Here is a 106,107-nt window from a genome sequence, read left to right on the forward strand (position 1 = left end):
AAGGAAACTATTCCCTTTTTTTTGCTACCTTTCCTAATCTCTTCCCTCCCACTCCACCACCACCACCACCACCTTGATTGCCTGTAGTTACAATTCTGCACACTTCTGCCAAGTTGATCTCATGTACACAGAGTAGAAGACCTTAACCAGTTGAGCAAGTAGCTAAAGATCACAGTGAAGCTCAATGTAAGAGTTTTTTTAAATAATTCATTTTTTTGGAATCTGGGCATTGCTGTCAAGGGTATAAATTTATTGCCCATCTCTAATTGGCCTTGAACTGGTGTTGAGCAGTCCTTTTGGTGAAGGTACTCTCACTGTTTTGTAGGAAGTTCCAGAGTTTAGTAAGAGCAGCAATTGAACTGGTGATAGATTTGGCAGAGAATTGCAAAGATTCACAACTTTCTCCCCTTTTAAAAGGGGAATCCTTTATTTTGAAATGATTCCCCAACTTTAGATTGCCCTATGAATGGAAACATCCACTCATATCCACTTTATCAAGTGCCCTCAGAATCTTGTGTTCCACTACTTGTTTCATCTCATTTGTGTTAAATTACGAATATAGGCTCAACTTTTCCTTGCATATCAATCTCTGACATGCTTCCACTCCATCTATACCCCTTTATGAAACCAAACCAGAGCACTGTGTATAGCTTATAGCCTCAATTGTAGGATGACTGCCCTGTTTTATATATAAAAACTACCACGCCCCTGCAAAAAAAGAATAATATTCCATTTGCATTCCAAATTGCTTGTTGTACCTGTTTGCTAACTGTTTCATATATGAAGCTGCCTAGTTCCTTTTACACTTCAGCATTCTGTTGTCTCCACCAACAAAATTCAGCTATTCTATTCTTCCCACCAAACTAGGTAAACTTATTTCCCTTTATTATACATCTGCTAAATTTCTGCCTACTTCATACTTTGCAGGCTCTTTGTGTTCTCCTCTCAACTTGCTAACCTATCTATTTTTGTACTGTTAGCAAATGTGACCATAGTATACTCAGTCCCTTCATTGAAGTCATCACCATTGATAATAAATGCATGAGGCTCCAGCACTGATCCCTATGGTATCCCAATGATACCTTAGGCTAACTGGCCCTTGGTTTCTAGCTTTCTGCCTGCCTCCTTTCTCAAATATTAGCGTTAGAGATGTGCTGTTCAGAGTTTTGGCTGGTGACAATTAACTCATTCACTATTGCAACAACAAAGTACTGGAGGAATTCAGCAGAACTAAGCTGACTGGTTGCATCATGGTCAGGTATGGCAATTCAAATGTACAGGGACACAAGAAGCTGCAGAGAGTAGTGGACTCTGCCAAATACATCCTTCCGTCAGGCAACATCTATGGAGGGAAATGGACAGTTGATGTTTTGGGTTGAGACCCTTCATCTGGACAAATTAATCCAGATTCATAGATGCTGCCTGACCTCCTGGATTCCTCCAGCACTTTGTGTCTTGCTCCAGATTCCATCATCTGTTGTATGCACTTTCTTTAAAACCTTAGGATGTAGGCCTTCAAGGTCTGGGGTCTTGTAAGTCTTTTAAGATCCTGAAATTGTACAAAACTAAAGAGCTGCTTGTTGACTTCAGGAGGGGGTAGGAGGGTGAACATGCACCAATCTACATTGGGAGATCAGCGGTGGAGAGAATCAGCAGCTTTAAATTCCTGGGCATTAACATATTGGATGACCTGTCCTGGGCCCAGTACATAGATGCAATCATAAGAAAATAAAGATCCTGGTGTGCTTAGGACATTAAGGAGGTTTGGCTTGCCACCAAACACTCCAACAGACTCCTACAGATGTACTGTTGAAAGTAGCCTGACTGGTTGCATCATGGTCAGGTATGGCAATTCAAATGTACAGGGACACAAGAAGCTGCAGAGAGTAGTGGATGCTGCTGAATACATCATGGGCATATCCCTCCCCACCACTGGTAGTATTCACACGGGAGACTGCCTCAAGAAGCAACATACATCACCAAAGATCCCCACCATCTGGCCTATGCCGTCATTTTGCAGCTACTAATCAGGCAAGAGGTACAGAAGCCTTAAGTCCCACGCAACCAGTTTCAAGAACAGCTACTTCCCTTCAACCATTTGAACCAACTGGCAAAACCCTAATCGCCGGTTTAGCAACACTATGACCAATTACGTTACACAGAATTTTTGAAAGAAAGTTAAAATTGGAATGTTTTTCTTGTGACTGCTGCTAATATGCCTGTGATGCTGCTGCAAGTCAGTTTTTCATTACACCTGTGCAGACATGTGACAATAAACTTGACTTTGTCTTTTATCAGCAATGATTAATTAATACATGTTGCCACCTGCGTTTATGGTAAATACTTTGCACTGTTTAAAACATTTTCTCAGAAAGCGTAAAAGGTTGAATCAGCAACTGTTCCTCACTAAGTTGGAGACCCCATTAGAGCCAAAGGTGTAAATACAGGCTGCGGGTGACTGACGACGCTACACTGCAGCGCCACCTCTGCTATGGAGCGGAGCTACGACCGTCAGCCCCATACCACGGCGCATGCGTATTATCGTCTTGGACTGGAGCGGATAGGCATGCGCACAAGTGATGGCTGGACGACAGCGCGGGCGCAAGTTACGCACGCGCAGTCGAGTGGGCGGGCCGAGTTGTGTGGCGGTAGTACGCATGCGCGTTGGAAGGACGCTCCGGCCAAGGTAAGAGTGGGATGGGGCGAGTTAGTCGGGGCGCTGGATGTGTTGCTGGCGGTCCGTTTCCTGAAGGATGTTCTCCGGCTGGGGGTTGCGTTCTCTCTCGTTAGTCTGTGAATATATTGGACGTGTTTTGGAGGGAAGTGTGGCTACAGCACACGGCGGTTGGAGTGCCGGGTCAGTGCCCACCTGGGTGGGGGACGTGTCCCGGGTTGATGTTCCCGCCGTGCCCGTCCTGGGTAGCCTGATCCGCCGGACATTCACCCAACGTGCCCTCCCGGTGCTGGGCAATACCTGGCTCACTGTGTGCTGGTTCCTGGCCACGTCAGTAGTCCTGCGCACTGCAGGTTACTTTCTGGCGACTCAGCCTCACAACGAGCTCATTCATTCTCCATCTCCGAGAGGTTTGGCGGCGGTGTCTGGGGATTCCAGTCAATTGGATCTCAGTTTGTGATGTCAGGCGCTTGGGAGATCTATGCCTAAAAAAACCCTTCAGTGTTTACAATCAGGAAGTGATTGCAAGAATCTAGACTTTATAGTGTTCCACCGGAGCCAGGTTGTTGCAACGTGGCACGTTTTAAATATCTTTTGCAATTCCCATCAGCGTAAATTACTTAAGGCATTTGATTGTTATTATTTAAAACACATAGTTGAGTTAAAAGGTCAGCTGGAAGGAATGTCTTTACGTCAGTCGATGACTGTCAGAATGAAAGACGTTTCTATACTGAAAAGGTCCAAGACCGATCCAAATCGCGCAAATCCAAATTAAGAAATCATTGTTTGAAAGTGCTCCCTTTAAGCATTTAAGACATTCCTTCCAGCTGATATTTAAGCATTTAATTATTTGTCCTATAGACTTTGATTAAAAATATGATTAAAGGGAAAACGTTATTTATAACTCCAATTTTTGATTGTTATTCAAACAAAATTATTATTTGATTACCAAGATGTACACAAGAACTAGGAGTAGATCATTTGGTCCTGAGTTTGTTCTGTCATTCAGCAAGGCCATGGCTGATCATCTGCCTTAAGATTTTCCTGCACTATGGGCTAAACTCTGGCAAATGGGGTTAGCTCGGATGGGGCATTTTGGTCGGCATGGACCAGTTGGGCCAAAGGGCCTGTTTCTGTGCAGTGCTATTTAACTCTGACTCTCTTTATCCCCATATCCCTTGACTGCTCTAATATCCAGAAATCTATCAATCTCTTATGACTACAGTCAGTGACTGAGCTTCGGCAACCCTCTATTGCCTTCAAAATTTCCTTGTTTAGATGTAAGACTTTAGTTTCACAGTGAACACCATCACTTTCAAATTCACTATCAAATTCTATTATGATCACTCTTCCCTAAAAGCCCCTTGACAACTAGTCTATCATTAACCGATTCTCATTGCACAAGACAAGATACAAAATGGCCATCAAATAGGATCAAATTTGTTGTAAAGTCACCCATGATCATGTACCCCAAAATTACATACCTCTAATGGGAGCTCCAGCTTCCTGAATTATGCCACACCAATATCACAACTACTGTTTGGTGGCCCACCAGTGTTTTCTGCCATTCACTATTTCTTAATATGACTCGTATTGATTTCAGTTCCACATCATAGTATCAAACCAAGGTCACTTCTCACCACTGTACTGATCTCCTCCTTGATCCACCTGACTCATCGCTCCGTTTTCCTTTCTGCCTGCCTTTGTAAATGTCACATTCCCTGGAATACTTAGATCCCAGCTTTGGTCACCCTGTCGCCATATTTCCATAATGGCAGAAATCGGACCTGTTTACTTCTGCATGTGCCATTGTTGTGCATTTTCCTTGTTGTTAATGCACCCTTCATTTTGTCATTTTAACATTCACCAGTTTGACTCTCCCATTTGTTTATTTCACTTGCTCTTTTCTAACTTCTCCTTCCCACAAATTTTCTTTCCTTCCCAAATTACTTTTATTCCCATCTTCACCAAGCTAGCTCAAATCCTCCCCAACAGCTGTAGCAAATCCCCTGCAAGAATATTCATCCCAGTTCTGCCAAAGTGCAACCCATCCAATTTGTACAGGTTATGTGGGCCCAGAAACTGTTTAAGTGCCTCAGAAATTCCAGTAACATGTAGCACTGGGAGTAATCCTGAGGTTACTACACTTAAGGTACAGCATCTTAAATCTTGTCAACCTTACCATTTCTCTGTATTTATTTATGTTGGTATTGATATGGGAAATGACTTCTGGCTGCTCACCCTCCCCTTTAGGTGACATTCTTGACCCTGATATCAACTTGTACCCTTAGCTATCAAAAACACTATCACTCATACTCTCACTTTTATTCCTCCCCTCCTGTGCATACCTGGCTGTGATTGCTCTCCTCTGAGGAGCCATCATCACCAACAGTGTCCAGAAAGATAAATCTGTAGAGAGAGAGATTGACTCAGAGGGCTCCTGCACTACCTGCCTGCTCCTCCTAGTCTTAGCAGTCATCCATGCCCTCACTGCCTACTCACACACAAGCTGCAGTATGACTCACACACAAGCTGCAGTAATAACCACTCCCTAAACATCCCATCCACAAAGTTCTCAGCCTCACAAATGCACCACACCTTGATTCCAACCAGCACAAAAGTTGCTGCAGCTGGTGGCGTTTGTTACATGTGGTCTTCCAGAATGCTGGTAGCATCCACAAACCTCCCACATGGAGGATGTGCATTCCACTGAGCCATGTTGCCCATACCTCATCCTCACTCGTAACCATTAAGAGCATCAGAAAAGACTCACCATTCCTCTACCTGACTTGCACAAATGTCGCAGTCTAAAACCAAAAGCTAGTGTTGAGATTCTCCCCAGACTCTACTCACTGAAGACAAGTGTGGTGTGTGAGCCTTCCTCTTCAAACTCACAAGTAGCACTTGGCAACTCAGCTGATTTCAAGTAATTTCATTTGAAAGGGTTTCCTTGGTTACAGGCTTCCCACTCACAGTTACATTTGGGGTCCCTCCCAATGTGGCTTGTTTATCTCAGTTGAAATTGAAACCTCTATTTGAAAGCTTCAAAATTCAAGGATATGTGTTTAAAAGTCACTAGATTTAATTACTAAACTTAAGATTAATTTGTGGATAAAATAACATACTCTTACCAAACCCTGCACTCTAAATACAGCTGCACTTGAAGGACCACTGTGCTCAAACTACCATGAATTTTTGCAACATTCTATGCCTTTTCTTTCAATATGATAACATCCTTAACTTCCTTAGCCATGGATGATGCATCCTTTCTTTCTCACTGGAAGATATCTTTGTGGAGGTAAATGAAATATATCCTTAAATCTCTGCCACTGCTGATCTTCTGTTTTACCCTTCTGGTGTTGACAAATATTCTAAACCCAGTAAAAGGGAAACTGGTTAATCAGGCAATCCTGAAGTGCACTGATGCGATAGTATTAATTACTCTGTATATTGTAGTAATCTTGACCACGATGTGAAGTGGAAATGTATTAATTCAACATATTACTGGCCTTTTGTCCCACTGACATCCTTGCACCAATGGTCCGTTTCAGGATTAATGACTGAGACTTCATTTAAAGACTAGCCTTTCAACTTGATTAATCAGTGCTAGAGAACTTTAATCATTTGACAGTAGGCTTGGAATGTTAATTCTTCACTTTGGAGAATCTTTGGATCTATTTTTTTTAAAGTCAGTGTAAGTTATACAGAAAAACTTACAACTTGTTTTAAAAGAATTACTTGGTTGAATAGCAGTTTCTGAGAAAACTGTGAAATTGTTGATAGGACAACAAAGTATTGGAATTATACTTGTTAGCCTAATGGTAAAATAACTTAGTATGAAAGGAATTCTAGAGTTGAGTTACTTAGATGTTCCTAACATGGAATTAGTTTTTGTGTCAAGTCATGCAAAAACTTGGCTTGGCATAGATGTATAAAAATTGCCAAATTGTAGCGAGTGTTTAAGATGGTAGATTGGTAGATTCAGAACTGTTATCTGCTTGGATTTTAACTATTGTTAGTCTGATCCTTTACACGTTTCTTTGCTGCTGCATGTACTATGTCAAGTATTAAACCATAGATATGAACACCCTACTTGAACAGCTTCACGTTACACAGTCATATAGCACGGTATAGGCAATAGGCCCGTTGGCCCGTCAAAACCACGCCAACCATCAAGCACCCATTTATACTAATCCTACACTAATCCCATGTTATTTTTCCTCCAAATAGCCACTTTTTCTCCACCCCCCACCCCCACTTTCCCTGAGTTTCCACCACTCACCTATGTATATTAGGGGCAATTTGCAGTGGTGAATTAACCTTCCAGCCCTCATGTTTTTGGGATGTGGAAGACTGTGCAAATTGTATCAATGAGAAAAAGAGGGTTGGGGCAAGAGAGTTTCAGACTCTCGATAACAACGTTATTTTTCCTGCAGGATTTTGAAAAGTAAAGGTGTTTTTAATAGCAATGTTTATTTTGTTACTGCATCAAAAAATAATAAAGGTTGTATGTTACATTCTGTAATAGTTTGCACAAGAATCAATAGAAGTGATTGCTTGTCAATTTCCAATGGCCTGCCATGGTGAAATTAGCAGCCTGCGTTCTTAAGAGACCATGGTGTCTGATTACTGTGGGGAGGTTTCATGTAAACAGTAGCTCCCCCCACCCCGGACTTCTTTCCCCAAGACAGCTTATTTTCTGCTTGGAAGAAAACTCTTACTGGTTCTCTAGTTGTCATTCAAAATAGTGTTATAACCAATTCAGCCCACGTAATACAAATTGTGTTCCTAACTCATCAATTGCCTTGTATCCAATTCGCATTATGGAAACACGACTTTTAGCAGAACTACCTGTACTGGAAATCATGTGAAACCTGGGCTGCTGGGGGCATGAGGCAGCAGCTCTAAGGAATGTACCACTGTGTCACCCTTGTGTCGTTAGATAATTACAGATTAAAATGGTTGTGTCACTGAATGAATTTTTACAAGCGGAAACATTCAGTTAATCCTGGATCTTTTCATACATGTAGAAAATGGCAGAGATGATCCTGGTGACAGGTGGAGCTGGTTACATCGGTAGCCACTGTGTGATTGAGCTGGTTAAAGCAGGACACATTCCTGTCGTGATAGACAATTTTCACAATGCCATACAAGGTAAAAAGAGATTTTATGTATTTTTTTGTACTTGTATGCTACTTGTTTTTGCATTTGTGGAAGGATTTTCCTAATCAATACTGTATATTTTGTTTAATCTTCTGATTTGTGATGATGGCTCTGCATTGTTAGATATTTGATCTATAGTGAGCTGATTAATTTAATCTAGAATTGGGCTTGAGGCAGGTTGAAGAGAATGTGGAGACAGATGTAAAGTAATAGAGGTGAGCGCGGTCAGAATTACCATGATAGATTACTATCTGATATTGATTGAAGGGTCTTTGAGCTGAAACATTAATTCTGTTCCTCTTCCCACAGATACAACCTAACTTGCTGAGTAGTTCCAGGATTTTCTGTTTTTATTTTAAAACCTGTCTCTTTGAGCAAGCTTTTGATCACCTTATTTGGCTTAGAGTCAAATTTACTTTGTTTCATTATTCAGCCAGATGGAGAGTATTCCATCATGTTCCTTGATTTGTGCCTTGTATGTGGTGAAATTGCTTGGGAGTGTTGGGGTCTGAGTTACTTGTTGCAGGATACCAAGCCTCTGATCTGCTCTTGCAGGCACAGTATTTAGGTGGCTGGTCCAGTTGAATTTCAAGTCAATGGTGACCTTTCAGGATGTTGATAGTTGGGGACTTAGAACATAGAACACTACAGCACAGTACAGGCCCTTCGGCCCACAATGTTGTGCCGACATTTTATCCTGCTCTAAGATGTATCTAACCCTTCCCTCCCACATACACCCCTATTTTTCTGTCATTTATGTGTCTAAGAGTCTCTTAAATGTCCCTAATGTATCTGTCCCCACAACCTCTGCCGGCAGTGCATTCCACGCACCCACCACTCTCTGTGTAAAAAAAAAACTTACTCCTGACATCCCCCTTATATCTTCCTCCAATCACCTTAAAATTATGCCCTCTCGCTTAGCAATAGTAATTCCATAAATTCCAAGGTTAAGTGGTTAGACTCCCTCCTGGTGGAGCTGGTAAATGCCTGGTGCTTTTGTGGCATAAATAGTAGCCACTAATCAGCCCATTCTGGATGTTGTCCAAGTGGAGGCAAAGACTAGTTGTGAATGGAATTGAGCACTGCGAAATCATCAGTGAATATCAGAACTTCTGATCTTGTGATGAAAGGAAGGTCACTAATGAAGCAATTGAGATTTTAGGGTCTAGGGCACCATGCTAAGGAACTCCTATGTCCTGGGGATCGGTTGATTGACCACAACCATCTGCCTTTGTGCATGGTACAAATCCAACCACATAAGTGTTTTCCACTTGATGCCCATTGACTGGGTTTACCAGGATTCCTTGTTGCTACATTTGGTCAATTGCTAATTTGATATTAAGGGCAGTTATTCTCACCTCACCTCTGGAATTGAGCACCTTGATCCACATTCTGATTAAGGCCTTGATCAGATCTAGAGCTGAGCTGTCCTGGCAGAGCTCAAACTGGGAATTGGTAAACAGGTTACTGGCAAGTAATTGTCACATGATAGTACTGTTCATGACATTTCCTTCACTTTGCGAGTAGCATTAAACTTTAGCAGCTTACGGTAATAAAAGTAGCTCAAAAGTCAGTGGAAAGAGAAATTGTGGATAAATATAGGAGCAAATGGTAAATATTATTGTTGGATTATGTTAGTAGTTAAGGAGGAGAAAGGGGTACTGAAAAAGAATGGAGTGTTGGATTTGTCCTGTTAATTTTCCTGTGAATTGCATCGGGTTTTTTTTCCTATATAAAGTTGATATGTAAATAGAAGTAGTTGCTGTTGACTAATTTGATTTAAGCAGATACAGTTCTGCAGAGTAAAGGAAAACAACTCTCAAGGGAATAGGTACAGGTATCACGCTCAGTTTAAGGTAACAAAAGTGACCAAAAAGTCAGTGGAAAATGATGTTTTGGATAAGTGTGGTGGCAATAGTAAAATCTTCTGTTTAGTTAACATTACATGAGATTAGGGTAAAGGGTTGCTATTAAAGAATTCCTAAGAGTAGATTCAAATGGAGGCAAAGATTTAAGTACCTATTTTTGCTCACTTTATTCTTCTAGATTCTATTTGTGAAGCATTTAATTAACACTAAAGTTGATACAGAATCGATTGTTGCTAAAGCCCTGCGCACTCAGGAAGACTTCTTATTTTTGTATTCAAGCCTTGTTGTTGTAAAGTATCAGATACCATTTCCTTTCCTAATAGCTTTCTGTACCTTTCTTTACTTTCTGTGATTTGTGAACCAACTCACCAGGATTCATTCTTCTGTGCATCAACTTTTACCTTTTTCTCTCAGTTTACAAAATAGTTTTTCTATCCCTTCTACTGATGTGAATACTCTCACACTTCGCACATTGTACTTCATCTGCCACTTTCTTGTCCGCTTGCTTAATCTGTCTGTACCCCTTTTCATAATCACAGCTTATTTTGTATTGTAGGCAAACTTGGATAGGTTAAGGAAGTAATGCCCTTTGAGGAACTCAGCGACCTGCTAAAAGTGCTGGACTTTACAGTTTTCTGACTCCTTTACATTATAAAAGTGACAAAAAACTCTCAAGGGAAGTGTGATTTGGCTTATAGCATGTTTCACAATGTTCCAAAGCACCTCACAGGCAATAAAGCTCTTTTGAAATGTAGTTACCATTGTCATATGGGAAATCTGGGGAAAGATTGCACAAGGTAATGTCACACAAACACTTGTGTAATTGCCAGGTAATACAGTGCTGAAATTCATGACCTCTGACTAATAGTGTTCTGAGATCTTTTATGTTCATCAGGGAGGTCTGATAGAGCTTCCGTTTATTGTCATGAATGAAATACAATACGTTCAATAGTGCAGCAGTGCCTCCACTTAATATGGGAATCTCTGCAGGGAAATTATGCCCGGGCATGGACTTGAACTCACTTACTCTGACACTAGTGCTGTCTTTGGAACTATGGTAGAGATTTAATTGAAAGGCAGGCAGAGTCTATGTGAGAGGTATTGTACAGTCCCAAGTTCTTTCTTCAAAAAAAAATGGTCCAATAGTCTTCCTTGACAATGCTTGAGTATTTCAAATAAGATAATTTTCTTCCTTGCATTACTAAAATTTGAGCTATATTTAACCCTTTCTCTTTTTTTTCCTTTCTTGAGGACCCCATCTTTTGATGGGTATGGTGGTGCGTGTGCAAGGCACTGTATGACAATGGACCCCATCTTTTAAAAATTAAATTAAGCAACATTTACAAACTATGGGCAGTTATCTTTGGGATTACATAAAGTGACCAAGCCACTAGAAGTATGTAATTGGGACAGATTATCTTTTTTTGTAATCTAGGTAAGGATGGAGTTCCTGAAAGCATTCGCCGTGCGAGTGAGATTACAGGAACAGACATAATCTTCCGAGAAATTGACCTGCTTGATGAATCTGCTCTACGTAATCTCTTCAGAGAGGTATCAAGCTGACAACAAATAACTATAATTCATTTCTTTAATCTTTAGCAATGTACATTGTGAGATCCAAACAGTGGATTAAGAAGTAACTTTTATCATTGTGTTCCTTGGCCAAATGTAGTTAGAAGTATGTCTGCCAAGGGATGTGTGCAACTCACGGGCTAATCAAAAACGATGGACCAGTCATGGCAATTTCTTTTCATTTCTGCTCCCTATATTCGTGCCATAATTTTGCCTCCAAAATCCTCTCAACATCAGGTTGAAATTCAAAACTTGCACCTTTGGGCATAAATCAGCTGGTATTGTTTATTACAGCTGAGGCTGTTATATTAATTCATTGACTGTGAAGCACTTTGGAACATTGGGGTTCTGAATAGTGGTTTATAAATGGAAGGTAGTTCATTCACAAAACATTAAGCAGCAATACAGTGCTGAAAAGTCAGAGGTCATGAATTTCAGCACTGTATTTTCTGAATTGATGACATTTTTTAATGCTAGTGAGCAGCAGTGCTGTTTGTTCTTCTTAAACTTGGGTTTCAATGCAGATTAACATTACACAGTAAAGCCCTGTCCATTCACTTAGCTACGAAAGTCTTAAATTAAAAACTGTGCTCGTGATTAAGTCATTATAGATGTACAAATACTGGACTGAAATGCTAATTTCTCTATCAAGGCCATTTGAAACACTTTTGACCCATCTTATAAACTAAAATCGGTATTTCTAGTTCTTGGGGAGGTTTATGTTAAAAAAAAATTCTCCAGAATGTTACTACAACTGAATGTGGTACATTGTAGTAATTAGATTTGCCATTATTCTTTCCAGTTCAGTTTCTCGGCTGTGATCCATTTTGCGGGTTTGAAGGCTGTAGGTGAATCTGTCCAGAAGCCTCTTCTTTATTACAAGGTCAATCTCACAGGAACAATTAAATTACTGGAGGTGAGTGTAATCAGTTTGGGAAGGAATATGCTTCTGTGAGAGAAATAAGAGTTGTAGGTTTCATATTACTCATTAACAAAGAAGCTGTCGGTAAAATGTGTTCATTCCAGTTTCAACAAGAAGCCTAGATTGAGTACTGTTCAGTTTGTGTAGCTATTTCCTGGATTCCACCAATCTTCATGAGATTCTGCTTGGGTTGAAGCTAATTTTGATGATATTATGTTTGATGACACCTGATACCCAAATAGTATTGATAGGAGCAGAAAACTGGAAAGGGACACTAACTGAGAGGTCTAACTGTGGCGGTTGATCAGTGTGGAGTATTGCAAGGTCATCCACTTAGAATATTTGTATATGTGGTCATAGTGTCCAGTTACAGAAATTAATAAAACTGGTGGATGGGTGAAAAATTCGTTAAAGTCCATGAGATCTTGGAGGTATGAAACAAGTATTTTGATGATTTGGGCATATTTGCAGGAAGAGTGTTGGGAGAACTCCCAAAGATCTTCTCTACAGAGCAATAGCCTCAGAAAAGACCAATTGATTGCTCGTCCCTGTGCTTCAGAGATACCTGCGGAAAGACTCTAAAGTGCTGGACATCAACATGGAAAACTGGGAGGCTGCTGCCCAGGATTGCATTTGGTAGAACCACAAACTCAACGGACCTCCCAAAAATCAACAAGAAGCAAACACTCTGTTCAGGGAGGCAAAGAGACATTGGGAAGAGCAAAATGTGCCCAGAAATGGCTGATTCCACCTTCAAGAGCAGCAGGTGCAACTCTGACTGCAATTCCCATCTGGGCCTTCCTCACCATTGAAAATGCTGCTCTCCAGCAGATTAACTATGATGGAAATCCAAAAATACTCCAGCCTGGAGGAACCTTTGACAGTGACAAAACTGGATCAAGAACTTGCCAGTTTTCTCTCTTTCCACCCCACCCCCAATCCACATTTCTTTTTTACTTTTCTCTACCATCTTTCTCTGATGGAGGAACTTAGAACATTAGGGCATTACATTCAGATAGAACAAGTAATTGGTATTGGAAGAAGCTTTGAGTACCAGAGATGTTTTGCTTCAATTATATAGGATTCTGGAATATTGTCTACAGATCTGCTCTCTCTTAGAAAATATACACATATGGTGGAGGGAGTGCAGCAAAGGTTCTCCAGATTGATTGCTGGGTTGGTGCGTTTGACCCATGAGAAGAGATTAAACAGAGTGGACATTTACTGTTTTGGGATTAGAAGAATGAGGGGTAATCTCATTGAAACATACACAATTCTTAAAGGCTTTACAGAGTAAATTTTGAATTGATGTTTCCTCAGATGGGAAAAAAGGGTCGCAGTCTCAAAATAAGGGTTGGCCATTCAGAACAAAGATAGGAAGAAATTTCTTCATTCTAAGTATGGTGAATCTTTGGAATTCTGTGCCCAAGAATGCTGTAGAGGCTAAGTTGTTTGGTGTATTAAAGACAGAGATCAGTAGATTTTTAGATATGGTATTAGATGATATTTGGTTAAACATTCTGTTGATTTTCAAATCTCTAACTATAGGCAAGATTTAGAAATATCAGACAAAAAGGTGCAAACTGTAATCTATTTGTCAAGTGTATTCTAAAATAAAAATGATTTCAGGCTAATTTAAAACATTGTATGTTTTATTTAAATTCTCATTGCAGATATTCAGAATGTTCTGTCCATTTTTGACTTGTCTACAATAATTATTATTTAAAATAGGAAAAACCAAAATGCTTTAAGGTAAAATTTGATTGTATGTTTCAGAAGACATTGAGTTTGATTGGCTTATGTGTTTTATTTTGGTACTTTAGACCATGAAAGAACATGATGTCAAAAACATTGTATTCAGCAGTTCAGCAACTGTATATGGTTCTCCTGATTACCTACCTCTGGATGAGAAACATCGTGTTGGCAGTTGCACTAATGCTTATGGAAAAACAAAATACTTCATAGAAGAAATGATCCAGGATCTCTGCAATGCAGAAAAGGTAATATTTTTACCTCTTTCTATATATTGGATCTGCGAAAGTTGTCACATTATAAGCAGGCTAAGTGCATCTGAAACATTGGGGCAGATCTTCTGTGGCAGCACCAACACCTCCTTTGGGAATTATTCCTGTGTCACATGGAAATCTTGGAGTCCAGCACTCGTAGTGGCAACTTCTGCTGTACTCTGTGTTCCCGATGGCTCCTGTGTTACTGCTCAGACCTCTGCAGACAGACAGATCTCTGTGCTCTGCCAACTCTGGTGTTATTCTCCCCCTACCTGCAGAAGTTGGTGCAAGGACACCTCTTGGGTCATGAGTAAGTGGATTTACTGGCTCCAGGAGGGGGGTGCATTGGGTAGAGAAGGACACTTGGTGTATTGTGTTCAGTTTTGATCACAGCACTGTAGGAAAGATGTGATTGCGCTGGAGAGAGTGCTGAGATTCACCAGGATGTTGTCTGGATAGGACTTAATTTATGGGGAGATATTGGATAGGCAGGGGGTGGGGGAGGGTGACTTGATAGAACTACATAAGATTATGAGAGGCATTATTTCAACTTCATTCTCCCACCTTCTCCCTGTAACCTTTAACCCACTTACCAGTCAAGAACCTATCAATCTCTGCCTTAAATACACCCAATGACTTGGCCTCCACAGCCCTCTGTGGCAACAAATTCCACAGATTCACCACCCTATGGCTGAGTAAATTCCTCCTCATCTCAGTTTTAAAGGGATGTCCCTTTATTCTGAGGCTGTGCTCTTGGATCCTGGACTCTTCTATTGACAGAAACATCCTTTCCACCTCCACTCTATTCCAGGCCTTTCAGTATCAGGTAGGTTTCAAATGAGATCCCCTCCTCATCCTTCTGAATTCCATCGATTATAGGTGTAGAGACATCAAACGCTCCTCAGAGATTAAGCCTTTCATTCCTGGGATCATTCTTCTGAACCTCCTCTGGATCCTCTCTAGGGCCAACACATCTTTCCTTGGATATGGGGCCCAAACTTGGCAATGCATAGAAGGATATATTCCTAATGTGGGCAGAAAGGGCTGTATGGACACGGTGGGCTGAAGGGCCTAGATCTGTGCTTTATTTGTTTTTGTAACTTTGTCTTTTTTTACGTCTTTATATCTTGCACTGTACTGTTGCCACAAAACAACAAATTTCACAACATACATCAGTGATAATACACTGATTCTGATTCTTGATCAAGCTGTGGTGAAAACACAAACGTGCCATTTTTAAAAGTATAGGTTTGAAATGTCATTACTGCTTAAAAAGTCAATGAAATTGGAAACATTTCTTTATGCTGTCCAAGCCAACTTGCTGGAAATACAAGTGATCTCTGCATTATGGCCAATTGGATAATGGAAATTTGGCCCTTACAGATTTCCAGAATTCACTAACCACTACCCAAAAATTTAAGATATGAAACAAAATTCACTCTTACAGAATCTGTGTGGAAAAAAATAAACAAAATTGTTTTTCAACTCTCATTTCTTGATGCATGTGCATATGACACAGCTTCACTTTATTGGAAGATTGCGATACTGACTGTTTTCTAAGAACACAATCCACCTGTCATGCAGGGGTTGCTTATAGTTGAACTATATTTGGAGATCTAAGAAGGAGCAAGTTTTTCCACACAGAGGATGGTGGTAATATGGAACAAGCTGCCAGAGGAAGTGGTAGGGGCAGATAAAATTACAGCATTTTAAAAGGCCCTCTCTATTTATCTCTCTGATTACATGCATTGATCTTCTGAGTCAGAGGCAAATTCATTTCTTTAAAGGTTAAATTGCCTAAAATATTCTTTGCTGGATTTGTCCTGTTTACCAAACATAATATTTACTGACAATGTTTAATAAGACAATGTGTTCAAGGTGGAGTGGCTGTTTGACTCCCATAGTCTATGGCACAGCAAACAATGTCAGTTTACTCAGAAAACAGAGAAATGAAGACTGCGGCAATTTCTCCCAGTAAAAGCAGAGTAGCTTCCCAAGGAAAAATGAACAATGTAAAGAATACTTAGTTGTTCAAAATTCAGTCTGTACTTGCAGCAGTGTGGTTAAGTCAATTGTCTCCTCATTGTAGTCTTTATCAAAAAGTCTTAAGAAATATATCAAAATAACTATGTTAAGATGTACTTTAGGTAGGTTTTCATTATAATTGTGGAATGGGAATTTGTGGTATATTTCAAATTGGGTAATATTTGCACAAGTTTACAAGTAACTGTATCTTTGAAATGTGTGAATCTGTGGTTTACAAAGGTGATTGAAAAAATGTTATTTATTCAGGACTGGAATGCAGTACTACTTCGATACTTCAATCCTATTGGGGCACATGAATCAGGAAAAATTGGTGAAGATCCTCAGGGTATTCCCAACAATCTGATGCCATACATTGCACAGGTGGGTAAATATATTTTTCACACTTTTTAAAAAATGTTTTTTTCCTTAAAATGCTCTTTACTTTGATAAAGCGTATTATTTATGATCTAATTATAATTAGAAGTATAATTCACTGAATTTCATAATACCAAATGTTTTGTGTGGTTTTTTTTTGGGTTGAAAATTTTTAATCATGAGTTTGTCGCTCTTACCTGCTCTCCCAATGCCCTCTTGCACTTGCGACATGCATCCTGAATCTTGTGCCTTCAGTTCTGGAATTCTTAAACATCTCACCTGTTTGACCATGCTTTTAACCATCTGTGTTAATTTATCTTTCATTCGCTTGGTTCTTTTTTTCCTGCTTATACTCCTGTAACATGCCTTTATACACTACTATATTAATAGCAATTGCAAGTTGGGGTTAATTTGATTCACAAAAGTGAATAGATAAACAATTCAAAATTCTTTACCGTTCAACCTGAGTAAAAGATTGATGTAAAGACTGGATATTTATATATTACTCTGTGTAACAATAATTTATTTATACTTAAATGTATCCAGACCCCTTTGCTGTAGCTATATGGGTAATGTGGGCATAGGTATTTGAGCTCCAAAAATATTTTAATTTATTGACATCAGAGTTTAATTCATAGATCTTTCAAAAAGGTCATATAGGTCAGAAAAGCAGCATATTAAAAAAGGTAAAATGGGATTTTATAAATGGATTAAAGCAAAAGTTAACATTGTTTGTACAAGTTGTTGATGAGAGTATAGTTGTGGGCCATGTGGTAGATGAATAATAATGCCATGTATCTGGAAGGGTGCTGTGTACGAGCATTTCTGGATTTGAATTAAAAACATGAAAATGGATCTTTTTCACTGTAATACAAGATGTTAAGAGGATTTTTCAAAATCATTAAGGATTTAAGATAGTCATTAAGAACGTTTCCACTGTTTGGTTTAACTGACCTGACCATAAGTTTCCAAGGACAATTGAATAAGCATTTTAAGAAAAATGTAAACAAAAATGGAGCAAAAAAATAAAACAGGGAACTGGAATTTGCACTGGTGTAAACACACAGGACTGAATATCTTCTGAGTTATCACTTATGTAACCAACTGGAAATCTGCTAATGAAACATTCCTGTCTTTTTATGTTCTGGGATGTAGAAAAGCTCCACATATTTTTAAAGTTCTTCCATTGTATTCCTGTTCCCCATGTCTCTCAACTACAGGGAACTATTTATACATGGTAAATATGTTGTAAATGGCAATAAATTGGTTCTGGTTCAGCTGGTTTAGTTGACTTTTTAAATGAATCCTATTTAATGAAGAGATTGGGTGTGCACCTTAGTGCATGTTCTGACAGCAGCCTCCTGTTGGTTGACAAATGTCTATTATGGACACTAAATCAAGGACTAAGTGAAACACACTGTAAGCAAGTGTTATTTGTGAGATGGGGGGTGGGGGGGTTGGCTGATTTTAAGTGGTAGTGTGATAAAATGCCAGCATCAGAATTTGAATGATGGTATTTACATAGATCTGCCTTCTAGCTCTTCATCTGCAGAGCATGAATGTTATCATTTGTTCACAGTAGGAATAGATGAAAGGATGGGATGGAATGAAATGTACCTAGGTTTGCTAACTATACACAACCAGGTGGGATATTGAGCTGTGGAGAGGATGCAAAGTAATATGAGCAGGTTAATTGACCTGAAGAGGTTGAAGATAGCACATAAGTACAAGGTTATTGGATTTTTGGTAAGAAGAATAGCAAAACAGAATTATTTGTGAATGGGAAGAAATTTGTTTATGTTGGCGTGTAGAGATGAAATGATCTGTCACCCCAAGTGTCAAACCGGCCTTCTCCTCAGGCAGTCCCTTGGGACAAATGTGACTTGCTTGCACTCTAGTTTTGGTGGGTTCTGGAGTGGCAGAGGTCCAGTGTGAATCCCACGGACTCTTCAGGGTTGGGCAGGAGGTGCTTGACGGCAGATCCAAGTTGGTAGTTTGAGGTGATGCATTCCTTCCACAGTTTACACAGTCTTCTCTGTGCTCTGACATGTGCACTGTAGGTTCTCAATGCAGACAGCCACATTTGAAAAGGATGCTCCACAGTGTCCCTCAATTGATTTAAATGTTTTAGTGAGGTCAAAAAAAGCCAACTAGAGAGGTTGATCCTGCTCCCTGGATTTCATTTGAAGATATCTTGTGAGGAAGATGAAGTCCGTTGTGCCTCTACATGGACTGAATCCACAGGAACCAAAGAAATATCAACTCAGGAAAACATCGTGACAATTTGTTAATTTTCTTTGTTTAGGCCCTGCACTAACTCTTCTGCTAGAGGAGGGTCCAGCTTTCAGAGCATTGCTCATTGTTTTCCAGGTAAACAACCAGTTGAATCTGACAGCTGATGACATCGGCAGCTAGTTTTGTGCCTTGAATGAGGGGTCAGATGCTATTCAGTCTTGCTTCATCACAATCTCTCGGTTCACTCCAGCACATTTGATGACTTTTGTAGAATGTGATTCTACACCGATAGCTCAGCTCTAATCTGTGTGAGCAGGAAAAGCTTAAGTTCCAGCAGCAACTATTACATGATTATTTCTAAATTATTGACTTTCTTCCCAGGTTGCTATTGGACGCCGGCAGTGCCTGAATGTTTTTGGGAATGATTATGACACAGTTGACGGTACAGGTGAGATCATACTATCTGGTGGACTATTGCTGGTCAGAAGTAAAGTACAGATCATTAATCAGCCATCAGGCAAGGTGAATGATATTGGGTTCATGTTACCAAGGAGGTTTCTTATCCTGTCTTCTAAGGAATTTGACAATTACCAAATCTGACATGTTGTAACATGTTATGGCGATTTTGCACTTATGGGGATTTTGACTCCCTTTTCAATAGTCTTTCCTACTTACTGTGAAATACCTATTTACAACTGGGTGTTGTTTGTGTTTGTGTTAATTTGCTCTAAAGCAGAAAGTGAATGGAGGTTCATTCCCTCCAATATTTGAGGAGGCAGAAACAAATCTGGACAGGAAAAATTCATTGAATACAAAATATTGATAATTTTGGACAAGATTATCACTTCTTTCAATAGAGGAGGAGGATGGCCTCCGGATGCAAGTACATTTTCTTGCATTTGGTACCTCCAGTGTTTTGGTTATTAACAGGACTGCCCAAAGCAGTACTGTCAACTTGAATTGGATAAATCACTGATGCTGCCACTGAAACCCTCTACGATTAATTAGTTAGAACCATCCTATGCAAGAAACTGGCTCATAAAAGTTTCTGGCATTTGTGGCAATAATTTCTGTGTACAATTTACATGTAGGGAAGTAGCAAAGCCAATAGTCCTGGAAAGAATGACACCATGGCAGAAGCTGGAGGATCACTGTTGTACTTATTTAATGCTCTCTGGCAAATGAGGAAGTATTAGTCTGGTGACCAGGAAATCTTGAGCCAATATATTTGATAATCAGCATTTATATATGTGGTAGTCACTGCTTGCACGGAAGTGGTTTCTATGGTGAGACCAGAATGTTTTACTTGATCAAAGACAAAATTATTAATGTAAATAGAGTGAGCTAGAAAAGGGTTTTGTCTCCTGACTTTCGTAGTTAGAAATGTAGCATACAAAAGTGAACAAATTAGTGTACAATGCTGTGATTAGAAAACTGTTTGCAGTTTTGAATGCAAGGTTGTACAGACTGTACAATGTAGAATTTTTGTGGTCAATTCCAGGAATGAATACTGGTTGAGATGCTGCTTAATTGCTCTGAGAAGGGACTAAGTACTGGAGCCTGGTTTTAGCTTGAACTGGAAAACAGTCAGGATAAATAGCCACTTTTCATCCTATGAATGTCTGGGTTCTACTTTGCTGATAAATACTACATGCACTGGAGTTAAAAGTTTTCTGGACATTTGAGTACAACCACAGGGCTAGAAACTAATTTTGTTCCTGGGGCAATTATAGTTGGAAAATGAGCAAGCTAGTTTTTGGATCTGCATCTATGTGGTTTCAGGCAAATAAGTGCTTTGTCTTGCTGTTTAGGTGTCAGGGATTACATTCATGTTGTGGATCTTGCTAAAGGACATATTGCTGCATTGAAGAAGCTTAAAGAGAAATGCAACTGCAAGGTTTGTTATTGAAAGCTGCATCCTGGGCAGTTTAACTGTTTACTCTTAGACTATTTCAGCAGCAGTTTTTTACATTCTACTTCTTTCTCCCTTCCTTCTCCTACTCCGCTTTAGATTTTTTTTTACTTTCTCAGTGTACCTCACTAGTTTGTCCTCACAATAACTAATTTTCTAACCCTGTTCAGGTTTACAATCTTGGTACTGGAACAGGTTATTCAGTTCTACAGATGGTGAAAGCAATGGAAAAAGCTTCTGGGAGAGAGGTATGTATCACATCATTAAAGAAATCTAAGATTCAGTAAAGCTTCTGTAGTGCCACCTCTTGTCTAGGCTGAGTTAATTGGCATATGAATCACATGTAGGAAGATGATTTTTGTTTGCCAATATTTTGCAGATTAAATATCAGATTGTTCCACGGAGAGAAGGAGATATTGCTTCCTGTTATGCCAATCCAGCTCTTGCAGAGGAGGAGCTTGGATGGAAGGCAGAGTTTGGAATTGATAAGATGTGTAAGTATTCAGTGCAATAAAATCTTGCAAGTTTACTGTGATTTTAAATTAAAGGAGCATTTTAATTTGTGTATGATTGGTAGCTGACCAGTGTTTTATTTTTCTAGTTTCATTATTGCTGTTGTAAATGTACTTAATGTTTGAAATAATACTATGCAATCACTAGCTGCTACAACAGATCTTAATAAAAATGTTCTTTTTATTTTAGGCCAAGATTTGTGGTATTGGCAATCCCAGAATCCTCATGGTTTCAGCAAGAATGAAGCACCTAATGCAAAATCTAACAGTTGTTTTTAAGGACAGAGAATGTTAAACCTTTTAATGAAAATCTTTGTAGAAGTAGACCGGTGAACAGATCACCAGTAATGAAATGCAGATTCAAAGCTCTGTAAATTGTGGGTGGAATGGGGTAAAAAGGCAAAGTAGTTGTGTAGAACCTGTAGTCTGTTCCTTTTAAGGATGATGTGCAGGAAAACAAAATCAGAGCACAAGCTGGTCAACTTAGAAAATGTAAAATTTACCACAATACCTCATGTTTAGTGTTGATTAAAATCTATACCAGGCAGTTAAAGTGCAATGGAATTAAGTATCCAATTTGTTTTTAATCAAGATTTGCCTTTGTGCTTTTTTTAAAATATATTGTTGAATGATATTTAGAACTCTATGATCAAATCTTTGGTCTTGTAACTCTAAAGTTACAGTGACTATATAGAATTATATGCAGCACATGGGGTGGGTGTAGCTGCTGGTGATTCTAAACTTTTGTACTTTAGAATAACTCCTTAGCTATAATTTCATTTACAATAAACTAAATTTTGGTATTTGTTCTGTGTAAATTTTTTTTAAAACATGAATATTGTCTATATTGTTATTTACATTGTTTGCAGCTACTCAAACTTCTATAGTGAAGTGAGACTATTCCAGGATTATGACCAGAATTACAAGCTCACAAGATTCAGCACTCGAGGTTGAAACAAGAAATTGTTCCTTCAATTGTGTTATGATCATGCTTGATGTACACTATGCAATCCATTTTCATCTGGGTTGTCTAAGAATGGGGGGGTGGAGTTCTAATCAAACCATTGATACTCTCATTCCAAAAGAAAACATTTTAAAGAAAAAAAGTTGAGACTATAGGTGTCAGCTGTTGCTTAGTTTTAGTGCACAGCCCATGACAAAGAAAGTTAAAGATCAAAGTCAGAGTTTTCAGCACAAAATCTAGACTGCACGCCAAGATAATGCAGTACTGCTGGAGGGAGTATTTTTCAGAAGAGATGCTGAACTTATCCTATGCCAGCATTTAAGAGCGGAGGGGGTTCTCCCAGCATCCTGCTGAAATTTTATTTCTTTAAAAAAAAAATCAGATTTTCTGCTCATCACATTGGTAGATATCTGTGCATTTATTGAAAGTGTGATCTCTTTAAAATATTTCATTAATTATAAAAATGCTTTTGCTAAGTATTGCTTGATAGTATCATCTATTTTCACTCCCATCCCTTTGCTGATGATTAATCAGCTGAATTTGCTTTGTTGTGGGTTTTTTTATATAAAGGCAAACCTGGGCAATTTTTCACATTGTCAGATACTGGAACAGCTTGGATGGAGGTGCAGCTAGTTATGGGGTGCAGGCCTTCAGTTGACATGTTGTTTTGCCATCATACAGTGAATCAAGTTAGCTGGAGACTAGCTTTTGTGAAGGTGATGTTCTTAGGAGGAAACCAGGATGTGTCATCTATTCAATAAATGCTTCAGCCTTTTCATTTGCACTGGGCCCCACCATTGTCGAGCTGTTTAATTGCCCACTGCCCTTCACAACTTTATGGCAGAACTGCAGAGGTTGATTTAGTTAATATTGCAATGCCAATCTAATGAAGTTTCAACACAAGATTTTATCCATGCTCAACAGTTTGCAATTGACATATCAAGCTATTCCAAAAAATAACTGGCTCCAAAGAAATACCCATACTCAGTAGCAGCCAGGCCTAGCATACAAGTGCCAAAGACCAGTCTGAAGCACTTGCAATCACATTCAGGCAGAAGTGATAAGTTCATGATCTACATCAGTCTCCTCTTAAGATTCCCAGCACCACACAGTTTGATTCACTCCCTGTGATAGCAAGATACTGCTGAGAGAACCAGACAATACCAACTTGCACTCTAGACTAGTTGTGCTCCTAATCAGGCTGTTCCAGTACAACCATAAAACCATGTGTCTAATTACAGCCCAATTAATCTGCTCTCAATCACAGTGATGGAAGGTGCCCAAATGCTCTCAAGCAACACTTACCAATAACCTGCTCAAAGTTTAGATTTTGCCAGGGTCATTTGGCTCCAGAGTTCATTACAGCCTTCATCCAAAAACGATCCAGAGCTAAATTCCAGAGGTGAGGAGAGGTTGATTGCACTTATCATTAAGGCATTAATTAACCAACTGTGGACATCAAGGAACTTTGGTAAAACTGAAGTCAATGAACATCAAGGAGCAAACACCCAACAGGTGGAGTTGTACTTTGCACGAAGGAATACATTTGTGGTTGTTGGGAGATCAGGAGTTCACCATGGGACTGCACTGGGTTCAAACATCTTCATGGATCTTCCTTCCATCATGTCAGAAGTGAGGATGTTCACTTATGATTCCAGAGACTTCAGTTTATTTGTAACTCAATATTAAATGCAAGTCTATGCAGCAAAACCAAGACAACTTTCAGGCATGGTTGATAAATGGCAAGTAAAATTTAAGAGTCAGAGTCATACAGCATGGAAACAGGCCCTTTGGCCCAGCTTGTCCATGCCAACTGTGTTGCCCAGTGAGTCAGTCCCATCTGCCCACGTTTGGCCCATAGCCCTCCAAACCTTTCCTTATCGGGAAGGCTTTTAAAAGTTGCGAATGTGCCTGCCTCAACCACCATTTCTGGCAGCTCGTTCCAAAAACACACCACCCTTTGCGTGAAGAAATTGCCCCTGATGTCCCTTTTAAATCTCTCGCCCTCTTGTTTTTAAGCATTCCCCTCCCTGGGAAAAAGACCGGGTACTTTCACTCTATGTCCCTCATGATCTTCTATGGCTCTTTCAAGTCACCCCTCAATCTCCTGCATTCCGGGAAGTAAAGTCTGTGCAACCTCTCCTTGTAACTCAGACCCCCGGGTCCAGGCAACAGCCTGGTAAATCTTTTCTGCACTGACCAGTTTGACAACATCTTTCCTACAACATTCCAAGTACAGCCTCACCAAAGTCTTATACAACTGCAACATGACGTCCCAACTCCCAACACAGTAAAAACCGAAGAGAAATAGTAATTAAAAATCTCTTCCATTTCCTTTGGTTCCATGCCAAACACTTTCACCACCCTATCTGTGGCACTGCTTTCAGTGAACTATGCACTTGCACTCCTAGGTGCCTGTTCCACAACACTCCCCAGGGCCCTACCATTCACTGTACAAGTCCTACCCTGGTTTGATCTCCCAAAATGCAAAACCTCATTTATCTGGATTAAAAGCTATTTGCCAATCCTCAGTCCACATACCTGGCTGATCAAGATCCCTCTAACTTTCCATAACCTTTTACACTGTCCACAATACCACCTATTTTAGGTATCTGCAATCTTACTAACCATTCCTTGTACATTCACGCCCAAATAGTTTATATAAGTTACAAGTAACAAAGGTCCCAACACCAGCCCCCTGTGGCACATCACTAGACATCGGCCTCCAGTCTGAGAAACAACTCTCAACCATCACCATCTGCTTCCTATGAGGCAGTTATGAATCCAATCTATCTCCCCAATCCCATGCAATCTAACCTTCCAGAGTAGCCTGCCAGGAGGAACCTTGTCAAAGGCCTTGCTAAAGTCCACATTGACAACATCCACTACTCTACCCTCATCTATCCTCTTGGTTACCTCCTCGAAGAACTCCAAGGGGAGTTGTCAGACATGGCTTCCCACGCATAAAGCTGTGTTGTCTGTCCCAAATCAGACCCCGTCTCTCCAAATGTTGGTAAAACCTGTTCCTCAGAATCCTTCCCCCTCCCCCCCCAACAATTTACCCATCACCAATGTCAGACACACAGGCCTGTAGTTTCCTGGCTTGTTTTTGCTACCCTTTTTAAACAACGATACCATATTAGCCACTCTCCAGTCCTCCGGAACCTCACTTGGGGCAGAGATGAAGCAAAAATCTCTACGAGGGCCTCCACAATTTCTTCTCTAGCTTCCCACAAGGTCCAAGAATGCACCAGGTCAGGCCCTGAGGATTATCCACCTTAATGCACTTTAAGGCCTCCAATATATCCTCCCTGCTGATTCATGTGGTCCAAGACAACACTGCTCATTTCCCCCATTTCCTTAGCTTCTGTCATTTACTTCACAGTAAAAACTGAAGAGAAATATTCATTAAAAATCTCTCCTATTTCCTTTGGTTCCACACACAGATGGCCACACTGAGCTTTAAAGTGGACCCATTCTCTCCCTAGCCACCCTTTTACTTTTTTTAAAAACATATACCTACAGAATCTCTTGGGATTTTGCCTCACCTTGCCTACCAGATCCCTCATATCCTCTTTTTGCCCTAACTTCCCTCTTAAGTGCATATTTAAATGACAGTTATCAGGGAAAGTTCAACACCATTGAGGAGAGCATGTAAGATGAGATAAGATCTTATGTTCACATATCCCTGGCATTCAATGGTGTTAACATTGTGAAGTCTCCCAAATATCAACATCCTGGAGGTCACCATTGGCTAAAAGCTCATCTGGGCTGGTCACATAAATACTGTGGCTACAAGAGCAAGTCTGAGTTTCGGTATTCTTCAGCAAGTGACTTGCTTCCTGATCCTCAAGGCTTTCCACCATCAAATAGACGCACATCGGGAGTGTGATACCTGGGCAGATGAGTGCAGCTTCAACAATACTCAGACAGCTTGCTCCCATCCAGGAATTCTGTCCACCACCTTAAACATTCACTTCCTCAGGACCAACCTGCGTTAGCTGCAAACCTGTGACCCCTACCACCAAAGTGAACAAGGACAACAGGTACAGAAGATAAACAATCACTTCCCCTCCAAATTCACGCTATCCTGACATGGAAACACAGTCATTCCTTCATCATCACTGGGTTAAAGTCTGGAACCCCTGACCTATTAAGACTGCAGCAGTTCAGAGAATTGGCTCACTGATCTTCTTGAAGACTTTAGGGATGGGAAATTGTGAGTATCCAGGTAAGGTCAGCAATTTAAACTCTAAACTAGGGCATTTATTTTTAAATTTTATTCTAATAGAATATTATAATAATTATGATATAGTAATATCATAATAGAAGTAGCCAACAACATAGATGCTATGAAAATATCTAACCTAAAAATCCCCAGACAGAACAATCTTTTGAAGGTAGGTTGTCCAACAAGTGCCTAGTTCTTTAAATTTGGTCTTCTCCAATTAACTGTAAAAGGTTAGTATAACTTGCACTTCTGTAAAATACCCAGCTGAGATCATGATGATTTTTGATGAGAGTTTTTAAAATCAGCAAACCCTAGCCATTCAGGAGTTCCTCCACGTGCCAGTAGTCCAAAATCACACTGAACTGCATGCCTATGAAGCTTGGACAACATCCTCACACAAACACCTAATAGAATTGAGGTCATGGAATGCAAATATGATTTTTGACAAGTCTATACTTATTTGCAATAATCCTCCAGCAAGAGGCATGTGTTTTATTTTAAGATATACAGCGGTATCAATGGTCTCAGAAACACGATGGCTCTTGTAGTAATTATGTAAACATCCACATGAAAATATTATAAGCACAGCTGCAAATAAGAAACATTTGGCAGCATTCAGCTGTGGGAAGAGCAATGCCTGATTGAATGCGTTTTGTACTTCAGGATTTTGTACAGGTTTGCAGGATCGTTGTTTTAAAAAAGCCCATGTACATTCAAAAGTATCCACCCGTTATTTGTACACCTGTGTTCACTTAAAATAATCTTGTCATACCGTAGTCCGTTAGTGCTTAAAGAGTCACTAATCCGCAACATTTCACCAATGCTTCGTTAAGACATAGGTCTCTTATTGGTTAACGCTACTGACTACCAGTTGAAGTGATGTGTATGACATTCTACACGCAATCCAGAGAACCATTTTTAATTCTCTTTGATAGAGATTGCTCTGAATTCTAAAGCACAAAAACATATCGAATCGAGACTTAAGCCCTTGTGGACATATCTGCAACTCAAATATGCTCGGATGTTAAATATAATTGGGTGATACCTTATAACAACCTGGAACATACACTTGAATAAAGTTTCTTTACTGATGTTCTATCTTTAAGTACGTTTCCTGATCCAAGATCCATGAACTGCATTAAACCTACTTACAATTACGTAGCCCATGCACCAAATATTTTCTTCTCTCCCGCCTTTGTAGGATTTTGCCCAACATTCTTGTACCAAGTGTCACGTACTTCAATTGTTAGTCAATTTAAAATTGCAAGTTGGAGACCATGTGATGGCGGAAGTCCAAAATACGGGATACAATTAAGGTTTAAAAATATAAATGCGTTTAAGTAATTAGTTACTCTGACTTTAAAAGTCTAACACTTGCTGAAGGAAAGAAAAAGCAAGAAAGGCGAGAAATTCCGGGGGGAGAGAGTTACAGTGGAGAACTGAGTAATGAATCTTCACCTCAGCACACAAGTGTTCGGGATGAGGCGTTTATGAGCTTCAGAAGGGAAGTTCTGAAGAACAATATTTGTGACTGTTTCAAGATGTAGAACAAACGGCAGAAACGATTGAGGGACATCAAGCACAAATGAGAATTCTCAACAGTCAGTTCATCCACCCAAGAGAGAAGCTTTGAAAACTTACCTCGATACGGAAACAATGAGTTGATTTACTAAGAGCTGCTTATTTTTTAAGAAATGTTTGCGATGGTCTTTGCTGCTTTAAGGTAGCTTCAATAACAGAAGAGGTATTCGTTCTACTGCATTCCTTTCCCTTGCGATAGATGTGCAGAGGGGGAGACGATCGCTGCTGCTTCCCCCAGTGTTTCACACAGCCCTGTACCTACACGTACCGTCCATGTCCAGGGGTTAATGACGTGATACCGTCAGATGGAAATAGCGAAAAGGAAATTGATAAAGTTATCAGAGACGTTACTGGCGCGGAATCAGGAGGAGTAAGACGACAAATACGCCATTAATTCAGCGAAGGTGGTACCGAAATGCGGTTTGGCTGAAGGCCAGACGTCTCCTCTGGAATCAGTTGCCGGTCCATCCACGCCTTCCAAAACTGGCCGTACAACTTTGGGTGAAAGATACCGCGACTCGGTGAAGGTAATTACCAGGGCGAATTAATGCAGAGCATCGCCGGAGGTCGGAGAGAAAGACAAGTGCCTGTTTTCCCCAGAATTTGCCAAGGCACGGGAGGGACCAGCAAAGTTGGAAGGAGCGGGTAAAAGGACCAACGCCTGTGTTGTTTCTAGGGTCAGTTCTTTGGAGGTTGTTGTCGGGTACGCGGATTGTCTCCGGTTTAAAGAGACACCCAGGGGCTTTAATCGGGGAGGATCTAGGTTTGAAAAGACAGCCCCTTTTGGGCGAGTCTATTTGCTGTTCACTTGGTACCTGTTGTAGTGTCAGGAGATTCCCATCAGCTTGAACCTACCCCCGTCTTGCCTGCATTTAATTGCCTACTCTTGAAAATTGATGTCAGCTGGAAGGAACAGCTAATTCCATATATGGCGAAAATTAGTTTGGAACGAAGGTTGGAGTGTAAACTACTGAGTGCATTAAAAGGGTGCTTGAAGTACAAAACAAGTTAATCCCCTCTGATGAAATGAAGTTCTTGCCTTGAATGGGATCTCTCCTCGATTTAGAAAGTATCATGGGCAAATCAAAATAGGAAATTTTCCGAGTCTTTTACTGCCTTGCTAAGCCCGTTGTTTTTAAATTAGAAACAGCAATAATCCAAGGGGAACATTTAAACATTGTGCGTAAATATTGATGTTTTGATCACGTAATTAGCTACTACTGATGTAGTTTGGCAAATTAAAACAACCATTGGGAAGGAATTCAATATCCAATTCTAGATCTTCCAATTGGATTAAGTTTCCAAAAATTCCTGCAATATTTGTTTACGTCTCCATATCTGATTTTTGTTTTCTTGTCTAAACAAGGCCATTTACTAATCAGACTTTATGCAGAAAATCATCTCGCGGGAAAGTTTACCAAGCCTCGTATGGAGAAATCCAGAGAAAGAGCAATGTAGAGCAAAAAAGAGGCCACGCATAACGTGTCGGAGTTGAAATACCAGTGAGAACCAGATTCAGAGTGGCTATGACAATTAAATGAGACATAAAGAAAATGTATGAGAAGAGATCATTTGTCAACGTGAATGGAAATGCAAAAGCGTTCTATAGGCGTATAAATGGTAAGAGGGTAGTACGTGAGGAGTGCGGCCTGCGAACTTGCACACGAATGCTGAGCGCAGAGTTAGGGCAGGAAATGAATACCCCCTTCCCCTGGTAAAGACGTGTACGAAGTCGTAGTGAAGAACGAGACAACTGAGACACTAGATATTTGAAAATGAACAACATGGAGGTATTAGAAAAGTTGGCTGAAGTGAAAGTAGAGCCAGATGCAGTGCCTCTTACGATTTTGAGGGAAATATTGGAGAAAATGGCAGGGGCACTGAGCAACAGCTGCTGGTGGTGGGAAAACTTTCAGATCTGGGACAGGATTAATAGTCAACTGGAAGAAAATGGGTTGATTAAGGCTAAGGGGAAACCAATGTGATCAATGATAGAACTTCTGTTGAGGTAATGTGGGGAGTGCAGTTGATGTGGTGCATGTAATATGGACTTCCCAGAAGGGTCTTGATAAAGTGGCAGATAACAGGCTTATCAACAAAGTCCCAGCACATGGTATAAAGGGACCTTTAAAGCATAGATATGAAGTTGGCTAAATCACAAACAGAATTAGTAAACGTCTGTAGGAAGATGAATGGCTCCCCAGGGTCAGTCATACAGGGCAGGCTGGCTGAATTCATTGGTTAATAAACATAGCACATCTAATGTTCAACGTTTTATGTAGGATCATGGATGACAATCCCTTCAATCTCGGTGCTACTCCAGAAGACAGGTTCCAGCTCCCATATCGTGCTGCAACTTCCCACAGTCCACTATTGGAGCCAAGCCCTGGATACTTCCATTCCCTCCTAGGGAGGCTGTGGAAGTCTGCACGGATGGTTCCCACAATGCCAGTAATTCACCTCTCAACATTATTAGGGGTGCTAATTATGCTTTATTAGTCTGTACAGCAGCCGTCAACCACAATGCACTGAGAAGATGCTCTGATCTCTTGTTTTCTGATCTCAATTAATAAAAACTGCCCAATAAACAATCAAGTTTTCCTTTTCATTGTTGAAAAGTTGTGATTAATCATTACTGTTTTTACTCGTCATTAATTCTGTTCTGTAATAGCACAAGAGCTAGCCATGTCCCTGCAAAGGTAACTTGCATCAATTACCCCCCCTCCCCTCCCCTCCCACCACCCCCCCCCCCCCAACAGATTCTAAAACCTGAACACTCAGGTAATGCCTCATGCAGGCACAGAAAATGTAAAAGTTGGCAGCTAACTAAAGATCTGATAGTTCCAATATGGCAAGCATTTACTGCATGCATTACTGAATCTATATCCAACTCATTAACTCTTGTGATTTATAACTAATAATCACAACCTCAAATTATTAATGGTAATGCAATCAGGCTAGCTGGAGTCTGACCACAACCCCAGATCTACAGGTAAATCAGAGCTAACATTTATTGTTCTTTATGATTATCCATGTCATGATTGTTCTCCTGATCTCTTTGTATTACATGTATAAACATTGATATATTAATTTGAAAACTAATAAAAAGATTGAAAAAGAAAAGAAAGAGCTAACGTCACTATCGCGATGAACAAATTTTGATCAGTTCCACATAGTGAGGCAGAACAGAATTGAGTTTTTCCACTGTACCTCACCTTACTTGTATGTATGACAGATTTGACTTGACTAGAGCTTTGAATTCAGTGTTGAGGAAGTAAGGATAGTGTTGTGGGGGGGGGGGGGAACCTCTAAAATTATAGCTGTGTTAGGATTAGTTCTTTAACCATCTGAGCTGGAAAGTGTTAAAATTGAACAGGTACCTTTTGTTTAATTTTGGGTGTCCTATATTGATAAATTATCACCTGAAAGAAACTTGGGAATGTCTGTACAATATTAACAATTATAAATAAAATGTTCAATAAAAGATCTGAGGTTGCTTGCATATGAATTGGTTTCAATTCTTAGGTGAGACTTTAAAATAGCAGTGGGCTTTAATGATTCACTATCTTCAGTCAGACTGGTGGAAGCTGCTTTGCAATGAAGTCTTTCACTGCTGCCATTTCCTGTGCAATGAAAAAATAAAGTTATTAAAATATCAAGTAATTCTAATATTCTCATTTTGTTCCAAATTATTACTGGTAAAGTTAAATTTCCCCATAATACACATTGTGGGTCTCATTGTAAATTATTGTTGCTCAGATATTGCCCTTTTCAAAGCCCAAATCCATCCCACTCCCCTGGGGAAAGAAAATCCACCAACACCTCAATCTTTGGAAATTTCAGCACATGTCCAACTATCTCTTGTGTGACATTATTCTTGTTACCATGCAAATTTGCATCCACTTTTCCAACTTAAGTTGCCAAAACCTTGTTTCATTACAATTACCTCAAAGAAAAATAATCAGTCAGAAACATCATTCTCTAGATCTTGACAGAATTGCATTATTTTCTTTGTCCATTTGACACAAATCAACCACACCATCTGCCATCCATCGTCCAATTTAGTGTGGTTCATTTACTTAAGTCTGGCCCATCCAGTCATAGTGAGTGGTACCAAATTTGGTAGAAAAGTAGCTGTCTTGTAGAAATGGGCAATTTGGAAGTCATAATATAATTTGATGCTGCCAATTATTTACGATGAAGCTGATTAGCCAGTTTCTGACCAGGTGATTACTTCAACAAGAGCCATTTAATTTTGAAAGGACTTACTTTTGCATGCCCCCAGTATACATTAACGCAAATTTGGGTTTCTATGGTACAAATTGTTTTGTATGGAAATATTTATTCATTAACAGAAGAAACTGCAGAAACACTCACCTCTTTACACGTGCAATGCTGCATTAAATATGTTATGAATTGAATGTTTTCTGGATTGATGATAGTCTTTAGCTTATGCAAAGTCATATAACCAAATCTTAATGTTATCACAGGATCCATTTCACCATGACACTGCAGGATGCTGATATCCTTGTTGACATTACTACCTGCTGCCTAGAAGTACAAACATATCCAGATTTTCAATTGCAATACATTTTTGATACAGCTTCTCTTTAAATAAATACAAACAATACCTTAATTTAAATCGTATCAGTTGTACTTAACCAATCATCATCCGATTATTAGGCTTTGGTTAGATCGTATCTTTTTGATGAGTGTTATTGAATTCTAGCTGTACCCACAAGTGGATAAATTTCCACATTGCACAAAGTAATGAAACTCACATTGTGGTCGTTACCAAATTTCAAAATAACAAGCATGTCAAATCAAGAATTATAGGTGACTCACAGCACAAATTAATCAAATTGATTTTCATGTTACTTTTACAATCGATAACAAAATCATTTTGAACTCAACAGTACAGCAAGTACTTTGAGACCTAATAAAATTCATGGTGAGGTATCTGTGTATTTGTTTGCATAAGGAGCTGAGAACTTGGGCTGCCACAGACACACAGACAGGTTCATGAAACGCTGGGCTTTAGCTCAGTGTTTGGAATGAAAATGAGGTTTCACTTATTCAGGGCTTTGGCCTGACCTCATCTGTTGTACTGCATTCACTTTTAGGCATTGACCTGGTGGGAAGTAAATGCCTTGGAAAGGCAACAATGCAAATTCTCCAGAAAATTAGATAATAGGGCTTTTAAAAAAGAGCCAAATTATTGGACCACTTGCAGGAGTTTAGTTTATATTCCAAGTTATAAAATTCAATTCATTTTTATCATGAAAAATACTAGCTCATCTAATTCATTTTAAGAAGAATCCACAGCAAAAGAGCCAAGCTGTTCAAGAGCAACTCAAGATGCCTTTTTCCCTGGAAAAAGCGGAAAGGTGGAAATTTCTCTGCAAATAGGTGATAGTGACTCAAATGAAAATTTCACGTCAGGAGGTCAAATAGATTTCAATTATCTTAACAATGCTCCATGGTTTTTGAACTTTTAAATTTAATGAAACAAAATCCTGCTGCAACACTACACACTCAGCCATCCTCCAAACCCTGCTTCCCACTTCACTCTTGTAAACAAATTTACTCAATCAGCCCCACCTCTCAACTTTCCACATCTAGAAAGCACAAGGCAGGAGTGTGAAGGAACAATTACCCTTGTCTGAATGAGCACACCTCCAAAACACACAAAGCAGCTTAATGGGAAAATGTTTCTCACTTGATGGGCTCCCCTTCCACCAGACTGAACACTCCCTCCTTCTACCACTGATGCACCAGGGATACAGCATATATCATCTACAAATGCAGCAATTTGTCTACATTTCTTTAACAGCACCCTCCCAGATCAGCAAGTAGGATTGTTGTACAGGATTACTACTGAAGTACTAGATCCATTTCAAGTATAATCGATAATTGGCCACAGAGCATTAACAATAGGAAAAGAAACTGCACTGGCGAGAGAGAGAGACAGAGAGAGACAGAGAAGGAGAGAGAGAGGAGAGAGAGAGAAGGAAAGAGAGAGAGAGAGAGAGAGAGAGAGAAGGAGAGGGAGAGAGAGAGAGAGAGAGAGAGAGAGAGAGAGAGAGAGAGAAAACGAACAGCTTGGGATTCATCCTTTCTAAAGTAGTTTATTCTTTAAGTTTCCCTTCCCTCCTGAAAACATAGATTGCTGACAGGTATGAGTCACTGTCTAGTATATTGCCCAAGTCACCACTCTTCCTGCAGGCGGCCACTCAGATGGACCTTGCCATCATTGCAAAGCCTATCATTTTCTCTATGCCTTTCTCACTTCCAGCACGTCAGTAATTAATAATAATTTTATTAATCTTACTGGTATTTTCTGCTAAAATCACCACAAAAGGTAAATCATCTGAAGGGTATTATTTCTGTTACCAAGACAAATCTTACTGCAGCTTCATGCCATAATACAATATGTACAATGTTGAGGTACCTGTGGGAATGATTTGTGAAGAGGAAGCCAGCAACTCAGGGCTACAACACCACCTAACTTGTGATGGCAAGTCAAAGCAGTGTACAGAGACAGCGCACCACCCTGTAATACAATGGCAGGAGTTTCGTTATTTTTCTTGACAACTACTTAAAACTGATTCAGATTTAAGAAAAATTAATTCTGAAGATTTACTTGCGAAAATCCTCCTAGAATGATCCTATGTGAAGGAATTCCATTTTTGATTTCATGTTCAATAATTGCTTTAACTTGGGGGGGAGGGAGGTGGAAAAGAGGGAAAAAAGCAGACAATTATTTATTGGATGTAACCAAACCACATTTCCCCAGCCCCTCTCTGCTACATACAGATATCTGGATACAAATAAATTCACATCATTACAGGAGATACATTTTTATATCCTCCGTACTTAGTTTACAAGTACCATATGTTGCTTAATTCTCGGCCATGTTTGTATAATTTGGAATTCGCTACATGTCCATCCCTGTCAATATTATGACCGCTTTTTTAGAACCAGCAGTCTCACTCTCTGGTTCTCCCCCCTTGCTTTCAGGTTACGAGGCATGCTAGTGTAGCGATTCACCGCACCGGCATCGAACCGGCTCCCAACATCGCGATGTCGTCGGAGGCCCCGATCCAAGATGGTGCGGGGCCCTCCTCCTTCCCCAGCGTTGGGCTGGGAAAGCCCGCGCGTGGGAAGGTCAGGTGACCCACGCGTGACGTCAGCGCGGGAAGTTTTCAGCTATTAAAGGCGCACCGCGCCCCGGGTCAGCATTCGACCTCTGATTTCAAAACCAGCGACTCTGTGTCTTCATTTCGTGGTGTGTAGCTAGCCGCTACATTGGTGACCCCGACAGGCCCAAACGTTTTTGGACCCACGATGTCTGCACAGCAAGAGATACAGGCAGTAGCCCTTAAACTGCCCACCTTCTGGACCCTCCGGCCCAGTGTCCAGTTCGACCAGGCCGAGGCCCAGTTCCAGGTTTGCCAGATCACCAGGGACGACACCAAGTACTATTATGTGGTGGGCGCCCTCGACCAAGACACCGCCGCCCAGGTCGAGGATTTCATCCAGGCGCCCCCAGAGAAGGAGAAGTATGATAAGTTCAAGACCCTCCTTCTTGAGACGTTCGACCTTTCCTTACGCGAACGAGCCTCCCGCGTACTCCACCGCGATGGGTTGGGCGACAGATCCCCCCTCCGTGCTCATGAATGAGATGTTGGCCCTGGCAGACGGGCATAAACCCTGCCTGCTGTTTGAGCAGATCTTCCTGGAGCAGTTACCCGACGACATCCACCTGCTCCTGGGTGGATGTCCTTTGGCAGGTGAAAAAGGAGAGCAGGGCATCCGTCGAGCGCATTGCCACGCCACGTACCCAGCGGCCCAGCAGGCTGGCCACCATGCAGCTTTCTGGGAAATGCCAGAGCCAGCCGCCGCTGATGGCTACGGCGGCTGGCCACCCGGATAGCCTCTTGCATGTGTGAGACAGGCGTTCCGGACGTTGGTTCCTAGTGGACACCAGAGCCGAAGTCAGCGTCATGCCTCCCAACGGCCGCGAGACTCACAACTGCACACCAGGACCCGCCCTCAGAGCCGCCAACGGCAGCGCCGTTCGGACCTTTGGCACCCGGTTGGTACAGCTCCAGTTCGGCACCTGCAACTTTACTCGGGGGTTCATCCTGGCCGCCGTCGCGCAACCACTCCTTGGGGCAGACTTCCTTCGTGCCAACAGTCTGCTGGTTGACCTGCGGGGTAAGTGTTTGGTACATGCCAGTACCTTCCAAACGTTCTCGTTGGGTGAGGCCAAACTGCCGGCCCCCACCTTGACTCTGTCACCACGTTGACCAACGAGTTTGCCAGGGTCCTGGCAGAGTTCCCGTCTGTATTAACGCCCCAGTTCTCCACCACCTTGCCCAAACACGGCGTCCAGCATCACATCCCCACCCAGGGCCCTCCCCTCCACGCCCACGCCTGGCGGCTACCCCCAGACAAGCTCCGCCTCGCGGAGGAGGAATTCAAAAAAATGGAGGAGCTGGGGATCATCCGCTGGTCGGACAGCCCATGGGCCTCTCCGCTACACATGGTCGCCAAGGCAGCCGGAGGCTGGCGGCTCTGTGGCGATTACCAACGCCTCAACGACATTACTACCCCGGACTGGTACCCCATGCCGCACATTCAGGACTTTGCTGCCAACCTACATGGGCGGTCCATTTTTTCTAAGGTCGACCTCGTCCGCGGGTATCACCAGATTCTGGTGCATCCAGACGACATTCCGAAGACAGCGCTGATCACACCTTTCGGTCTCTTCGAATTTGTCCGGATGCCCTTTGGTCTCAAGAACGCTGCTCAGTCCTTCCAACGACTCATGGACGCGGTCGGGCGTGACCTTGACTTCGCCTTCATATACCTCGATGACATCTTGATCGCCAGCAACAGCCGCCAGGAACATTTCATGCACCTCCGCCAACTCTTTTCTTGCCTGAGGGATTTCGGCCTGACCGTCAACCCAGTCAAATGCCAATTCGGGCTAGAGACAATTGATTTCCTGGGTCATCGGATTGACAAACACGGTGCCACACCCCTGCCTGCGAAGGTCGACGCCATCCGCCATTTCGCTAGACCCACCTCCATCAAGGGCCTGCAGGAATTCCTCGGTGTGGTAAACTTTTATCACCGGTTCATACCATCCGCGGCCCGCATCACGCGCCCGTTGTTTGCTCTCCTGTCAGGCGGAAGCAAGGACATTGTTTGGTCGGAAGAGGCTCACACCATGTTCGTCAAAACTAAGCAGGCCTTGGCGGATGCGGTCATGTTGGTGCATCCGTGCACGGACGTCCAGACTACCCTCATGGTTGGCGCCTCCAGCACAGCGGTTGGAGGCGTGCTAGAACAGCTTATCGAAGGGCGTTGGCAACCGCTGGCGTTCTTCAGCAGGCACCTTCGACCACCAGAGCTCAAATATAGCGCCTTCAACCGCGAGCTGTTGGCGTTGTACCTGGCCATCAGACACTTCAGTTACTTCTTGGAGGGCAGGCCGTTTACAGCTTTCACCGACCACAAGACCTTCGCCTTCAACAAGGTCTCAGATCCTTGGTCAGCACGGCAACAGTGGCACTTGTCGTACATCTCAGAGTTCACCACTGATGTCCGCCATCTGTCGGGGAAAGGGAACATGGTCGCGGATGCACTGTCACGGCCCACCATCCAGGGTTTGTCCCGGGGGTGGATTTCGGTGCCTTAGTGGAGGCACAGCGAATGGACATGGAGATGCCCAGCTATCACACCACAGCCTCAGGCCTGCAACTGCAAGACCTTCTAGTAGGCCCTGGTAAGCGCACCCTGCTCTGCGATATCTCCACAGGTAGACCCTGCCCCATTGTCCCAGCTGCCTGGCGCAGACAGGTGTTTGATGCCATCCATGGCCTTGCACACCCATCCATCCAGACAATAGTCCGGATGGTGTCAGACAAGTTTGTCTGGCATGGCCTGCGTAAACAGGTTTCCGAATGGGCCCGGTCCTGCACTCACTGCCAGACCTCGAAAGTACAGCAGCACGTCAAGGCCCCCTTGCAGGATTTTCAGCCTACCTGCCGGAGGATCGACCATATCCATGTCGACCTGGTCGGCCCCCTTCCAGTCTCCCGAGGAGCGCGGTACCTCCTCACAATTGTCGACCGTTTTACCCGCTGGCCTGAAGCCGTTCCCCTCGCAGATATCTCCGCCCAGTCCTGTGCACGGGCCCTTTTGTCAACTTGGGTGGCCCGTTTCGGTGTCCCGGCACATATCACTTCAGACAGGGGAGCTCAATTCACCTCCGGCCTGTGGTCTGCCGTCGCCGACTTGTGGGGTTCCTGGATCCACTTCACCACTGCCTATCACCCACAATCCAATAGGCTGGTGAAGAGGTTCCATCGTGACCTGAAGTCGGCACTCATGGCCCGCCTTAAGGGGCCCAACTCCCCTGGGTCCTGCTGGGGATGCGCACCACGCCAAAAGAGGACCTGCATGCCTCGTCCGCGGAGATGGTCTACGGAACGCCCTTAGTCATCCCGGGCAAGTTCCTACCAGCCCCTCGGGGGCCAGAGGAAGGACCTGCCGTGGCGCTCGACCGGCTGCGCGAGTGGCTTGGAAGCCTGGCCCTGATTCCCACCTCGCGACACGGACAGGTCCCGACCCGTATGCCGACTTCCATCCAAGACTGTAAGTTTGTCTTCGTCAGGAAGGGCGTGCACCGATCACCGTTGCAACGGCCGTACGAAGGGCCATGCCGGGTCGTCAGGAATAATGGATCTACGTTCATGCTGGACATTGAGGGGGCGCGAGGAGGTACTGACCAGCTGAAGCCGGCTCATTTAGACTTGGACCAACCCATGGTGGTACAGTGAGCACGGCGCAGAGGCAGGCCACCCAAGTCATAGTTTATTTAATTCTGGTTTTCGCAACGGTATTGCCGGTTCTGGGGGGGGGGTGGTTATGTAGCAACTCACCGCACCGGCATCGTGACGTTGTCAGAGGCCCTGATCCAAGATGGCATGGGGCCCTTCTTCTTCCCCAGCGTTAGGCTGGGAAAGCCCGCGTGCGTGATGTCAGCGTGGGAACTGTAGCACGGAAAGTTTTCGGCTATTAAAGGCGCATCACGCCGCAGGTCGGCATTCGACCTCTGATTTCAAAACCAGCGACTCTGTGTCTTCATTTCATGGTGTGTAGCTAGCTGCTACACTAGCATTCGATATTTTACCCATTACCTACCCAAATCCATTAATGACCCTCCACTTTCTTTCTTGCCACCAGCTTTGACTTAAATACCACTTGTTGCTGCCTGTGAGGCACTACCCTCTCCTGTTTTGCTGTTCCATGACATAACAATTGCAACACCTATTGCTCCATTATTAAGACCAGTAACTAAGCTTCCTCCATTCTCATTGATCTTCATGGTCAGCCTGAGAAATGGAGTTAATCAGTATAACCTCCTTCCTGTTTACACATTTTACAGTCTCCCTGGGAAACAGTCTCCTTTTGGATTTCTCTCCTGAATATTTGTTCAGGAACTATGTCTTTGCAATTTGGAATTTTACTTGTACACCCTCTACTGATTCTTTTTAATACAGTACTTAACCTTTCATTTCCCTCCGTTTGATTGGATTTTTCTTTGCACTGCTGAAGAGTCACGGGAAATTCCTGTTAGAAGTGCTGTTGCAGAGTGAGAAGCCCATTACTCATCTAGACCTGATCAAAAGCATTGAATGAAAAGGAACAAAGAAAACTTACTGCAGTCAGCAGCTTTTTTTATACCAGCTTCATCTTCTGCATCATCTGGACTTAATCCTGTCAAGTCAAACCTTTCAAACAAAAGGCAAGGTTTTACTTTAAGAATGATATTACTCCCATCAATGCTGGTCTTTGATCACAAGGCAAATGCCTGATGAGATAATACTGACTCAATACATTTTAGATATAAACTTGTTTTCCTATCACCACACACACTTACTTTATAGTGGTGGTTGCCCTACTTTGTATTTTCAACATGCTTGCATTTCAAATGTCCAGTATTTGTAGAACCAATTATTATTTCTTGTAGAGTGATTACACTTTTAATCACACTTGAGTGTCCTCAGGATATTTTTCTGCAACTACTGAACCAACACAGAGAGAGGCCATATTTGATTTGGCAAAAAAACAAGGAACTGATAGCTTAAAAGCCGATAGTTGGATCAATGTTAATAACTTGAAACTAAGTTACTATGAAAGGAAAGAATAACTTCAATAAAAGGAGGCAGAACCTGCATACAGCAAGTAGGGAAAATCTATTAATAGACTAAACATTAGAAGAAAAAGCATAAAAAAATTAGTCTGACACTTGAACAGTTCATCCCCTTGCAGCAAAATACTCTAAATGCCACGAGAAAATAACAGGCATAGAAAGAGATGAGAGCCAACAGAAAGTTATTGGAGAAACAAAAACGTAAAAAACAAATTCAAATTCAAAGCAACAAAGGAAACTCTTGCTTTGTCATGTCACAAAAATGTAGAATGAATAGAAATATTCAATAATTTGAGAATGTGAAGTGGAAGAAGGGACAGTCAGGAGCAAAGTGTGCCACCTGAAATAAGTAAATGGAGGACATCTTAAACATCTGCTTTGAATCATTATTTATAGTAGAGAAACAGGATTTTTTTGGGATCCTATTACTGAAAGATGGAGTAGAAGTCACCAAAATTAATCAAAGTAACAGTAAGTGTAGAAAATAATGGCTGTAAAGATTGACAAGTGCCCAAGATGATTTCCATCCCAAGACATAAAGGAAGTTGGCAAGGACATTACAGATGCTCCAACAATGATCATCCAAAATTCTCTCAAATGAGGAACAGTACATCTAGTTCATCAACTCAGGTTGAGAGGAGAAAGCTGGGGAACTACAGACCAATTTGCTTGTTGGGAAATTACTAACAGCTATAATTAAGACAGAGATTCTTGATAAAGAGAATTCTGAACAGGTATTCTGATTGTGGATAATAGTACCCAGCAAGACAATGTGTTGGGTTTTCAACTATTCACCATATTTTTGAACTTAGATGATGGGACAGAATGCCACATATCTGGATGACAGAAACCAGTACGTATGGAATCACTAAATTGTAAAAAGATAGCAACAGATTAAGTGAACAGGCAAAATTATGGTAAATGGATTTCAACATAGGCAAGTGTGTGTCATGTACTCTGGACCCAAAAAGTACAGAAGAACATTTATTAAATGGTTAAAGCTGGTCACAATGAATGTCTACTGATGCATGGGAATGACAGAAGTAAAGTGGACAAAAACAAAAAAAATCATAGAGACTACAGCCTACTGTAGGAAGTGAAGTAGTATTTATGCTACAGCTACACAAAGCCCTGGATAAGCCACACCCATGTGTGAAGAGTCATGGAAACTGCAGCTTGGGAATATGTTCATTTTGGAGGGAATGATGCATTGATTTACCAGACTACAACTTGTACTTGAGATTGAGATTTGGATCACAAAGAGAAATTGCACAAACTAAGATGGGACTCACTGGAATTTGGAAGATGAAGGGTAACATTTGAAATTCAAGATAATAAGTGGACCTGATAGAGGAACTATCTGGGAATCTAGGACTTGAGGGCCAGGCCTTTAATGACTTAAGCTGAAAACATATCTACTTGCAAAGTGCAATAATTTGGAATCCCTTTACCAATGACCACTAATGTTTAGTCAATGATTAAGTTTAAATTTAAAAAATGGGGGAAGGGTGGGTATGAGGTTAACCAAGATATTATAAGTTTAGACTCCAAGTATTTAAATAAAGCAATATTAGAAGGCAGGGGAGAACTGACATGCAAGTGGGGAGGGTGGCAGCGAGGCAAGAGGAAGTTAGTATGTCATGAAAGGAAAAAACTTATGAATATAGAAAAACTCACCATGATGGTATTGATACAAAATTTTTCAATTGCACCGGCATCTTTGGCCTAAATAAACAAGAGAAAGAATTAAATCCCATTTAGAAATTATATCTCAAATATAGTCAAGCTTGACTTAATATTAATAAGTGTTTCAATGCAATTTGGGTCCCATAATTAAATATGCAGTTTCAATCAAAATATAAAATGCTTCTTGCATGTTCATATTCTGGACAATGAACATTTCAAAGACAGAATTCTAGACTGACTTAAAACAAAACACACACACACAAAATCAATTTTCCCAAAAGTATACGACCTCACACCCCTCCACCCCACCCAACTGAATACCTTAGCAGATTTTAAGAGATTAACTAAGTTACAAAGAGATGATATAGACCATGTTAGGTGAGCTCTTTGCTCCATGCTGGAGTAAGACATAAGAACTATAAGCCATTGCAACCCTGGGTAGGGGTAATAAAAGAAAAATATGGATAGCTTTTCTGGACCCAACCATGTAGCACGATGGATATCCTGTGAAGACAGAGTCCTAACTGAATTCCCCTCAGGTAACAGAATTATTTGCCACCACTCATGGTAAAGGATCTCAAGTAAACAAATGACTGTCAACTGTCCCTGTAACTGCAAAGCTAAGATGAGCACAAGGTTAAAACAGTGGTGGTTGGGTAGCATTTCACCTCTCTGCAGTCCTGCACTTTCTCTGCTACATTCAAGCTGCAGATAGCTCCTGCTTCCCCATACAGGGGTCCAGGCATTGGTTTGTGAGATCAAGGAACAAGAAGTTTAAAAACTCTAGATTAATTAGCCACAGAATTCATGATCATTACATTTTGCCTTTTCTGATATCAAAGCTACCAGCATGAGAGTCAATAATATCAAGCAAGCAAATGTAACACAAGGAAATGGACAAGTGTTTAAGCCATATTTATCAATATCACCAGTTTAAAAAGAATATTTCAAACTAACACTTAAGAAAATGTTAAAACATTCATTGCCATATCGAACTTACGCATGAGGGCAGATATATTTCACGTAAGGAAGTCGGATGGAAGACATTGATTCAGCCCATGCATGTCTGAGAACAAATTTCAAACTAGTCAGTTCCATAATCTAACAGTTACAAGACATCAAATTTTAATCAGCTACATGGAATGAGACGCTTTAGCTAAAATGCTCTTAACTCCCTGGCATTAGCAATTTCAGCCAACTTTGATAAAAAATGCTAAGAACTCATCTAAGTTCTGTACCGCCATCAATAGCAGAGATGTACTTCTTTCACAGCTGATGGCAGCATTTAGGAGTTTGGAGAAATTTTACCTGACATTGCAGATTCTGTTTAGTATCAGAGGGATTGTGTCAGGCTGCAGTAAAACTCTTATTGATCCAGCATGCTTGGGACTTTGCTGGTGTTGAATTAGTGGGTTTTCTGGACTATCAGATATTATTTTTTATTAATGCTCAATGCACTTTTAATTCAATTTTTAAAAAAGATGATACACGGACACATTTCAATGAACCCAACAAAAGCTTCAAGGCAGTGTGAGAACCAGGGACCTAGCAAGTAGAAGTTGTGAACATCACCAGGTGAGCCATATCCCAAACCATCGGGATTTCCAAACACTCGGATAGTAAATTATTGGGTTTACTCTATTTTACATCATGTACCAGCACAGGTGAACAAAGAACCAATGTTGTATTGATTATTACTGATAGTGTGACAATAATTTGTTTCTTTTCCCAATTTGAATAATCTTGATTTTATCTGATTGACAGCAGTCACCCCCACCCTTTTTTAAAAAAATATCATTTTTGGGGATCTGGACAATGTTGGCAAGGCCAAGCAATTATTGCCAATCCATAACTACCCTTGGTCTACCAAGCCTGTTAATTCACTTCAGAGGACATTTAAGAGTTAACCACTGTGGCTGGTCTTGGAGTCACATACAGGCCAGAACCAAGTCAGATTTTTTTCCCCCCTTAATTAAATTAGTGAACCAAATGGATTTAAAAAAAAGTTTGGTGGCTTTGTGATTATCATTGCTGATGACTAGATTTTTAAAAATACAATCCACTTTATTAACTAAATTTAAATTCCACAGCTGCCACAGTGCGATTTGAACTCTGGTCTCTGTATCGTTAGTCCAGCCTTCTATATTACTAGCCCACATATTGTAATAATAAGAAAAAACATATGTTCACATCACAAGGAAAAAAAAACTAATCAATTATGTTTTTACTTCAAGATACATGACTCACAAATCTCCAAGTGCCACAGCATTTCTGAACTAGCTTGAAATCGGATAAAATTGAACAGGATGGAAAACTGAATGGCCCATTTACATCAATATGCTTTTAAATACACTAAAACACTTTAAAATACAAAACATCTTTAGCCATTCTGCTTTTCTCACTATACATTTTGTCTACATTTCTTCCTTCTTTCTTAACACTGCTAAGTGCTGCTACTAACTACTATCTGATTTTTTTCTACAGATTATACAATAAAACTCAAGCTAAATGCTGTGGTGCCGAAGACAGTACTGGATTTAAATACAACTTCTCAGAGGAAATTCAGCAGTGGAAAAAGCGCTAAAGGGAATAGATACAATAAGAGCTAAAAATACTTTAATCTAAATAATGGGTGACTACAGTGTTCAATGGTTCTCATTTCGAAATGCAAGAACTTTATAATGGTGTTAGCCTGGTTCTTGTGATCGTGATTTAAAAATTAAAACTACAAAAGTGAGAGTGGTGAATTTAGTATTGCAAGACATTTTAATCATTGGCAGCACAGGTTAGATGACCTAAAAGAGCCAAGAGTAGCAGTGGGGATACCACAACAGATATCAGCACACATATTTCCTTCTAATTGAAAACTTCAAGGAAGAAATTGGAAGGTGTAAAAGTTTAGTAAACAGTTAAAGAGTAGGATGACCATAGATAAAAATGACTGGAACTGACAGCACAGTTTTCTTTGAATTACCAAGTCTGTGATGCTGCTGCAAGTACATTTGACAATAAACTCGACTTTGAAGTCTAAATATTAGTCTTGTGTAACAAATTATTTAATTTTATCTCTGTAGAAATGCATCTGGCTTCAGCTCAGTATCTTTCATTGACAACAACAATGCTTTTATATTATATTTGACAATTATGCTTCTCACAAACAAAGAATAAATACATCAGGCAAGTGTGATGTAGATTAGACAAAGGAGTTAATTACATGCTTGGTACAGTTCCCCATTATCTTGGCCATGTGGCAGATTATTTACATTCAAGGTGAATTAGCAGGTGTCATCTATTCACCACATGGGACATCACACACCAACAAGATCCTGATCCTGCCTAATACCCATCTCAAGAAGTAAATTGATAATAACCACACTATTTTTCCTCTTCCTAACCAAAGAACACTAAAGTCAATAGTCACAGATGAAATATTCCAGCTGGAATAAAGTTATTGAAGACCAGGAATTGAATCTGGACCTTAAGGTATATATGGCCCAATTAGCTGTTGGATAGTGTTGATGAGTCAAATAAAAAATTACATCAGATTCTGAATGAGATATGCAATGAATTACTTTGTCCAATTTCACAGGGAAGAAAATGAAAAAACATTCACAGTCCTTCCACTTCAAGTGCACATTCTGCCCATGATCATATTTATTAAGATTCTTTCAGATGGATTAGGGAAATGATCTTTATGGAAGATAGCCTCCACCAGGTAAATAAAGATAAATAACACAGAAAGATGTTAAGTTTCTTGCAACATGTGTATACAACTGTTATATAATGAGAATGATAACAGAACCTCACAATGCAAGGAACAAATGCCTTTCCTCATAAGACCACAGTGTTCAGCAAACGTACATTTAATGATTTCTGTTATTGCAATTAGAATCTTCAGCTAAAACAAACTCACCCACTGTCTCCAAGTCCATGCAGGAAAATAACCTGTAAAATACAACCAAAACAAGCATGAAGTAACAGCATACAATGCAGCAGAGACAAGAAATTATTTGATCCAATGTCAAGCCCTATATGATTATGACTCTCTCCGTATGTGAAGCAGTGTTATTTGAAATTAAATACAGAGGATAGTAATAACCAAACTTCCCCCTTAGATCCTCTCCAATCTTCCTATCTCTCACCTTAAACCTATGCTCTCTTGTCATGGGAAAGAGATTTTTTTATCCATCCTATTTATGCCCTCATAATTATATATACCGCTATCAGGTCACCCCTCAGCCTCATCTGCTCCAGGGAATACAAACAACAGACAGAGCTGGAGAACACATTCCTTACCACTGCCGTCTCCCGTTCAGTCCCAGACACCGTCGCAGCTTCATCAAGCAGCGGCAATGACATGTTGTTACCACACATACATCAACTGTGATACCTACAGAGGCAGAAGCAGGAATAATTAGTTATGGTTCCCAGCTGGCATTTAGAATAACAAGAATATTATTTTGAAAGAAAACATTCAACCCAGAGGTACAGGGCCAGAGACTCACAAATTTATGAGGAATATGTCACAAAGGTTAGTTTCAGGTAAATGCTATGTATTCAAAAAAGGAATTTATTCTTCATATGAAACATTGCAATATATATCTAGGGCCTCATGCCTAAAGACACTCTTACCACCAGTAGGTCTGTTGTATAAGTAAGTGATTGGTCCACCATTAAACAGTTTGCTGGCGTAACAAACTGAAGAAAATACTAGGCAAAGGAGAAAAGGTTACAAATAAATTGCCCCTCACAATATTAGCATATTATCATAATTGAGGTTTACATTGTATTTAAATAACAAGCATCATCGTCAGACCCACTTTATTTTTTATTTTGTGATATTTTATGTATGATCTTATTGCAAAGCTATTGAAACTCTTCCCAGTTAGGGAGCAGGGGAGATTTAAGGGGGTTTTCTAAAACTGATGTCCCTAAGTAGGGTGAATAAGAACATTTCCTTTAGCAGAGAGACCAATAACTAGGAGCCATATATTTATAGAAATTGCCAGAAGGATTAGAAAGGAAATGGGAAACTCATATCAATCACAGAACATCAGAGGTCTGGAATCCACAGCCTCAAAAGGCAGTGGGAGCCCAAAATCTTCACGTTTAGGAAGTAACTGGGTGAGTACTGGGATGGACAAAGAGCTGGCACATGCTATTTGTCTGAACGGCTCTTTTTTGGCTGGCATAATGAGCTAGTTCCATGTTGTGGATTTCTAGGATTCAACGAAATTCCGAGATATACTGGACAACGTCCTAATGCTAGACAACTCTGTAGCTCCAGTTGTCAAGGAATGTATGCCAAGAAAATGTTCAAGTCTGGTAACAGTCACCTTATTTAGTTAGTTTTCTCTAATCCTTAGCTAGTGCATGAAAGGAGCCAAATACAAAATGTTTAGGACCATAATTAACTGATACCCAATGATCATGTGCCAACAGCATCCAAGGATAAAGGGACAAGTGTGTGTGGGGCTTAAACTGCTCTCTGATATAAATATTTTTAAGTAGTATTTAAGACTTGGGAGGTGGTCAGATTAATTTATCTGATTGACATTATTGGTACTTAATTATGCATATACTTTCAAATCTAGTTTTTCAGATAATTCATGTGCAGAGAACATTAACCTGCTTACATTAACATAGAGTGTGTACATCATTCTGATAGTACAGCAAAAAAAACTTAGCTCAGCATTAGAGACACAGTCGAGGCCATGGGTGAATTTACAATACTCCCAAGTACATGCATCTACTGAATGAAGTTAGTGCTTGAATTATTAGTAGATTTCCAGAAATAAACATGCCCTACTTCATGCAAAAAAATGACTAAGTGTCTTGATTACCTTTCTTACTAAAATAGCAAGAACTTCAAATGAAGAGAGTAGCAAGGAACTTTAAAAAAATATTACATAATGTCATCTTAATATAAATAATTTGTCATTTAAAAATGTAGTGGATTACATCAGCCATATTTCACATACACAATAAAGTCTTACAATACACAATTAAGCTATAATTGTAGCACTCATTGGGAACCAATCCCAGAGCACAAAACATTAAATGTTTTACACAAGAAAACATGAAATGTTGTACAAGACACTGGTGAGGCCACATTTGGAATATTGTGTTCAGTTTTGGTCACTCTGTTATAGGAAAACTGCCAATAAGCTGGAAAGAGCACAGAAAAGACTTACAAGGATATTGCCAGGACTCAAGGGATTGAATTATAAAGAGCAGTTGAGCAGACTAGGACTTTATTCATTCAAACAGAGGAGAATGAGAGGTGATCTTATAGAGGTGTATAAAATCATGAGGGGCATGAGAGGTGAATGCACACAGTCTTTTTCCCCAGGGTTGCAGAATCAAGAACTAGAGGGCATAGGTCTAAAGTAAGAAGGGAGGAATTTAATAGGAACCTGAGGGACAACTGTTTTCCACCTAGAGGGTGGTCAGTATACAGAATGAGCTGCCAAAGGAAGTGGTTGAGACAGGTACATTAACAACATTTAAAAGATATTTGGACAGGTACATGGATAAGAGGAGTTTAGAAGGTTATGGGCCAAATGCAAACAAATGGGACTAGCTTAGATGGGCATCTTGGTCGGCATGGACCAGTTGGGCTGAAGGGCCCGTTTCCATGCTGTATGACTCTATGAAATCAAAACTTCAGAGTGACAAAAATTGCACAGGCACATTACTACTCGGGAGTTTCCAAATCATCTTAGTGGCGGAGGGAGGGAGGGAGGGGAGGATGGGATGGGGGGTGATGGGGGGGTGAGGGGGGAGGAAGGGGGAGAGGGAGGGGGGAGAGGGAGGAGGGAGGAGGGGGTTGTCAGGGCGTCAGTGAAAGGAGGGGAGGGATGGGGAGAGAGGGATGGAGGAGCAAAAGGGAGGGGGGGAAGAGCGATAGAGGAGAAGGAGGCTTGTCCTGTGGGAGAGGAAAGGAAGCCGGTTGGGGGGAGGGCGGACAGAGATGGGGCGGAGGGGGTTGAGAAGGCGGAGGGGATGGTGAAGAGAAGCACCGGAACCGGAGAAGCGGGAGGCCGAGCTTCCATGGAAACTGCTCGGATTTCCCCGCGACGTTGGACCAAAAGATGCTGAGGCACCGATTCCCCTCCGAGAGGGACTGCATCAAGCTCACCGCCACTTACCCATCCACCGTTCCCACCAACACCGACCACCCTTCACCCACCCAGGCGGCCTGACTGACTGCTCACACTGAGCGGGCACATCCCGGGCTCCGGGGTGACGTCACCTCATTCCCAGTGACTCTCCCTTCCTATTGGCTGAATCCTGGCTTTGTCAACTCATCGGTGGGAATGAGATCCTGGAAAAAATTCAACAGTGATAATCCAGATATAATTGAAAATTCAATGACATCAATGTAATGTGGGTAGGTTACTATGTGGCCGCTTCCTATTTGCCACCTACGATTCTGTATCCCTGTTTGTGCTTGCAAAGATGCAGGATGTGATTCTTTTCCCCCTGTGGTTTCTCCAATTCTTGTCAAAGAAGAGGAAATGCATAAAGATAAATTAAGAATTACACAAGTCATTAGGTGAAAATCCATATATGGGTGCAATTGGGTTGTGGGAAACAGTTAAAAATGTAAACAGGTTTTATTTCCTGGGTCATTTGGGAGGGAGGAGCAATGGTTACATTACTGGGCCGATAATCCACAGTTTTTTGCTACTTTTGGAGAAACGGGTGATTCAAGCCTAAGTACAGCAGTTTGGCAATATTAATTTGGCTTAGGTCTGCAGATTAAAGCAATAAGAAAAAAAATCTAATTACTATTTATTCAGGGTGATCAAATCGATAAAGGACTCCAATTAATGATCAATATGAACTGATCCATATATGTTCTCGTTATTTTTTGTGTTTATTGTTAATGAATATTATGTCCAATGTAACTCAATTTTTTATGCATATTTGTAATACTAAGAAACGTAGTTCCAAGTGATTTAAGGATTTAATAACTTGAAGAGAAAGGCATGATCAAAACTGGTAACTTTGTGACCTTACCTGTTGGAGGAAATTCAGTTGGTAGGAAGCTAGGTACACAGTGAGTGAACGACTAAACCAGATCAACTCGTATTCTGAGCTAAGCAAACCACAGAGGGAAATTGCAAAGGAAATTACATGTTTTAAAAGCAGTGAGGAACTAATCTGCCACAATTCTAAAGATTGTCAGTTAACAAAAAGAAACTTCTGTATTCTATAGCTAAATTAACAAGAAAATAATTATTTTAAGTTTACAGTGACACCATTTGCTAAAACATCCCTGCTTCAACATTCTTGGTGTTTTCTATTCCATTTTAAAGCAATTGCTTTTCTAACATTCAAGCAATTCTGGGCTTGTTTGTTCCTGCTGGTTAACAAATACAGCCTTATCTCATAACATTGAATCATAGGATCAATTCGTTGAGTCTCAGATTTTTTTTCAAACTAAAGTAATAGAAAACACTGTGAACACTCAGCAGGTCAGGCAGCACTAGTGGAGGGAGAAACAGAGTTAACATTTCAGGTCAATGGTCTTTCCTGATGAAACAGTATTCTGTTTTTATTGCAGACTTCCTGCATCTGTAGTTTGTTGCTCTTTAAACTCTTGGTTTCATTGATGGATTTTACTCTCTGATGGTGTGAAATCATATTCTGATGAATAAAGCACTGGCACTTCATGTATAGTGCTCAATTAAAACACAGTAGATTAAGGAACAGAAAGGAGATTGCAGCATTGAGCAGCCGATTTTCTGACAGGAGGGAAATGCTCTGTGGTATTCCCCAGGATCACCAACCTTACTGATACATCATCTAAACTTTGTTGTTCATAATTTCACTGGATGCATATAAAATACTCAAAGCTCATAAACAATGTGGCAGATAATGAACTTCAAGAAAAGACAAATGAAATGGGAGCTACATGGCAGATAAAATTTAATGCAATATGAAGTGATAGACGGTGGTGTGATGAATGAGAAGATGCAATAGAAAAAAGGATACAAGAGGATGTAGGGGAGTATTATATGTTTGCAAATTGAAAGATTCAAAATTCCAGGGCATTGATAATGTATATAGAACCTTGTATTGTTAATGGTGAATAGAGTCCTACAGCAAGAAAGCAATTTTCAACCTTTAAAAGGCATAGTTTAGGCCACACATAGAATAGATTGTTTCTTTTAAAGAGTGGCAATCAGAATTGGACAATCAGACACTTGGGAGGTGCGCAGAATAAACAAACTTGAATGGTGCTAGGGATTAGGGATTTCAGATATGGGGTTGCACAGTAGCTCGACAAGCTCCACTGAGCAGAGGTGCTGAGGTGGGGGGTGGATCTCAATCATTACCTTCAGCACTGTCTATGTGGAGTTTGAATGTTCTCCCTATGATTGCTTGGCCCCCTCCCCCCCCAGTACTCTGGTTTCTTCCCACATTCCAAAGACATGTTGTCTGGCAGGTGCCACTGTAAATTGCCTCTGGTGTAGGTGGATGGTAGGAGAGCCATGGGGAGTTGGTGGGTATGTGAGGGAGATTAAATCATAAGAAAATAAATGGGGGGAATGGGATTGGTGGGATTGGTCTGAGAGCCAGCATAGGCGGCCAGTTGACCCACTGAGTATATAATCATGAGAAATAAATGAGGCTGGAGAGAGTGAAGTTATCTCCTTAGGGCAAAAACAAAATCAGAGATTTGCCAAGTCTTCAAATTCATCAATAGTTTCAACAGAATAAATAAGGAGAAGCTTTCCATTGGCAGGAAGATTGGTAACCATCAGTTTGATAAGAAGAAATATTTTGTTTTAAAAAACACACGAGTTGTAGTGATCTGGAATATACTGGAATAGCAGATTCACTGATAGCATTCAGAAGAGAATTAGACAAATATTATGAAGGGAAAAAATACATAGCCATGGACAAAGAACAGTGGATTGGGATTACTGAGATCACTCTAGGAAAGGGCTAGTGTAGGGATAATGAACCTACCCACCTGCGCCATATCATTCCATTTTATGATTTGTAATTTTAAAGCTCATTTAAGAAACACTATTTTTGATAAGTTAATTGCAATTTGTAAGCTTAAATATTATCCCCTTTAAGTTCTTGTCCAAAACAAACTGTTCAGTTATATTTCAGCTTTTAAGCATCTCCTTTGCTCTTGATACAAAAATATATTCCTTTATAGAAAATAATTATGATGTATATTTAATTGGTTTCAAAGGTGATCTGTTCTTGCACCATGTATTCATTCTTTGAAGCAAAGTGGACTAAACATTTCCAAAAACCACTTATTAGGAGGAACAAATACCAGCCCTGTTTAGAAATTTAAAATTGTAGTGTACCCTGTTCTATGTAATAACACATTCTCTACTACACATTTGATCCTATCTTGTATAGGTTACAAACACAAGCTGCAATGTACTTCACCTGTACTATCAATCCTTAATAAATCACACTAATGATCTGATGTCTTTTTTTTTCCCCAAACAAGTGCCTTAGAATTTTCATCTTGGTCAAAATGCAACTTGGACTCAATAATTGTAATTTAAAATCTTGAGGAAACAGGATTACAACACAGGTTGGGTCCTAGAGGCAGAAGGGAAGGAGAGGGTGGAAATATGGATCCGGAGCTTGTGAAGAAAAACTTAGCGTGCAGTGAAAATTATGGAAGAACTGAAAAAAATATTCCTGAAGCACCTGTATTTAGTTTACTCTACAGATGACAAATAATTGTTGTTTCTCACAGTGATAGCTTTCTTTAGAAGAGTATCTCTTATTTTATTTCCTTCCTCACATCCATCTGTTCTCACGCCCTTTTACATGGAGCTGTTTGTATGAATTCTGTCAGTTACGCAGCAATCCTTTACATGACACATTTCTTGCAGAACGAAGACTTGGCCTATCTTAGGCTGGCTTTAAATCTGCTGGACATTACAACTAGGATGCACATCAACGGGCAGAGGATTTATTTTATTTCCTTGCTTTACATTCTGCTTCATCACAACATTGCATATTTTAGGCAGCACATTCAGTCATTTCTCGCGTGTTTGAAACAACTCTAGTGCAGCTATTTTAATCAAATGCATTTCATTAAAAAAAATGTCAGTAGCCAACATTACCTAATTTGCAGTGCTCAAAAAGTGATAGATCACACATCCAATTAACAGCAATAACATTTTAGTTCTTCCACAAAACCATGGTTGTATTGTCTTGCAAATTCCAAACACTGAAAGTATAAAGGAAAAGTTCTAACCCAGTACATGTTATCAGCAAAAACCATGAACAAATTCCTATCATGTCTACATCAACACCAGCTGTACAGTAAACTTTCATTCACCTGATTGATACTCAAAGGACATGGATATTTGACTGACATAAGGCTGTCCAATCTAATAGATTAAGGCATATGAAAAGAGCAGGCAAAGGGGAAAGAAAACCTGATAGCAAGATATATGGAATAGACAGAGATTGCTGAATTATTTCATTCATTGTCAACATATTTTTGGACAGACTGGTTTGCTGTGTGTTAGTGATTCGAAAGTTATAGTAGGCCCTCTTTATATTAAACTCAACATCTCTGACATCAGTTATAGCCATTCTGGCATCCAAAAAGCATCAAGGATCTAATGGATAGTTAAAAATAGTTGCCCCTGATACATAGACTTGATAATTTTGATTTGACATCATGATGAACTTTCTCCAAGGCGTATAATTATTCTTAAAACTAATTTTATCTTTATAATTTACAAAAAGTATAGCTTTGAATAATTGTTCTTGAGAGGCAAATTGTCACATCCAGAACCAAAAATCCACATGTAATAAGTGGATTTTATTGGGGGGGGGGGGGGGCATGGAGGGGTTTGCAGGGGAGGAAAAAAAAGAGGAAAAACAGGCAGGACAAAGATTCATGTTAACAAACCAAAATTAGTTATTGTATTTTAATAGAAAATAATCTATTTTTGACCAAGAACGTCAAGATGCCAGCTACTTATACTTGCTTGCAAATAGATATTTTAACATTTACAAATCAAAAGCAGCAGCTGCAAGCTCCTATTTAAACAGCAAATGTTATCTCCTTATTAATCTTCTGTTCACCACACCTTTGATGGTTTACAAAATTTGTCATCACATTGAGACTATATACCAATCTGTTCCACTAGACATTTAGTGTACTCCAGTATTCCAGAATTACTTTTGTCCTGGTCTTTCCTTTTTCACTGCATGCTGAAGCTGCAGAAGCCAAGTTTTAAGCGATGAAGTGTGTGTGAGGAGTAATGAGGTCGATTTTGTGATCCGTAGGATTCGCAGAAGCTTCATATGTACAAAGCGTCACTTCATGTCTGTGGCTCTGCCAAAAGAGTAAAGTTATACTGGAGAATTAATGATTCAGGTCAGATAAGGACTTCATGTTAATTTTATGTAAGACAATGCTGCAATTACCCACAGTGCCTCTGGAACAAACTATAATTTAAAAGTTCACCTTTCTGATTATTATTCAGTGGATCAGGGTGTTTATTTCAGATGACAACAGAGTCTTTGCTTGGTTCTCATGCACCTTAATTTAACAAGTTGTTGGTCCTGAACTTATTCTTGAAGGATGACAATGCTAGAGGATTCAGAAGGACACTGAGGCCTTTTGAACCGTACCCAGAGATAAAATTATATAATTTAAGAGAAATGGCCCAAGGAATAATGTAGGAGATAATCAGGAATAGGAATACATTTGTCTGCTAGCTGAACTTCTAGTATTTGGAGTAGAATCATAATATGCAAATGACAAGCATGCCTCATACTACAATTATAAACATTACAAAATACAAGAGAGCTGCAGTGAAATTACTTTAAAATATTTATCTAGACAGCAGTGAAATTCCACTCCATTTAAGTGAAAATACACAGTTCTTTGTCACAGTTCTCAATCACAGAACAGAGGTCGCTAGTTGCTATCAAATATTACTCCAAGCAATACAAATTCTTACCAGTGAATTTCAATGTGTGATTAGACTCACCTCTGACCACTCCCCTCGCAATCCTATATAATAAATTTTTGAAGTCTCAGCACCAAAATTCTTGGCAATATGAATGGAAAGATGATAAACACTCGAGAAACGAGCCACCCTAAAAAATAAAAGTAAAAATACCTTTGAGGTATTTTAAAAAAAGGTTGGAATATGCTTTATCAATTACTGGTATTGATATTTTAAGATACTACTTTCTTGAGATTATTCTATAACATGAAAAAACTTTAAATTTGGATATCACTGGGCAGAGGTCCATGCAGGACAGTGATCATTTGACTAAGATACAAATACTTTTAAATACTAGTATTGATGTGTTCTTGGCTACCTTTGATTGCATGCAAATAGCTGCAAATGTAGCTTGTGGACATACAGGTTCAGCATTGGGTACCATGTCAATTCTTTGATTACATTGACCATTGGCATCAACTTTGGATTTGTTAGTAGTACATTAAATGGGCTACAAATTAATTTCAACATGCTAGATGTTCAGCTTTGTTGTTGATGTCACATCTGGATTGGGATTACTAGCTGAATTTCATCTTTGCACGCAAGAAGCTATCATCTAAGTGGTTTGATTCTGAACCCATGTTCCAAAACAAAGTCATTCTGAATCAGCATAGTGCTTTATTTTATTTTGTATTCAAAAACAACATGTGCTAAAAAGGCTTCTGAGTTACTGAAGTATTTCATATTACAGGTGAAGATCAATTTATTGATTTTATGTTCTGGCACAACAAAAATGGGCATACTTTGTGGTATATTCTAGCACTCCCGTGACATCTCGGTTCATCTTAAACACTTGGTCAGGTTCTCTGCCTGTGTCATCAAACGACATATGAGGGATGTTCTTATAACTAATTGGAGAAAAGAAGAAAATTGATTAGCATCCACATTATTTAAATGACTATCCTATAGCATATACAAAGGACATCACTAGATTCACTGCTTAATTTATTTTTCCTCCCTTGTTTACCCACAAATAGCCATAGAAGATTCTCCCTTAATTTGAAATTTGCTCTCAGTTCACAGTAAAACAAAGCAAGGGCTTTAAAAGAACTTGAAGGAAGTCTCTAAATCAAGGTTAAGTACACAGCTACAACACATGCAATGTTCTTTCCAAAGAGAATCTTTCCCTTTAGTACTCCCACAATCCAAATCCACCACACTGTGACGAACCAACTGGCCCTCCCAATAGATCATTTCCAACCAGATCATTCCATAGTTGTAGTTCCAGGAGAAAATCCACCATCACTTTCCCAAGACAGCAGTGATGATTATTAAATGTGCTTTCCAGCATCATCCACAATCTTGGAACAAACTTCCAAGAATCTGTTTGAGGACATTTCTCAGGGGATACTAAATAACACAAAGAGAGTCCAAAATAAATAAACTGGACATGATCTGTGAACAGACGGAATACTTTCTTGTGGACCTGCACCCACATCATTCACTAGTCTTGAAGGTGAAGCATTTATGAAGGGATAGTGTTGAATACATCTTTCAAATAAGGCATGGGTGTTTGATTATTCATTCCTACCATTTTCAATCCACAGAATAACCTAAACTAATGTTCTGAAAATATAATGATTTGTCACAGTACGGATTGAAAATCTCTCTCCTCTGGATCACTGGTTTGTACATTTTAAAGTTTGGAGTCTACCTGGTTAGTTTAACCATTATTTACACACTTTAACGTTAAATAACACAGCTAAAAATATTTTGGATTGTAAACAAAATATATCAAATGATCAGCAATTTAAGGACATGTTTACAGTTCTCTATGAACCATCCAGTGATTAGCCGCCCAAGGAATATGCACACAGTTCTCTATGAACTATCTAATGATTGACAGTTTAAAAGGAAACATAAAAGCCATACCACTGTTTATAGATTATTTTTTAAAATTTTAATGTGAAGCATCTTAGGAGAAAATTAAAATATTCTGGCACTTACAGTCTCATTTCTGACGGATGGGTGTTATCATCTTCTCCCATGACAATTATACCTTTGAGCTTTACATTGCCTGTGAACCTGAATCAAAATAATTTATTATGAATTTGACCACATCAGCAGATTTCAGCCACATCCATAAATCTCTGCAGGCAAACATGCACATTTAAAAGCAGCCTTGGATCTAACATATTTGCAATAGAATGTGTTCAGCCCTATTTATTTCTAGGTACCTTTTGATTTCTTGGCATCCCATCCACCATACTCCACTCTAACCTAGGAAATTATTTCTTGAATCAATCTCCAACAGTTTTCAGAGATCTTTTCCACACTTTTGCCCCACATTAGTAATCAGTCTAATTTGACTTTTTGTTTCTCCTGTTCACTGTTGTCCTGTATTGTAAAGTGTTTCAAGATGGCTTTTGATACAAGGAAGATTATGTGTGAAAGTAAAATAATTCTTTCTGCATTACAGTAGTGACTAAACCTTATATAAAAAAAAGATCGCTAATTAAATTAGCTCTAAAAGGGGTCACTGTGTTCTGTGATCTGACTGGCTGACAAACATGAACAAAATGACTTCATCAGGCAAACTTTTAAGTTTTGATTATTTTTTGTGTTATTGAGGGAAAATATTTTTCCCTTGGCCCAAGACCACTATAATCAAAGGGCACCAATATAATTAGCTGTAAAGTTCCACATCTATATAAATGCAAGTCTGCCTGTCGTGCTGTGTTATAAGAAGACTATTGGAACTCTAGAGGGGGAAGAATTCAGATTCACAAATCTGTAGCTTTGAATCAGGAAAATACACTATGATATGAAACATTGGATCTCTTTTCTTTGAAGTTAACTGAAGGTGGAGGATAATATACCTTCAAAGATGACAAGGACTCAGAAAACAATGCAATTTTTCTTGTAGAAAATTTACCACATATGACACAATCATATGACAACATTCAAATAAATGCTTACCAAAATAGGTTAAAACTATGTTTGGGTGTTTTTTTCCCTAAATGAGGATAGTGCAACTATGCTTAGAAGAGAGTTTTATGGTACTTACGGAATATTAAACAACAGTTCCTCATCATCATCACTTTCTACGTACTGCAACAGAAAAGTTTCAAAATGCATTAAGCAATGAAAAGATTTTCTTTTATTCAGTTATGCTTCATGGTATTGGCAACTATTATATTTCTCTAGTCCCAATATTTTGTAGTTCTATTTCATCAGCCACAGCAGTGGTTACAAAAGTGCTATGTAATAAAGTTTTGCATTCCAATATATGATCTATATTCTAATTACACCAAAGTCCTCATTTACAAATAGTACTCTTTTTTAATTTAAATTGCCTTTCTTCCCCCTAGAGGTCCAACTTTCATTCAGAAATACAGTTGCAGTTTGGCACTGATCTTAGATTATGGCACTGACAATCCCACTCCTTTGATCTTGTTCACCTCACGTAGTCTTGTTACCCTCACCACTACCTCAGATCAGAGAAAGGTCAATCTCTGATCAATTCCTTGCATTGCTCTCCATTCACAACCCCTTCCCCTTGAAATACAACACTTTCTGCACCTATCACTGGAAAACGTGCTTCCTCCAAATCCACTTTTAAAATCTCAACAGATGAAGAGCCTTTAACTTGAAACTTTAACTCTATTTCTTTTCCCTCATTTCCAGCATTTACTGTTTTTACTTTAGCTTTTCAACATCTGCAGTTTTTATTTTCTGATTTTGCCCTTCCATTGGCACTGCTTTCACCATGACATTTCTGCAACAAACATTCTGCTCAGCTCACCTTCACCTCCACCTCTGAAGCTGCAGTGCCTTTAAAACCACTGATCTTTCTCACACTGGGCACACCATCAGGTGCACCATTTTCTTCACTGCCTTGTCCTCAGGAGTGCATAGTGGACCATTGATTTAGGTTATTAACTGCAGCCACAGTGCACCTGCTCAGTTCTGGATAGTGTTAAGTTTCCTGTGTGCTGTGGAGCAACACTCATGCAGACAAGTAGTGAGTGTTCCATTACACTAAGTAGAAAAATCCAATTGTAATTCTGGAGGGGTATGCCACATGGAAAGTTGTCACAGGGGTCCTCCCCCAACTACCTTCTTCAATTGGTAACAGAGCTAATTCATAAGTTGAAGACAATGCCCTGAAATTGCCAGCCACGCCCTGAAATCCTATTCATCAGGAGATAAAATAGACACGATCTTCACCATGTGATGATACAAAAAAGATGGAGGAAGCAGCATCAACAACTCTACAAGGCTTTTCTTGACCTTTCAAAAGCCTTGGATTCTCTGAACTTGGAGGCATTGGGGAAGATCTCAGATTTAGATGCCTTCAGAAATTTGTCTCCATTCCCTGTTACACAATGCTAGCCATAATCCTAATCAATGGGTTCAGTTCAAATCCAAACCCTGATTTGGGACAAGCAAGTCTGTGTCATCAGTCCAACCTTCTTCTTAAATCACTCTCACCAAAATATTGAACCTCATCTCCAACAAATTTCTACTGATGTTGGGAAGTAGTTCAGGACAAATGGGAAATTGTTCAATAATTGTCACCTCTACTTCAGAACCAAGGTCCTTATATTGGTTTGGTGTTAAATTCCATTTGATAACGCTCCTGAGTTTTGCTACCATGAAAGATGGTACATAAACCATGTATTGGTTTTGGTTCCTACATAAAGTTCTCAGTACTCTTTTTAAAAAAAAAATCGCAGTCTGAAATCACAAACGAGTGGTTTTCACAGCACAATTATATTCCTGTCTAGTTTCTTAATACAGCAGAACTGGTAATGCAGTATGCTGTGAACTATTCATTGACAATCAATGGTTATATATTAAGATAAACATTTTGCAGGATTTCTATCTCAACTTTTGCATAACTTGATTCTAGAAATCATGAATTGGAATTGGTTTATTATTGTCACTCGTACAAAGGTACAGTGAAAAACTTGTCTTGCATACCAGTCGTACAGATCAATTCATTGAGGCAGTACAAGGTAAAACAATAACAGAATGCACAGTAACGGCCTCAGAGAAAGTGCAGTGCAGGTAGACAATAAGGTACAAGGTCATAATGAGGTAGATTGTGAGGTCAAGGGTCTGTCCTATTGTACTAGGGAACCATTCAATAGTCTTATAACAGCAGGATTGAAGCTGTCCTCAAGCCTGGTAGTACGTGCTTTCAGGCTTTTGTATCTTCGGCCCAATGGGAGAGGGGAGACGAGGGGTTTCTGTGATGTGCTGAGCTGAGCTGTGTCCACAACTCTCTGCAGTTTCTTGCGGTCACTGGCAGAGCAGTTGCCATACCAATCTGTGATGCATCCCAATAGGATGCTTTCTATGATGCTGGATAGGATGTTTTCTATGGTGCATCAATAAAAATTGGTGAGGGTCAATGGGAACATGCCAAATTTCTTTAGCCTCCTGAGAAAGTAGAGGCACTGGTGAGCTTTCTTGGCCATGGTGTCTACGTGTTTGGACCAGGACAGGCTATTGGTGATGTTCACTCCAAGGAACTTGAAGCTCTCAACCCTCTTGACAGTACCGTTGATGTAGACAGGAGCGTGTGCACCGCCCAGACAGGAGCATGACAGTAAAACACTACTTGAACCCTAGGCTTAAAACTAGATATGACACTGGCATACCCAGGCCATTCAATCTTATAGTGTCTCGATTCACAGTATCAGGGGATTGATGCCAAAACTGAGAGAAATGTCCCCCAGGCAGTAAAGCCTAACCTATCAATATCAGTCAGTTTTCTAATGCTACTGAGAAGGGCCCACAAATATCAAACCTTGGTGCAGTTTTTTTCCCCAGAGCAGGACAAACATCCTAACACGGGGCAGGGAAGTATATATTTACAAAATTATCCTCAATCTTAACTTCATGAAATCACAGCCAGATCCAGTAATTAGATGCATCCATTGCTTTTTAAGCTACTGCAATCCACATTATAGCAGTCCATTGTGTAAAAAACCCTCACATTTTGCCCTCAATTTTTGAGTTATAGTCTTAAGATGGTATGAACCTTGAATCTTGAATACAGCCCAGGTACAGGCTCTTTGGCACAGTATACCTGCACTGATGCCAATTTAAACTAATCCTGTCTGCCTGCACATGGTCCACATCCCTCCATTTCCTACTTATTCATCTGTCTGTCTAAAAGCCTCTTACACATTGCTATTGTATCTGCTTCTACCACCTCCCCTGGCAGTGCGTTCCAGGCATCTACCACACCCAGAGTAAAAAAAACTGCCTCACACATCTTCTTTAAACCTTCCCCCTCTCACCTTCAATCTACACCCTCTAGTATTTGACATTTCCACCCTGGGAATAAGACACTGACTACCTACCCCCTCTATGCCTCTTATAATTTTATATACTTCTATCAGGTCACCTCATGATTGCTTCTAGGCACTCATTATTCTACACAAATAAACGAGTTCAATTTTTGTCAGATTTACTGTAACAACCTTAACTTGATTTCTGGTCTTTTTCTGATAAAATATGGCAGTTTGCATCAAATAACATGTAGTTCTCAGCCCCAGTATGAACCCAGTGGAAATGTGAATGATTTCAAGAGCCTGCTGACGCTGCTGCCAATTGTACCTTAGTGCGGTCCTGCCTCTCCTCCCAGGGCTTGAAGACCAGTTTACCAGAACCCTCACTGGACTCGTTCAGACATTCCAACCTCTCATGATCAATCTTCTTGAAGAGGCCGTACTCCATGCCCGTCTCGGCAGGGTCGTGGTACCCCTCACACTGACACGGGCCATAACCATGCCTGTGGCCAGACATCTTCACTCCAGCCTGTTGTTATGCCGCAAAACGTGTTGGCACAAGTGTCGCACAAGGAACCGCCCCGCCCCTGATCACGTGGCACAGCCGGCATGTGATAGAGCACTTGCACATCCCCCATCTTTGTACGGCAAGCAGATTCCGAAATGGTACGGCGGCAGGCTAATGTGTTGTAATCTGAGGGTGCCCGATTCCATCTGAAATACAGTAGTTGTAATAACAACAGGGGACACTTTGTCTCGCTACAACATGTAAAAGATATTTGCGTGAAAGCGTTAGCATCGAACCGCCGAACTAGATAATTATCAGTGATGACGCAAAAGTCTATAAAAAAAATCTATGTATTTATGAAGACTTCGTGCGGTGGAGAATGGGTTGGAACAGCTGTCATAGAGCTGTGCAGCACAAAACCGGGCCCCTCGGACCATCACGTCCATGCTGCCCGGTCAGACAGAAAACAAAGCGATCCCGAAGCTCTGAGAAAATATCAGTTTGTTCTTTATCTTTAAGGCCATTGCTTTTTTCGTTTTGCTCAAGCTTGGTAATAATTACGAAATAACTTTTAATTCAGCTTTCCATTTTCTTTTTGGTCAGTCTTCCTTGTTCCTTCAGCCAAGTGCTATCTGAGAAAAGAAATCATGCTCGCTCTCTCATCAATCCTTACCTTACAGGCTTGAATGAGTAATATACAAACGCGCTGGAGGAACTCAGCGGGTTGGGCAGCATCAAGCAGGGGAAATGGTCAGTCGACGTTTCGGAGTGAGACCCTTCATCTGGTCAATCATTTTTAAAACTCTGAATTACGTAAATTGCAGAATGCTGTTTTTGCAAGATTAACAAAATTAAATATAACTATTGAAATATGTTTTATAATATTGTACGTTTGGAATTAAGGAAAGGCAAAATGGATATTGCCAATCGGGAATAACTAAGGAAATAGTTGATCAAATATTAAGCCGTTAGTTCAAATTAACAATTACTGCCCAACTTTCTGTTCACTCATATCTCAGAGTTATCAAAAACACTTTTGTTCATATACTAAATTGTTTCCTTAATTTGCAACGCACTTACTGAAATGAGAAATCAATCACTAATGTTTGACAACGCTTTACAAAGATGCAATGTGGTGGATGTGACACACAACGCATTGGGGAAAAACACACATACAAATGTATGTATTTACATTGTTTTAATTCAATACAACCTGTAGGTCAGACATCAAGATTATGTACATTATAATTTCCAACCAGTCTGTACATGTATGGACAATTACAATTAGAAATTTGACACTTAGCAGTTCATTTATTAAATTAAATTTTTTCATTAAAGTTCATTCTCAGTATGTGATTTGCTGGCAAGGCCATTTTTATTGCCCATCTTAATATCCCTGAGACAATCCACCTACATTATGCAGTGGCAGTTTGATACACGAGGGTGGCTTGGTAAATCACCTCAAAAGGGAGGTTAAAAAAAATCACCCTGTTAATATGGAACTGCAGTCATTAACAGACCAGTCAGTCAATAATGGCAGGTTTCCTTCCTTAAAAGGATTATTTTTTAATTTTGAGAATTATATACACATAATTATTAATAGATACCAATATTAAATTGAATTTAACATTTTAAAAGTTTACACAGTATATACGGAATGCACAGTAACATGCAAAATCAACACACATTTTCTTTACAAAAGATGATTGCAATGACCAAATTACAGCCTCATAGAAGGAAGTAGGACATCTATGGCTTAACCTTTTAAGGCAGAAAGTTTGGATGGGCATGGATGGCTTGAAACAAATTTAATTGATGGTAAAAACATAATGGCAAAATGGAAAATGACCTATCAAAAATTCTGCAAATTGAAAAATACTATTTCTGCAAGATTAAGTTGATTTAACTAATATTACTATAAATATAATACACAAAAATCATGTATTCTCAGTTTTAAAAAATGACTAAACAAAACAGCTTTGTCAAGAATTTTCATAGTCTCTATCCTCAATTTTTATATCCATCAGCATATGATGCAGATTTTTTGACTTTTTAAAACCTTTGAAGCAGCATTGTCAGCAATGCACAAGCACAGGAGTTAACTACCTTCCTAACTGTAGAAGATAAACGGGCCGTGATACCTGTAATACAGATGGAACAACTCTCGGTACTAATCAGCAAATCTATGCAACAGCAAACAGCTGCAATTTCTGGATGATACCTGCACCAAGACATACCTTTTCATTAAATCGTATGAAAAAGTGTATTTTTTTAAAAATCTAGCCTAAGAGTATACATATATATATAAAAAACATGTTTGGGATTATATTCAATGAAGAGCAAATCTTCCTCTAAAACATTTCAATGGCATATAATGGAAGAATAACTTAAAAAGTTATGAAAAGTTCCTGTTTCCTGCTTCTTTAATTTTTAATATTAATTGTGATTTACAGAGAACTTTCTCCCAATATTATGCAAATAAATGTTTGTGTATTTTGAAGGGTTTGTCAGCATTCAGAGGGTAAATAGGCAGTTGTCAAAATTCTCACTTGCTCTTCTATTTCGAATGCGATTCAAACTTAGACACAGAAGATACACTGCCATAGTTTTGTTTTAGCCTTGGGGACAGCTAGACCCTTGTGCACCGGAACATTTTTATGGTGTATGTTCGTCCAGCTTGTGTTTATTATTTACTGATCATTATAACTTGCAAGATGCTTGAGCAACTTTGGAGCTGGTTTTCCTCTTCAAAGCATTGCAGATGAATGCACCAGCCTCCATTAACTTCTGCAGATCCACCCCCTAAAAATAACATTGCAAAAAGGCTTGGTTCAGTCAAAGTTTAACATCTTTTTCATCCAGAAGGACTATCGACTTATCTTTACAGTAGTTATATGACAATAATAACAGAAGTATTGATTAATCATAGCAACCAATCTACAATCAGCAATGTCCAGAAATGACAAGGCAAATCCCAACAGTAGGAAAATGTTGGGGACAACTAATCCTAATCACACTGCACTTTTCGAATGTCATGAATCAAACTATTGAAGCTTCGTAATAGTAAGTTTAAAATTCATTAAATGGAACCATCTGGAAGGCATTCTTGTTATTTAAGAAAAAAGTAGATAGTGATACATGATGGCATCATACTGTGCTCATATACAGAGAATAAACATTTAGCAGTCATAAGGAGGTTTAGAATGGAAATATGAAAGAAAATGACTTTGCTTTTTGAAAATTGAGGACATATTTAAAAATTGTAATTTAACTTTTGCGCTCACTTTAACAAAAAAAATACAAGAGTCCCTGCAAAAATTCATCATTCACTAACCATTCTCAGCGAGTTATGTTCAAATCTACAGTAAATTGACTGTTTTTTCCTGCTTGATGCTACTTCAGCCGATTAAATACCTTTTGACAGTTTACAATCAAAAAGTTTGCAAATGACACTAAAATAGCTGGTATAGAGGACAATGAAGAAGGTTATCAAAAATTACAAGGGACTCTTGATCAGCTGAGTAAGTGGGCTGAGAAATGCAAATGGCAAGTGTGAGGTGTTGCATTTTGGAAAGTCAAATCCAGGTAGGACTTTCACAGTGAATGGCAGGGCCCTGAGGAGTGTTGTAGAATAGAGGGACCTAGGAGTACATGCTTCACTGAAAGTGGAGTCACAGGTAGACAGGGTGGTGAAAAAGACTTTTGGCATGCTGGCCTTCAAAATTCAGGGCACTGAGCATAGAAGTTGAGAGGTTATGGAGTGGTTGTACAGGACACTGGCAAGGCCGCACTTGGAATATTGTGTTCAGTTTTGGTTGCCCTGCCATAGGAGTGATGTTATTAAACTGGAAAGAGTGCAGAAAAGATTTACTAGTATGCTGCCGGGACCTGAGGGACTGAGTTATAGGGAGAGGATGGACAGGCTATGACTTTGTTCCTTAGAGCATAGGAGACTAAGAGGTCATCTTATAGAAGTGTATGAGGGGCATAGATAGGGTGAATGCACTCAGTCTTCCCCAGCCCACCCCCCCCCCCCCCCAGAGTTGGGGTATCAGGAACTAGAGGACATAGGTTTAAGGTGAGAGAGGAAAGATTTAAGAGGAACTTGAGGGGCAACTTTTTTTTTTAAATTACACAAAGGATGGTATCTATGTGGAATCAGTTGCCAAAGGAAGTGGTTTAGGCGGTAGAATAGCAACTTTTAAAAGACAGTTGGACAGGTAGATGGATTGGAAAGGTTTAGTAGGTTATGGGCCAAACATTGGCAAATGGCACTAGCTTGGATGGGCATCTTGGTCAGCACAGACCAGCTGAGCCCAAGGGCCTGTTTCCATGCTGTTTAACTCTATGACTCCACAATCCATTAAAATTATTGCTGTGTTTTGTTTTGTCTCGTCTCATACGCAAATCAACAGAAGTAACTTCTCCCCAAAACTGAAATCCAGAATAGCATAAAGACAGCAATTACTTGGCATTAAGTTCAACTAGGCAGTCATAAACACTTATTAGGGTGCCACCCTCAAGCCAGCTCCATCAATTGGCACTAAACATTGGTTTTGGTACCTGGACTGAATAATTTAGCTTGTTTTTAAAACTGCAGTACTGAGTGCCACAACTAGAAACATACATAGTACTGAACATGGTAGAAACTGGGTATGGGAGATAAAGTTAATAAATCTAATCCTACAATGTGGCACAATACCAATAAATTCACTTCCTCAGTGCAAGGCATGAAATTGCATATGCAACTAATCAGGTAGAATCAAGAGGAGCTAGTGATGAGGCTTGCAGAGAAATGCATGTAGTTCAGTCAGCTGTCATGGAAGAATTGTTCTATTTCTTGACACAAAAAAAATTATAATTTCCAAATATTCACAAGGTCAAATCATCCTTGATTGGCATTTGTACACATAAGTTTAGAACAACCTGAAAATCTAAAGTGAAAAAGTCACCTAAAAAACTTACTGTGTGAATTCCCAGCCCATTCATCATGTAGACTACATCCTCAGTTGCCACATTTCCAGATGCACCAGCTGCATAAGGACAACCACCCAAGCCAGCCACTGACGAATCCACCGTACAGATTCCCATCTGAAAACCGTAAAAAAAACACCAGTTCAGTGACACACTTTCTGCATTACATGTGTGGTTTGATTTACTGTGTAGTCTTCTTCCAGAGTAAAGAATTGAGACTGGTAAATTTCATACTGTAAATCAGTAAAATAGGTTAGCCAGTTGCCATTTTTATATGGCTTTTGTGTCAATAGTTAGAAGGTGCCCAAATCAATTCAAACTCATAATCCATTTGACCTCTGTAGTTACCCAATCATGAAGAGAACTCATGAATTATTATCCCTTGAAATAAGAATGGAGTACACTTTGAACCAGTATGGCATCATGTTTTAGTTTATTTTTTTGAACTGGCTAACAGTATTACTTTGCATACGAATCAAGATGACGAGGTCACTTGGCCCTTTGAGCCAGCTCAGCCATTTAATAAGATCACGGCTAATCTAATTGTAACCTCAACTCTGCATTCCCATCTACTGCGATAATATTTCACCCCTTTTGTTCATCAATAATCTATTTACTTATGACTTAAAAATATTCACTCTTTTTCCACCACACTTTGAGGAAGAGCATTCCAAAAACTCTCAACCCTCAGACAAGAAAATGATGCCTCTTCTCAGTCTTACATGGGTAGTCTCTCATTTTTAAACAATGATTCCTGGTTCTAGATTCTCCCACAAGTGGAATCATCCTCTTCCCAGTCAAGACCCCTCAGGATCATTTGTGTTTCAATCTTGTATCCAGAAGATACAAGCCTAGAGTCTCCGACCTTTCCTCAGAAACCAACCCATCTATCCCAACTGCTGGTCTAACAAACCATTCGCTTCCAACATATTCACATCCTTCCTTAAACAAAAGGACCAATGTTGTATGGAGAATTCCAGATCCTTAGCAGTGCTCATGTAACAGATATCACTTTTGTTTTGAAATCCTCTTGCAAGAAATAATAATATTGTTACCTTTCCCAATTACTTGCTGTACCTTCACTCTAATTTTTTTTTGCACATCATGCAGGAGGACGTCCAGATTCCCCTGCAATCACTCACCATTTAGGTAATGCACTCTTATTTTTCCCTCAAAGTGAGCAAATTCACACATTCCCTATGTTGTACTCAGCCATGGTATTGCACCTTTAATACCGTTTCTAACAATTTCCCCTGCTACCGATGTTACTGGCTTATAATTTCCCTCTTTCTCTCCTTTCTTTGAATCAATTTTCAATCTAAGAGAACCATTAGCGATTCCTGAGAATTTTGGAAAATTAAAACTAATGCATCAACTGCCTCATTAACCAATTATTTTAAAGATCCTTGGATGAAGTCAATCAGAACATGGAGACCACAGCACCAACAATTTGCTCAATACCACTTGATTTCCCAAGTTCCTCCCTCCCAATCCCGATTTACAGTTGTTTCTGGGACACTCCTCCAGCAACCTAATGCAATATAATTCAAATGTAATCTCTTTGTTTTCCATTTTTAATTCCCCAGACTCACTTTCCATAGGACCAATGCTATTTCTTGCTAGCTTTGTTTCATACTCTATTTTTTTCCCCTCATTAATCTTCTCATAATTCTTTGCATTTTTTTTTAAATAACCCATCCAATCTTTTGGCATAATACATGACTTGTTGCAATTAAATGCTTGTCTTTTAAAATCTGATACAATAATTAACTTTTTTTAAATTAACCACAGATGGTGGATCCATTCCTTGGAATTTTTCTCATCAGAATGCATCTGTTCTGTGCATTCAACCTTTCAACTTTATGCTGTTTTTGAAATATAATGACAGAAGAAACATTTTCATACTTCTCACCTTTCGTCTGCGGTACAGTTCCACAAACTGTTTAAACACTTTTTATAAATTGTGCTATACACCAAAAATTTGAAACATTCACTTCATGAAATAAATAGCAAGTATTTTTTTTCAAGGTATAATGTTTTGAAGTCCATAAATGTGTCCGATGTCTTTATAACATGAAGAGCTCTGAACCCAACTACTTCAGACATTTTCTTTATCGTAGTAATTGCAATATCTTAGTTAGTATCAAAACCAATGGTTAGAAAAAAAGCCGATGTGGATCTCAAAAATATGCCATGAATTTGAAGTTTTTATCCTGAGAAAATTATGGTGGCTAAACAGAGCTACATGAAGAGAAACAGATCATTAAAAAGCGCCTTGTCTATAAAAGGTCATTTCCATTCTGCTTAGAATGCAGTTCCAATTTAAAAGGTTGGGTAGAATGGCTTTGTTCAGACCACACTTGAGACATCAGAAAAAGCCTCAAATAATCATGGTGCTCTGAATGAATCAGAGAGAGGCTGTATAACTGATCCTACAGGTGACATACAACTTAGATCCTGTCCAGCTCCAAAATCAATCACATGATATGGTGCAAGGAAGTTTGTTGAAGCAATTTAACTAGAATTATTCTTTTCAGTTAGAAACAAAAAACATCCACTAAAGCCTTAAAAATCACTTGCCTGTAATGCTGCAAAGATGTTGACAAGAGCCTGACCATATGTATCATGACAGTGTACAGCCAATGCACTGACTGGAACCTCCTTTATTACAGCTGACAGCATTTTGTGCATGCTGCCTGGTGTTCCTACACCAATGGTATCTCCCAGGGATATCTCATAGCAGCCCATGGAATAAAGCTTCTTGGCCACCTGCAGAAAGCACACCATCAGTACCCAGATCAATACTTTCCATCTGGCCTATTGATTCTGTAATACATCTTAAATTCAGAGCCATGTATCTTTTGTGCAGAGTATCTAGAAGGGAAGAGAGAGCACAACTGTTTTGTTTAAAATACAGCTGATTTCATAACTTAACAGACTAGTGAGTCAGATGAAGCAAATAAGGAAGTTAGAGTAAAAGGTGTGAAAAGTGGCAGACACAAGGAAATTCTTCATAATTCTCAACAGATACATATTTCAGTTAGAAATAAGGATTCGATGAAAAAAGATGATTCACTCTTGGCAAATTAGAGGACAGTACAAGACAAAGAAATGGTTTATAAAACTGCAAAGACTGCTAGAAACCAAAGTTGAAAGAGGGAGAAAATAGAATGTGGTATTAAAGCTTCCAAAACCATGCCAAAATAGCAAAGGTAAAAACTGATTCCTTAGGAGCTGAGACAGGAGAATTAATGGCAGAGAAATTAAACAAATATTTTGTATTAATTTTCACAGTAGAAGACACTAAAAACATCTTATATAGTAAGTAACCAAGAGGAAAGAGTGTGAGGAAGTTAAAACAATTAACATCACAAAACAGCACAAGGCAAATTAATGGGACCCAGGGTGAAAGACAAATCACCTAGATGGCATTGCCTATATCCTACGAGTCTAAGAAGCATTACTGCAGCAACACTAATTGGTTATGATCCTTCCAGAATCCTTTCAATCTGGAATGGCCACAGTAGAGGGGCAAAACAATCAAGGAGAAAGAAAACAGAAAACTATGGGATAACATCAATTGCAGGGAAACTGCTGGAATCCTTTATTAAGGAGAAGATAACAGAGCACAGGAAGAATCAGTATAGTTATACAAAAAGAAAATAGTGTTTAACAACAACATTAGAGTTGTTTGAAAATATAATCAGCAGGATAGGTAAAGGGGAACAATTATATGTAATATATTTAGATTTTGAAAAGCCATTTGTTAAAAGTTCCAAATAGAAGGTCACTGAAGTGCATATTGAGAAATTAGCGTGGAGAGAAGTTTGGTTAGACAGAGAGCAGAGCAGGGATAAATGAGTAATTTGTCATTTGGCAGGCTGTAACTAATGAAGTGATTCTGCTGGGGCTGCAGCCAATTATATTGATTACTTAGAAAAATGGACTTAAGATGCAAGGTTACATGGGAAATTAATCTTCGAGGAGGACATAAGTTGTCCGCAAGGAATTAAATGTGTGTCAAGTGACTAGACAAAAAGAGGGACTATAATGAGGAGAAACGTAAGGCTTCCACTTTGGAAAGAAGAATAGAAAAGCACATTATTTAAATATTGTGAAATAATTAATGTTGGTGTCAGAGGAGATTGAGGTGTCCTTGTACAAGAAACACAATACTAGCATGCATGTACCTTAAGTAATTAATTTTAAAAAATCCTTTATATTGCAAATCAATAGGGTCCTGGTGACACTAATTGGAGTTATGTGTACATTTCTAGTGTATTTTTTTGAAAGAAAGGGTATACTTGCCTTGGAGGTAATGCAACACAGATTCACTAGATTGATTCCCAAGATTAATGGTCATTAGTGGAGAGGGGTGGTTGGTGATTACTGTTCTATGAGGAAACACCACACAGATTGGACCTAGACTTTCTGAACCACAGAAGCATTTTTCTGTGGACTAAACAAAGTAGATATTGTGGGAGTCCAAAACAATGGACATAGTTTCAGGATAACATGTCTTTCAGAAGGCTGAGATGAGGAAGAATTTACTCTGTTTGGAATTCTCAACCCCCGAATGTTAGAAAAGTATTGTCTTCTTGGTAAAGAAAAAGGAATTAAAGGGTTATAGGATCAGGCTGGAATGTAACAGAGGCCAAAGATCAGATCAGCCAAGATCTCACTAAATAACAGAATAGACTCCAGGGGCCACATAAACAACTCCTACTATTTCTTATACTTATGTATCGATTAATGAAATTAAACTATTGTATTAAAAGAATGTTTAAGTTCTAATTATTGTTCCTCTTCCCCCATTCCCACCATACTTGCCTCTGCAACTTTAACAGGGGAAACATTCCCTTCATAAGGACAGCCAAGAACACAGGATACGTATCTGAAACAGTTCAAAACAAAAGCCGATTTTGTTTAGTGAGACAATCTAGATTCTCAGTGGAAAAATAAAGTTGAGAGTCTTTGTACAAACCCCTGCTGTTCGGAACCAGGCAGTACTGATCATTGATAACTATAAAAACCTAAATTAAAGCAAAACAAAAAAAAAAAAAAAAAAATCACAAAAACTGCAGAGGTTAGAAATCAGACATAAAACCAGAAAATGCTGGAAACACTCAGCAGTCAGGCAGCATCAGTGGGAAGAGAAACAGTTAACGTTTCAGTTCTCAGACCCTTCACCACAACTGGAAAGAGAGAAAACATTCGTTTTCGGCAACAGAGGTAGTGGGGGAAGAATGGGTAGAACAAAGGAAATACCTGCTGGGGCATCTCCTACAGATTTACTATTGAAAAACGTTACACAGATAAAGAAGCATGTTGTGCTTCTAACTACTTCATTTACTGATTTGGACCCGTTCTACCCATCCCTCCCCCACCTTCTCTGCTTCTGAAAACTAACTGTTTTTCCCTCTCCCAGTTCTGATGAGTCTTGGACCTGAAATATTAAGTTTCCTTTTCCACAGATGCTGCCTGAATTGCTGAACATTTCCATTTCTGCTTTCATTATGGAAACCTAAAGTCTGACCTGTAATCAGTCAGGACATGAATTTATCTTTCCAATGGCTAACTAAAATTTACTTACATCTTTTTGAGCATGAATTGCTTATTTCATCTTAATTAGGTGTAGACCAGGCACAGACTGATCATCAACAACATCATCTGCTGTAAATGCCAAGTTGTACTAACAGCTTCGTGGCACTTTTCCTGTTATCAGACAAATAAGCTTTTGTGTTTCAAGTCATTGCTAGTCGAATGTAGTTGGTAACACAAACTAAAAGGATGTCAGATTCCAATCAGATTTGACTGCCCTTTCAGTTTGATTTCCTCTCTTCCCTTATCCAGTTTGGCAGTTCAGGACTGGGGAACTATATTGGATTTATAAAATTCAAAGAAACGTTCAAAGGCAAGGAAGAGGATCTGGAACTGTTCTCGCCCTCAAAAGAATAAATCTGTTTGGTCAACTGAAATAATTAATAATTTCCGTAAAGGATCAAGAAGCCTGCTGCTTGTCTGCATATAGTTAAAAGAGGGAGATGTCTCAACACCAATGGAATGATTGATGCCAGACAAGTGCCAAGATGTGATCTATAAAGGATATTGCTGTTTGAAGATCTATTTCTCAAATGTGCACAACAGTTTATGTATAGAGAAAGGGTCTGATTTAAAGATTACTGGAACTCCTTTCTAGCCTCAAAATTTCCTTCTTAAATGGTGCAGCTGTATGAAACATTGTCAGAAATGTTGATAAATGATGTCATAAGTCCGTAGGGAGGATTTTATTGAAAGCAGGTAAAAGCATACCTTTTATTGAAAAGGTGTGTGTGGCACGTCTTTGGGGACACTTTGGGTCAGCCAAATGATTGGAGTGTACAGCTGTGGTGCTGAGCTTCTACTGACAACCATTGAAATTGAGGGTTTTTACAGAATGATTGTTTTTATTTGAGTACTGTGAAAAAGAACATTAATGTTGCAGCAGGATTAAATGTCAAGCCTCTAGTGTTCATGGCTGAACAGTTTTCTCAAAATTAGTAGCAAAATTCAGTTATGCCATTAACATTGTCAAATGTCTATTGCAGAAATAGTTGAACAAATTGATCTGCATTCAGTTTTATCCCATGTACCTTAGATAACAGGAGTGGCTGCACCTTCAGCTGTCAAGCCCCTCCCTGCATAGAGTACTCTTAAACACATAACTTTCCAGAACATGTTACCTTCCCCTTTCCTGGGAACCTCTTCATATATCAAAATAATAATTTATTGTGTGCTGCTGTCGACAACAGTTCTCGGCACACATTATCCTAAGTGAGAAGAATAAACTGAAAACCCTGGTCAGCTTTTTAGTTCTTGGTTTGGTTGAAATGCAGCTTCTTACTTGTGGGACCTGTTTTGGAGGAGTTACAGTATGGGGAGAGATTAGAAAGGCTGGATTTGTTTTCCCTGGAGTGAAGGAGGCTTAAGGGTGACCTGATGGTGGTATACAAAATTATCAGATGTATAGAGAGGGTCTTTCAGAGATAGTCAGGATCTTTTTCCTATGGTAGGGGTATCAAAAACAAGAGGTCACAGATTTAAGATGAGAAATAGGAGTTCTAAAGGTTGATATCTGGAACTCACTGCCAGAGGAGGTGGTGGAGTCAGATACAGTCACTACGTTTAAGGGGCATTTAGACAGGCACTTGAATAGGCAAGGTGTAGGATACGGACCTAATGTGGGCAAATGGGATTTGTGTAGATGGGCAAAAGGTCAGCATGGATGTGGAGAAACGAAGGGCCTGTTTCTGTGCTGTACATTTCCCTCCATAGATGCTGCCTGACCTGCTGAGTTCCTCCAGTTGTTTGTGCATTGCTCTCTGCTGTACAACTCCATGACTTTAAGCCCGATTATGCACTTACAAGACAATGAGTGCCACCCTGTGGCAGAAAATGGTAAATACACAACCCAGTAAATGACAATCAATGACAATCTGCAATTATACATAATAAATCACTCTATCTGCATAGGTTCTCACTCTATCTGCATAGGTTCTCATTACTGTTCCACAGACAGTTTTTGCATTCCTCTTCTTTGAAGCTTCTGTTAATGTACTCCAAATTCCAGTCAGGGCATGGATTATGTACTATTTCAGTCTGCACTACAGTGACAGACTGTGTAAAGTGAGAAAGTGTTTTTTGTTCTTTTGAGTTCAACAGCTTTCTCGAGAAAACCAGCTACTGTTGGATAGCTATACTATGCAACTCCTGGATTTAAAGCTCTCAAACTGTCAAGTTAAAAAAAAAGTTGACAAAATCTTTTAGAAGAATGTGTAGCCCAAGCTTTAAAAACAATTGAAGGTCACAGTTTCAATATGCTTGAAGGTCATGTGGAAATTGTAACAGGAAATAAACTAGATTACAAATTTAAATTCTTGATTCAAATCCATTGGATATTTCAAGTTATCCAGGAAAACAAAACAAATGCCATCACAGTGATGCATACTTGTCAGTACAATTCGATTGCAGTTTTGTTCAGAGGATGGAAATGATAAAAAAACCCAGTTACATTAAAGTATTTATGACTATTTATAACACCAAAGACACATTTGTAACTTAATTCTGTTATCAGTAATCTTATTTTAAGAATGGATAACAGAGTTGCCATTTTATTCTGTGCTTTTGCCCTAAACAGGGAAGTTCCAACATCAGTTCCTGTTTTGGGATAATCAAGAGAAAGCCAAATAACTGTTTTGACCTTTAAGTTTCAAAAGATCTTTGATCCTGTTTATGCAGACACAAGGGAAAGGAAGCTTGGTTATTTTCAATAAAAAGTGAAATGTTTGCTGCATAAAAATGTGAAAGGTTTTTAATCTTACCCTCGGACTGGAACACTTGCATCCTTTGCTGCTTTCATCACCTCTTCAAACCGCTGTAGACTCTCATCAATTGAACAATTAATATTTCTTTTACTGAACATTTCTGAGGCTGCTCCAAAGATGGCTACCTCTCTTGCACCTGCTTTCAGCTGTGAAAAAACAGTATGTTTTGCTCTTCACAACGCAAGATAATAAAGTAAGGCATTAAACTCCCAGTCCCAGCTTTACTCTTGCTCTGTTTTTACTCTTTTTTTTAAAAAAATGAATCTTCCAAGGAGCCTCATTAAACTGGACACTAATCTATCCTTTTCTTCTTTGACAAAAATCCATCCTTTGACAAAAAACCTTTATGTAAGCACTGAAAAATATTATGGGCATTTTGAGTACATTACACCTTATGGATAGTTATAATCACAGAATTATTTACAGTGAAGGTATAGCTTAGCACCCTATGCGCCTTTTTTGGTCCGACTGAAGCTTCCCCCCCCCATACTCTGCCCTCCAGTTGAGGAGCTGTATATAATGGCTGGATCATGCTCACTTTTGCCACTGGTTGCTATTGTAACCATCAGTACTTGGCTGTTCAAACTGAAGTGCCAAAATCCTATGCATAACACCATGAAACACTCTAGATTTGAAGACCTAGAATTGGAACTCAAATCTATTGGTTTACTTTGTTACTGGATTCCGTTGGATCCCATGACAGGGCCCAGACTTGCAGAAATCCTCTATTATGCTTGAGAAATCACCACTCAGATCTTACAATGGGGTTGTAGGACAAAGGATTAGGAAGCTAAAAGGGAAGGTAAAGTTACTTTTGAACTATTTTGCATTAGTTTTATGCTTCTAATTATAAGATTTTTTAACATTAGTTATGTTTAAAAAAACTAAACCAGAATATCAGTTTTAATTACTTCAGTTTAGCAGCTTTAAAATGTCTCTGAATGAATTTAAAAGGATTGCACCTGAAATGTAACAATGACTTCCTCCTTGGCCCTGTTGTATATTTTAGTCACCTTATGGGCCAGATTTTGCTGAGAATTGCCGGCAATCTTCATTCACTTCTGGAATTCAGAGACATTTTGTAATGTAAGGATATAGTTAGCTTCAGCATTTTTGTGGGTAGCAATTTTCCGCTCCTTCTTGCTCACCACCCCAAGCTGCTCTCCTCCAGCACTTTGTGTGTTGCTCCAGATTCTAGCATCTGCAGAATCTCTTGTGTCTGTGTGATGGATTTATGTTGCAGGAGGCCCTGCTGCAGTACATGACATCTGCCACTGATGGCAAATTCTGGGCAAGTATTTCCAGCCTTTTCACTTCATTATAACCCTTAAAAAATGTGCTTGTGGGATCAAAATTTTTATTATTCTATTTCTTGAAATGTACATGGAATTGAAATTAGAGTTTCAAGACAAATTAAGAATATATAAAAAAAAATCATGTGGTACAACATTGACATTTTTATTTATGGACTCAAGTTATACTTAAAAGGTCCCTGTAAAGATATTTTACCCATTAAGGGGACAAGGGGAAACTGCAAGATTTGCACTAGATACTTACTGCAGTCTCAAATCCTTTTAGGTTTGGAGTCAACACTGGGTAGCTCACATTTGGATATTTTCGGATTCCTTCCATCACTTGCTGCTGATCTGCCATCTATAATGAATACATCCCAAAGTATAGAAAGGCCACGTACAAGAGTCATCACTTACGTATGCCACAATCTTTCGAAATTCTAGTACAATATTACCTGATTAGAACAGTGAGGTGATATTTGTGCAGCAAATTAATTAGCACAAATCATAATTAATCAGTGCAACAAAAACTTTAAAACACCATAAAACATCCCAGGGGACTTGATGAGAGGGATATCAAACAAAACTTTACACTTGGCAAAGAAATTATTAGTATACACGTCTGAAATTGAGGTAAACAAACACATGCATCTCAAAACCTCTCTTGCTGTGGGGAGGAAGACAAAAAGAGAGGTGGAGCCAGTTTACAGAGCTTTGTGGCTGGGCACCTGAAGACACCGCTGCCAATGGCACTGTGGTGAAAATCAGCAGAGGTGCAAGAGTTTGAGAAATTCTCTGTAATTTCCATGACTCCAAAGGGTTGATATCTGATTTCATGGAGAACTCACCATGTACGGATTCATACCTGCAAATATGTGCCCTTCCATTTTTTTTAAATCCCCATTTAATTTTCAAATTTTCTATCTTTTAGATCCATTAGTGCCACACAATTGTCCTCACTTGTGTGGACAAATATGAAGACTAAATCATTTTGATTCTATTTCATGGCTAACAACCTTAGTCCTCAGACTTCTTGGTACTTTTTCACTCCACTCTACTGAGTGCTTGGACCTTAACAAATAATACAACCAGAATGCAGCCTTTTATCTCCAAACAGTTTTATGGTTATGATCACCAAGGTAGTGGAAAGAATACTTTGTAGGCAAGGGGATTAAGTATTTTGGTTTCAAGAGAAAGAATCAATTTGCTTCTAAACAAAAAAAAACTTGTTATTTTCCTGCACAAAACTGAATAGAAAGTTTATAAATAAAAGTATTCTGTGGAGATTGACACGATTGAAAACTACGACTAATTCAATATTTGTTTCTGAAAACTAAATTGTTAATGTTTAAGAAAATTGCTGTTTTCTCTGTACTTGGAAAGTTATTGTATTCAGCCAATGCAATCTGAAGTCACAGCATATTGTTGTCATTTAGAACTTTTTTCTGGTTAAGAATAGGAATTGCTAAAAAGAGCTACTTCCAAGGTCCAGTGCGCGCTAAGAAGTCACTGCAAATACAAAACAGCAAAATTCCATTTTATCTTGACACGAACTGTTTGATGTTAACTAAATGAAAATAAGCCCAAAAAAAGTTCTAAATGACAACAATGTGCTGTGACTTCAGATTGCATTGGCTGAATACAATAACTTTCCAAGTACAGAGAAAACAGCAATTTTCTTAAACATTAACAATTTAGTTTTCAGAAACAAATATTGAATTAGTCTTAGTTTTCAAACATGTCAATCTCCACAGAATACTTTTATTTATCAACTTTCCATTCAGTTTTGTGCAGGAAAATAACATCAGTTTTTTTGTTTAGAAGCAAATTGATTCTTTCTCTTCAAACCAAAATACTTAATCCCCTTGTCTACAAAGTATTCTTTCCACTACCTTGAAACAGTTTGGAGATAAAAGGCTGCATTCTGGTTGTATTACTTGTTAAGGTCCAAAAACTAAGGTCCAAGCACTCAATATAATTGCAAAAGCTGAACTCAAGGCTATTTTCTATTCGTAATCTCTTACCTGAGGAACCCATTTTGGGGAGACAAAGCTTGTTGCTTCCACAACAGACAATCCAGCCTCTGAGAGAAGGTTAATTAATTGAATTTTCACATCAGCCGGAACAATGACCTGCAATAAATTTTAAAGTGAGAGTCATAAACAGAAAAACAAACATTAAGGATGGTTTTAAGTTTTCCCAAGTTCAACAAGACTTTCCATTGGTATTGCCTGAACTACTGTTTCCAGCATTTTGTTTTTATTTCAGATTTCCAGCCGCCGCCAGTTTTGATTTTCAGTGATACTTTTCCTTCTCCATTGTGATCTTGAATGGCGAATTCAACTGTTTCTGTGAACTTAATTTCAACATACAGTCTACAGAGCTTCAATGAAAATATTTACCGAGCAAAAGTATGACCAAGAACTACTTTCTCAGTATTTTTCAATTTGGCAAGGTAGTTATCAGTAAAATAACTAATGTTTTGTAAAAAAAAAATCAGGAAAAGTTACATTTGCTGTATGTTAATAATATTAAAAGTAAGGTTTCAACACAATATATAAAAAATCTTAGTCAAGTCAATGAAATTCAAGGGGTTAAATTTGGGTTCTGCTGAAAATGAGGGTGGAGATTGCAATGGTCAGTTAATCTGCACCTTTTTCTAATGCAGACAGTACGCTAATTTTGTGCTGCCTGTACATTTGCACAATTGCTGTATAGACCAGTACTAACTGCAATTTTTAATCAATGGCACAACTTAGCAGTGGGCTACAAGCACCTAAATCGCAAACCTGAAGAAAGTACATTGCATCTACAAGGATTGATTGGTGCTTTTTCCAAAAAATCAAACTGGGCCATCATTCAGTACACAGGAGAGGCCTCTAAGATTTTCCAACACTGCATTATAAGTGGGAGATGTGATCTGTGGGGTTCTGGGGCTCTCCAAGTAAATCGCCATAATAGGAGCAAATGACTACCATCTGAACTCGAAGATCCTTGGTGTGGCACAGCAAGACTTCAAATAAATGGTCAAGGTCAGTAAATGCATCTTTAGGTGGCATCATCCCATCAGTTCTAGCTTCAGGCATCATATTGCTATCACGCACATATCAACAGTCTTAATTAGGACTGATATCTATACAGTTAAGAGAAGACACACTGTCACTCAATTTAACAACTGTATTCATTGGATACTCACACCACACATATTTTAGGGTTAGATTAAAAGGGGAGATCTAGAGATAATGAGACATCTGGTACAAGTATCCTGCAGCCAGGACATGGGGCAAACACACAGTTGACACCTTGTCAGAGAACAAGTTGTAAATGAGTTTTGCTGGAGAATAGTCTGATGAAGACCTTGATGGGGTAGCCTGGAGAAGATGGTTGATGCCCATGCACAGCAAAGTGCTTTGTGCATCAGGTAAGCCAATCGGATAATGCATGCAATACAAGATGATAAGAAATGGGAGTGTGATGCCCTTCATGACTGCCCCGCCATTCAATAAAACTATGGCCATCCTTTTGCCTCAGCACCAATTATCTGTACTTACCTCAAATTAACCCCCGCACCACACCCCCCCTCCCCCATCAAACAGCATGCAGGAATCTGGCACCAACCTTGTTATATGGGCTTTATGCAGATATTGGAGCTTGCACTCACTGCAACGGTAGTGTGGGCAGGATACTTATGAATTCCACTCCAATCTAACATGTGAGGGGCAATGTTTCAGCCTTGGTGATTCAAATGCTTGTCCAGATGCTCCTTAACTGTTCTGAGAGTTCCTGCCTCCACTACCTTCTCAGACAGTGCACCCATCCCCTAGTTATAAAAGAATTCTTCCTCAGATCCCCACCCTAAACCTCATATCTATGCCCTCTGTTCTTAGACACCTCTGCCATGGGGAAAAGTTTTTTTTCGTATCTACCATATCTATGCCTCTCATAATTTTGTATACCTCTGACAAGTGCCCCCCCCCCAATCACCCCTGCTCCAAGTAAGACAAACCTAGTCTAACCAGTCTCTCCTCATAACTGAAGCATTCCATCCCAGACAATATCCTGGTGAATCGCCTCTGCACTCCCTCGATCACATCCTTTCTATAGTTGTCTGTAGCCTGGATTGGAGCATTTCAATTATATGGAGAGATAGGTTGGGTTTGTTTTTCCCTGGAGCTGAGGAAGCTGAAATGTGACCTGATAGGAGGTATATAAAATTGAGGGGGATAGACAGGGTCAATAGTAAAAATCTGTTTTCCTCCCCCATTGTGAAGGTGTCTATGATGAGAGGGCATAGGTTTACGGTAAGAGATAGGAGGCTTAGAAGGGATCTGAGAGGGAAGTTTCTTCCCCCCCCCCCACACACACACAGAGGGTGGTTGGAGTCTGGAATGCACTGCTTGAAGACATGGAGGAGACAGAAACTCTCAACGACATTTAAAAAGCATCTAGACAGCACTTGAATCACCAAGGCATAGAAGGTTACAGACCTAATGCAAGTAAATGGGATTAGTGTAGATAGGTACAACGGGCAGCACAGACAAGGTGAGCCAAAGGACCTGTTTCTGTGCTGAACTTTGGCCAGCCACTCTCTCATGCCTCTGTAGTTACCTTTATTCAACTGTAATACCAATACATCTGATTTTAGCTTCTCCCTCTCAAATTGCAGGGTGAATCCTATCATATTATGATCCCCGCCTCTGAAGGGTTCCTTTACCTTAAGCTCCCCAAGCAAATCTGGTTCATTGCACAACACCAAATCCAGAATTGCCTTTTCCCTAGTGGGCTCAACCACAAGCTGATCTAAAAAGCCATCTCGCAGGCATTCTATAAATTCCTTCTCTTGGGATCCAGTACCAATTTGATTTTCCCAATCTCCCTGCATTTTGAAATCCCCCATGACCATTGTAACATTGCCCTTTTTAAACATGCCTTTTCTATCTCCTGTTGCAATTTGTACCCCACATCCTGGCTACCATTTGGAGGTCTGTATACAACTCCCAACAGGGTCTTTTTACCCTTGTAGGTTCTTATCACTACCCTCAAGGATTCTGCATCTTCTGATCGTATGTCACTTCTTTCTAAGGATTTGATTTCATTTTCTATCAAATGAGCCACCCCACCCCTTCTGCCCACCTGCCTGTCTTTTCAATAGGATGTGTATCCTTGAATGTTTAGCTCCCAGCTGTGATCTTCTCTCAACCACAAATCTGTGATGCCCACATCATCATACCTGCCAATTTCTAACTGCGCTACAAGCTCATCTACCTTATTTCATATACTGAGTGCATTCAAATATAACACCTTCAGTCCTCAGTCACCACCCTTCTTTTCAAATTTGTCTCCATGTTGCCTGAAGTTCAATTCTTATCCTTTTCTAAACTTTGCCTGGAGACTTCAGTAACCTCTCCTGCACTCTCCTTCCCAATATCCTGCACAACCCTTCCCAAATTATCCAATATTGCTTTGATCGGCTTCTCATAAATAGCACACTTGGTACTTAAAATTCTTCTTTGTTAATTGAGAAATAACATTTGTGTCCAAGAAAAAACTAGTATTTGAAATCAATAAAAGCATAATGTTGTTTAAAACATATTAACTCAAATTTGTTAACTTATCGGACACAATTTTGGTTGGCATTGTAAGATAAGAATTCAATTCAGCTTCATATTCATTCTTGGAGGATATAACTGACACAAACTGTGTTTTATTGCAACGTTCCGGCACCCTGTATTGTGAATTACCTTTTCATTCTGCAGTCCATCTCTGGGTCCAACTTCAACAATTTTCACATGCTCAGGCAGAGATTGTGCCACTGCCACACCAGCCTGCATAGCATCAAGGAAAAATTGTCAATACCTTAATAGATGTTAGCATTGCTTCCCTGCAATGGTGTCAAAGATCTCCCTGCAATCATTACTATGAAAATCTATAATATTACTGCATTAACCACATAGTTTTGCTAATAGTTTAACGAGTGTTCATTTTAGAACAAACGATCCTTGGTTTAAGGCCGCGTGTTATCCACTGAACATATTTTGTACTTTGTACCAAGGAAAACAAAAATTCAATTGACAAATAATGTGCCTTACAAAGCAAACACAAGAGGTGTAGTGAAGCCACACATGCAAATGCAAAAGTAAATCTAGTGAAATATTTTACATTTGTAAAATGTTTCACTAGATTTACTTTTGCATTTTACGTTTTACATTTGTATTTGGGTACCATTGGCAAGATGTGCATTGATTTGCCATCTCCAATTTATGCAGGTGGTAAACAGTGGGATTGGGAAGACTTGATTAAGCAAAGAGAAAGACAATGTCTGTGACAAGGTGGATGACTGGAATCAAAGCAATAGCTTCAGATGAAGTTATGTTTAAGGTGCATTAGAGAGAAGTAAAATAAAAGAGAAAATGCAGGAAGTACTTAGCAAGTCAGACCGTCATTAACATAAGAAACAGACGGCCAATTAGCTCCACAAACCTTCTCTGCCACTAAGATCTTGGCTGATCTATGCATGCCTCCATGTCACTCCCATGCTCTCCTCAGACCTCTCGACTCCCTTGAAGTTCAGATATCTTTAAGTCCCCACCCTGAACATAATCAATGACTCTGCTTCCACAGCTCTCCCAGGTCACAACTTTGAGAAGAAATTCCTTCTCAATGTCTTAAATGGTGACCGCTTATTCTGAAACTATGCCCCCAGTCCTAGACAGACTCAAAGGAACATCCTGTCAATAACCACCCCATCACTCCCCTCAGGATGTTATACGTGTCAATAAGCTTCTTCTAAGCTCCAATGTATCATCAGCAAGTTCAATTTGTAAATGTAGATTGTAAACAGGCAAGGTCCCAGCACTGATCCACGTGGCACCCTACTTGTTGCTGATTACCATCCAAAAATGACTCATTTATCTCTACTGCTTTCTTTTGGTTAGCCAATCCCTATCCATGCTAATATCACCCACAACTTAGTGCACCCTTATCTTGTGTAGTAACCTTTTACGTGGGACCAATCAAATATATTCTGAAAATCCAAATAAACTGCATCTTCTAGTTCCCCCTTTATCTATCCTGCTTTTTACATCTGAAAAGGATGTTTGTAAATTTGTCAAAAGTATTTTTCCCCTTTACAAAACTCTGTTTGATCATCCTATGACTATCTAAATGTCTTGCTATTACCTCCTTAATAATGAATTCCAGCATTTTCTTAATGACAGATATTAGGCTAACAGGCCTACAGTTTCCTGCCTTCTCTCTCCATTCTTTCTTGAATGGCAGCTTTACAGTTGGACCTTTCCAATCCTATGGGACCTTTCCAGAGTCCACTATATCAATGCATCCACTATATCCACAGCCATTTCCACAAGACTCTATGCTGCAGGCCATCAGGCCCAGGCAACTTGTTGGCTTTTAGCTCCATTAGTTTGCTTAATGCTTTTTCTCTAGGAACAGAGATTGTTTTAAATTTTGTTCTCCCCTATGGCCTTTGACTGTCCACTATTGTTGAGATATTTTTTTATCTACCATGAAGACTGATCCAAAATAATTGTTTAGAATCTCTGCCATTTCTATTGTCAATGTCATCCCCCAAGGGACCACCATTTACTTCAGCTGCTACTCTTCCTTTTTATATATCTGTAGAATCTCTTACTATCTTTTTTTAGATTAATTGCTACTTTACTCTCTTACCATCCTGTCTCTCCCTTTCCAGTTTTCTTAGAGACACAAGAGACTACATATGTTTTCTTAGTCATCTTTGGCTGGTTCTTTTCCATGAAAAGTATACAAAGGTTTGTTTTGCATTTGTAATACAGGTGTGCAATTATTAAAATATAGGCTGCTAAAAAAATGTTTCACCTTTCTACAATATGCAAAGTACATATTCCAATCTAGCTACTTCAATGAGCTTCCACCATGCACCCCAGGATTAGGTTTAGAAAATATGATCACTCGTCCATTAGGGACTACATAATTTTAGACCGGCAATGCATAAAAGTCACACAGCTAATCAAAGAACTGAGTGTGATATGTATGAGAACACTCAGCAAATGAAGCATAAAATTCTGGACTGACAGAACATTGCACGTCTTTTGGATGAGCTGTTAAGTTAAACCCTTTATCAATTAAGAAAAAGTTCTTATGGAAGTACTTTGAAGAGGAGTGTTATTCCTGGAATCCTTACCAAAATTTATCTGTAAATCAATATCACCAAAGAACATAAGGAAATGAAAAACTGAAAAAGGGGTAAGTCAGTCAGTGGATAAAATCATGGCTGACTTTTTCTTTCTCCCTCAGCCTTGCTTTCCTGTACTAAACCTCATACTCCTCGATTCCCTTAGCATCCAAATAAATCTATCAATCTGCCTTGAATGCACTCAGTGATTGAGTATAGCCCTCATGGGCAGAGAATTCCAAAGTTTCACTACCCCCAGGGTAGTACCTACATCTCAGTCCAAAATGACCACTGCCTTATTTTGATAGTGTGAACCATGGTTTTGGATGCACAGCCATGGGAAACTCCCCTCACTCATTCTAAACCGCACCCACCGCCCCAACCTTTCTGGACTTGTAGCACTCTGCTCAAGAAGAACTGATCCTGATAGAATCATTTCACCTGCCGACAAGGGTGGTGCTACTGTGGTCTGGTGAAGTCACACTTGTTGCCAAATGTCAACCCTCAGACACATCCTCGTAACTCCTCCATACCACAACCGCACCATCAAACACCAGGCCATTGTTTCCTACATAGTCACTGACCTCATTTCCTCAGGAGATGTTCTCTCCAGAGCTTCCCCTGGCCCACACAGCCCACTTCTACTTCTGCCCACAATCTATAAAAAGGACTGCACAGGCAGACCCACAGTTCCAGCCTGCTCCTGCCCCATGAAACTTATTTATTCCTACCTTGACTCCACCTGTTCTCCCTGGTTGAGGCCCTTGACATTTACCTCTGTGACATTTCAGATGCCCTCCACCACTTCAACCATTTCCAATTTCCTGATCCCAACCAGTTCACCTTCACTATGGATGTAAAATCCCTCTACATTTCCATCACACATCAGGATGATCTGAGAGCTCTCCAATTCTTCCTTGAACAGAGGGTCAACCAGTTTCCCTCCAACAATTTGCTCATTCAGCTAGCTGAACTCATCCTCACATTGAACAACTTCTCCTTCAAACTCCACTTACTTTCTGTATATCAAAGATATAGCTATGGGCCCAAACTATGCCTGTCTTTCATGGGATATACAAGTCTTTGATCAGTCCTAATCTGGTCCACACCTTCAACTATTTTTCTAGTACATCAATAACTATTAGTGTTGCTTCCTGCACACATACAGAACTCAAATATTTCATCACATTTGCGACCATTTCCACCCTGATCTCACTTTCACATGGTCTGATTCTTCCACTCCCTTTCTGGATCTTTCTACCTCCATCTCAGGGGACAGGCTAGTCACAAACACCCAGATTCCCATAGTTGTCTTGACCCATCTTGGGCTTATCCCAACCTTAATTCCTCCCCCACCCCCAACAAGGACTCCATTTCATTTTCCCAGCCACGTGCTCCAATGATGAGATTTTGCACACAATGCCTCTGAAATGACTTCTTTCTTCCTGAACTGTGGCTTTTCCTTGTAGTGGTCAGAGCCCTCCAGCATTTTGATAGGAATTATTCCCTTTGCAATTTCCTGGTTCATTTTCCTACCCCCACCTACAACATCTTATTGCACTTTCCCATGCAACTGCAGGAGGTGCACCACACTTGTTCTTTCCATGTCTTCCTTTCCCATCATCCAGCTTTCCTTGAAGCAGCAATTCACTTCCACTGCTCCTGATCCAGTGTGCAGCATTCAGTGTTCACAGTTTGGTCTACCCTACACAGGATAAACCAGGTGCATATTGGGTGAAGCTTTGTGGAACACCAGCACTCAGTCCACAGACGTGACCTCAAGCTTCCCGTTGCTTGCCATTTTAATTCTCCATCCCACTCTCACACTACCTTAATTCTCCATCTTGACACATGTCTGTGGCCTCCTGCAGTTTATAATGAGGCCCAATACAAGCTCAAATTACAGCACCTCATCTTCCATCAGGCACGTCACATACTTCCAGATCCAATATTGAATTCCCCAACTTCAGATAACTTGCTTTTTGTCTGAATCAGAACTGCCCATTTCTCTTACAAGACATTCAGTTGCAAAATTGGCTCAGCTTTGCTCTTTCCAATAGTATACATCAATTGCTGGGCATGTCCCATAGGCCCACAATTTGCAACAACATTATATTTCTTTGTCCATCTTAACATCCTCTATCTGTCCTATTTGACTGGAGGACCTATACAGATGAACCCCATGAACAATCTGGCCTGACCCTATCAGAGATATTCCCTTTGTCCTGTCCATTCCTCCCCCAAATTCTCTGTAACTTAGTACTATTTGTTTTCTTTTTTACCCAGTTCTGATAAAGGATCTTCAAACTGAAACATTAACTCTTTCCACAGATGCAGTCTGACCTCATCTCTCATTTTCCTTATGACATAAGGGTAGGCCATTTGGCCCATCGAGTTCATGCTGGTTCTCAGAGCAATCCCATCCTCCCACTTATTTCACCGCAACTGATTACTTTCCCGATTCTTCTACTGCCAACCAACATTGGGGGAATTTAAAACAGCCAAATAACCTATCAACCAGTTTTTGGGATATGGGAGAAAAATTGAGCACCTGGGGCATGTGGTCACAGGAAGAACCTGGAAGATCCACACAGCACCAGATCAATTCAGGTAGCTGAAACTGTGAAATACTGTCCTGTCTCATGACCCTCCAGTTCAATCTAACACACCGAGGGGTGCTACAAATCATCAGTGCGTAAATGCCAACCTGCAAACTGTCGATGAGATCAAGAAAGATTTCTATTCCAATCTTGGAAAAAACCCTGGCCTGCATCCCAAAGGCAGCAAACTGATCCTCCTAGGTGACTTCAATGCAATCCTCTGGAAAGATATGATTAGTAAGGATGGAGAGGAGAAATAGACAACAATGGAGCCTTTTTCCTAATAAAATGCCTGGAGCACACACTAATCCAGGCACTGTGTCATCATCTCAATGAGGGACCCCAGCACCTGCACAATGACAGGAGTTGAGGACTGTTGGATTGACTATCTTCAACTTGGCTCCAAATCAAAGGCAGCAACAGTTCTGAAAGCCTCAAAGACTTGGCAAAGACAGTTTTTCTCAGTCAGGACCACAAAGACAACCTGACAACTCCCAGTGCATCCACAGGGCCTTGACTGGCCTGAAGTCTACTGCAATTAGCACCTATGTAGAGAATCTTGGTTTCTCTACCAAAAAGCACCAGGATTACTTAAATAATGACCAGGAGATCCAAGAGCTAAATAACCATAAACAAAGACAGTTTATGAATTAGAAGCTCCACCTTTTCTCAAGGAAAAAGAAACAGCTTTACAAACATCTGGCCACTGAACTGTAACAGAAAATGTGTGACCTCAAAAAACGATTGTGGGTGGAAAGAGCACAGGACATCCAGCACCTCTCTAATAACTACAATGCACATGGATTCTTCAGTGACTTTAAGGCAGTATGCCCCAATCTCCCAAGGATCTAACCTGCCAAAAATGAAGGATCATTTATCAGGGATAGTGAAGCAATCTGCACTTGCTGAAAGGAGCATTTCAAGGCACTCCACACTAAACTCTCAGATATCATTTAGCCCAAGCAAATCAAAATACTACAGATACTGGAAATTTGAAATAAAAACTGAAAATGCCAGATTTGCTGAGTATTTCCAGCATTTTTTGTTTTATTTCTGATTTCCAGCATCTGCATTTGTTTTTTTTTAATATACATTTTATCTGCTGTACTATGTTCTCTGCTCCAGGTTGTACTGTTCCAAGGCAAACACTATCACACACTACAAGCCAGCCAACACGAACTGCAATTTTCACACCAATTAATATTTTGTGGACATCTTTGTTCAAGTACTTTTACTCATAAAAGGAAAAAGTACAAATGCTGCGAAGAACCTGTCTCCTTGCTTTTCCCTACTGCTCTCCTTTTTTGTCATCAATACGACCCTCAAAATCAGCCATGAACAAACATTTTCTATTTACAACCGTCACGCCCTGCAGTGCGCTCATTTGGAAGACTTTCCTGCGTTGTCACTCACTGTTGTGGCCAGCGCACGTTGGAAGGCAACCGTAGCAACAACAACAGGCAGTCTCGGCAGCCTCATCGCAGCCGACAGCAACGCCATTTTCACTTGGCGTCCACCAGATCCCGCGGGCCCGGGGAGGATCACGTGACCTCGCCGCCGCCTACTCCGCCAATCAGCACTCACTGAGCGCGGTACTGCTTCTTGTATTGCTGCGGGGGGGATGCCTGCCGAGTGCAATGTGCACGCAGCTTAGGTCCTGCGGAGTCTCTTCAAGTGGTTTGCTTCCCCAACACTCGTTTCAAGTTTTGAGCCGTTTTATTGCAACTAAAGGTGCCAATATAAATATACAGCCGAGAAAGCAGATTCTGGAAACCTTAAATAAAAACAGGAAATGCTGTATATACTCAGCAGGTCATGCAAACAGAGAAACAGTTAGGATTTCAGATCTGTGACCTTTCATCAGAACCTTAACTCCAATCTTTCAATTTCATCGACCTGAAACATTAACTCCGTTTCATTCTCACAAACTCTGTCTGGCCTGCTGCATATCTCCAACATTTGCAGTGGCGTATTTGTAGATCACAAGGAAGAGATTGAACCATTTGGGAGTGTGGGTGGATTTTTTGTGGTTGGGAACATAATGGGAGTCTGCAACCTGCATTTGCAGTGCTGTAGAATTGCCTGATCAAACTGCAGACCTTAAAGCCTTAACTTTCAATACAAATATTTTACAGTACTTTTCTGCAAAGAGCTTGATTTTGAATGTATAGCAGTCCGACCCATCTGCATCTGTGATGACCAGCATCAGATTTAGATAAAAATAGGCGTAAACTATTCGGTCCTTCGAGCGTGCTCTGCCATTCGATACGATCACATATGATAATCTGTCTTAATATCATATTTCCACATCCTCCCCATACCTCTTGATGACTTTCATTTAGAAATTTAACGTTATGCTTCTTAAGAATATTCAGCAACTGTAGTCCTCCATGGTTGCAAATTCCACAGGTTGACCAATCCTTTGAGTGAAGAATTTTTTCTTCATGTCAGTCTCAAATCTCTAGTAAACTGAGACTGTAACTTGTTGTTCTAGACATATCCTCCCCACACAAGTTTGTACAGTTCTGTGAGAATTTTGTATGTTTCAATTAGATCCCCTCTCATTCTTCTGAACATTTGTAAATAAAAACCTAGTCAAGTTAATCTCTCCTCATGCAACAGCCCTGCCATTCCAGGATTCCCATCCTATACAGGACCTTAGCGCCCCTAAATTGCCCATAGTTCAATTCCCATACATCTCCTTGGCTAGATGAGGGATTGTCATCTGCAAGGTCAATAGCTGTGATGAACTGGCCACCTTTTAACTCCCCAATAATGTCTTTGCACCATCTATATATGTCAGCAGTGTGTTCAAGTTTTCTCTACTTGGCCAGGTGCTTGCAGCTCAGATTGGCATCATTTTAATACCAAAAAGCCTGCTTGAATAGCATGTCATCACCACCCAAAACATTCACTCCCTCTATCTCCTGGGCACTAATGCATAATCTCTGCTGTAAACAGTGCAGTTACCTACCAAGGCCACTTCAAAGTAGTTCCCCAATCTGGTAGGGCTAAAATCTAAGACAGAAGTTGCATGAAAACACCACCAAGACCCCCTCCAGGGCACACATCATCCAGATATGGAAATATATCACTTCTGTTATTGTGGCTGGGACTAATAGCGGGAAATCCATGCTCATCAACACTATGGGCGAGGTTACCAAAATTGATTCTGCGCCATCTTCAAAAGAGAAGTGAGCATAGGTAACAGATACTGGCCTGGGTAGTGATAGTCACATTCCATAAAGGAATAATAAACAAAAATGGCAGGAATTGGAATGAATCGCAGAGCTGTTTTCCTGGGAAAATCTGCAAATAACCACCTTAGCTAAACGAGTAAGGAGTTGTTAGAACAGAGCTAATTACTGACCCAATAGGACGAGATACCAGAGGTTTCTATCCACAAACTATCACACATACACCATTTTTCTCATCACCTACTACCAATCTAGAAACATTAGGAAGGAATAATGTCAGAACATGTATCCAATGATGGGTATTGAAATGGATAATCGGCCATGAACGCCAAATAGAAACATGATCTGCTTCTATTTTGTACCTATGGATGTCAGGACCGATGCTTTTTTGTTCAGCGGCTGCCCATTCTATAACTCTCAAACTAAACTAGTGAGAACAGAAAGGAAAACATTGACTCTCATCTCTCTTCAGTACGGTAATAATTTATCCTGCACCACAGTACTAACCCAGTAGAAGGAGTAACAAAACTGCGCGTCCCTTTACCAAAGTACCGGGACAATTATAACCAAAACCGGGATACACAATTTTGAAACAAGGCATCCACATATATGAGGGAAGTAAAATAAATGCCACTATTGTGGAAACGGAATAAATATTGTCGAATTGTTTTAAGTAAAATGGAAAGAAAACACATTCAGAAGAACTCAAATGAAATAGAAGTAGCAGTACAAAATACTTCATAAATATGAGACGAACTTAAAAAGGCCACGTTGTTCAGAAAATAAAATTAATACCGATTTTCAATAAACAGGTAAGTAAAATTATCTAATATAATGCTACAACTTCATTATGCTATTAAAATACCGTTTTATGATCACGTATATTGGTGTGTCCAACTCTCTACGCCACCCTAATGCACTGTGCGTCATTACCCCATTGTAGGTTTCGAAACGCAATACTGTGCCATTTCGACGCAACTCTTTATCTCTCACTGATTTTACTTCTAATAGTCTGACTCACCTGTGGACAGATCGCTCCCATCCTACCCACCACATTATTTCGAGTGAAAATGAAACTTCTTGCGACCAAAATACTCCAAGAACAAGCAAAACAAAGCTCCAATTTGTCTGACGTCAGGAAACTAAAACAGTAACTTCCTTCTCGCTTTCTCTCTGATTAGCATGTTTTTTCTGACGTTTCTATATTTTTCCCATACATTTATTCAAGAATGTTTTCCCCACTTGTTTTTATTAGTGAAAATAATGCCTTTCACTTTTTAGTGAAAGATCAAAAGCATATCCTCATTTTCTACGCGATTGATGAAACAAAATATCTCCCAAATACAAGGAAACAGTAACTTACGCATGTAACAGGATATGATTAAATGTGCAGTCAAAAGCCAAATCGAAAAATACAGAATCAACGTTCTTAATCCATTAATATGTATTGAAACTTCTTGTTTTTTAAAATAATCTGTAACTAAAAATCTTGCCTCTGGAGTCTGCAAGGCATAAGACTTTTCGAAGGTTGGTAGTTCTTCGAAAGCTATGCACTCGAAAAGAGGATTCATGCAGAAGTATATTGGCCCTAAACTGTGCTGATAGGTTTAGTCTTGGTCAAGTACTTGAACCAAGTAAACATAGTCATATTTGTTAATCATAGAATGAAGGATTGATTACAACAGTTGTTAGTCATCTATCCAGAATCATTAATAGTAAGGAGTAACCAGCATTAAACTAAACAATATTTTGTGTAAATGTTTTCTATCATTAATAAGCTAGCAATATCACTTTGTGATTGGCAATGAAAAGCACCAACAGGCAACAAGGGGAACTATTGACTTTTCCCAAACCAAGGGTCAGGTTTGCATCAGTTTTAGCCTTCATTGAAACCACCCAGCACTCAATCAGTGACTAATAAGTGGCCACGTGTTGTTATCTGCTGCAAAATCATTCTTCCTTTGATACTGTGTAAATATTTGATCCTTTGCCTTTGGGAAAACAGGCACCTGGAAGGAAGAATTTTGGCTCATCAGCCCTCATCCTGTATTCCAGGCTCTGCTAACATTAATTCAGAACAACCGCTTTGGGGGAATTTGAACAAGGGAACTGGGGGAGGACATTAGATGTAACTTCATGCAGCAGTGAAAACAAGCTAATGGAAATGGCAGAAGGTAAGCAGCAAGAGCTGAAAAAGATGTGTAGGAGGCCAATGAAAGGAACAAACAGTATTAGTCATTTTCTTAATCTGACACAGGTAGATTGTTCAACAGTGAGTATGGTATCTGGAGTCAAGGAATCTTATTACATCTTCTAAATTTCAAAGACTGGAAATGATATTAATAATTTTATTAGTTATTTGAGTTATTAATTCTTCAGGTGAAATAAAAAAAAGTGATTGTGCAAGCTGATAGCAATACCATTGAACAGAAAAATAGGCAGTCTATTATTGCTTCAATCCAGATAAAAGAATGGGCTATCACATTATAACTTGTTTTATTGGCAGGGCATTTCAGTTAAAATGTGAAGTACACCAACTGTGTGTAAAAGGGAATTCAGAAATTACCTGATAGTTTAGCTCAAAGGCACAGATGGCTGGAAAGTAAAGGCATAAGAAATCATAATGAAGGGCCTTGCCATTTAATGGCAAGGGACCAATTGCAGAAAATAGTTCCTATTAATTTAAGAATCTATTTACTCTTTTAGTTGGGTGAATTGCCTTGAATAAGTACATGTAAAGGCCTCATAATGGCAAGAAGATTCTTCAGAGCTACAGAAAACATCTTTTGGAATTCTGAATAGTATGTTGCAAATGGTGGCACATCTTTGCAGAATAAAAAATTAAGGTTCATGCTGCCACAGTAATTAAGTGCTTTATTTTGTCATTGGTACTCTTGGTATTTTAGAGGAATGGGCGCCAATATTACTATTGAATATTGAGGGAAAATGATCATATTTCCACATGATGCAAATGGTTATTGCCACATGCTAGAGTGGAACCATGGTAACTTCCCCTGCAATCCAAATGGTGCAAGGTCTCACAGCATTCAAGTATGGGCTCACTTGTTGTTTTGGTCCAGAGCTAGTGGAGTAAAATCCCCATGTGAACCTTAAGCCTATAAGAGGTGCACTGACAGCATATTCAAAGATGGCCTCTCTTGTTACTGCCTGCCTCCTCCTCATTCCTCTTCCTGCTGCCATGCTGTGGGCAAGAGCTGTGTTCATATGGTGTTAGGGAGAAGCAGGAGTATAAGATACAGTATTACAAGACATACGGGCATGTCTTCCTCCTCTGAATTTTCGATTATTTTGTCTATATTCTTTTGTCTATGTTCTCACTCTCTAACTGCTCATTGACCAGATAACTTTGTCTACAGCTTATCCCCATGGTCACCCTGGTTTTACCCTATCGGAGACACCACCCCCCCCTCCCCACCCATCCTACCACAAGGATTTTTTGTCTCCTTCCCAGTTCTGACAAAGGGTCTTTGAACTGAAACATTAACTCTATTTCTCTTCCCACAGATGTAGCCTGAACTGCTGAGTATTTTCCAGCATTTTCTGTTTTTATTTTAGATTTCTAGTGCCTGCAGTCTTTTTTTGGACATTTAATAGCCATTAGTACAAACGAGAACAAGTCTTCACACTGTTTTCAAATTTAACTCCACAAACAGTAATCAGCTTTGAAATCACATGAACAGCTGAATGAATGAACATCACTGTCTATGAAGAGAGCAAGCTACCCGCTCTTAACTGGAGGCCACTTAAGAGATGTGCTTTGGAAGCTGACCTGATTATGAGACATTCTCATATGCATTGGCCAAAGGTGTCGACAATAGACCCATTTCTGATGCCTACATCAAATCAGGCAGCTTGAAATGAAATATTTTGCCCCATTGTGACAGAGATCATGGAGGGTTCCAGACAGGCTATTGCCCCACTTAGCACATCAAATATGGTCATTGTCATATTTGTTCTGGATTTTTGCCCTCAAAAACTTTTAGTTCATCCATGTGAACTACTTTGTCCCAACAAAGGTGTTTGAATATTAAGAGTTGTTCTTGTCAGTTAAGATTTGTGTTGGAGGGATTTGTGTGTTTGGCCCATACCCTGAACCTGGCTTTCCTGTGGGGCCCAGTTGCCTTCTCAATTACAGTTCAGATCGGGAAAACACTCAAGGAAAATTTCACACAGCAGTGGTGAGTTTCTTGAACAAGTCAATTTATTTGGGCCCTGTTACAGTGTAACTTGGGGAGCACTTTGAGAGCTCAAAGATATTCCACTGACCCAAAAAACTTCCAGAAATTGATAGTATTTGTGTTACAATAGTTACATGTGGATTCTACAATTTCACAATAATTTGCCAGGTACCTACATTTCTTTGTAGTATTTATTGTTCTTTATCTCTGTGGGAGTTGCTTCTATCTACCTGACAGCCATTTCCACCATGCTCTCTCTAACTGGGTGCTTTAATTTATGGTCTTGTTTTTCTGTCATGACTCTGCTTATTTTATGATCAACTCTTCTGCACAGTCTGTATTCCGACCTCCATATGTTTATCTTTGCTCTAACTAGCTATGCCTTGCAATCTAAACACTTCCCTAATCTAACTACTGCGCTGCTTCTTCTAACATGACCTTTAAGCTACCTTCACTCTTGGCTTAATTTCCCATAGCCCATTTTCCAGTTTGTATGGCACCTAGGTTGACCATATTACAAATTTTCACAATTATCTTATTCCCAGAGATACTTTCTTCAATGTTTCCATTTGAAATATGTAATTCTATGAAACCATTTATCTACACCCAAAATACTGAAGTAAACTATGCAATTATTACTACTGAAATTGTATTTCATCACCTGCTGTTATCTTTGTACATAAACAGTATAAAAACTTAATATACTTTGAGTTCAGAGAGATTCTACAAAAAAGATTCTCCCAGGAGATTCTTCCACCGTGTCTCCTCTGCAGGTCTGAATAAAGGCCTGAGACATCTACAGCTCTGGTCTCTATCCTCTTCTGGAGAGTACTGGAGGATGCTCACTCAAAGTTCCACGAATAGAACCGCACTTTGAGGACTCCAGTGGCACTCTCCATTGAGCCCCTTGCTAACCTGTGACTGCAGTGATAAATGGGTTTTCAAACACGTCCAGAAACTTGACTGGAATGAGAATCCAAGGATGGAAGGGATAAGCTTGTCTCACTAGATCCATCTGTCCATTCTGCGTGGCAGCTGAAATGTGGTATGTGGGAGGGGATGGGGAACGATGGATTGTTTCTGAAAGGACAAGCCATGCAAGCTGCTTGAATGCATCGTGTTGTCCTTTAAATAAATAAATAAATAAATAAATAAGATATTGCTGATGTTGCACAGCTTGGGAGTTTGGGGAATGATAGCCTTTCAGTTGATAAGAGCTCCTGGTTCACATGTGAAACCCAGAAGGTCATGTGGTGCAGCTTTTCACCCCTTGAACCTTTGGGAAGCCCACAATCTAGGCCAATCCATGTGCCTGGACTGTGTTGTTTTGTGCTCAAGGGAAAGGAGACGAGCTCCCCTCTCCCCAAGCAGGGGCCATTGTGACATTATTTCTGCCCCAATGTGCTGCAATTTAGGAGACAGGACATACTATGCCACCACTTGAAATAACCAAACCTGAAACAATAAAGGTGATAGTGATCTTCATCTCTAGGGAGAGCAGTTAAGCCATGTGTTGGTTTATTATTGTCACTTGTACTGAGGTACAGTGGAAAAACTTGTCTTGCGTACCGATCGTACAGGTCAATTCAGAAACAGTGCAGTACAGAGTGCATTGAGGTAGTACAGGTAAAAACAATAACAGTACAGAGTAAAGTGTCACAGCTACAGAGGAAGTGCAGTGCAATAAGGTGCAGTGACTGGAGCTCTTCCAGTTGAAAGTGACAGATCTCTGTGTCCACTGCCTCAGAAAATCTTCTCTTAAGACCCACCATTGATCTTGGCCTCAGCAATAGTCACTCCAGTGAAGATGAGTATTGTCTCTTCATTCTGGGCAATTTACAGAGTCGCATTGCATGGAAACAGGCCATATGACCCACCACATCTGTGGACACCCATCTGTATCAATCCCATCTTCCAGCACTTGGCCTGTTGCCTTCAATGCCAAGGCAATTCAAGAGATCATCTAAACACTTCTTAAATGCTCTTAGGGACTTTGCTTCCACCAGTGCTTTCCAGGTACTCACCACTCTTCCAGGCACATGATGAAAAAGAGATACTGAAGGATACAGATTTTCTAACTGCTGCATTCACTTTGGACTGAGCTGAAGTGTGAAATAAAACAGGGAGGGAGAGCAGGTAGAATAGGAAGGAGAGGTCTGCAATCTTGCTAAAGCAGCAGAATTCATTAAAATTATTTACAGTACCTCTTATTTACATTCCAGCTATGACTTAATTTCTAAGTTGGGATTTAGCACAACAATTTGGTAACATTTCTTTAGAAAAATAGAAGAATTGTGCTGTTATCTTGTACATTACACAGGGGCCTAGTTTTCAATGGATTGAAGATGGCAGCACAGATGCTGGAATCTGGAACAAAAAAACAAACTATTGGAGGAACTCTGCAGGCCAGGCAGCCTCTGTGGAGGGAACAGATCAGTCAACATCTTGGGTCAAGACCCTTCATCTGGACTGAAAGACAGAGGGGACATAGCCAGTATGGAGAAGTGATTTGGCTATGATTTTCTTTTAAGTGTAACTGTTGGAATGATACATCTGACACTGTCAATTTTATTCTGCTCTTCTGGATAATCTAGTTTTATTAATCGGTGCTGAACACTCAGATATTTCTAAACTGGAAAGCACAGCCTCCCGCTTATTAATTGCAGGAAAGACCTATCCAATTTGAAAAATTGCCTTTATACAATACATGTGGTCAGTGAAACAGGCTGGTTACTATAGCTTACATTCCATTGAAATTGCTTCCACAATCTTGGCATAAATGTACCATCATCATTCTGAACAATTTTGAATGACTGTACACTTCATTTGCAATTCAGATTCACACCAGCAACTGGAAATTCCTGATCATGGCTCTGTCCTCAGGTTGGACCTGAGTAGATCCATTGCAGGATTCTTAAAGCAGCTAAGATAATTGTCATAAGAGGAGGAGAAGTTGAAAATTACCTTAAGTTCTGCTCATATAACCATAAGATGACATTCACAGCAAAGTTCTGCCAAAACTATTGGTGGAAATGGCAAGTGTTGCATGAGGTTAGAGTGGCTTTAAGTCAACACCTCCTTAACCAGTGTTGTGCAATTCCAGGAAAACTTCTGTGTGGAATGGCTGGCTGTTTTAGCTAAACTCACCCATATCATAGCAAGTTGAAATGATCAAATGGAATGCATGCAAAATTAAATCCACACTTCATAGTTGAAGGTTTGTGTGCTGTTAGAAATTCATGCTGCACTGTGATTGCATATCCAATCTTGAAAGCATCAATGTTGTATGAAATAGTTAGGGGCCCTCATTATCCTCACCAGGTAGGTTGACAGTATTAACCTTATTGTTGATTGATAGTACCATTATATTTAAATAGTCCACACCTCTTTAAAAGAAGGCGCACATTAGCTTCAGGAACAAAAAGAAGAGATGGCAGATCAAGATAATTTCTCAGGTTCAACTTAGATCTTTGTGGAGGAATTAGGGTTGCCAACCTCTCCAAATCCCCTGCAGGTCTCCTAGGATGCAAAACAGATTTCCTGGGTGCTGCAGTTAACAGGGGGAAATGTTTCCTATTTTGGATTTCTCACTTTAGCTGGAACTAGTAATTGCAGGCTTGGGAAGTTGTCTATGAAAAGGTGACAGCCAGGCTTCACGGTCTGAGTAGCATAGTAAATTAATTAAATCTATAATGGCTCTTTAACAATTGCAGGAAATGTCTGTGGCAGCTTAGCCAATGCTTTCCACAGGGAATATATTAAAACGTTTCCCTTAAACAAAAGTTCTTTCAGTTTCTTGATGCATCTGTGGTCTGCTGGTGGAAGGCTAGAAGAATTTGATGCTAAGAAAGCTTAACACATGCCTATGGGAAGGACTATTGCTGTGTACAAATCGTTTGCTTATTATTAACTCCCACATGTGAAGTCTCCATTTGGAAAATGGAGCTGCTATAGCCTGATGTCCCCTTCTAAGAGAAAACATGAGAGTTCTTCGGTGTTTCCAGACTGTTCAGGATCCTTGTTTCTCTATTTTTCTCAACAATAGCTTTCCCACTGTAAATCTAGGAATGCTGTTCCACAGTTAGAGGCATTTGATCCCAGTCACTTTTGATGCTGGAAATGGACTAGTATTTGAAGAACAACAGTTGTAAGAAATGGATTGAAAATAACATTATTGCAATGGAGAAATCAGATATCACATAGAAGAGGGGATGAAACAATATGCACAGCTCTAATTTGACAGCTAATAACTAAACAGTAACATTCATTGGGGGACTTGTGTGGACAAGACTATCTTCAAAATGGTTTAGTTATTACAAGTCACTTTGCAATGCAGCCAGAGAAGAGAATGCAAAAGAATGTAGCATGTTTCCTGTTTTAATAAAATGTGGGGGCTTAATTAACTTGCACAGTCACAGGCCATCAAAGTGATCATTAAAATACTAGGATATTATTCTGCCTCTAAAGATTAGGGGCTTGATTTTCTGACTCACATTTCTAGGAAAGACAGATCATGCAAAAACAGATGTATCTTTATTATCAAAAGAATGGAGGGTAACATTTAATGAGCATTCTAAATCTTTGTGATTTTCTAAGCAAAATATAAAATCAATGCTTAACATAATTCTGTATTCACAGACATGTATAGGGCTGGAAAATGAAATCATTTGCTCTGTTCCACCCTATTTTCAACAGTCTCAGGACTTTTTTTTTCCTATCTGTACTGAAACAAGCAAATTACAGACAGGTTGCTCTGAGGTGAAACAAGCAGCTATTTGGCAAGGCTTAATGAACTTGGTAGAGGAAAAGAAGGTGATGTAGACATGAAGGCACATATGCATGAATGTGTGCTTGGGTGATGAACAAAATGCATTATCAAAAAGATGATTCACCCCCTATTTAAAATGGAAGAAACATTTTTGTCTTTCTTGAATGTGTTGGTCAGGCACTGAAAGAATCAACATATTTAGGCTCAAGTTCAGCCACTAGGTGCTGATCTTTACCTTTGTAAGTAATCCAGTGGCGTCTAGTGGAAAAAGTGGGCCACTGCAGTTGTCTGATGCAATACAGTATTTGGCCACAGAAATTAATGGGAATCTGCAATTAAACATTATGTTCAAAATGTTCTTTGTTTTTAATGGTTATCTTAATAAATTGGGCAAGTGGCAAAAACATAAGATGTTTGACCAATTCAGCATGGCTTGATAAAAGACTACTCATGTTTAACTGTTCAGCATTTTTGACAATCTTTGAGATGGTAAATAGAGGAGGATTAATGAATATCATACTCACGATCATTTAAGCGCTGTCCAATAAAGATGGGCATGACTTTAATTGATACACTGTATGCAGAATGAAAGTCAAATTGGCCAATAAATAAAATCAGAAAATTGGAATAAAAGAAACATTTGTTAATTAGCAGAAAGTGAAGAGTTTCTGGCTGAGATCCTGGCCTCGTGCTCTTTATATAAATCACCAGTATTTTGTGAGAGGAGTATGTATGTATAATGTATTAAAACAATGGCAAATCATGCTCAAGGTAACTGTCAAGCAGTGCATTTTTTTTTATGTTAAAAGATATGTTGGAACACAATGTAAAGTGCAATGTAGACTCATCAGAATGATACCTGGACTTCAAGGTTTAAATTACACAAACTAAGGTTATTCCTTGGAATTTAGAACATTGGATGTGAACAGCATGAAATTTTCAAGTTGATAAGGGAAATTGATAGCTTGGGTAGAGAGGAACTATTTCTGGTGGTTGGAGGTTTAGAACTAACAATTGAACCACGGCAGAAGTGAAGTTAGGAAATCCTTCCATGAAGAGGGTGACAGGAATCTGGAAGTATCTTCCACAAAAAGCAATTGATGCAAGGATAATTGTTAAATTTAAGTGATAGTGATAGATTTTGTTAACCAAATCAAGGGAAATTGGGAAAATCAGGTGGAGTCAGGTCATAGATCAGTCATGGATACATTTATCTTTTGATGCTACGTGGCTTCCAAAGACCTTGAGGTTGAGGCTACTAGGGCTATTCTGTGAGATAGGGAAGGCCGCGAGGGCTGAGTAGGCCTTAGGAAGCACAAACTGAGGCCTTGTCCATTGACTACCCTGACAGCTTTCTGATAGGTCACACTGATGATCAGAGACATTTAGAAATGTTGAAAGTACATTTAAATATTTAAAAAAAAAATAAAAATGCTTTCAAGTTAGATTAATTATAAACATGAATATTAACTAAAATAAACTGAATAAATTCTCTTATCTTTTTAGTGAAGGTCATTGATCTGATTCAACTGAATAATGCCGCACTAGGTGCGCCAGCCTTGGCTGGTGTACAGCTGATAGACCAGATAAGAAATGTATCTGGCCCTTCAGGTGAGTCAGATTTGGAGCTGGCCCTGGATGTCAGATGTGCTAAAGGCCTGAATGCATAGGAAATTGCAGTTCAGCTAGCTGGCATCTTCCTACAGAAGTGCCATCTAGGCATCAGTGAGATCCAGCCCATGAAGGAAAGAGTAAATAAAGAAATTGAGGGATTCCGTTATATAGTAAGATCTTCTGTAGAACGCTTCGAGTTTAGGGGGTGCCTTTTACTCCTAAAGCATCTAGCCTTTGGCGTTGACTTAGACTGACCTATATATAGGAGCATGATATAAGAACTTGCAGGTGTAACATCACCCTTTGTGAACTGAAGTGAATAATTCTACATTTCTCAATGGCTGTGCTTCATTCTCTGGGAGGAGGTGATTGAAGAGCAATACCACAGATGTTATCTCCTCAAAATCCCCCAAATCCATTGGAAGCAAACCAATGTCAGTATCCTCTCCCGAGCCAACATCCCTGGCAAAGAGGCCCTAATTACTCTCTGTTGGCTTCATTGAGGAGGTTACATTGTTTGCATTCCCAGCACTAGACTCCCAAAACAGAAAAAGTATTCCGAGCTTTCTCATGAGAAGAGATTACAGAGGGAAATATTTAAGGATGATTTCAAAACCTCCTTGGAAAAAATACAATATCCCCACTGAATCCTTGTAACCCCTGGTCCATACCCACTTAAAGTGGAGCAAGAGCATTTGGGAGGGCACTAAGACCTTGGGTTCATGCTTTGAGGTCACCCAGAAGTCCAAGGCAAAAGGCTGGTATGCACGACATCACAAATTACCCTATAAAACAAACTGCTGGAGGAACTCAGCAGGTCATTCAGCATCTGTGGGGGGGGGGGGGGGGGGGAAGGAATTTTCAATGTTGAGACTTTACATCAGGACCTAGCCTGGAGAAGGAAGGTAGCTGGTATAAAGAGGAGAGGGGGAGGGTTGAGACAGGCTGGTAGGTGACAGATGGACTGAGGAGCAGTGAGGGATGATGGGCAGAAGGAGCCAGTGGGGGAGAGGTGAAGTCGGAGAAAGAGGCAGTTGGGTGATAGGTGCAAGCAGACAAGAAACACCCCTCTCCTCTTTATACCGGCTCCTCTCTCCACACCCAGTCCTAATGCAGGGTCTCAATCCGAAACATCGACAATTCCTTTCCTCTGCAGAAGCTGCTCCTCCAGCAGTTTGTCTTTTTGCTCCAGATTCAAGCATCTGACCAGCTAAGAGATGCTGCGAGGCAGTGTGAGCAACAACTTACTGAGCCAAGAACTGGTCCAAAGTGATCCTGAGCTTCATACATGGAGGCATACAACACAAAAATCAGGAGGCCATGCTAAACCAATGTAAAAAAAATAGTTTAGCCCAAGGTAAAACTATTCTGTTTAATTCTGAGAAGTGAAAGAGAAACAGATTCTAATGGCTGAAGGTTTGATAACCAAAGGGCACGGATGTAAGATGTTTGGTGATGAACTGGAGGTGACATGAACAATTTTTTTAATGCTGTGTGTGGTTAAGATTTAGAATACACTTCCTGATAGGATGGAATATAGATTCAGTAATATCCTTCAGAAGAGAATTGGTTAAATATTTGAGGGGAAAAATAAATGCAGAGATATAAGAAAGTGCTTGGAGTTTTCTTTTTAGAAATGCAATTGTCTCCACAACATGCAATTTCAAAAACCTTCTCTATTAGCTTATATTCTAGGCTATACCTGGTAAGGTCTCCTGAGTTTCAATATGGCCACAAAAAATGCCTTCCTTCACTCCTCAATATGGAACATTTTATGTTTCACTGTCCAGTTTAAAGTCAGGAAGGTAACAATACTTAAGTTGTTCATTGAAGTATTGAGATGATTTCACCAAATGTTGATCAGGATACCCACAAGCTACTAAGTAAATGAGGTAATGCTGTCTTTCTGAATTACCAAAGATAAAATTGGACAACCAATGCACTGACAAAACCACAAAGATCACATCAGTAACTACATTTCAAAAGTATTTGTTGTAAAACACATTAAAACATAATGAAATGGATGAGAAAGACATTGTATAAATACCAATGCTGCTTCTTTCTTTTTATATCCAATGAATAGATAGAAATTGGTGCTACATTGTCATTTGACTTTAACATTTAATGGACAGTTATTTAACAAAATAAATAATATAGGTTATAAAGGCATATAATAATGCAGTTAGAGTTTGTCACAGAAGCAAAGAAGTATTAAATTATAACTAATATTAATGGCTGAAACTATGAAAATCTCTGTAATTACTTTAATAATATTAACTTCTTAGGCAATTGTAAGTTTTTAGCCCTGCAGAATCAGTCTACTGAAAAGATTAATGCTTAGACACTGGTGGTTAACAATGTGGAAGAATATATATGACCCAGTCTTTTTGAATGGCAAAATTATGTTTGCTTTTCTTTTCTAGGATCTAGACAACTCATGAAGCCACTCTATGAGCAAAGAAAGAGTTATTTTTACTATAATCTAATACATTATGCAGCCCAAAAAAGGAATAAAAGACTTCACAATACAATGAACGTGGAAAGTATTTTAATTGCCAAGTCAATGAATTGCTTATTTACAGTCAAGAAAAACATCAAAGCTAGCTCATTAGCATTTCAGTCTTTTCTTCACCTGTCTCAGTCTCTTAAATCTTGTAAAACAAATGTCAAAAAACTTTGGAAGTGCTTCATTTCTTTAAATCCTTACAAATTAGCTTAACATAGAACATTACAGCACAGAAGAGGCCCTTTGGCCCACGATGTTGTGCCGACATTTTATCCTGCTCTAAGATCCATCTAACCCTTCCCTCCCACATAGCTCTTCATTTTTCTATCTCTCTTAAATGTCACTAATGTATCTGCCTCCACCACCTCTGCCAGCAGTGTGTTCCACGCACCCACTACTCTGTATATAAAAAAAACTTTGACATCCCCCCACCCCCCCATACCTTTCTCCAATCACCTTAAAATCATGCCCCCTCATGTTAGCCATTTTCACCCTGGGGAAAAAGTCTCAGACTGTCCACTCGATCCATGCCTCTTATCATCTTGTACACCTTTATCAAGTCACCTCTCATCCTCCTTTGCTCCAAAGAGAAAAGCCCTAGCTCACTCAACCTATCCTCATAAGACATGCTCTCCAATCCAGGCAGCATCCTAGTAAATCTCCTCTTGCACCTTCCCTAAGGCTTCCACATCCTTCATACAATGAGGCAACCAGAACTGAACACAATACTCCAAGTGTGGTCTAACCAGAGTTTTATAGACCTGCAACATTACCTTGTGGATCTTGAACTCAATACCCCGACTAATGAAGGCCGACACACCATACACCACTTTAACAACCCTATCAACCTGCACAGCAGCCTTGAGGGATCTACGGACGTGGACCCCAAGATCCCTCTGTTCCTCCACACTGTTAAGAGTCTTGCCATTAACCTTGTATTCTGCCGGTATTCCAAAGTGCATTGCTTATAGGCACTGGCAGCAATGTCAAAGATTCATAGAATTCTGGGCTTCATCACAGGACATAATGAATACAAATGTCACCAAGAATCTTTGCAGTTATATAGAGCTCCTATGTAGTTATCCTTGTACAGTCATCCTTACCAAGGTGACCTCCCACCTTCTACTCTCTGTAAAGTTATGGCCATCCTGCTGGATGTATCCTAACTCACCCTAAGCATTGTTCACCTGTCACTATATTTGCTGATTTACATTGGTTGTCACTCCATCGACATCTTGAGTTCAGAATTCCCATCCTTGTGTTCAGATTCCTCCACATATCCCTTGCACCTCCCGTTCTCTATAACCTGCTCCCGCCTTACAACTTTGTTTCCCCTGCCCTCTTGCACACCCCAAACTCATTTGTTCAATGATTGCCTTCAGCTGTCTATATCCCAAGCTCTAAAATTCCCTCCCTGTGTCTCTTCTCCTTTTAGACTCTCCTTGAAGCTACCTCAATGGCTAAGCTTTTATCATCTGACCCAACCTTTCCTTGTATTGCTAATCATCTATTTGATAACTTTCTCATTACTGCAGGCACAGTAGTGTAGCGGTTAGTGTAATGCTATTACAGTGCCAGCGACCTGGGTTCAATTCCGCCCACTGTCTGTAAGGGGTTTGCACATTCTTCCTGTGTCTGTGTGGGTTTCCTCTGGTTTCCTCCCACATTCCAAAGACGTACAGGTTAGGAAGTTGTGGGCATGCTATGTTGGCGCCAGAAGGATGGCGACACTTACGGGCTGCCCCCAAAACACTATGCAAAAGATGCATTTCACTGTGTGTTTCGATGTACATGTGACTAATAAAGGTGTCGTCTTATCTTAAAATTGTGACATAAGTACAAGTTAATGTTTATTTCATTTAGGTAATATCAGAACTCCAATTTATGTAGATTTTCTTACCCTTCGAAAAAATCCAGAAACTGGGTTTGAAGGGATTTATGAGATTGCCTAAGATCTGATCCTCTGTTCATGCTTACTCTTCTGGCTTTTCCTCTGACTTCACTTCTTTGTGTGGCCTTGTGGGACTGAATGAACCTGAGGTCTTGGAGCAGGCCTCAAGTGATATCCTTGCCTCAGGAGGCAGATCTATGATGGCCTTTCAAAAGGTCCTTGAAGTGTTCAAAAATGTCTCTGATAATCAATGATACTCATTTGTGTTTATTTCTCAGTTTCCTTTAAATATAGGAGGAATTAATCCACATAGCCCACACAGATCTTAGTGAAGAAGATAAGATAGGGTAAGGCTGGGATATCACATATTGATCTTTATTAACCCTGCTTAGATATGAGGGAAAGTATGTTTCCTCATAAGCCACTTTAGCATTATAAGTTTAGTATCATAAGTTATCTTTTGAAAGACAGGCACCACAAACCATCTTATGGAGTTTATGATACCAAATCTGTTTTCCATTGTCACTGTAGGCTTGCAAGATCTGCCAAATGTATATTTCAGTAGGTGTAGCATAACTATTAAGGGTGACTCTTGACTTCGGCTCTTTCTCTCTCTTAACCAGAATGGCTAAGATTGGGAATACATGTTGCCCTTGCTCTATTGCTAGTATATCTTTTCTTTCTAAGGTAGGGAGGCTGGACCAGTACATAATATTCCACGTGTGGGCTCACTAAGACCCTTTATAATTGCAGTATGGTGTCAGTGCTCTTATACTCAAACCTTCCATTAAAACAGG

At 39.8% G+C, this 106,107-nt stretch overlaps 4 protein-coding genes across 6 annotated transcripts; 1 reads left to right on the top strand and 3 right to left on the bottom strand.

Annotated features, from left to right (window-relative positions):
* The first annotated feature begins 2,638 nt into the window (after window positions 1-2,638).
* On the top strand, window positions 2,639-22,059 carry gale (UDP-galactose-4-epimerase). 2 transcript variants are annotated; one of them, XM_052036363.1, is made up of 11 exons: window positions 2,639-2,686; window positions 7,705-7,828; window positions 11,141-11,256; window positions 12,080-12,193; window positions 14,023-14,199; window positions 16,498-16,611; window positions 19,222-19,288; window positions 20,652-20,737; window positions 20,923-21,000; window positions 21,132-21,246; window positions 21,455-22,059. In XM_052036363.1, exons 2-11 carry the CDS (start codon window positions 7,708-7,710, stop codon window positions 21,541-21,543), a joined length of 1,077 nt encoding a protein of 358 aa, XP_051892323.1. In that variant the 5' UTR covers window positions 2,639-2,686; window positions 7,705-7,707; the 3' UTR covers window positions 21,544-22,059. The 2 variants fall into 2 exon arrangements, with proteins under 2 accessions (XP_051892323.1, XP_051892324.1); XM_052036364.1 differs by lacking the exon at window positions 2,639-2,686 and adding an exon at window positions 2,746-2,857.
* An 8,461-nt stretch (window positions 22,060-30,520) lies between these two features.
* Window positions 30,521-49,285, bottom strand: lypla2 (lysophospholipase 2). The gene is made up of 10 exons (XM_052036348.1): window positions 49,107-49,285; window positions 46,252-46,345; window positions 45,869-45,900; window positions 42,956-43,021; window positions 41,947-41,994; window positions 39,777-39,847; window positions 34,684-34,757; window positions 34,492-34,593; window positions 32,418-32,591; window positions 30,521-31,663 (listed from the first exon to the last, which is right to left on the bottom strand). The coding sequence occupies exons 2-10, from the start codon at window positions 46,327-46,329 to the stop codon at window positions 31,613-31,615; spliced, it is 696 nt and encodes a 231-aa protein (XP_051892308.1). The 5' UTR covers window positions 46,330-46,345; window positions 49,107-49,285; the 3' UTR covers window positions 30,521-31,612.
* Window positions 49,286-52,904: 3,619 nt separating this feature from the next.
* On the bottom strand, window positions 52,905-61,787 carry pithd1 (PITH (C-terminal proteasome-interacting domain of thioredoxin-like) domain containing 1). The gene is made up of 6 exons (XM_052036418.1): window positions 61,554-61,787; window positions 57,988-58,031; window positions 56,928-57,005; window positions 55,724-55,828; window positions 54,963-55,071; window positions 52,905-54,301 (listed from the first exon to the last, which is right to left on the bottom strand). The coding sequence occupies exons 1-6, from the start codon at window positions 61,740-61,742 to the stop codon at window positions 54,200-54,202; spliced, it is 627 nt and encodes a 208-aa protein (XP_051892378.1). The 5' UTR covers window positions 61,743-61,787; the 3' UTR covers window positions 52,905-54,199.
* A 1,129-nt stretch (window positions 61,788-62,916) lies between these two features.
* On the bottom strand, window positions 62,917-91,487 carry LOC127581631 (hydroxymethylglutaryl-CoA lyase, mitochondrial-like). Of its 2 annotated transcripts, none has more exons than XM_052036170.1 (9): window positions 91,354-91,487; window positions 82,104-82,187; window positions 78,387-78,494; window positions 76,628-76,723; window positions 75,068-75,216; window positions 71,538-71,601; window positions 69,288-69,476; window positions 66,699-66,824; window positions 62,917-64,535 (listed from the first exon to the last, which is right to left on the bottom strand). In XM_052036170.1, the coding sequence occupies exons 1-9, from the start codon at window positions 91,372-91,374 to the stop codon at window positions 64,434-64,436; spliced, it is 939 nt and encodes a 312-aa protein (XP_051892130.1). In that variant the 5' UTR covers window positions 91,375-91,487; the 3' UTR covers window positions 62,917-64,433. The 2 variants fall into 2 exon arrangements, with proteins under 2 accessions (XP_051892130.1, XP_051892129.1); XM_052036169.1 differs by lacking the exon at window positions 91,354-91,487 and adding an exon at window positions 88,549-88,765.
* Window positions 91,488-106,107: the final 14,620 nt, after the last annotated feature.

Source organism: Pristis pectinata, chromosome 22 (genome assembly GCF_009764475.1).
Source record: "Pristis pectinata isolate sPriPec2 chromosome 22, sPriPec2.1.pri, whole genome shotgun sequence".
Taxonomy (NCBI): domain Eukaryota; kingdom Metazoa; phylum Chordata; class Chondrichthyes; order Rhinopristiformes; family Pristidae; genus Pristis; species Pristis pectinata.

Coding starts and splice junctions, on each gene's coding strand:
- lypla2 (XM_052036348.1), bottom strand. CDS start 46,329: ATGTGTGGTAACAACATGTCATTGCCGCTGCTTGATGAAGCTGCGACG. Junction 41,995..42,955: donor AAATATATCTGCCCTCATGC/GTAAGTTCGATA, acceptor TTGTTTATTTAG/GCCAAAGATGCCGGTGCAAT. Junction 39,848..41,946: donor TTTGTATCAATACCATCATG/GTGAGTTTTTCT, acceptor TTTGTTTGAAAG/GTTTGACTTGACAGGATTAA.
- LOC127581631 (XM_052036169.1), bottom strand. CDS start 88,635: ATGGCGTTGCTGTCGGCTGCGATGAGGCTGCCGAGACTGCCTGTTGTT. Junction 76,724..78,386: donor CCCCAAAATGGGTTCCTCAG/GTAAGAGATTAC, acceptor TATTCATTATAG/ATGGCAGATCAGCAGCAAGT. Junction 69,477..71,537: donor CCCCTGTTAAAGTTGCAGAG/GCAAGTATGGTG, acceptor TGCTTTCTGCAG/GTGGCCAAGAAGCTTTATTC.
- gale (XM_052036363.1), top strand. CDS start 7,708: ATGGCAGAGATGATCCTGGTGACAGGTGGAGCTGGTTACATCGGTAGC. Junction 12,194..14,022: donor GAACAATTAAATTACTGGAG/GTGAGTGTAATC, acceptor TTGGTACTTTAG/ACCATGAAAGAACATGATGT. Junction 21,001..21,131: donor AAAAAGCTTCTGGGAGAGAG/GTATGTATCACA, acceptor AATATTTTGCAG/ATTAAATATCAGATTGTTCC.
- pithd1 (XM_052036418.1), bottom strand. CDS start 61,742: ATGTCTGGCCACAGGCATGGTTATGGCCCGTGTCAGTGTGAGGGGTAC. Junction 58,032..61,553: donor AGAGGCAGGACCGCACTAAG/GTACAATTGGCA, acceptor TTTCTGTTGCAG/TACGTAGAAAGTGATGATGA. Junction 57,006..57,987: donor GAACTGTTGTTTAATATTCC/GTAAGTACCATA, acceptor ATTTTGATTCAG/GTTCACAGGCAATGTAAAGC.